General features: G+C 44.1%; 2 protein-coding genes, 8 non-coding genes and 1 pseudogene across 12 annotated transcripts; 4 read left to right on the top strand and 7 right to left on the bottom strand.

Moving 5' to 3' along the window:
• Positions 1 to 13,777: 13,777 nt before the first annotated feature.
• trnaa-agc (transfer RNA alanine (anticodon AGC)) lies at positions 13,778 to 13,849 on the bottom strand. The gene has a single exon. It is a non-coding gene; the product is annotated as a tRNA-Ala (tRNA).
• Positions 13,850 to 26,167: 12,318 nt separating this feature from the next.
• Positions 26,168 to 31,820, bottom strand: LOC147272283 (uncharacterized). Of its 3 annotated transcripts, none has more exons than XM_086208983.1 (8): positions 31,634 to 31,820; positions 27,981 to 28,217; positions 27,792 to 27,900; positions 27,641 to 27,711; positions 27,445 to 27,531; positions 27,276 to 27,354; positions 27,010 to 27,168; positions 26,168 to 26,897 (listed from the first exon to the last, which is right to left on the bottom strand). In XM_086208983.1, exons 1-6 carry the CDS (start codon positions 31,715 to 31,717, stop codon positions 27,301 to 27,303), a joined length of 642 nt encoding a protein of 213 aa, XP_086065109.1. In that variant the 5' UTR covers positions 31,718 to 31,820; the 3' UTR covers positions 26,168 to 26,897; positions 27,010 to 27,168; positions 27,276 to 27,300. The 3 variants fall into 3 exon arrangements, with proteins under 3 accessions (XP_086065109.1, XP_086065187.1, XP_086065035.1); XM_086209061.1 differs by having other exon boundaries at positions 27,010 to 27,150; XM_086208909.1 differs by having other exon boundaries at positions 26,172 to 26,897; positions 27,010 to 27,156; positions 31,634 to 31,819.
• A 14,974-nt stretch (positions 31,821 to 46,794) lies between these two features.
• trnaa-ugc (transfer RNA alanine (anticodon UGC)) lies at positions 46,795 to 46,866 on the bottom strand. The gene has a single exon. It is a non-coding gene; the product is annotated as a tRNA-Ala (tRNA).
• Positions 46,867 to 59,740: 12,874 nt separating this feature from the next.
• Positions 59,741 to 59,813, bottom strand: trnak-cuu (transfer RNA lysine (anticodon CUU)). The gene has a single exon. It is a non-coding gene; the product is annotated as a tRNA-Lys (tRNA).
• An 8,802-nt stretch (positions 59,814 to 68,615) lies between these two features.
• LOC147272278 (uncharacterized) lies at positions 68,616 to 104,504 on the bottom strand (annotated as a pseudogene).
• trnaa-cgc (transfer RNA alanine (anticodon CGC)) lies at positions 95,614 to 95,685 on the bottom strand. Its single transcript has one exon. It is a non-coding gene; the product is annotated as a tRNA-Ala (tRNA).
• On the top strand, positions 100,537 to 100,618 carry trnas-uga (transfer RNA serine (anticodon UGA)). Its single transcript has one exon. It is a non-coding gene; the product is annotated as a tRNA-Ser (tRNA).
• A 2,093-nt stretch (positions 104,505 to 106,597) lies between the features above and the next one.
• LOC147272276 (uncharacterized) lies at positions 106,598 to 129,328 on the top strand. The gene is made up of 2 exons (XM_086202800.1): positions 106,598 to 106,901; positions 128,775 to 129,328. The coding sequence occupies exons 1-2, from the start codon at positions 106,598 to 106,600 to the stop codon at positions 129,326 to 129,328; spliced, it is 858 nt and encodes a 285-aa protein (XP_086058926.1).
• trnaa-cgc (transfer RNA alanine (anticodon CGC)) lies at positions 112,944 to 113,015 on the top strand. The gene has a single exon. It is a non-coding gene; the product is annotated as a tRNA-Ala (tRNA).
• A 7,685-nt stretch (positions 129,329 to 137,013) lies between the features above and the next one.
• Positions 137,014 to 137,086, bottom strand: trnar-ucg (transfer RNA arginine (anticodon UCG)). Its single transcript has one exon. It is a non-coding gene; the product is annotated as a tRNA-Arg (tRNA).
• A 2,989-nt stretch (positions 137,087 to 140,075) lies between these two features.
• On the top strand, positions 140,076 to 140,157 carry trnas-aga (transfer RNA serine (anticodon AGA)). Its single transcript has one exon. It is a non-coding gene; the product is annotated as a tRNA-Ser (tRNA).
• Positions 140,158 to 144,179: the final 4,022 nt, after the last annotated feature.

The following is a 144,179-nucleotide window of genomic DNA, read 5'->3' as shown; positions in this document are numbered from 1 at the left end:
CAATTCTTATTCCATCACTGTAGCATCATTTTGAGGTTCGTAGCAACTCTCACTGCATTACTGTAGCATTATTTTGAGGATAGGAGCAAGTCCCACTACATCACTGTAGCATCATTTTGAGGTTTTTAGCAACTCTCACCACATCATTGTAGCATCATTTTGAGGTTTTTGGAAACTCTCATTACATTATTTTAGCATCATTTTTTGATTCGTAGCAACTCTCACGACATTACTGTCAGCATCCTTTTGACATTAGTAGAAACTCTCACTACATCACTGTAGCATCATTTTGAGTTTCGTAGCAACTCAAACTACATCAATATCAGCATCGTTTTGAGGTAAGCAGAAACTCTCACCACATCACTGGAGCATCATTTTGAGGATAGGAGCAACTCTCACTACATCACTGTAGCATCATTTTGAGGTTCGTAGCAACTCTCACCACATCACTGTAGCGTCTTTTCTTAGGTCAGTAGCAATTCTCATTACATCACTTTCAGCACCATTTTGAGTTTTTTAGCAACTCTCACTACATCACTGTAGCATCATTTCTTAGGTTAGTAGCAACTCTCATTACATCACTTGAGCATCATTTTGAAATTAGAAGGAACTCTCATGACATCACTTTGTCATCATTTTGAGATGAGTAGCAACTCTCATTACATCACTTGAGCATCATTTTTAAATTAGTAGCAACTTTCCTGACATCACTTTAGCATCATTTTGAGATTAGTAGCAACTCGCTCTACATTACTGTCACCATTATTTTGAGGTTCGTAGCAACTCTCACGACATCACTTTTTCATCACTTTGAGATTCGTAGCAACTCTTACTCCATCACTGTTGCATCATTTTTAGGTTCGTAGCAACTCTCACTACATTTCTCTAGCATCATTTCTTAGGTTAGTCGCACTTCTTATTACATCACTGTTACATCATTTTGAGCTTCATAGCAACTCTCACTGCATTACTGTAGCATTATTTTGAGGACAGTAGCAACTCCCACTACATCACTGTAGCATCATTTTGAGGTTTTTATCAACTCTCACTACATCACTGTAGCATCAGTTTGAGGTTTTAAGCCACTCTCACTGCATTATTTTATCATCATTTTTTGATTGGTAGCAACTCTCACTACATGACTATAGCATCATTTTTAGATTAGTAGAGACTCTCATGACATCACTTTTGCATCATTTTGAGATTCGTAGAAACTCTCAATCCATCACTGGAGCATCATTTTGAGGTTTTAAGCAACTCTCACTACATCACTGTAGCATCATTTATAGATCAGTAGCAACTCTCCCTACATTTCTGTAGCATCATTTTGAGATGAGTAGCAACTCATTACATCACTGTCAGCATTATTTTGAGATTAGTAGCAACTCTCACCACATTGCTGAAGCATCAGTTTGAGGATAGGAGCAACTCTCACCACATCACTGTAGCATCTTTTCTTAGGTTCGTAGTAACTCTAACCACATCACTGTAGCATCAGTTTGAGGTTTTAAGGAACTCTCTTTACATTACTGCCGCATCATTTTTAGGTTCGTAGCAACTCTCACTACATTTCTGTAGCATAATTTTGAGGTTAGTAGAAACTCTCACTACATTACTGTCAGCATCATTTTGATATTAGTAGAAACTCTCACTACATCACTGTCAGCATCATTTTGATATTAGTAGAAACTATCACTACATTGTTGGAGCATCAGTTTGAGGTTTAAAGCAACTTTCACTGCATTATTTTAGCATCATTTTTAGATCCGGAGTAACTCTCACTACATTACTGTCAGCATCATTTCTTAGGTTAGTCGCAACTCTCACTTACATTACTGTCAGCATCATTTTGAGATTAGTTGAAACTCTCACTACATCACTGTCGCATCATTTTGAGGTTCGTAGCAACTCTCACTAAATAACTGTTAGCATCGTTTTGAGGTAAGCAGAAACTCTCATTACATTACTGTAGCATCATTTTGAAGTTTTGAGCAACTCTCACCACAACACTGTCGCATCATTTTTAGCATCATAGCAACTCTCATGACATGACTGTCAGCATCATTTTTAGGTTCATAGCATCCGTCACCACATCACTGTAGCATCAGTTTTAGGTTTTAAGCAACTCTCACTACATCACTGGAGCGTCATTTTTAGGTTCGTAGCAACTCTCACTACATCACTGGAGCGTCATTTTTAGGTTCGTAGCAACTCTCAATACATTACTGTCAGCATCATTTTGATATTTTTTGCAACTCTCACGACATGATTAGCATCATTTTTAGGTTCGTAGAAACTCTCACCACATCACTGTAGCATCATTTCTTAGTATCGTCGCAACTCTCATTACATCACTTCAGCATCATTTGAGATTTTAAGCAACTCTCACGACGTTACTGTAGCATCATTTTGAGGATAGTAGCAACTCTCACTACATCACTGTAGCATCATTTTGAGGTTTTAAGCAACTCTCACTACATTCCTGTCAGCATCATTTTGAGGATAGTAGCAACTCTCACTACATTACGGTAGCATCATTTTGAGGTTTTAAGCAACTCTCACTACATCACTGTAGCATCATTTTGAGGTTTTAAGCAACTCTCACTACATTACTGTAGCATCATTTTGAGGTTTTAAGCAACTCTCACTACATCACTGTAGCATCATTTTGAGGATAGTAGCAACTCTCACTACATTACTGTAGCATCATTTTGAGGTTCGTAGCAACTCTCACTACATCACTGTAGCATCATTTTGAGGTTCGTAGCAACTCTCACTACATTACGGTAGCATCATTTGGAGGTTCGTAGCAACTCTCACTGCATTACTGTAGCATCATTTTGAGGTTCGTAGCAACTCTCACTACATTACGGTAGCATCATTTGGAGGTTCGTAGCAACTCTCACTGCATTACTGTAGCATCATTTTGAGGTTCGTAGCAACTCTCACTACATCACTGTAGCATCATTTCTTAGGTTTGTAGCAACTTTCACTTCATTTCTGTAGCATCATTTTGAGGTTAGTTGCAACTCTCACCACATTACTGTCAGCATCATTTTGAGGTTTTGAGCAACTCTCACCACATTACTGTAGCATCATTCTGAGATTCGTAGAAACTCTCATTACATCACTGGAGCATCATTCCTTAGATTCGTAGCAAAGCTCATGACATCACTTTTGCATCATTTTGAGATTCGTAGAAACTCTCAATCCATCACTGGAGCATCATTTTGAGGTTTTAAGCAACTCTCACTACATCACTGTAGCATCATTTATAGATCAGTAGCAACTCTCCCTACATTTCTGTAGCATCATTTTGAGATGAGTAGCAACTCATTACATCACTGTCAGCATTATTTTGAGATTAGTAGCAACTCTCACCACATTGCTGAAGCATCAGTTTGAGGATAGGAGCAACTCTCACCACATCACTGTAGCATCTTTTCTTAGGTCAGTAGCAACTCTCATTGCATGACTGTCAGCACCATTTTGAACTTTTTAGCAACTCTCACCACATCACTGGAGCATCATTTCTTAGGTTCGTAGTAACTCTAACCACATCACTGTAGCATCAGTTGGAGGTTTTAAGGAACTCTCTTTACATTACTGCCGCATCATTTTTAGGTTCGTAGCAACTCTCACTACATTTCTGTAGCATAATTTTGAGGTTAGTAGAAACTCTCACTACATTACTGTCAGCATCATTTTTATATTAGTAGAAACTCTCACTACATTACTGTCAATATCATTTTGATATTAGTAGAAACTCTCACTACATCACTGTCAGCATCATTTTGATATTAGTCGAAACTATCACTACATTGTTGGAGCATCAGTTTGAGGTTTAAAGCAACTTTCACTGCATTATTTTAGCATCATTTTTAGATCGGGAGCAACTCTCACTACATTACTGTCAGCATCATTTCTTAGGTTAGTCGCAACTCTCACTTACATTACTGTCAGCATCATTTTGAGATTAGTTGAAACTCTCACTACATCACTGTCGCATCATTTTGAGGTTCGTAGCAACTCTCACTAAATAACTGTTAGCATCGTTTTGAGGTAAGCAGAAACTCTCACTACATTACTGTAGCATCATTTTGAAGTTTTGAGCAACTCTCACCACAACACTGTAGCATCATTTTTAGCATCATAGCAACTCTCATGACATGACTGTCAGCATCATTTTTAGGTTCATAGCATCCGTCACCACATCACTGTAGCATCAGTTTTAGGTTTTAAGCAACTCTCACTACATCACTGGAGCGTCATTTTTAGGTTCGTAGCAACTCTCACTACATCACTGGAGCGTCATTTTTAGGTTTGTAGCAACTCTCACTACATTACGGTAGCATCATTTTGAGGTTTTAAGCAACTCTCACTACATCACTGTAGCATCATTTTGAGGATAGTAGCAACTCTCACTACATTACTGTAGCATCATTTTGAGGTTCGTAGCAACTCTCACTACATCACTGTAGCATCATTTTGAGGTTCGTAGCAACTCTCACTACATTACGGTAGCATCATTTTGAGGTTCGTAGCAACTCTCACTACATTACTGTAGCATCATTTTGAGGTTCGTAGCAACTCTCACTACATCACTGTAGCATCATTTTGAGGTTCGTAGAAACTCATTACATCACTGTCAGCATCATTTTGAGGTTAGTAGAAACCCTCAATAAATGACTGTAGCATCATTTTAAGGATAGTAGAAACTCTCACTACATTACTGGAGGATCATTTCTTTTTCTTTGTTTCTTTATTTGGAGCATGATTTCTTAGGTAAGTAGCAATTCTTATTACATCACTTTTGCATCGCTTTGAGGTTTTTAACAATTCATACTAGATCACTGTAGCTTCATTTTTAGGGAAGCAGAAACTCTCACTACATCACTGTCGCATCATTTCTGAGGTTCATAGCAACTCTCACTACATTACGGTAGCATCATTTTGAGGTTTTTAGCAACTCTCACCACATCACTCTAGCATCATTTCTTAGGGTAAAAGAAACTCTCATTGCATAACTCTAGCATCATTTTGAGGTTTTCAGCAACTCTCACTACATTACTGACAGCATCATTTTGAGGTTAGTAGAAACTCTCACTACATCACTGTAGCATCATTTTGAGGTTTTAAGCAACTCTCACTACATCACTGTAGCATCATTTTGAGGATAGTAGCAACTCTCACTACATTACTGTAGCATCATTTTGAAGTTTTGAGCAACTCTCACCACAACACTGTAGCATCATTTTTAGCATCATAGCAACTCTCATGACATGACTGTCAGCATCATTTTTAGGTTCATAGCATCCGTCACCACATCACTGTAGCATCAGTTTTAGGTTTTAAGCAACTCTCACTACATCACTTCAGCATCATTTGAGATTAGTAGCAACTCTCACTTAAATACTGTGACATCAGTTTGAGATTTTAAGCAACTCTCACTACATTACTATAGCATCAGTTTGAGGTTTTAAGCAACTCTCACTACATTACTGTAGCATCGTTTTGAGGTTAGCAGCAACTCTCACTACATTACTGTCAGCATCATTTTTATATTAGTAGAAACTCTCACTACATTACTGTCAGCATCATTTTGATATTAGTAGAAACTCTCACTACATCACTGTCAGCATCATTTTGATATTAGTCGAAACTATCACTACATTGTTGGAGCATCAGTTTGAGGTTTAAAGCAACTTTCACTGCATTATTTTAGCATCATTTTTAGATCGGGAGCAACTCTCACTACATTACTGTCAGCATCATTTCTTAGGTTAGTCGCAACTCTCACTTACATTACTGTCAGCATCATTTTGAGATTAGTTGAAACTCTCACTACATCACTGTCGCATCATTTTGAGGTTCGTAGCAACTCTCACTAAATAACTGTTAGCATCGTTTTGAGGTAAGCAGAAACTCTCACTACATTACTGTAGCATCATTTTGAAGTTTTGAGCAACTCTCACCACAACACTGTAGCATCATTTTTAGCATCATAGCAACTCTCATGACATGACTGTCAGCATCATTTTTAGGTTCATAGCATCCGTCACCACATCACTGTAGCATCAGTTTTAGGTTTTAAGCAACTCTCACTACATCACTGGAGCGTCATTTTTAGGTTCGTAGCAACTCTCACTACATCACTGGAGCGTCATTTTTAGGTTTGTAGCAACTCTCACTACATTACGGTAGCATCATTTTGAGGTTTTAAGCAACTCTCACTACATTCCTGTCAGCATCATTTTGAGGATAGTAGCAACTCTCACTACATTACGGTAGCATCATTTTGAGGTTTTAAGCAACTCTCACTACATCACTGTAGCATCATTTTGAGGATAGTAGCAACTCTCACTACATTACTGTAGCATCATTTTGAGGTTCGTAGCAACTCTCACTACATCACTGTAGCATCATTTTGAGGTTCGTAGCAACTCTCACTACATTACGGTAGCATCATTTTGAGGTTCGTAGCAACTCTCACTACATTACTGTAGCATCATTTTGAGGTTCGTAGCAACTCTCACTACATCACTGTAGCATCATTTTGAGGTTCGTAGAAACTCATTACATCACTGTCAGCATCATTTTGAGGTTAGTAGAAACCCTCAATAAATGACTGTAGCATCATTTTAAGGATAGTAGAAACTCTCACTACATTACTGGAGGATCATTTCTTTTTCTTTGTTTCTTTATTTGGAGCATGATTTCTTAGGTAAGTAGCAATTCTTATTACATCACTTTTGCATCGCTTTGAGGTTTTTAACAATTCATACTAGATCACTGTAGCTTCATTTTTAGGGAAGCAGAAACTCTCACTACATCACTGTCGCATCATTTCTGAGGTTCATAGCAACTCTCACTACATTACGGTAGCATCATTTTGAGGTTTTTAGCAACTCTCACCACATCACTCTAGCATCATTTCTTAGGGTAAAAGAAACTCTCATTGCATAACTCTAGCATCATTTTGAGGTTTTCAGCAACTCTCACTACATTACTGACAGCATCATTTTGAGGTTAGTAGAAACTCTCACTACATCACTGTAGCATCATTTTGAGGTTTTAAGCAACTCTCACTACATCACTGTAGCATCATTTTGAGGATAGTAGCAACTCTCACTACATTACTGTAGCATCATTTTGAAGTTTTGAGCAACTCTCACCACAACACTGTAGCATCATTTTTAGCATCATAGCAACTCTCATGACATGACTGTCAGCATCATTTTTAGGTTCATAGCATCCGTCACCACATCACTGTAGCATCAGTTTTAGGTTTTAAGCAACTCTCACTACATCACTGGAGCGTCATTTTTAGGTTCGTAGCAACTCTCACTACATCACTGGAGCGTCATTTTTAGGTTCGTAGCAACTCTCACTACATTACGGTAGCATCATTTTGAGGTTTTAAGCAACTCTCACTACATTCCTGTCAGCATCATTTTGAGGATAGTAGCAACTCTCACTACATTACGGTAGCATCATTTTGAGGTTTTAAGCAACTCTCACTACATCACTGTAGCATCATTTTGAGGATAGTAGCAACTCTCACTACATTACTGTAGCATCATTTTGAGGTTCGTAGCAACTCTCACTACATCACTGTAGCATCATTTTGAGGTTCGTAGCAACTCTCACTACATTACGGTAGCATCATTTTGAGGTTCGTAGCAACTCTCACTACATTACTGTAGCATCATTTTGAGGTTCGTAGCAACTCTCACTACATCACTGTAGCATCATTTTGAGGTTCGTAGAAACTCATTACATCACTGTCAGCATCATTTTGAGGTTAGTAGAAACCCTCAATAAATGACTGAAGCATCATTTTAAGGATAGTAGAAACTCTCACTACATTACTGGAGGATCATTTCTTTTTCTTTGTTTCTTTATTTGGAGCATGATTTCTTAGGTAAGTAGCAATTCTTATTACATCACTTTTGCATCGCTTTGAGGTTTTTAACAATTCATACTAGATCACTGTAGCTTCATTTTTAGGGAAGCAGAAACTCTCACTACATCACTGTCGCATCATTTCTGAGGTTCATAGCAACTCTCACTACATTACGGTAGCATCATTTTGAGGTTTTTAGCAACTCTCACCACATCACTCTAGCATCATTTCTTAGGGTAAAAGAAACTCTCATTGCATAACTCTAGCATCATTTTGAGGTTTTCAGCAACTCTCACTACATTACTGACAGCATCATTTTGAGGTTAGTAGAAACTCTCACTACATCACTGTAGCATCATTTTCAGGTTAGTAGCAACTCTCACTACATCACTGTAGCATCATTTTCAGGTTAGTAGCAACTCTCACCACATCACTGTAGCATCATTTTCAGGTTAGTAGCAACTCTCACCACATCACTGTAGTATCATTTCTTAGTTTCGTCGCAACTCTCACTACATCACTTCAGCATCATTTGAGATTAGTAGCAACTCTCACTTAAATACTGTGACATCAGTTTGAGATTTTAAGCAACTCTCACTACATTACTATAGCATCAGTTTGAGGTTTTAAGCAACTCTCACTACATTACTGTAGCATCGTTTTGAGGTTAGCAGCAACTCTCACTACATCACTGTCAGCATCATTTTGAGGTTAGTAGAAACCCTCAATAAATGACTGTAGCATCATTTTAAGGATAGTAGAAACTCTCACTACATGACTGGAGGATCATTTCTTTTTCTTTCTTTTTTTTTTGGAGCATGATTTCTTAGGTTAGTAGCAATTCTTATTACAACACTTTTACATCGTTTTGAGGTTTTTAGCAACTCTCACTACATTACTGGAGCATCATTTTGAGCATTGTAGCTTCTCTCGCTACATTATTGTAGCATAATGTTGAGGATACTAGCAACTCTCACGACATCACTGTAGCATCGTTTTGAGGTTATAAGCAACTCTCACCACATCACTAGAGCATCATTTCTTAGGTTAGGAGCAATTCTTATGACATCACTGTGGCATCATTTTGAGGTTTTAAGCCACTGTCATGACATCACTATCAGCATCATTTTGAAGTTTTTAGCAACTCTCACCACATCCATGGAGCATCATTTCTTAGGTTAGGAGCAATTCTTATCACATTATTGGAGCATCATTTTGAGGTTTTTAGCGACACTCACTACATCACTGTAGCATCATTTTTAGCATCATAGCAACTCTCACGACATGACTGTCAGCATTATTTTGAGGTTTTTTCACAACTCTCACCACATCACTTTCAGTATCATTTTGAGGTTTTGAGCAACTCTCACCACATCACTGTTGCATCATTTATAGATCAGTAGCAACTCTCCCTACATTTCTGTCGCATCATTTTGAGATGAGTAGCAACTCATTACATCACTCACAGCATTATTTTGAGATTAGTTGAAACTCTCACTACATCACTGTCGCATCATTTTGAGGTTTTTAGCAACTCACTACATCACTCTAGCTTTATTTTGAGGTAAGCAGAAACTCTCACTACATTCCTGTCAGCATCATTTTGAGGATAGTAGAAACTCTTACTACATCACTGTAGCATCATTTTGAGGTTTTTAGCAACTCTCACTACATCACTGTCGCATCATTTTATCCTTGAGATTGGGGACCAATAATTTTAATGTCCATTTTGGGGACATGTACTGTACACAGACACACAGATTTATGAAAGTCACTTTCAGGTGCCTTAAATTCCTAGACTAAAGTCTAGAAAAGTAATTTGAACATTTGTGTGTACTTTGTTTTGTGATGATAAGATTTACACCGACCAAGTCAGCCATATTGGCACCACAATCCAATTGGCATGTCAGTAAACATCACCCAATAAACCCAGGTCTTCTGTCTAAATATATGTCACTGAAACATACTGTATTGTATTGCCTCACACTTAAAGCATACAAGGATGCATGGCGTGGGTGGAACTGCCTGAATCTCTTCTGCAATGGAAGTTTGGTCAACCGTGTGGAACATTCCTGCACGATCCCCTTTGAGTGTGAAAGTAGCATCAACACAGCACCACGTGGTCCACCAGCAGCTTGGATTTCTGCTCCTTGTCTTGTAGTTCCACTTGACTTCTCCAAGGGAAGAGACTGCAAATAGTCAAGAACTCTGGGAAATTTGGTGGCTGTGGCCTCCTCAAATTCCACATTGATGTGGACACCAGTTCAAAGTTTGAAGTGCAGTTATCAACTCTGCACTGAAGTTGTTTCGTTAAAGGATAAATGATTTCCATTGTCCAATGATTTGTTACCATTCCAATCCTCTTAAGTGATGGACTGATACTGTAAATATGCAGAAATTCTCTATTGTTCAAAGTACAGATTCTGTGTTTATACATTGTTATAGTTTTTATACTTGGAGAAACCAGAATCTAACAGGAAATCACTGTAGAAAGTTGGCTCAGTTTCATAAAGTAACAACTAAATAGCTTCAATTGACAGTGATTGACCTTAAACTTGGCTATTTTGATGGACTATGCTTGCTTTTCCACTGTCAAATGAACTTTTTTAATGGGAAATTCCTGCTCATAGACTGGTTTGTTTCATAAATGAACCAGTAAGAGCCCTGAACTTAGAGAAGAACCTGAAAGGTCCTTGTTCTTCATGTGTTTTTCCATGATGGGCCTGTTTTCCTGCAGTTGAATGCACATTTATCAACAATTAAAGGGCACCTAGAATGAAAATCATTGTTTTTGTGTTTTTGGTGTTTCTTCAACATCCCCCAGTTGTGGGGAACACACACCAAGTGTGAGGCAGTGTCATAACCTCTGTTTGAAGTAGCTCCCCTGTTTTTAATCGCCGTGGGAAAATGGGCCAATGCGATTTTGGCTGAAGTGTTACGTCACAGTTCAGTCAGTGCCCCCTCCACTCACACACACTGAACCCACCCCTTTCACACACACCCCTTTGACATATTTCGGGAGGGGGGGGCGATTATGCGAGCGAGCCGAGTGAGCGCAGCCCTCTTGTGTCGCTCGCTAGCGTGACACAAACTGGAGCCTGCAGCAGCAGCACTGACTGAGCAGATTGATTGAATGAACGGCCTCGATAGAATTGAGACCTTTGTTTTATCTGCGCTATCTGTCGCTAGCTGGCCTGGCCTGGCTTGAGGGGGAAGGAATCTCGCCAGCCAGGCAGGCTACCAAGGGGCCAGGCCACCAGGAAAACTCCCAGTTGTCCCGACGGCCACCCCGCCACTGCATATACGGCTGGATCCGCGAATGGGCCGTGGCTACTTGGTATCTTATCTTACGAATGTTGTTGTATGATATGGATTGTTGTCAATTGACAGCAGCAGTCACACTTAGCACCGGCAACAATTAGCCAAGAAAGTGGGAGTGCTTTCTTTTCAGTGACAGTGAGGGCAGCCAATCACCGAGTAGTAGTTAAATGAGGTTGCCACATAAACAACGGCAACTGATCTCCGTCAACTCATGCACTTGCATAAATAATGAGGTTGCCAGATGAGGTCAGAAACGACCCCAATAGGGACAAACGAGGCATTCTAAACCCAACATGGTAACATCGCGGTTTCAGAGAGCCTTTAGGAAGCTTCTGAGCCATCACAGACCCAACCATTTTTTGTGGGGTTACATATCACACCACAGAACAAGAATTAATACCCCTCAACCTCTCTATGGCACCTTTAATGTACTGTAATTTAATATTTAATGAGTTGGGACTGTGAAACCTTCTGTGTATTTTTACAGTTTATTCCATGGAATTTTGTGGAACAGTTCATTACTGTAATTTGACAGTGTTCATCTGGAAACTCTGCTGTCAGACTTTTTACTGTTTTTTTTACAGTTTTTTTTCTTGACAGTGTACACAGAGGTCTGGTGGTTGAGCCGGGGCATTTTTACAAGCTGCTACCCAAAATGAACGCATTTCTTCATTCAAAAGACAAAACAGTCCCAGAGCTGATTGACCCAGAATGGAAATGGCACCTCGCATTTTGTGTCTGTGTCCCACAACATTGTCTGGCAGACAGTTGACCTGTCAATCACACACAGAGTCCCGCCCCCACACAGCTGAGAAACGCAGCTCTCAGCAGCTGCCTCAGTCACACAGAAGATAGACGCGTTTCCTGGTTGGCGAGTGCAGACACAACTTCTCTGAGTGCAGGATTCACTTCTCTCATTGCTGTTTGTTCACTCTTGAGGTTTTATTCCTCCACCAACCTGCTTCTGTCTGGAAAGAAACAAATAACTGGAGTGCTGCACATCAACAGACTCGATGTTTGGACACGGACGAATGAAGTTTGGCTTTTTGTTTCTTCCATCAGATCAGAGCTGATAGGAAAAACAATCAGGTGGATGATGAAACCAGCAGTGAGCTGGACTTCAGCCCAGGTCCTCAGTCCCAGTGTCAGTTCACTTCAACATGAAAGAACAAAATTCAACCCTCACCTGGCCTGGAAATAAATAACAATTACATAACAACCCCTTTATTTCTCTCCTGTTCAGGTCCAGTTGGACTCCATCCATCGTCCATCGTCATTTTCCGCTTATTCCTTACTATTAAGGGTCGCGGGGGGGGGGGGGCTGGAGCCTATCCCAGCATCTACGGGCGAGAGGCAGGGTTCACCTTGGACAGGTCGCCAGTCCCAGTTGGACTCATTCATCTCTATTTGGTAGGATTTCACTTCATGAGTTCAGAAGCATCTTCACATGAGATGCTGGTTCCTCACATTGATTGATTGTTGAATTCTGTGTTTGATGTCTGAATTCTGTGTTTAATGTCTGAATTCAGTCTTTGATCTCTGGGTTCTGAGCATTGATCTCCTGCTTCAGTCTTTGATCTCTGACTGATTCTAAACTCATCAAAGGATCACATCAGCATCTTGGTCCAGACTCCAGATGGTGGTTTTACCAAGTTCACCACAGTCCTTGTTGCTGTCTGCTGTTGGGTCACAGCAAAGTAAGGAAACAGCCTGACAGTCCTCAGGAGGAAAATGAACAACCTCCAAAGATGGAGGTGAATCTAGACCTGCTCATGTTTGCCATCTTTGATGAACTTGGGCGGTACTGTGGTGCTGGGATGAGGTCATGGAGCTGATCTGGGAGCAGTCCTGATGTTAAATGCTGTGATGAAGGACAGTGTGGAGGCAAAATGGACAAAATGAGCCAACATGAAATAAAGTTGTAAACCTGTTTGAAGTCTTATTTTGTGTCTGATGGACATTTTTGAAATCACTAATGATTTTTTGACTGAACATCCTGGATCCTGTGGTGTCTGATGAGGAGACAACTTGAGTACAGAGTTGGAGAAGAGGGTTTTTGGAGGGGAGATGATTTTTGCAGTGCTACAAGTCAATAATAACTGTGGCAAAATGTCATCATGTTTCAAAATGTCCTCACTAAGATGGTTATTAATCCCTCATTCTCAGCTGCTACAGCCTTTAAAGAAACCCTTTGACTGGTGGATCTAACAAAGATCAGATGTTGTCTCCTCTAGAACATCAACAGTTTAACGTTGTGGGCAGGACTCCTACCTGAGCAGGGAGACCCCAATAGATTTCTAGTCCTGATAGGGAGAGGGAGCCTCCTGGGTCACGGAGTGGGGAACCTGATAGGGATTGGGACGATCCGCCCATTGTGGGTGATTGACAGGGCAGGTTTGATCGATGTTTTCATTTTCAAAAGTAATTTTGAATATTTGTGGAAAGTTCGCCCACCTTGAACATGTAGAAGATGTCTTCTGATAGTTAATCGACTGTTGTCACATTTAAGGATCACTGTAGCAGGTAAGATGAAGGCTACACAGGACCAGCTGGAGATACCGGGGATTGAACCCAGGGCCGCATACATGCTCAGCATGCGCTCTACCACTGAGCTACACCCCCTCTGGTAGAGTCACTGTTTAACTGGTGAATGAATTTCCAGTTGATTTTAGGAAACCTAGAAGTTCCTCAGGTGCCATCAATCTTAAGTCACTCCTTCACTTTGTGTGTGGTTCAAAGTCAGTGGTTTCATCAGAGCTCAACAACAGAACAAGCTGAAGTCTTCTGGAGAACGAGGGCACCGATCCCACCACCTCTCACATGCTAAGCTAGCACTCTACCATTGAGCTCCTTCCTCTGCTCAGCAACATAACAGATAATGCAGGTTGACCTTCAGGCTGCTGGGAGGTCAACACCTGAAATATTTCCAGGATTCTGTCGTGTTGGTAGAAACAGTTTGAGGGAAGAAAACCCTCAAACATGATGATGTCATTATTGAAGGCTTTACTGCTCCAAACCTTTGCTTGTTCTTCTGGGGTTGTGAGAGGTTCTGAGTGATGCATGGAAACTGAAGGTTTAGGCATCAGTTCAAAGTAGCAGGAGCTTAAGGGGACATTTCAGATTTGTTGAAGTTGAGTCCGACTGCCTTCTTGTTCATGACGATGGTGATGTCAGAGTTCTTGCTCAGAACGATCCATGCTGTTCCTCCTATTAGTTCTGGAAAGTTGGAGCAAAACGTCATGCAGGGTCACAGGGTCACGTGTTTTGTGTTATCAGCAGATTTAATCTATAGAGTGAGTGACGTGTGGTGTGTTTGTCAGGAGCTTAAAGACCAAAGTTGTTGACGTACAAGAGAAGTAAACACGTCAAAGCTGCTTCATTTTAATGAGTGAAACTGAACATTAAGAGAAGAATGACAACAAAAATGGAGTGAAGAAGTCGTCTTCAAAACACACACACACACACACTCTCACAAACACACACTCACACACACACACACACACTCTCACAAACACACACACACACTCACACACACACTCTCACAAACACACACACACACTCACAAACACACACACACTCACACACAAACACACACACACACACTCACACACACACTCTCACACACACAAACACACACACTCACACACACACACACACACACACTCTCACACTCACACACACACTCACACACACACTCACATAGTCATATACATGCAGTCAAATGCCAGTAAATTCGGAGTATTTTTGAATCCATTTTCATTTCACTCTTCTCTTTATGTTGCCCCCTGCTGGACAATAGTTTTCAGGTTAATGTGGAAAAAAAGCAGACAATAAATACGACTATTATTGAAATGTCGGCGACTTCATTCGATCTGAAAGTTCATTGTTGACCAAACAGACACTGATACAACAGGCTTAAAGTCTACCTCCATCGGCTAAAGATGCCCCTGGATCATAAAGCACAGCTCGACTGCTGGCTAACATGCAGGCGTGGGCCCATCACTGAAATCAGCAGTCATGAAAAACTGTGCTAGGCCTCCAGACCCAAGCTTGAAGAGGTTTGAAAACTGGACCCAGGAGAATTTTAACTGAAAACCCCTGCTCTGGAGGATCTGAGGGATGCATGACTGCCCTCTGTTGACCTGTTTAATACAGGAATATCTGAGAAGTACTGAGGACGGCAAAGGGTGCTGATTGGCCAGCAGCCCCACACAGGTCAAAGGTCACCCCCCACGGCGGACCAGTTTATTATAATAGTCAGGACACCATCCGTTACAGTTGGGTTGGGTTCAGGCTCTTCGGCGCTTCTTATTTTTCCGTGAGCTCCTCCAGCTGCTGGTCCGTCTCTCCTCTTTTCTTTCTCTTCTGCTTACTTTTTTGTTTCTTTGTTCTTTAACTTTAAACAGAACTTCTCCTCTCCCCCTTTTCACGGTCACAATACTGTTGACCTCCCGTGAGCCTTGAATCTCCATCCTGACCAGCAGACAGAAGCCACCTTGTGCTTGAGAAGAGCATCGCGAATCCCAGTGGGAGCCACAGTCGTTGAGGTGGAGGCTTGGTAGGCCGTCCCCCCACCAGGTCGTTGGAGAGGTTCCGTACATTGATGAGAACAATCCAGCTGAGAAAGTAAGCAGGTCCTGTTGGTTGTTGTGCTGTCACAGTAACAAAGACCAGTGCTGCATCTGTTCAGGCCTCAACTCCTGTCTCACTGCCAGCTCCACCTGACTCCTCAGACTCTGCTCAACCTCCATTCAGGAGTTTTCTTTGTTTGGAGGTCACTGACCCTTCATCCTGAACACCTTCTCACCTGCTACCTTTGCCGTCCACTTGAGTCTCAGATAAATCTTATGATTCATGTCTGATCCTCCATGTGCCTTCATTGCTTTACTGGTATTATTACTCTGTCTTACGTGCTTCCTTGTTTGTATTCAATCCTCTTAAAATTCCAGGAAGTGTTTCAACTGGTTTTTATATTTGTATGTAAGCCTCTGACCCTCAAAGAACTCACTGATAAGCTGGAACCTGAGACTGAGCGTTTCTCATTGGACTCTAAATTACAACCAGCGGTGCCCTGAGTAACAACTGTGTTAGCATCCTAAAGCTACATCATCACCACCAGCTGATCAAGTCACTACTCTGTACACAAGTCACTGTAACCTAGCAAAGTTGAACCTAGAGGAAAAGTACAGTTGAAGCCAGATGCAAACAGATGTTGATGTTTACTCTGTAGTCCTGGCAGCAAGTGTCCTTGGAGACGTCACTCCAGACACTCGCAGAGCTGACAGAGATGGTTTGACACAACTCATGATGTTACTGCACTGTAGAGCAGCAAGAAGGGAGAGAGGAGGAACAACTTAATTGAATAAAACAAAGACAAACAATCAAAGAGAGTCAGAGCAGAGGGAGCGGCCCTGAGTCACAGTTAATGGTGGAGTCTGATGATCCATCATTCATCTCCTTTAAATGCTGTCAGGGAGGGAGAGCCGTCTGCTGGTGGTGGTGTTCATTCCTCAGTGGGAGCCTCTATGGTTGATGTTCTACTGCCCTCTGGTGGTGAGGCAGTGGGGATGCAGGTGATCTGCTGGTCTGGTTGAACGTGAGTGGACAGAAACCTTGTTGAGGTGACTGGGAGTTCCTGACTGTGGTGAGCTGCCTTGCTTCTCCTCAGGTCTTCATGGTGGCTTTCTGCTGGACTGTTGTTGAAGGGAACATGGCATCGTCTGATTTTCAGCTCTGACATCTGGACAGTGGACAGATGTGACATCATCATGGTCTCACTGCCTGCTTTGTTCATGGATCAATGGAACGTTGTGTTGGAACCTTCATTGTAGAACTGCTATGAGCTGAGAGCTCAGTGTTGTTGGAACAACGCAGCTCCACATGGGACTGATGTGATGAAGAGGTTTTTATTGAGCTGAAGCTGGAGAGCAACAATCAAAATGGAGCAGCAAACATAATGTCTGGTCTCTCTCTCTTCTCTTCCCCACCTCTCTGTCTCCTCTCCTCCCTCACCTCCATCTCTCTCCAGCCCTTTTTAGACAGAAAATGTACCAAATTTGCGGCCTGGTAGAGGCGGGAATTTGCCGTCTTGTCTGTGTGAAATGGAGGCGTAATATTCCTCTTTTTAAAAAGACACCCCTTGGTGGGCATCAGCACTTGATGTGATGTGCAGCTCACACAACCTCAGTCATTAACAACGCAATGACTGAGGTTGGCAGAGCGGGGCAACAACAGACTCTTGAACTGAAACCCAAGATGGAAACCATCTCGGAGCAGTTGGCCGCTCTGCGAAGAGGAGAGTGATGTTGAAGACCAGAAATGTGACTTTACAATTTGGATTGGACTGAAAGAGAAGACAGATTGGAATGTGTGCTCGTCTGCCCAAACCCACAGCTTCCTTATCGGCTGCCCCATTGTTTATCCTCCAGGAGAACTCCTTCTGCCTTGGTGACGTAAATGGCGCGTACTATCCTCCCCTCCCCCGTGTGTTCCTGACCCCTGCCTCTGCCCTCTCCACCTCCCTCGGGGTGGCAGCGCCGACCTTGTAGTCTGGCTGCAGGCCTCACTCTCACTTGCCTCCATTGGGACAACGGACTGTTCAAGTTTAGCGTACATACACAACAAATGTATATGTGCTGTCGTTAATTCTGAAGTGTACCATTATTACGATTGACCTGTAATAATTGTGACTGTTGTGATCGCTGTATCAGGCATTTGAGTGTGGAAGTGGAATTTCCCCTTGGGGATTAATAAAGTATCAATCTATCTGTCTATCTTTAGTAAATCTGATTCCTCTGTCTGTAGTAACAGGACATGAACCACAGTCCTTGAAGGGAGCTGTCATTAAACCACTGCTTCAGAAGCCTCTTCTAGACCCTGAGGTTCTAGCCAACTATGGACTGACAGCTAACCTCCCCTCCTCTCTAAAATCCTGGAGAAAGCAGCTGCTAATCAGCTGAGTGACTTCCTCCATAACAAGAGTTGATTTGAGGGTTTTAGTCTGGTTTTAGAGCCCAGCCCAGCACAGAGACAGCACTGGTAGAAATGACTGGATATATGTGTGTAAGCTGTAACTTCAGTCCACTACTATTGACTAGAGGAGAGGTAAAATCACGCCTGTGATCTGAGGTTTGACCCACAAAAAGAAACGCGACACATGAAAAGTTTTTGATCCATAATGATTCTGTCAACAACTCACGCCAGCACTAGAATTGCAGATAACGTCAGCAGGACCAGACCCAATGGGTCCAAAACTGTCTCCAGTTGCTGGTAGCACCCTGGGTGAGCTGGGAAGGCCAAAGGTCCAAAAAAGTGAACCTCCCCTTCAAGATTACATGACGGAGTTATAAGGACAGTTATAAGGTGTGTGGACAGCTGTTACACTTTAATTCACCTGTAGAAGAAGAAGACCTTCACTGTAAAAAAATTAATCCTGTGTGTTACTCCCGGGTGGTCAGGGACTAACGTCAGTCCTGGTCCTGATACATCAGAAATCCAACCAATCCGTCACATAGCAACCGCATATTTGTTTCACTAGTGCCCAGCGGCAACGCATTCTGCCTGAGCCGGACCACTGTGTCTGTGTGGGTGCCTGTACTTAGCATATACTGCATGTGTACTACTACAAAAAGGTACTTCACCAAAGGCTCCTGCAGTGTCATTTTCAGCAGGCTGCCTCCCACAACCCAAAGACATGCTAGAGACATTATCTGGATACTCTTGATCAACTTTAGAGACAGGGCGGGGCAAATGGTTTCTCCCCATTGTGTGTTCTCATGTGTCTTTTGAGATTTCCATTGTCTGTATATTTTTTGCTGCAAATTGAGCAGGAGAATGGTTTCTCTCCAGTGTGCATTCTCATGTGAGATGCTAGATTTCCCTTTTGTGAACATCTTTTTCCACAAACTGAGCAGGAGAATGGTTTCTCACCAGTGTGTGTTGTCATGTGTGATTTCAGATGTCCCTTTACAGAGAATCTTTTGCTACAAACTGAGCAGGGGAATGGTTTCTCCCCAGTATGTGTCCTCGTGTGTGTTTTCAGACATTCCCTGAGAAACTTTTGCCACACACTGAGCAGTGGAATGGTTTCTCCCCAGTATGGGTCCTCATGTGTGTTTTCAGACGTTCCCTAACTGAAAATCTTTTGTTACAAACTGAGCAAGGGAACGGTTTCTCCCCTGTGTGTGTTCTCGTGTGTTTTTTCAGATGTCCCTTGACTGAGAATCTTTTGCCACAAACTGAGCAAGGGAACGGTTTCTCCCCTGTGTGTGTTCTCATGTGTTTTTTCAGATGTCCCTTGACTGTGAATCTTTTGCCACAAACTGAGCAGGGGAATGGTTTCTCCCCACTGTGTGTTCTCATGTGTGTACCTAAACCACTTCTAAATCTAAAAACTTTACTGCATGTTGAGCACCTAAAAGGATACTCATCCTCACTGACTTCTGTCTCAGATTCAGAAGGACCAAAGGTCACGTTCCTGATGATTTCTGATTCTCTTTCAGTCTTTACTTCTTGTTCTGTTGAGCTGCAATGAGTCCCTTCCTGTCCTGGGCTCAATTTCTGAAGCAAATTCCTCCTTGAGCCAAAGGGTTCCTTGTGCTCAGAGGAGGCCGTGTTATCAGGTCTGACCCAATCATCCTCACTGACTTCAGTCTCAGCTTCAGAAGAGTCTGACATCTGGTCTTCAGTCTGGGGTTGTACAAGTGGATCTGGATCTACCTTGCTGGCTGGTTCTGGTTCTGGTCCTCCACACTCTTCTCCATCAGCTTCAGTTTTCAGATGATGAACTGGGCTGCTGCTCAGAGACTCTTCTTTCAAGTTCTCCTCAGTTAGACTCTGGTGAAGCTGTGGGAACTGAGGTTTCTCTTCGTCTCCTTCACTCTTCACAGGGACCAGAGTGAAGGGGAACGTGGTGATATCAGCCTCCTCCTGCCCTTGAAGCTGCCCTCCCTCCTCACTGGTCCAGAGCTCCTCCCACTCCTCTTTAATGTGGGGGGGCTCTGGGTCCTGCAGCTCAGGGGGAACCTCTTCTTTAATCACCAGCAGCTGCTCCACATCTGCAGGACACAAACAGCAACATCAGAAATCTCTTCATTTGACTCTGAAACAGTGGAGCAACAGACAGAAACAGAAATCAACTCAATGAAAAGAGACGTCCTGCTACTGACGACCAGTCAGTAAACTGGACAAAAATCAGAATCGAATCGTGAGAGAGTCAAAGATTCCACCCCTGTTACTTAGTATTGGTGTTTCTCTTCCACACAAATACCCAAAAGCAGTAGCAATCCAGTGAACAGGTTCAAGGGTCTCAGCAAGATGGCGGCGGCAGGGATGCATCCCAGAAACCTGACGGCGCCACCTACATGTTGATTAGGAAGCAGCCAAGATGGCACCCAGCAGGTCCTGAGCCTGGTGAGGTTTCACGGTTCTAAAAACACTATTAAACACTTCCATGTTGATCCACTCCTGCTCAGTCAGAACATAAGGACCCAGATTATGGACACAACAAGACCGGAGACACTTGCTGGCTAGCATTAGCAGGAGTACCGCCTCCCAGTGTCCTGGTCAGTGTGTGGGGTCCAGGGACGTCCTCTCCACTGGGAAAAGTGGGACAATTCTTTATGGCCGGTCCAGCCCAGGCCAGCTGGGCAGTGAACAAAATTTTTTTTTTAATAGGCCTGTATAGTTTCCATTATAGGAGGAACGGTGGTGCAGTGGTTCAGCCTGTCGCCTCACAGCAACAAGGTTCTGGGTTCAAGCCCCTGCTCAGGCACAGGATCTTTCTGTGTGAGTCTGCATGTTCTCCCTGTTCCTGCGTGGGTTCTCTCCAGGTTTTCCGGCTCTGCAAAAAAGAGGTTTAACACAACGCCAACCCTTTAGTTTGATAAATATTGGCTATATTGAGAGCTCTTATAATTCTGACTTTATTTTGTAAGTTGATCTCAGAATTGGACCGTCCAGTTAAGATCATTTCTGTTGTTGGTTCTCAAGATCTGGATGGATGTTCTATGTTATTGATTTACTTTCTAGTGATCAGTTTTGGTTTTCAAGACTTGGTGAAGGGATTTCTCTTTAAGAACCTGGCCGACCCTTTTTAGTTTTGTTGCTATTGGCAACAGTGACGAGTGTTCTTCTTGGTTTGAATATATTTGATGCAGGCCATCCAATGAAGGCAGATGTCAAGATTTAGTTGTTTAGTTGATGAGAGATATATTTTTAGTTTTCTTTTTCATTTGGCCCCGACGGACTGCCACCTCCTCCTGGTCAGGGGTTTGGGGCCTCAGGGACCCTCAGAGTTCCACCAGCAGAAGCTCAAGCCCTGTTCAAACTACTTTTTGTTAGCGACAGGCCCTGCTGTTCACACCATCGACGCTCAATCAGGCTGCTGTTCACACTACAAGATTTGTTGGCGCACAGGAGTGTTCAGACTACAGGATTTTCCCCGTCAGGAGGCGTGGCCAACTGCACAGCTGACCAGGAAACTCTTGGACGCAGCGCACGCCCCTTTCATTGTAAACATGGAGGCGGAGCAGAACGCAGCCCTCCAGGTCCTTAGTGCGCTACCATGGAGCCAAAAATCCTGTGTCCAAGGATGTGGTGAACCCTTCATAGAATCCATGCCCCTCCTCATTGTAGTTGGTGGCTCTGCGTCACTCCCCCACTGCCAGAGCTCCCATGTCTGCTGTCATTGGCTGCAGCTCCGTTTGAGTCACTGCCACAAGTCCTGATATCCAGCAGTGCTGGTGTCCACTTTTTGTCACCAACTTCACATGCGACCTCCCAGTCCACTGTCTTGGATCTGTTCACCCTCATTACTGTAGTGTGGTGGTCATGAATGCCTCAGCCTGATTGGGGGAGGGAAGTCACTGACGCCTAAAATCTTGGAGTGAACTGGGCTTTAGCCTTCATGTGGGACCAGGTTGGACCGGTCTGAGGGTGAAGGTCTGACAAAGTGCAATCCAATTACATGACAAAAACAGTCATCCAGAGACCCACATACCCCCCCTCCCCAACACCATCACACCCTTTGCCACCTCTGTCGCCACCATGTGCCCCCTTACAAATGCCATCTAGAACCGGTCCTGCTGCAGCTCCACTTCCTGGGCTGAATGAGGGGCCCAGCAGGTCCCTGGGGGACTCACCTGCTCTGTCCAGCCTGACTCGGGGCTTCAGCACGGCATCGAGCAGCAACCTCTGCCGGCGGTTCTCCCGCTCGTACTCCGCCACGGTTTCCTCCAGCAGAGCCACGATCTGCTCCGCGGACGCCGCCAGCCGCTCGGTGAGCAGCGCTCTCAGCCCCGGGACTCCAGCCGCTGAGTCTCCTTCTCCCAGCTGCAGCAGGAAGTCTTCGGCGGCGGCGAGGATCCGCTCCTGGACCGACACCCGCAGCAGCTGCGCGGCGCACATGTTGAGGTTCTACCGGCGCCACTCAGCCTTCAGGAGACAAAGACCGAGGCCGGGGGTTCACGGACGTCTCCTTCTTTCCTTGTTGTTTGAAAACGTCCCGCTTCTTCTTTTTCTTCTTCTTCTCCTTCCTATTCTTCTTCTTCGGTTGTCATCCAGCTTATTGGTGCATTACCGCCACCTTCTGTTCCGGAGTGTGGACCACACAGTAACTTCCAGTCTTCCTATCCTAACCAGATCTACTACAATATTCTACCATCATGTCTATCATTAAACTCCTCATCCCACTCCTGTGTCCCCTACTGCCTCCCTGTTCTTCTACCCCCCCCCCCTCCATCCATTCATTTCTCTCATGACCACCAGTCTCCCTCCAGAAAGCTCTCAGCACCCTAACCTGGACTCTCACCCAGACTCAGGAATCTTTTTGGTGTAAACTCCTGCACCCCTGAGTCCTTCAGCTTCTTCCTCCTGACTCTCTCTGCTCCTCATCCCTCCTCCACCTCAGAAATCCCTGCTCCACCGACTCCTCCTCCTGACATCCCTCACACAAGCCTGTCTGGTGCTTCCCTATCAGTTTCAGTGGTTCATTCTGTGCTCTGACAAGTCAAGACTAAGGAGATGATTGTGGACATGAGGAAGGAGAGGAGACCTCAGCGGCCACTGCTCATCCAGGAGCTTGAAGAGGAGAGGGTGAGCAGCTTCAAGTACCTGGGCGTCCACATCAGCGAGGACCTCACCTGGACACTAAACTCCACACAGCAGGTGAAGAAGGCACAACAGCGGCTGAACGTCCTGAGGAGGCTGAGGAAATCTGGCATGTCACCTAAAAGCCTCAGCAACTTCTGCAGCTGCATCGTTGAGAGCATCTGAGCAGCTGCATCACAGTGTGGTACGGCAGTGCTGCTGCTGTGGACCACAAACGCCTGCAGAGAGTGGTGGAGACTGCTGAGGAGACCACCAGGACTCCACTGCCCCCCCTGCAGAGAGTGGTGGAGACTCCTGAGGAGACCACCAGGACTCCACTGCCCTCCCTGCAGAGAGTGGTGGAGACTGCTGAGGAGACCACCAGGACTCCACTGCCCCCCCTGCAGAGAGTGGTGGAGACTGCTGAGGAGACCACCAGGACTCCACTGCCCGCCCTGCAGAGAGCCAATGAATCTTCTCACTTTGTAACACGTGACACCACATCAGTGCACACCAACAGTGATGCACACAATCCAGACCTGTTCTTTTCAGTCCAGGAGTTTGACAGTTTCCTATTTTCCCAGATTAAAAAAACAAACAAAATACAAACATTGTTTTATTTGATTTTTTTTATTTGAAATTCAATGAACACAAAACATTTCATTGAGATCATCAATTTTCAGTGACAAAAAAAAGGAAAAAAACATTCAGACACATTAAAACAGAGGTTACAAGAAAGAAAATTAACAAAAAACAAAACAGTTAACAGGAAAAAGGAGGCACATTAAAACAAAGGCTGCAATAACAAAAAAACAAAAACATTTTAAATTCTTATGTATATATTTGACACACACACACACACACACACACACACCTGCAGACAAGAGTCAGGACCCCCTTCCCGACCCCAAAGGGCAGGGAAGCAACCCTTTCGTCCACTGGGGTGAACCCCAATGTACAGGCAGAGTCTGGGGGCTATCAGAAAGCCCACCCGACCCTCTCACCCTGAGCAAAGGAGAGTCCAACGCCTCTCAAGGACTTGGGTTCAGGAGCCGGAGCAATGTGTGGAGGTGAGGCCGACCATGTCTAGCCAGGAACGCTCCACCTCCTCCACCACCTCCAGCTCCTTACCCACCAGAGAGGTGACATTCCATGTCCCAAAAGCCAGCTTCCATCACCAGGGATCAGACCACCAAGGCCCCCACCTTGGTCTGCTGCCCTATCCACACTGCACCAGACTCTTCCGGGTCCTCCTGCAGGTGGTGGGCCCATGGGGGGAAGAGACCATATATGCAGCTCGGGCTGGGCACAGCCCCACCCCATGGGCAAGGGCATGGCCACCAGGAGCTCGCCCATGGGCCACTACCCTGGGGGGGGGGGGGGCCCTGTTAACCCTCAGGGCCAGGTACTCAGTCTCTTGGCCCTCTTCCTGTGGGTCTTTTGAACCATTCTTTGTCAGGCCCTTCACCAAGAACCAGTCTGCCTTGGGAGACCCTACCAGGGGCAAAATGCCCCCGACAGCACAGCCCAGATTTCTCTCAGGTGTCCAGTGTCTCTCTCTGTTCATCAGGTGGATATCTTTGTACACATAGACCATCATCAGGTACACACACACCTCCATCATGTTCCTCAGGTATTTAGCTGGTGATCAGGTATTTGTCTAGAAAGATGATCACCAGGTGAAGATCTAGAAAGACATTCAACAAGTTTACATCTGGATGTAGAGATTTTTGGGACATTGGTCAACATGGTTTTTGGTCCAAGTCAGCAGATATCCCATGATGCTTTTGACTGAGTGTCTCCGCGTGGAGGATTTGGCATCACCTTTGAGACCTTAAAAAAGAAGCTTTTAGATCCGTCCCTGATGGTGGTCCACATTTCTATCTAGATATGTACCTGATGGTGGTCCACATTTCCATCTAGATATGTACCTGATGGTGGTCCACATTTCTATCTAGATATGTACCTGATGGAGGTCCACATTTCTATCTAGATATGTACCTGATGGAGGTCCACATTTCTATCTAGATCCGTCCCTGATGGAGGTCCACATTTCTTTCTAGATCCGTCCCTGATGGTGGTCCACATTTCTATCTAGATATGTCCCTGATGGTGGTCCACATTTCTATCTAGATATGTACCCGATGGTGGTCCACATTTCTATCTAGATATGTACCCGATGGTGGTCCACATTTCTATCTAGATCCGTCCCTGATGGTGGTCCACATTTCTATCTAGATATGTACCTGATGGAGGTCCACATTTCTATCTAGATATGTACCTGATGGTGGTCCACATTTCTATCTAGATATGTACCCGATGGTGGTCCACATTTCTATCTAGATATGTACCCGATGGTGGTCCACATTTCTATCTAGATATGTACCCGATGGTGGTCCACATTTCTATCTAGATATGTACCCGATGGTGGTCCACATTTCTATGTAGATCCGTCCCTGATGGTGGTCCACATTTCTATCTAGATATGTCCCTGATGGTGGTCCACATTTCTATCTAGATATGTCCCTGATGGTGGTCCACATTTCTATCTAGATATGTACTCGATCGTGGTCCACATTTCTATCTAGATATGTACTCGATCGTGGTCCACATTTCTATCTAGATATGTACTCGATCGTGGTCCACATTTCTATCTAGATATGTACTCGATCGTGGTCCACATTTCTATCTAGATATGTACCCGATGGTGGTCCACATTTCTATCTAGATATGTACCTGATGGTGGTCCACATTTCTATCTAGATATGTACCCGATGGTGGTCCACATTTCTATCTAGATATGTACCTGATGGTGGTCCACATTTCTATCTAGATATGTACCTGATGGTGGTCCACATTTCTATCTAGATATGTACCTGATGAACACATCAAAGTGTGGAGGGATGTATTTAAACTGATTCAGACAGATGAAAACCTGTGGGGACGGTTATTTACCCCAAGAATCTCTGAACAGACACAAACCTAACGCATGTCTGCAAATATCGACATGTGGAACATGAACATCTAAGAACATGTGGATTTCTACCAGGTGAAGGGCTGAGGTTGGAAGAAAACCTGAGAGCAGCCAGACAGACAGTGGACGGGAGCTTTTTTCTCGGTATCAAGGTTATTTTCCCTCAAACAAACTCCCTTAAAAAACCAAAAACAAGCACAAAAAGAAAGAAAAAACCATCTGGACCCATTAAAACAGAATAAAGTTACAATTGTTGATTAACAAAAAGGACAAAAACTATTTAAAACACAATCAATTGGATTTTTTTTTTAAATTAGACAAGCATTTAAAAAGATGAAAAGAGGCTCCAGTCGTTCTCATGGTTCACCTCAGTGGTTCAGCCTCTCAGGCCAAACTGTCCTCGGCTCCTTCCAGCAGCCTGTGCAGCCCCTGGGGCCCCGGTGAGGACTTGGGGGGCCATCATCTTCAACTTATCCCAGCCAGGTGAAGAAGAGACGCACGGATTCCAAGGCTCACTGCTCTGCACGTCACTTCCCCGCCACTTGAGGAAGACCTCGGTGTACATGACATCTTCTTCAAAGAGGACATCAAAGACCGACAGGAGCAGCACTGCGGGGACGCAGCAACAGAGCAGCTTTTATCATGGACTGATTTAGGGGCTTTGGAGCCAAAACACAAGACTCATCCCACCCTCCAGGGAGGTCAGGAGGTCAACACTCACTTTTGGGGTGATGCATCTCTGCCATCAGCTGCTAGAGGGCCAAGAGGGCCTGAAGTTGTTTGGGTCCATCGGTCAGAAACCTCTTGAGAAGCCTGACTCTCTTAGTCAGCCGTCCTGCATCCAGACAGTTGCGGTGCTCGCCTGAAACTAGCAGATAAACTGGTGGAAAATTTCTGAGTATTCAATTCCATGTCAGCAGGGTCACGACCCAGAACCAAATGAGGACAGTCAAAAAAAAACAAACAAAACACATGAGTCCCACGTACCGACGACGGCAGACCTGCACAGTCGTCAGCAAAGCTCTGAGGAACTCCACAGAAGCGGTCTGGCTTTCATCCAGGTTGGCTTGAAAAAGAGAGGAGGACAATCCAGGTTCACCATGATTGACCAACAGACCGATGTGGTCCCCTAACCCCACAACCAGAAAACACACACCTGCACCCAGTCCCAGATCTGCTTGTTGCTGGCCACGTCCCGCAGCAGCCTGTCCAGATGCTGCCTCATCTCTCTGGTGGTGAGGCTCTGAAAGACCATTAAAAACAGTTTCAAAATGCTCTTCGGCAACTCGCCGATTCAACAAACCGTCAACAACTGAAGTAATCAGAGCATGAACCCCAGACAGCCTGCTGACCTGCTTCCTGACACACTTGGTCAGGTCCCTGGATGAAGCAGCAGGGGACAGGTGGCCACGTCCACGCTTGACTGGAGGGAAAGAAAGACAATAAGGGGTTGAAGTTCAGTCCCGATCCTGTGAGATAGAGGCTTTAGCTGAAAGTTCCTACCTGTGACGTCGGCGCTGCGACGCCCGTCCCTCCAGTTGGACTCTCGGCGGGAGGGTCGCCAGCGGCCCCACGTGTCCCCTCGGCTCCTCGAATGGTCCCCTGCAGCAGGCTAGCAAAACAACATGAGATTTCAAGTCCAGTCACCAAGATTTCAGCCAGGACGGGCGGTGACAATGACTGGGACTTTACCGTTGGGATACTGTGTGCGGCGTCCTCTCCCTTTTGGGGCTCCTGCCTCTCATCACGAGGTGGGCTGCACCACCGATTTCCATTTTTGGAAGGGTTCCCCATGGCTCCTCCCCGTCTGCCTCCACCCTGCTGCTGCTGGATCTTGGAGCGGTCCCTCAAGGTCTCTCTCTCCTGCTGCTGGTGGATTGGACCAGTTCTCTTTGGCCCCTGGACCTCTTGCGGGGGAGTCAAGTTCACCTGCAGCACAGAGGAGGAGCAGGTTATTAACCATGTCATATCTGTCCAAGCAGCCATGTTGGTTTTTCCTTTAACTTGTCACCCGTTAATATTTACTGCTAAACGGGTCAGCATCAACCTTTCTAGGGTGCACAACACCTCACTTGAATTATTAGAACAAACAAGAGCTGATCTACTGAGAGATGATCCCTTGATAGTGATTCACAGGGTTGTTTGGAGCTTCAGGAAACTAAGCCTTCATCATCACATCTCAACTTTTACCACCCAGTAAAATTAACAGGATTCTGAATGCAGACGTTCACTTTCCTCAATGTTCTGCTGCTAATCTTCACAATTCACTCTCCAGGTCAAAGGACAGGAAAACCAAAAAAACAAAGAGGTTCAAACTTTGAGTGGTGTATTATGTTAAAAGCTATTAAACAGGTGGCGTGTATTCCAGAGTTAGATTAGTGCAGGTTAACATAATTGTTCACATAGGTTAGATTAGCGCAGGTTAACATAATTGTTCACATAGGTTAGATTAGCGCAGGTAAACATAATTGTTCACATATGTTAGATTAGCGCAGGTTATCATACTTGTTCACATAGGTTAGATTAGCGCAGGTTAACATAATTGTTCACATAGGTTAGATTAGCGCAGGTTATCATACTTGTTCACATAGGTTAGATTAGCGCAGGTTAACATAATTGTTCACACAGGTTAGATTAGCGCAGGTTAACATAACTGTTCACACAGGTTAGATTAGCACAGGTTAACATAATTGTTCACACAGGTTAGATTAGCGCAGGTAAACATAATTGTTCACACAGGTTAGATTAGCGCAGGTAAACATAATTGTTCACACAGGTTAGATTAGCGCAGGTTATCATAATTGTTCACACAGGTTAGATTAGCGCAGGTTATCATAATTGTTCACATAGGTTAGCTTAGCGCAGGTTAACATAATTGTTCACATAGGTTAGATTAGCACAGGTTAACATAATTGTTCACACAGGTTAGATTAGCGCAGGTTAACATAATTGTTCACACAGGTTAGATAAGCGCAGTTTGACATAATTGTTCACACAGGTTAGATTAGCGCAGGTTAGCATAATTGTTCACACAGGTTAGATTAGCGCAGGTTAGCATAATTGTTCACACAGGTTAGATTAGCGCAGGTTATCATAATTGTTCACACAGGTTAGATTAGCGCAGGTTAACATGATTGTTCAAATAGATTAGATGAGCGTAGGTGAACATGATTGTTCAAATAGATTAGATTAGCGCAGATTAACATGATTGTTCACATAGGTTAGATTAGCGCAGGTTAAAATAATTGTTCACATAGGTTAGATTAGCGCAGGTTAACATAATTGTTCACATTGGTTACATTAGCGCAGGTTAGCATAATTGTTCACATAGGTTACATTAGCGCATGTTAGCATAGTTGTTCACATAGGTTAGCTTAGCGCAGGTTATCATAATTGTTCACATAAGTTAGCTTAGCGCAGGTTAACATAATTGTTAACATAGGATAGATTAGCGCAGGGTAACATAATTGTTCACATTGGTTAGATTAGCCCAGGTTAACATAATTGTTCACATAGGTTAGCTTAGCGCAGGTTAACATAATTGTTAACATAGGATAGATTAGCGCAGGGTAACATAATTGTTCACATTGGTTAGCTTAGCGCAGGTTAACATAATTGTTCACATAGGTTTGCTTAGCGCAGGTTAGCATAATTGTTCACATAGGTTTGCTTAGCGCAGGTTAACATAATTGTTCACACAGGTTACATTAGCGCAGGTTAGCATAATTGTTCACATAGGTTACATTAGCGCATGTTAGCATAATTGTTCACATAGGTTAGCTTAGCGCAGGTTATCATAATTGTTCACATAGGTTAGCTTAGCGCAGGTTAACATAATTGTTCACACAGGTTACATTAGCGCAGGTTAGCATAATTGTTCACATAGGTTACATTAGCGCATGTTAGCATAATTGTTCAAATAGGTTAGCTTAGCGCAGGTTATCATAATTGTTCACATAGGTTAGCTTAGCGCAGGTTAACATAATTGTTCACATAGGTTAGCTTAGCGCAGGTTAGCATAATTGTTCACATAGGTTTGCTTAGCGCAGGTTAACATAATTGTTCACACAGGTTACATTAGCGCAGGTTAGCATAATTGTTCACATAGGTTAGATTAGCGCATGTTAGCATAATTGTTCACATAGGTTACATTAGCGCATGTTAGCATAATTGTTCACATAGGTTAGCTTAGCGCAGGTTATCATAATTGTTCACATAGGTTAGCTTAGCGCAGGTTATCATAATTGTTCACATAGGTTAGCTTAGCGCAGGTTAACATAATTGTTCACACAGGTTAGCTTAGCGCAGGTTAACATAATTGTTCACACAGGTCACATTAGCGCAGGTTAGCATAATTGTTCACATAGGTTACATTAGCGCATGTTAGCATAATTGTTCACATAGGTTAGCTTAGCGCAGGTTAACATAATTGTTCACATTGGTTAGCTTAGCGCAGGTTAACATAATTGTTCACATAGGTTAGATTCGCGCAGGTTAACATAATTGTTCACATAGGTTAGATTCGCGCAGGTTAACATAATTGTTCACACAGGTTAGATTAGCGCAGGTTAACATAATTGTTCACACAGGTTAGATTAGCGCAGGTTAACATAATTGTTCACATAGGTTAGATTAGCGCAGGTTATCATAATTGTTCACACAGGTTAGATTGGCGCAGGTTATCATAATTGTTTACATAGGTTAGATTAGTGCAGGTTAACATAATTGTTCACACAGGTTAGATTAGCGCAGGTTAACATAATTGTTCACACAGGTTAGATTAGCGCAGGTTAACATAATTGTTCACATAGGTTAGTTTAGCGCAGGTTATCTTAACTGTTCACATAGATTAGATTAGCGCAGGTTAACATAATTCTTCACACAGGTTAGATTAGCGCAGGTTAGCATAATTGTTCACATAGGTTAGATTAGCGCAGGTTAACATAATTGTTCACATAGGTTAGTTTAGCGCAGGTTAGCATAATTGTTCACATAGGTTAGATTAGCGCAGGTTAGCATAATTGTTCACACAGGTTAGATTAGCGCAGGTTAACATAATTGTTCACATAGGTTAGATTAGCGCAGGTTAACATAATTGTTCACATAGGTTAGATTAGCGCAGGTTAACATAATTGTTCACATAGGTTAGCTTAGCGCAGGTTAGCATAACTTTAACTGACTAATAATCCTATATTTTCCCCCTGAAACCATGCAGTGTTTTCCTCCACCTTCATTTCATTGACAATTCTTGAACTTTAACTTGCTAGCAGTCCCATGGCTAAAGGTTGTTCGAATTGTTGCGTCACCTTCAAAGGTACAAGCTCCTACATTTGCGGTCGACTCACCTGGACGCGCTCTCCCGCCTTGTATCGGAGCAGAGACACATTCTGGTTGGTCCTCAGACGGAAATCAGTGCAGGAAAAAGCCATTAATGGTCCAAAATAAAGTGCAGACCGGTGCTGAGGACAGTGTTTGGTTGTCACTGCCGCCAGCAACGGCCGACTGAGGAATGCTGCGTCACTTCCGGGTCTTATACTCTCGATTTCGAACGCAGACGCATCAAAGGAATGATGAGAATTAAAACATTTGAATGATACCCGCGGAGTGGGCGGGGCTTAACATCAAAGAGGCTCAGATTCTGAACAGCACCATCTGCTGGACGACTTTAAAAGTGCAACTTAAAACTCTGGACTCAACTCAATGTGTGGGAGGTTTGAGGGCGTCTGCAAGTCAAAGTTTACTTTTATATCCTCGCTTTATTGTGTGATTCTACTGATTCTACACTGAATTTAGTAGAATAACCACCTAAAGTGAGTAGATGGAACAATACAGCGAAATGAAGACAAATACATTTGAATGGACCGCTCAGCACCACAGTCCTGTCCTTTTGATACCATCATCAGAGACCGGCTCATTCAGGTTTGATGTGGGTTTTCCACACCTTCAGGAACATTTTTGAATCACCAAACAGTCACTGAAACGTCTGTTTAGACAAGAGAACAAACCTAGAAACCTGGTCTCTTGCTGCCCTCTACTGGCGAGATACCCCAGGAGAGGAGAACATCAGAAATATTTTCTCAGGTTGTGTTTGCTTTGACATGATTGAGATTTATTGAACATCAATCAAAATTGCTGGTTTCAACCAGATCTCTATTGAAAATCCACCTTTTCTTCTCCCTCTGATGGCACTGCTTTTTTTCCAATTTATTGAGATCTTGACATGAAATTTGAAGTCAAAAGAAAACTTGTCTGACTTCAAATAAAATCCTCTTCTGAGTCGAGAACCTGTAGCGTTGCGCCTCTGTCCGGCTGGTGAAACTTTTATTACTTTTTGAGAACATAGAACTTGAAGAGAACAATGACAGCAAGGACCCAGACTCACAATGTCATCCCAAAAGGATCAAATCGTGGATCTTTTCTCTGGAACCTCAGAGTTCTCCAGACTGACACTGTTGAGATGTGCTCTCGTTTCATTTTGGTTGTTAAATATGTTGTGATTTTTTGGGTTTATTAATTTACCCCAGTTTGTTCATTCTGACGTCATACGTCACGTGACCCCAATCAAGACACAAACACACCCACCTAAAAATAATTGCTCACCTGAGAGGATTCTAAAAAGTCAGACTTTTCAAAGTCAGATTCTCTTCTCAGGCTCATCAATCCTGAGACTCAGACTCAGACAGGAAATGGAGTTCCTTCTTCTTCTACCATCTTCAAGGAGTTCTGGCTCCAATCCAGGTGGAGGTTCTCCTCCATGAGTTCTGGAGGTCAGTGATTAAAGGTCAGAACCTGTGTTTTAGAATGGAGAATTTATATTCAGCAGAGCTTCTCAGTGTTTCAAAGAGTTTTATTAATGCAGGTCCTGTGTTAGGGGCTCACTTCAACATGTTAAAACATCATCAGTGTCCAGCGCCACCTTGTGTTCTTCTCCATTTATGTGGACACCTTTAATATTTGTGGTCTCTGAACCACTGTAGGAGGGGCTCGATATAAAGAGCTGGAAGCAGCAGGGAGGGGTGTCATGTCTCAGAGTCTGTCTTTTATTTTGTGTCCTGGTCCTGGTCAGGGGGGACCAGGGCCACACACGATAGAGAGAGAGCTCCCTCACCTTCCACTCTCAAGAAAACCAGCCAACTTGACGGTCCAAAGACAAAGTAGCAGTTGATTTAGCTTCGGAGGTGAGCAGAGCCAACACAACAAACCAAACTAACCAAGATCCCTGCCTGTCCTGAAGACATAAATGTAAACCAAAAGACAGTGAAGAACCGAACTCCTGATCCAAGAACAGAGAACAATGACAGGAAATAACAAAGCTCCTCCCTCCTGCTGCTGCCACTGGAAGCCAAAGTACGATCAACAATTCTTTACTAATGACTGACTTCTCCAGAGGGTTCACAAATGGCTCACAGCACACTAGGCTGCTCCAGGAGGTCCAGACATGTCCCTGAGCTAGAAAACACTTGACACATGGGAGGGGGGTCATGTCTCATGGTCTGTCTTATTTTGATATCCCATTTGTGTCCTGTTCTTCCTGTTTTAGTTTGATGTCGAACCTCCCCTCTCATTTTCAGGTGACTTCACTTCCCCTTGTCTTCTGTTTGCCTGAGTCTCTGGGTGCATCCCAAGAGACGTCAGGACTCTGACAGGGACGACCTCAGCAGAGACTCCTCTGTTCAGAGGAAAGGAGAGCTGAGAGAAGACTTTTTGACATCACTCTACATCCTGAGGGACGATCGTTTACAAAGTTCTATTTAATATAGGACACATAAAATCAAACAATGTGAAGCAGGCTGATGAACAATAAATCAAATATAAAAATGCTTTATTTTAAGATCTAGAATATCTTGTGAATATCTGGAGCTTCATTCCAGCAGCAGACCTCCTCAGGTGATGACTTCATATTTGACATGTTTACCATTCAATGAGACTCATTGTCAGTCCATTGAAATCTACTGGTGTTCCTGGTGAGTTGATTTAACAACATGAGCTGACAGAACCTACATTCAGGTAGGAACCACCACATCCAGGGGTCTGGACCTTTGAGCAGGAAGAGCCATCAAAGTAGCAGACTAAGCTAGCAGACGTTAGCATTGAGAAGAAACTGATACCTGAGCCTCCTTTTGGGTCTGGACCTTTGAGCAGGCAGAGCCATCAAAGTAGCAGACTAAGCTAGCAGACATTAGCATTGAGAAGAAACTGATACCTGAGCATACTTTTGGGTCTGGTCAGGTGATGACACAATAAAATGACATCATTGTCAGACTGACGCCTGCTCAACACTGACCAAACACTGCCCTATTGCATTGTGGGAAATTTCTGCTTGGTTTGTGTCCATCAATACACACAAAGAAGTTTGACTCATGCTGCCGTAACCCGGATTCGAACCGGGGTTGCTGCGGCCACAACGCAGAGTACTGACCACTATAGGATCAGGGCCTCCTCAACAGCAGCTTGAGCTTCTATGTCTTTGTCTCAGGTGAGATCAAAGAAAGAATGCAAAGATCAAACACAAAACTCTGAGATTAAAGATTGAAGTTCCCCAAGGTTCAGTTTTAGCTCAGACCCTCTTCAAGGTGGAACCAGCAGAGGAGCTCAGTAGAGACAACTGGACAGCAGCAGGACAGAACAGAGGCTCTCCACAATGGCAGGAGACAGGAAACAGGTGTGGACCATCTGGGCTTCTGTCCACTTTGATGTTTTTCAAACATTGAAGGAAATTGTAAAAATCAACATTGTGGTAAACGTTGGTTTGCCAGTGTGTTTACATCAGGATTTCTATTTGAGAGTGTTTGCTCATCTGTTCCAGAAGCTTCTTCTAGAGTTGACCCTGGATGAGTGGAGGGACCTTTTTGACCATCAGGACTGGTTTTTGATGGCCTGATGGTGCATCGGGGTCATCATGGTCCTCCACCATCTGCAGGGGTTCCTGGACTGTTGTGGTGTTTGTGGGAACTGCAGGGGGGAGCCCTCAGACCTGGAGAGGAAATCCTGACACCAGCAGACCCCTCACCACCTGCAGCCTTTTTCCAGCTCCACCAAACCCACCATTCACTGCCTCCTCATCATCTGGGCATCAAAAGCAGCTCAGACCTGCTGCAGCTCAGAGACCTCAGCCATTTTTAGGATGTCGCCATGATTCTCCTTCACAGGATTTTCATTCAGAAACAAGAGAACTGTCAAAGACCACAACAGTTTTCAGCTTGCTGCTAAACAGTACTTCAACTTCCATTCCACTGTGTAATGGCAGTGACTGATGTGTACTATATGCAGTACTAATCAAGTACAGCCCTGACTGATACTTTATCTCCAATGATAGGAAGGATAAGAATGTTGAAATGGACCCAGCAGGAAGAGAATCTCAAGTCATGGCAACTTTACTGAGCAGCACTCAGTTAAGTTCAGGAAACACCAGACAGTTTTACCACCTGTAAATGAAGTAGTCAGTAAAATAAATACTACACTGAACAGTAGTGGAGGGAGAGCAGAGCTGGAAATGAGACCTTACTGGAGGGAATGAATCTAGAAATGTTAGAGTTCTTTCAGTTGAAGACATCAGAATTGGGAGGGATGTTCTGGACGTTTTCATCCATTTTTATTTCATCCAGATAAACAAATCATGTGTTCTACTTGGGCAGAACACGCCTTTAAAAAGTATTTAGAAAGAATCAGTTTGTCTTAGGAGATATTCAAGCTACAGCTCCTCGTTCAGAATATAATATTTAGGTGTTGTTAGCAATAATACTGCAGGTTATCGGTGATGACGGCCATATTGTTGATCATATTCATCTGGACTCTACCAGGAGTTGGGGCACCAATCAAGATGAGCTCTCATGAGACTAAAGACGTCCTCACAGTCCTGCTCCAAATGGCTGTTCTGACCCTCCAGTCCTTCAGGACCACTGGACCCACGAGTCCTGATTCCAGATGATAGCTGATCAAATGAAGCAAGAGCTTCCAGCTGTTATGAAGGTTCATTCACTTCAGTGAGAACCAGCAGTGCAGTGAGTCCAGACTGATTTGACCAAATCCACCGTCTTGGAGACCCTTTGAGATCAACGTGTCCGATAGCATCAGTTTATCAGCTCAGTGGATGAGGGCATGGGGCTCATTCAGGTTTCCAGTGGTCAGCAACCATCTGGTTCTGTCAGTGAGAGATTTGTTGTTGAAATGTTTCAAAGAGTCTTGAACCAGCTGGTGTTTGGCTCCACCCTCATAGATCCCAGGGAGAACAAGGGGCCCAATCTGCTTCTAGAAGATGGTGCTGACAATGAAACCATGCTCAGGTAGCAGGTTTAGATCTGATACAGGTGCTTCAAGAAGTCCTGAACCTCTGCTCTCAGACGACAAACTGGTTTGAGGACTCACCTGGTGGTCCAGAGCTTGAGATGAAGCTGCAGCTGCTTCACTAGAGGAACACACAGAACATGAAGGTGGAGCAGTTTGCTGAACATTGCTAGGAACGCTATGAAGGTGCTTGTGAGAACCTGCAGATGTGAGGAACCGATGCCTCCAGCCTTGCTGGTACAGAACAATCAGAACTTGGGTCCAGGACAGGAACCAGGTTCAACTCTGTATCAGAACTTGGGTCCAGGACAGGAACCAGGTTCAACTCTGCTGACTGCTGCATGGAGTTTCTGACACATGAAACAACTCAGCCTGGTTGGGCCTCCCAGGGTGAGAGTGCTGCTGGCTGCTTCAGCAGTCGGGCTCTCAAGCCCCTCCCTCTGGGACTCCTTCATTTCCATCAATGTTCTCCTCTGTTGTTGCAGAAATGAGGAAGAATTCACCATGGCAGCATCAGGAGACAAAAGAAACCAGAATGAGCTTTGAGAAGTTGGTCACACGCAGCGAGGGAGGGGTCTTCCTGAGATGGGAGGAGCTGCTCATCCACCCAGATGGAGAAGCAGTTGATCCTGCTCTTCTGACGCCAGAAGGAAGAGAGTGAGGTGAGCTGACCCTGCTGTCATGGCAACGTGGAAACATTCCACTCCATCAGCGGTGCCTCCATCAGATGCACTCGTCTGTAGGAAGACAGAAGTAAAGACAAAACAATAGAATAAAACAATAAAGTCTACATGAATGGAGTGATGAAATGATCACATGACATCATCAGCTGAATGTATGATGTCATGCTGCTTCTGTGGTGAGGTCACTGCCAGGAGAGAGAACAAACGACTGATGAGATGGAGAAAACCGACACATGAAACAGGAAATGATGTCACTCACATCAGGCTTTGAGAAATCTGAGTAGTAGAAGTCAGTTTTCTATGGAACGTTTCCAGACAAGAAAAATATCCAACATTCATGAAATCATCTGCTTTTCTCCATTGGGTCACTAAGGGGCAGCACCTACCTGCAACTCCTGGGAGCCCTCAGTCTCACCTCATTTTCAGGCTCCAACTAAAATGAAGCTTCAACTCTTCTGAATCCTCTCCACCTGTCAGATCTGTTTGAAACTTCCAGGTTTGATCAACATCCCAGTCTGAACACATCTACAGGTCAATAGTGACCACAGCGCCACCTACTGGCAGCAGGAAATGACAGATTTGACACTGAGATGTCCTCATTTAGCCTGTTCATGGTGTCCTGCTCAGATGTGGTCAGACCCACCCTGAGAGTTTGGGGAGAACCCTTGAAGCCTGGGACTTCAGGTCAAACGCTGAGACCACGGCGTGATGAAGAGTTCTGATGATTCATCAGCACAATAAGACTCTGAGAACTCCTCCCTCCCTGGTTGATCTGAGTCAAAGTTCCCATGTCTGATCAACTTCCTTTCCTGATGACATCACTGCTGCAGGTGAACAGTTAGCATTGCTCTGTTTGATGAAGCTGCGTTCAGGGAATGAGGAAGTTTCCCTTTGTGTCACTGCTTCTCTACTAATCTGATCTCTGATCAGTTCACCAAGAAGAGTCTGGGGTCAGGGGCTTGATGAGTAGAGCTGTCAGGAGGAGGCTGCTCTGATTGGTTCCTGACACTGAAACAAGGCCTTCATATATTTATGATGACATCACCAATAGGAGCCTTCCCAGTCTGTCAGGGGGTAGAATTCAGTCAGCACCAATGACATCAGAGTCAGAGTTTAAACATCAGAGACAGACATCAAAGCCTCTCCTATAATACAACAAATATACTGTCATATTTTGGAAACTCTACTGCAATTAATGGTGGGAATCTTTGGACACCTCACGATTCGATAATTAAAATTCAGGGGCTACGATTCAATCACAAAATGATTATTGATGCATCTTTAATTTATGTTTATTGATGCACTTTTTCACATTTTTGCAACAATTTTCTAAAAACAATATATTTGGAATAAAAACAAGAGTTGAACTCATTTCTATTGTATTTTATTTTGCTGTTGAAAAAAAACACATTGGTACCTTTTGGGAAGCCTGGAAATGAGAGGAAAACGTAGCTCATTCCCACCTCACCAGTCAAGAGGGTCCCCAGAGACGGAGAGGTGGAGAACTACAGTACTTCTTAACTTCTTCCTGAGCCCTGGCACAGGCAGACCTGCTGGGCTGTTGCACTTGAGCATTAGTAAAGTTCTGTCCCAGCAGGCTCTCCAGCCGAGATGACGACAAAGTCCTTCTTTTGGGAGCTCGGTGGTCCTCCTCCCTCACAGCAGGGTTTGTTCCTGGTCCTCTTGCTCATCTTGCTGTGGGTAACTACACAATGAGAGGAATTGTAGTTCTTTATGATCAGGCTGCACTGACAAGTGGTGAAAGACTCTGCAGCTGCTCCAGGATGCAGCTGCACACATATTGACAGGAAATAGGAAGAGAGACCATATCACCCAGTCTTAGCTTCGCTGCACCGGCTTCCAATAAAATCCATCTTTTCTAGCTCTTAAAGGAAAATTCAGGCACAAAATGAACCTTAGGTGTGTTCTTGTATCATTATTATTATTATTATTATTATTGTTATTATTATTGACAATTGCAGGGATTTGGTTATACTGGTACTGGTTTTCGGTGCATACCGCTAATTATCTCCTAATGCAGGTTGTGGGGGCAGCAGATAAACAGACAAATTAACAATAACATACACTTAAAGCAGCATAAAGCCTCAGTAGTGATAAAGTAGAGCCTTGATGTGGAAACAAAATCACTGAGAACTTTAAGTGTACAGAACGTTTAATACAAGACAAGTCTATAAAGAACAGTTAAAAGGAGTGTGGATGGCTGTTTACACTTTAATTCAGCTGTAGAAGAAGAAGAAGAAGAACTTCAGTGTGAAAATTCATCCTGTATGTTACAGCCGGCCCTCCCGGACATCGGAAGTCCAACTAGTCCGTTGCATAGCAACCGTGTATTTGCTTCAGTGGTGCCCAGCAGCCGGCCTGAGCAGGACCACTCTGTCTGTGTAGGAGCAGGCATGGGCAGAATGGGCAAAGAAGTTTTTCCATTGTGTCGTCTCAAGTTTCCTGATCTGAGGAGCTTTAGCAACTAACTCCGCAAAATTAATGTCTCTAAAATGTGTGTTTTCATGTGTGTTCTCATAATTATTTGCTGTGTAAACACATTGTCTACACAGACCATAATCCACTCACTTTCCTTCAGGGTTCAGTGCCAGGTCGTGACTAATGGTTTCTCTCCAGTGTGCAATTTCATGTGTCTTTTCAGATTTCCTTTTTCTGAGAATCTTTTGTCACAAAATGAGCAGGGGAATGGTTTCTCTCCAGTGTGCAATCTCATGTGTTTTTTCAGACTTCCCTGAACAGGGAATCTTTTCCCACAAACTGAGCAGGGGAATGGTTTCTCCCCAGTATGTGTTCTCGTGTCTTTTCAGACATCCCTTTTCTGAAAATTTTGTGCCACAAACTGAGCAGGGGAATGGTTTCTCTGCAGTATGTGTTCTCATGTGTCTTTTCAGACATCCCTTGTCTGAGAGTCCTTTGCCACAAACCGAGCAGGGGAATGGTTTCTCTCCAGTGTGCATTCTCGTGTCTTTTCCGATGTCGCTTTTCTGAGAATATTGTGCCACAAACTGAGCAGGGGAATGGTTTCTCCCCAGTGTGTGTTCTAATGTGTAAAACCAAACTCTTTCTGTAATTAAAACCTTGAGTGCATGTTGAGCACCTAAAGGGACACTCATCCTTACTGACTTCTGTCTGAGATTCAGAAGGACCAAAGTTCACGTTCCTGATGATTTCTGATTCTCTTTCAGTCTTGCTGGCTGGTTCTGGTTCTGGTTCTGGTTCTCCACTCTCTTCTCCATCAGCTTCTGTTTTCAGAGGATGAACTGGGATGCTGCTCAGAGACTCTTCTTTCAAGTTCTCCTCAGTTAGACTCTGGTGAAGCTGTGGGAACTGAGGTTTCTCTTCGTCCCCTTCACTCTTCACAGGGACCAGAGTGCAGGGTAACGTGGTGATATCAGCCTCCTGCTGCCCTTGAAGCTGCGCTCCCTCCTCACTGGTCCAGAGCTCCTCCCACTCCTCTTTAATGTGGGGGGGCTCTGGGTCCTGCTGCTCAGGGGGAACCTCTTCTTTAATCACCAGCAGCTGCTCCACATCTGCAGGACACAAACAGCAACATCAGAATCTCTTCATTTGACTCTGAAACAGCGGAGCAACAGACAGAAACAGAAATCAACTAAGATCTGTTATCACGTAACTTCAAACTGAACATACTTGAATGACTGCAGATGTGTATGATGGTGTCCAATTGACTAATAAAAGTAGGGCTGCATTTCAAAATAAGAGCATATTAATAAAACTGTGCATGTTCAAATCAAGTGCTCCATTTCAGAAAAATAACACAAAGGAGCCAAAGCTTGAGTTTCTCTTGTCCTGTCTCACATCTTGACTCAGTCTAAATCTCACAGAGAGGAAATCCCTCAACAGGTGAACCCTTGACTTCCTTCCCCTCTTGTGTTCTGCTCATCCACTTCTTTGCTCACTGAGAGAATTGAGCTGACAGGATTTTAAACCTGGGCCTGAATGGAGTGGAGGGGCTCATTAGTGAGCCTGGAACGATCCTTAGTTTGATGAAGAGGAGGAGAAACCTGCCTGCAGTGGTTATGAGGAGCCAAACAGGACCAAACACAAAGATATGATTTTTTGAGGCGGTGGTGTTACAGGTCTCAGATTGAGACTCTGTATGCAGATGATGTTTCCTGTAAAACAGGATAATTAAGACAATCGGTGAGACGCGTCTGCTCTTTTCAGCTTCTCCGTGAAGACTGAGGAAGGAAACCGGCGTTCACCGGGAGAATCAGCCTGCGACACTGCCCCCTGCTGGTGGAATGACAAAACTCTCCCATTTTACATGGGATAGAAATAACATTAATAAATAATCAAAATAACATAAAATGTGACCGACATTTAATGAGCGTCACAGTGGCATAAACAGACAGACATCGCTATCGGTCGATGCTGCTGGGAGCGACACAACACCGGTTCTCCTGGTCAGTGTGGGGGGACTCACCTTCTCTGTCCAGCCTGACTCGGGGCTTCAGCACGGCATCGAGCAGTAGAACCTCTGCTGGCGGTTCTCCCGCTCGTACTCCGCCACGGTTTCCTCCAGCAGAGCCACGATCTGCTCCGCGGCCGCCGCCAGCCTCTCGGTGAGCAGCGCTCTCAGCTCCGGGACTCCAGCCGCTGAGTCTCCTTCTCCCAGCTGCAGCAGGAAGTCTTCAGCGGCGGCGAGGATCCGCTCCTGGACCGACACCCGCAGCAGCTGCGCGGCGCACATGTTGAGGTTCTACCGGCGCCACTCAGCCTTCAGGAGACAAAGACCGAGGCCTTCCGCTTCTGTTCTTCTTCTTCTTCTTCAAAACAAGCAGAGTCAAAGCTCTGTTCTCTGTGCCACTCCAGACTCGCTAACGTTTCCTTAACTCGCTAACCTGGTAGCAGCGGTAGTGATGAGTGGAGTGATCCAGGACTTCGTTTTGAAAAACACGTATTGATGACGTACTTCGTGACGTCCAAAGCCTCGCCGACCGGCAGTGACCACGTGACTGATTCAAACCCTGGTTCTCTGGCTTGGCGTGAGATTCTAAACCACTAAAGCCTGATTTATGCTTCTGCGTCGCATCGACGCAAACCCCAACAAAATCCTGCCTCCGTGTCGCGTCGACGCATGGTGACGTCAACGTCGAGGACTGTGATTGGTCCGCTCAAAACATCATTTCCGGTTCAGTCGCAGCACAACAACACCGACATTTTCAAAGTTTCTGTGGTGAAAGCTCCAAGAAAAAATGGACCAAGCCGAAGAAAGGATTATTCGCGGCACTACAAAGACTGACAAATGACCAACAATTGTTGTCTGTGACCGGAAGAAAACCAAAGAATACGACAAGAGCCCCGTAAACAATACAAAGACAAAGCCACACCCCCTAGCGGCTTGGCGGTGAAGAGCAGAGCAACGCGTTCCCTCGACGCAGAATAAACCAGGCTTTCCAGTCGCAGCTGTTTTACGCCCCCGTGCCAGATAAGGACCCCCATCAGGCTGTGCCACTCTGGAGGGAGCGCGTCTCACAGTCAGTCAGCGGAACCATGCGGATCCGGGCCGGAGCTGTGGGAAGGAGCGCTAATTGTATCGGGTTGTTGTTTTCTGGACTGCAGCAGAACAGGAGCAGCCGAGACTGGAATGTAGAAGTAGGTTATCTTGAAGTTGACTAAGTTATGGTGAACAATATTGTGGTTCAACACTTTAATGAGCTTTAAGGCAAACACATTTCATGAGGAAACAATGCCGGAATTGGACGGATTTCAGCGGCACACAACAACGTATCCGATACACCTCATTGGAAACCTGGTGGTCTAAGACTAAGAAACACCAGTCACCATGAAGAAAGGAACTTTTAGCTGAGGACTCATGTTCTTTTCTGCAGGTTGAATGTCGCATTTGTTGGACAGAAGCGTCTCATCTCAACAAAAGCACCTCTTCAGTGCTGAGGCATGATGGGGCCAGGCATGAGAATGAAGTCCCAGATCCACCAGGATGAACTCAGGTATACAGCCACTCTCCAACTGACTCACAGTTGCTTCATTGAGAATTAATTCCTATTCATTTCTTCTCTACTTCATCTTTAACCATCCAGCTTCCAGGAAGCAGATGCTGGATGAGGCTCTCCTGAATTTCATCCTGAAGGACTGCCAGCCCCTCAACACTGTTGAGAGGGAAGGGTTCAGGGAACTGGTTCAGGTCCTTGAGCCTCATATGTTTGCCAACCAGAAAGGTTTGTGTGGAAATGATCTAAAGCAGTAGTTGATATCTCCAGTTTATTTCATCTTGAATTTCAATGTATTGATTTACTCTGGGTGTCATTTTCAGACCATCAAACAAACGGTGGCCTAAAAGTACCAGGAGGAACGGGAAGGAGTGAAAAAGGAAGTCCAGCTGCCATGTGGACATCTGTGGACATGGAGGCTCCCTTGGCTCTGACCTGTCACTGCATTCGTCAGAATGAATGTGTTGGGAGTGCAAGACTTTCCACAAAGTCACCCTGCTGACAGTTTGGCCCCAGTCCAAAGAGGCATGATGGAGGACTGGGCCATCACCAACAAAGTGTAGTGTCTTGTGAGCGACGCAGCACCAAACATGACAGCATCCACTAGACAGCTCCAAATTCACCACTCAGTCTGCACTGCACATCGTCTGAATCTAGGAGTCAGAAAATCCTGTGATCAGATCCCCCACTTCCATCATCAGACACAAAGCCAGGAACACTGTCACATCCTTCAGATCAGCACTACAGCTAAGGAGAAGCTGGCTCAGGTGCAGCAACAGATGGGAGGGCCAACCCTGAAACTCATCAGTGAGGTGCCAACACACTGGAACAGCACACACCGCTGTCAGGGCTGCATGATGAGAGGGAACCAGTGTGGGAACCTCTGGCCTCTCTAAGACAGATTTGACTCCACTGACAGCTGAGGAGTTCACCACCATAGGAGAAGCACTTCTAGTAAACAGAGGTCATTCTAGTAGCCTGGTCCCTTTGTGGTTGAGCTATAATTTTAGGAAATATGGTCATTATTCAATGGTGACATCTCCCTCTGCTGAATAATGTAGAACTGAACGGATCCACTGGACATTCTTTTTGCAAACAGCATCATGCAGCAGCTGTCCTGAGTGGAAAACTGCAAATTTCTGTTGGTGAGAGTTAATCAAGTGATGGACTTTGTCTCTCAACAGAAGCTGTGTGGAAAAACCCTGCAGCTACGAGCGCTTCAGATTCTGAGAGTGATTCTTACGCCATTGGCTGGTTTAACCTGGCGTCTGACTGTGGAGGTGGCCGAGAGGAGCGTGACATGGCTGCACAGGTAAATCAACTAAAGCAGTGTTAGTCTTTGGCAGCAGGCCAGGCCGACAAATGCTAATGTCTCTGACTGACTGACTGATGAAGTTGGACCATTGGTCAGCCACAATGATGCATGACCACAAATAGTGGCCTGGGTCTTGATGAAGCTCACGTTAGTGTCAGCATCATTTTGAGTTCATGAGCAACTCTGACTACATCACTGTAGCATCGTTTTGAGTTCATGAGCAACTCTGACTACATCACTGTGGCATCATATTGAGTTCAGTAGGAATTCTTACTACATCACTGGAGCATCATTTTGAGCTTCGTTTCAAAGGCTCAGAGAAAGCAGCACCTCATGGTGGTCAGGAGACGAGGTGGCCGAGTGGTTAAGGCGATAGACTGCTGATCCATTGAGCTCTGCAGGCGTGGGTTCCAATCCCATCCTCGTCGTAGGAGACTTTGGTTTCTGCTCCTAGATTATGGAACGACTCTGAACTGTGAGGCTTTTCAAGAGGAGATTCCTGCAGCACCAGAGAGCTGCAGTTCTAGGACCCCACAGCACCACCTACTGAATTGGATGATAAAATGCAGTTCTGGGACTTCAGTTTTTTGGTGACAGCGCCACCTATCGAATTAGATGATAGCAAATTACTCCTTTCGAACTACAGTATTAAAGGTTTATTCCACCAAAATACGACTTCCTTTCCTTTAATTTCTAACAACAGTATAAAAGGTTTATTCCAATTCCACCAAAATACTTTCTAATTTATAGTTTTAAAGGTTCGTTCCACCAAAATACTTTCTAATTTATAGTTTTAAAGGTTCGTTCTACCAAAATACTTTCTAATTTATAGTTTTAAAGGTTCGTTCCACCAAAATACTTTCTAATTTATAGTTTTAAAGGTTCGTTCCACCAAAATACTGCTTCCTGTCCAACTTCTCAGTTTTAAAGGTTCATTCAGTTGAGGGCTCCTGGTTCTGTGTGAGGGGTTGAGGGTCGATATGGGATGATGAGGAAAATTTCATGTCACGATGATCCTGCTAAAGTAACTGTGAGTCATGATATCGAACAATGTCATCAAAATATGCTTGAACTCTTAAAATGGCAATAAAATCTACTGGAATCATTTTACCACAAACACTTTTATTGTGTTTTTGTGAGCATCATTTTTCAAACATGATAACATAAACTTTAAAAAGGGTCCATTCACTAACACTCTTACTTGAAGGTAGTCACTGATATCAGTAAATAGCTGATAAAGATTTGTGTTCATGTTTTAATTCTCTACTCTGACCTGTGCTGAGACACTGGACCAGAGAGGAAGACCTGCTCAGCCTCCTGCATGGACCAATTCTGCAGCTCAGTGATGACAACGAGGGATTCAGCATTGAGTTCATTTTTAAACTTTTTGGAGGAAACAACTGTAAATTAACCAGCAGTTACTGGTGATGCTTCACAGTTTCCAAGCTCAAACGGCCTCCTGCTTGTTGGACTCACAATTTCCAAAAAATGTAGACATCAAAAGTCAAATCATGTTTTTGTTTGGTTTTGTGTTGTTTTGTTTTTTTACTGGAGGAAAACTTCAAATTGTGATGATGTGTCTGACTTAGAAACTGAACCCCCAAAAATCAAAAAGTCTCCTTCTTCTGTGCCGTGATCTCTGAGCTGATCATGATTGATCTCATCAATAATCCTTGGCAGCCGACCAGTCACACACAGCCCCCCCCCCCACACACACACACACTGAGACATGCAGCAGCTCACAGTAACTGCCTCAGTCACACAGCAGATAGACTCCTTCTATAACAAGATAAGCAGTAGAAAATGGATGGAAGCGATGATGAACTGATGAACAGGTGATTTGTCCAAATGTCAACATCAGATTCATTTCCAATCTGTGGAAGCAGTTTCATCTTGAGGTTCCAGGGAAGAACAGCCAGCTGTGGGCTGACACAAATCTCTTCAGGAGCACTTCTATGCTCCAAACTTGCCAGGTTGAATTGTGTCTGTATTCTGAGGGCAGCAGGAGGACGGAGGAGTGAGGACACACATTTGGACCTGAGAGCAGCTGTGTGTGGGATTTCCCCTCCAAAGATAAAACCAGCTCCTTCATGCTGGCTATGAAGGTTCACAGTCACACTGACCCTGCTACAAATACTTTGATATGCAACAGACTGGTTTCTCTTCTGGTAGTTTGTTGTCACATTTATGGATCAATTTAGCTGACAAGATGAAGGCTACAAAGGACCAGCTAGAGATGCCAGGGATTGAACCCGGGGCCTCATACATGCAAAGCATACGCTCTACCACTGAGCTACATCCCCTCTGTTAGAGTAACTGTTTAACTGATCAAACACAAACACACACACAACATTTTTTTAATTATTATTCTTATTTTTAGGGATAAAAAGGAAGTCAGCCTGTGATCTCAAAGGCTCTGTGATCTCAGGAGTTTCACTGTGATGTCAGCCCACACAGCCTTAGACCACAGAGGCAAGTCAGGCTCCAGGAAGCTGAGGCTGCTCCGTTCTCAGTCCAGTCCAGAGTGAAGGTTTCCCTCTCAGAAGCTTTCCAATCCAGCCCAGATCCTCTCTGACTAGCAGGAGTCTTTGACTAATAAATAATCATGATATTGAACGTCTGCTCATCCTTAGAATGAAGTAAAAGTATTTGTGTTCCGAAAATAATCTCCAGATGCTAAGATCAATTATTAACATTGATTGACAGCTCTAAACTGACCCATCATCACCATACAGTTGCAACTGAAATATTTAGAAATATTTCAAGGAAGCAGCAGGCCCTCATCTGCCCCAGTCCACTCGACTGTGTCCCCTGAGACAGATGACAGCTCACTTCTGGCAGAGGCAGTTAGGTTGAGGACCGTTGCTGATGTCATCAACTGATGTCTCCATCACAAAAGGAGACAGACAGGATGGTCATGGACATAAAATAGAGGCTGAAGCATGAGAAAGAATGGTTGTCCTGACTGAAGTTTAGCTTGAGCTTTTTAATTTGTTACAAAAGAAAGTATTGGTACAAGTAAAGGCAGGCGAACTTTCCACAAATATTCAGAATTAACTTTGACAACCAAAACATGAACCAAGATGACAAAATCGTGAACATGAAAAAGGAACCAGTCCCACCTTCTTGTGTGTTCCTGCTGAAGTAAATGTTTATGAAGATTTGTTGTGTTCTTTTTCCAAAGGTCCAGCCAGCATTGCAGGTCTCAGGAGAAGGAGCCACTTCAGCAGGATCTGTGGGACAAATCCCCCCACGGTGAGACCTGTCCAGCTCCCTGCAGCTCTGCAAGTGTTACCAACTCTTCATTCCAGCTGTTTGGTTGAATCCCATTTTTTCACCTTTGAACCTTTTGAACACTGATGAGGAGGTGAGGCTGGAGGCAAAACCACAACCTCACGTCATCTCACAGGATGAACCAAAATGCTAGACACTTCCTGTCACTGCTCCAGCACCACCTGTCTCCCCTCCATGTCTTTACCATCTGTGCAGCTTCCTGCTGTCCCTGCACCCTCACAGGTGATCGCTCCACCTGGAGCCTCACAGATGGGTTCTAACCTCCCAATACCTGCAGCCCAGCCTCGACCCACTCAGACACAGTCACCCATTCAAGCTGGGCCTGGTACCACACTCCAGCACAGACAGAGAGAAAGAAGACACATGGGATCCTTTGAAGAAAATGTAATAAAGACAGGAAGCCCCCATCACATTGTCAGTGTTTCAGTGACTGGCATTGAGAAGAGACAGAGACAAAGTCACGTTATGAATGGAGGGCTGAGTTGGAGCAGAGGGGGGCAGGATCCTGGGGGTGGACTGTTTTAGGAGGCTGAGGTGTCTGGTGGTCTTGGTGGACCCTCTGCATCTCAAGCTGAGACAACAGTCCTGTGTTCTTGAGTCATTGTCTATAGTCTCTGTTGTTGGAGAGCTCAGTGTGGTCCCTGATGGTCTAGAGGCTAGGATTTGACGCTTTCACCGCCGTGGCCCGGGTTCGATTCCCTGTCAGGGACTGAGTTATTTAGAGGTTGAGGGAGAGGTGATAAGGTGGTCCACATGATGGTGGAGGTGATGAACTGTGAATCCATCATGGCTCCACTCTCACCCCCATTGTAGTGTTCTTGGTTCACTCTGCCATGGCTCCATGTTGAAGGGGAGCTGTCACATTCAGATTCAACCCTTTGTTAGACTCTTTTAAGTCACTGACTCCTGCAAGGACAAACTCTGTAATCCTCCTTAGTAGCTTTGGTTCCTCCTCAGCACAGAAAGTCTGTTCACTGATGTAGGAACAGAAAAACTTACAGCTCCGGTCCTTCGTTCCTTCCTCCACTGAGCAGAAGAAACACAGAATAGTGGGCAGTTCCTCCTACAGTTCTCAGAAAGTCTGAGGGCACCAAAGAAAGGAGGGAAAGGCTATCAATGTTGAATTATTTTACATTTCTTATATTTGATGAAAGATAGAACTTAATAAGCGTCCATCAATCTGCAGGACAAACTCCTTCATTATGTGTGTGGTTCAGAGTCCCTGGTTTGATTGCGGCTTTGACCTGAGCAGGTGTTCATCCACATCTCAGTAACAGGGGACACTTTATCACAGCAGTGGACAAACATCAGCATTCATCACCCAGCAGCTCCTCTGATCAACAGAACAAGTTCAAGTATTCTGAGAATGAGGGCATCCATCCCTCTACCTCTCACATGCTAAGCTAGCACTCTACCATTGGAGCTAATTCCACTTTTGAGCTTCCATTTGAGTTTTCTGTTCCCATCTCTATGGTAACGGTCAGTTTAGACCCACATCTTCAATCAGCTGTAAAATTCACTAAAAACAATTTTCTATCATCCAAGTTGTTTCCATCTCTTGGTTTCCTTGTTAGGCTTCCTTATCCATGGAAATATTGATTTGAATATTTTGTTGTGGGCCTCTGGACCTTTTTTAGTCAGTAAACCCTCGATTTCAATTAAAAAATGATAAAATGAACCTTTGGGTTTGGCAAAAAATTCTTTTTTCAGCAACAGAACTTTAATATAAACACAAAATGAAAAGCAGAACAGGCCAGAACACAAACTCTGCTCTGCCGTCCTTCCTGGTTACTGGGCATGGACTGCTGGAAGGGGCATTTTCCTCAGAAAGGGACAAGACGTTCATCCACTCTCACCTCTGGCCCTGGGTGTAATGTTGGTGCAAGGAGCTGCACCCATCTTTCCCAGACATCCCCAATGGGAGCAAGCTTGTCAGTTCTTGCTCCGGTGTCTCTGTCATCAAATCTGAGGACTCTTGATGTTCGTTGAAAGTTCTGAAGTGGCCTTGTGGCCCGGAAAATATTTCTGCCTGTCGATGCATCCCAGAGACGATCAGTGGCCTCACTGCAGGATCTGAACACTCCAGGAAGAAGAAGAACACCAATAGAAGCATCCAGGTGTCCCTCATCAATGTCTTTCCACTTGTCACCATGGACTTTTTTTCCTTTTAGGTTTGTCACAGCAATGCTGACTCTTTTTAGTGACAGTGGCATGAACAGAACCATCAACCATAAACAGCTCCAAACATGTCTTGATGTCACTGCCTCTCGTCACAGCAAACCTTGTGATTCCAGGGCTCATTTTGATGACATCAGCAGCAGCTTCCCTGCCATGTACATCAGGAGACACTGAGCTCCAGCCAATGTTCCCTATAGTTTTCATGTGTCTGATTATCCTCACAAGCTCCCTGAGCTCACTGAGGACCACTGTGAGCACCGTCTGAGGTAGGACCTGCATGGAGGGCAGAGAGAGAGAAGAATCAGGGACAAGGATCTGTCGGTTTGCTGCTTTATGAAAATATTGTAAATGATTATTCTTCTTCATAATATTGTTTTAGTAACCTGCTTAGGAGTTGTGAATGATGCAGAGTCCATGGGAAACAGCTAATGCTGTGGTACCCCCCCCCCCTCCAAGTTACTGTACAAACCTCAGAAACCTTTTGCCGTAATAAGACAAGATGTTGTTATATAGATGTAAAGATAAACCTATGGAGATGTACATGTATATAGATGTAGTCAAGTCAAGTCAATTTTATTTATATTGCACCAAATCACAACAAAGTTCTCTCACGACTCTTTACTAGTAGAGCAGGTCTAGAACCAAACTCCTTCAATGAATCTACACCCAACAATTCTCCATCAGCAGCACATCCTGCAACAGTGCTGACAAAAACCGTCCTTTTAACAGGCAGGAACATCGAGCAGATCCAGGATCAGTGGGGACGGCCTTCTGCTTTGACCGGTTGGGGGGAAAGAGAGAAGGAGAGCAGGGCAGAGACAAAGACAGATAATGGAGGAAGGAAAGAGAGGGACAGAAATAAAGAGAGAGAGAAAGGGAAGAGACTGATGGACAGACGGTGAGCAGGTGGAGCTACGGGTGGCAGCTTTAGCCTCTTCAGGTCTGCAGCCTCCTCCAGCAGCACCCAGATCTGGGATGAGGGGAGAGGGAGTTAGTGACACATCTGAGTATGATATATAAATGACAAATATAGGAGGACAGAGAGGAGTAGATAGAAGCCCAGTGCACCATGGGAGATCCCCTAGCAGCCTAAGCCTATAGCAGCATATCTAAGGGCCAGCCTAAGCAGCCCAACTATAAGCCTGATCAAAAAGGAAGGTCTTCAGTCTGCTCTTAAAGGTCGAGAGGGTGCCTGCATCCTGGACTGAAACTGGGAGACGGTTCCACAGGAGGGGAGCCTGATAGCTGAAGGCTCTGACTCCCAGTCTCCTTTTAGAACTCTAGGAACCACCAGTAACCCTGCATCCTGGGAGCAAAGGGTTCTAGCTGGATAACAGGGGACTAGGAGCTCTGTCAGGTAAGAAGGAGCCTGACTATTGAGGACTTTGTATGTTAGAAGGAGAATTTAGAATTCTCTTCTAGCCATGCAGAGAAGCCAGTACAGGAGTACTGTCTACTAGTTCTAGTCAACACGTGGGCAGCAGCGTTCTGGACCAGCTGGAGAGTCTTTAGGGACCTACTTCTTCTTTTGGTCACAGGTTTGAAGATACCAGTGGAAGTGAAAGGAAAGGCTGTGAGAGACCTGCCACACCTCTCCAGTGACCTGGGACATGATGGCAGTGGTGGGATTTGAACCCACGCCTCCTCAGAGACTGTAGCCTTAATCCAGCGCCTTTGACCGCTCGGCCACACTACCTCACTGAGCTGTTTTCTGAGTTGGTCTGCTAAAGGCATGTTGAAGAGGAAGTAACATAATGATATCAAACTTATTCTGAAGGGGGACTCCTTCCCTCCACGGTCACAGGAAGTGACAACAGCGCTGCTAGAAGCAGCCAGGAAAGAAATGGTAAAAGGACTCAATTTGTACAGAGCCTTTCTACCTCAGCAGCACTCAAGGAGCTGAACAATGTCCTCTCATTCACACACACTCACACACTGATGCTGAAGGCTGCCATGCAAGGAGCCAATCTACGCATCAGAAGTATTTAGGGGTTCAGTATCTTACTCAAGGACACTTTGACATGGTCACTGGAGAAAGTGAGGATCAAACCAGCCACCCTTTGGTTGCCAGATGGCCATGCCACTCCTGAGTCATGTGACCTGGATAAGATGGTGAACTACAGCTGATCGCCATGCTAGCAAACCCTCTTTTGTTTGGTTTGTTGTTGTTTAGTGACGGTGGATGAATACACAGGAGAAGTTGTGCATAAATTTGTGTTCCCTGGTCACTTGAATATATGCAGGAGTAGCAGGTGGAAAAAATAAATGGAGGAGAATGAGAGTTCAGTCTCAGCGCTATGACCTGTGCTGACACTAAAACATGTCAGCCCACAGAACAAAGATGGCAGTCCTCTGGGAAAGCAAGTACACCACACATACACGAAGAAACCCTACAGGAAACAAATATGTTGCCAGAGACTTTTACTCTGTTTTTGTTGTTTACCCAAGAACAGGATTGGAGGGAGACTGATGGTCGCTGTTTGGGTTTTTGGAAAACAAGGAGGCTGTGGGTTCAAGCTGGATTCTCAGAGACTATTTCCCCAACCTCTACATTGGCATCTACACTGTCATCCATTCACATGACTGAAGTCATCCAGTCACGTGACTGAAGTCATGTCAGTGATGTCACTTGGCAGGACTGTCACTGCCGTCTCATTCCAGAAAAGAATCCATGTGGCTCCATGATAACTGATGGACCTCTGGTTGGAGGCTGGACGATGATGTTTGGACTGGAAGGAAAACTCCTTGTCCAAATTCCATTGTGTTCAAGTTTAAAGTCCCACAATAAAAAGTAGCTGAATCTGACAGGTGAAGGTTTGGTGATGTTTTCTTGACTTGATGCTCTGACTGTCAGGGTGGATGACAGCTTCTTCTGCTGCTGCATCTGAGTGGCTAGGATTGGAGCTTTTACCTCCCCAGGTTGTCTGGTTCCAGGGGCAATTTTAAAATTCCAGTCCCCAACCTTGGCTGTTCTGAAACTCTTCTCCTGAATCACTCCTGAGCTGCAGCAAGAACAAATACCAGTGCCAGCCAGATCAACTTAATGGCTGCTAACAGCCTCAGACACTTGATTTCCATCAATCTGGAGCCAAGAAGGCCCTCACCTGTGGTTCTCCTCCAGGAGGGTCCAGGTTCTGCCATTGGGGCTCCTTGTGCCACTGCCAGAGAGCCTCAGCTGCACACTGCAACATTTCAACAGGAGATTGACATTCCTTCAAATGTCCTGACATCTTATTCCAATGGTTCTGTTCCATATTTATATTTCAAAATAAATCATACAATGAGGGGCTGCACGGTGGTTTAGTGGTCAGCACTGTGGCCTCACAGCAAGAAGGTTCCCGGTTCAAGTCCCAGCTCTGGCGCAGTATCTTTCTGTGTGGAGTCTGCATGTTCTCCCCGTGCCTGTGTGGGTTCTCTCTGGTACTCCGGCTTCCTCCCACAGTCCAAAGACATGCAATTTGGGGACTAGGCTGATTGGATTCTCAAAATTGACCGTAGGTGTGACTGTGAGTGTGAATGGTTGTTTGTCTCTGTATGTTGGCCCTGCGATGGACTGGCGACCTGTCCAGGGTGAACCCCGCCTCTCGCCCGTAGATGCTGGGATAGGCTCCAGCCCCCCCACGACCCTTACTAGTAAGGACTAAGTGGAAGACGATGACAACGATCACACAATGAAAGCTGCCACAGCTGGTTTAAGAGAGCGAACACGCTAAGAGATTTTAAATCAGTAAAAAATGCTTTTCTGTGTGCAAACTAGTGAGGGGCATGTAAGGATATTTTACCACCAATACAGAACCGAGACTTAAGTCATGTGATGAGATGGCGACTCTGATTATGAAGTTAATGGACAAAATGTGACTTGAAAGAAAATACATTTAAAAATACTAACTAAACTTAATAAATAAATAAAGAAGCAGCACAAATAACGTTTTCTTCTGCACAAATATACTGGAATTAGACTGCATTTTTGGTTAATGAGTAGATGAACGAGTATCACATATATATTATATACATGTGATACATGCACGTGGCTTTGGACAAAAGCTCAATGAAATTGTAGAATTATTTAAACGTACCAAGTGGACTGTTTCAGGTTTCTTGAAGACACTTGAGCTCTCATCCAAGAAGTGTCTTCAGTTTTCTTCACTGATGGGAGGATTTATGGCTCTGTGGGGGCGGGAACCCCCACTCACATGCGAGCTCTGCGTTTCAGAGTTGTTTTGGTCAGGATGTGAACGGGAAGTTGACTCAACTGGTATCTGGGTCAGTTAAAAGCCTCACAGTAATTCCATAATCTCGGAGTAGAAGCCGAAGTCACCTGCGACGAGAATACAGCTTGGTGCTACAGAAGGAAGAATACAGACCATCGCTACATCATCAGAGTGAACACCAACTGATGTTTGCCAGTTGAACAAGCCTTTGACTTCTAAATGACATCCAAGCTCAGATTCTCTTCCTGATAGAACAAGTCAATGTTGAAGAAGACGAGAGTACCAGACTTTTTCATCCAAGGAAACAAGCATCCTATCACTGTCCTATGCAGAGTTTCTTTAAAAAAAAGTGAGACAACCTCAAGATTTTCTGTTTCCTCTTGTAGGATTTTGCCACAGAGAATCAGAGCCAATCAAAAGCTTGTTGGACTTTAACGTTGGAGGACTGAACAAGTCATGACATCATCAGTTTTACCTTCACAGGTGCTTCATTTACTTTACTTTCAATTTTACAGAGGTAGAACCTGAAATCAAAGCTGTCTGTCCAAAGAAGTGAGAGCTTCCCAGGTTGTGATGTTCTTGTCTACAGCCTCTGTCTTGTATGGAGCTTCAGTCTTTAATGAAAAGACTCCTACATTAATAACATCACTGTGCCTCTGCAGTGAATCAGTCACTCCATCCATTTTCTATACCACTGATTTGTTAAAGGTTATGGGAAGGGGGGTGACATTTGGTGAGAGCAGGGTTCACCCTGAACAGGTCACCAGTCCTCAGGTCCACTGAACAGGTCCCCCATGTGGGATGATGGTGTTGAAGGCAGAGGAGAAGTCCAGGAAGAGAAGGTAGACATGGGAGTTCCTGCTCTCCAGATGGGTGAGGGCTGTGTGGACCACTGGTGAAATGGCGTCATCAGTGGAGCAGTGTTGCCTGTAGGCGTACTGGTGGGGGTCCACAGAGACGTTGATGGAGACCTCTATGTGGGCCTTGACCAGCCTCTCAAAGTACTTCATGACTACTGGGGTGAGTGCAATGGGTCGGTAGTCATTTAGGCCTGTCACTGTGGAGCACTTGGGGACAGGGACAATAGTGGCAGTCTTTAGGCAGGTGGGGACAGATGACAGTGCCAGTGAGGTGTTGAAGATGTCCGCCAGCACCTCGGGCAGCTGTTGTGCACAGTCCTTCAGTCCTCACCCTGGGATGTTGTCTGGGCCTGCAGCTTTGCGAGGGTTGCTTCCCTGAAAGGTCTTCCTCATGTCTGCTGTGGTCACACTGAGGGGCGTGTCGTCAGGTGGTGGTGTGAGTCTGGTGCTGGGGGGGGGGTGTCAGGGTCCTCGAAGCGGAGAAGAAACTCATTGAAGGAGTGAGGCGCTGGACCTGCTCTACTTGTGAAGTGTCATGAGATAACATTTGTTATGATTTGGCGCTTTACAAATAAAACTTACGACTTAAATGGAAACTGTCTGGGGGGGGGGGGGTGTAGCCTCCATCAGGGATGTGTTTGATGTCTGAATTCTGTCTTTGATGTCTGAATTCTGTTCATTGATCTCCTGCTTCAGTCTTTGTTTGATCTCTGACTGATCCTAAACTCATCAAAGGATCACATCACCTTCACAATCTGTAAAGAACCTGGGTGTCATTTTTGACTCTGAGCTGAATTTCATTTCATGTCAAGAACATAACTAAGAGAGGTTTTGATCATCTTAAGAACAGAGCCAGAGTCGCCCGTTCCTCTCAGGCCAACACGGAGGTGCTGATGCATGCTTTTATTTCCAGTCGTTCAGATTCTTGTAGTGCCCTGCTGCTCTCTGGTCTCCCCAAAACAACCATCTATAATCTACAATGACTCCAGAATTCTGCAGCACGTGTGCTGACGAGGACCAGAGGGCGGGAGCTCATTACACCGGTTTTAAAGTCGCTGCATCGGCTCCCCGTGTGTTTCAGGATCGATTTTAAGGTTCTTTTAGTTGTTTTTAAGTGTCTTAATGGTCTTGGCCCACCTTATTTATCCGAACTGCTTTTGTCATATCAACCTTCGCGGACCCTGAGGTCCTCTGGCACCGGCCTTTTTGTCGTTCCAAGAGTCAGAACTAAAACCCGTGGGGAGGCTGCATCCAGCCATTATGGCCCAAAGTTATGGAACAGCCTGCCAGAGAACATGAGGACCGCAGAGACTGTTGATGTTTTTAAAAGGAGGCTCAAGACTCACCTTTTTAGCTTAGCTTTTAACTGACTTAGTCTCTCTTATCCTTTAATTTTATCACGATATCTTACTGTTACTTTTGTCTTTTAATTATTTTATTCTACTTTTTTATTAGCTCTTAAAACTTTTAGATTTATATATATTTTATGTCATTCTGATATTTTAATATTATTGTAATTTCTGTTCTTTCCTATTCTACCTTCTTTGAGTCTTTTAGTTTTTAGCTCCAGTGTTTCCTGGTGGGAGCCCTCCACACTGGGAGGTGTGTCTGGTCCGCCCGCGGGAGCGTCGTCCTTGGGATCGTCCAGGCCCGGAGAGCTGGGGGGCTCTGCATTATATGTGGAGTGTACCTGGTCTGTCCGGGTCAGGGGGGTCTCGGTGGCGGCGCTCCCTGTGGTTGTGGGCTGTGGCACCTCCCGGTGAGGATGGCTCCCATAGGTGGTCTTTCCTCACTAGGATTTTCAGTGCCCTTCCATGTTCCTACTTACAGTCAGTGTGTGGTTGTGTGTATGCGTGTGTGTGTGTATGTGTGTGTGGGGGGGTAGTGTGTGCATGTATGTAGTCATGTGGGTTGGGAAGGCCGGGTTCTTAACATTTATTTATTGTATTGTTTTATATTTTATTTAATGTTGCCTGTTTTCCCTCAGTTCTGTGAAGCACTTTGTGTTGCAGTCTGTGGATGAAAAGTGCTGTACAAATATAAATAAACTAAACTAAACTATCATTGCTGCTGCTGTTGCTGTTGTTGGTTGTGTGTCTGTCTTCCATCCCCCTGTCCCTCTTCTTTTTCCTCTCTGCTTGTCTTTCACCCTCATCTTGTTCCCCATCTTTTTGTCATTCTCTCCCTCCTTTCTCTCTGTCTTTTGTCTTTTCTTCTCTATGTTTGTCTTCTGCTCTCTGTCCTGTCCTGCTCTCTTTCAACAACCAACCAGTCAAAGCAGACGTCCGGTTAAAAAAATATTATAAAAGAACTCTTGATTTGATTTGGCTTGAGACATGAAGAAGATAGGATTTTTTTCCTCTTAATTTTAGAAGCATTACAGATTCATGAAAAAATCATCAATCAGTGCAGTATTTCAGACAGACTTCTGGTCCGTGAGGACGAGGAATCCAGCACAGATCCACAGATCTCCAACTGCCATCTTTGATGGTCAGTCTGTAGGGTGGAGAGATCCTCCTGAGTCTGGCTTTGAATGTTTGTCTGTGGATGTGTGTTGGCCCTGTGATGGACTGGTGACCTGTCCAGGGTGAACTAGGCCTGTCGCCCAAGAGCTGCTGGGATAGGCTCCACCCCCTCATGACCCTGAACAGGATCAGCAGAAGACAATGGACAGAAGTCCTGACACATTGAGCAGTTCTCCAGGACCATTTTTGATGAAGGTCTGGATCACACCAGCCTTTTTTGTTTGTCTTCTTCCAGTTGCCTCAACATTGTGTGAGCCAATAATTCCACATCTGTACCAGACACACCTCTGGTTGGTGGGTTGATGGATCTTTCTGTTCTAACAGTGTCTTTTATCTTGCTTTTATCTTTTGTATCTTTTCTTTGTATCTGCATTCTGTGGTGCACAGTGGCTCTGGAAGAGCGCTCTATCTAACTATTGTGACTGTACCCCCCCCCCCCTCCCGTACAACGAAAATAAAAGATTCCGATTCTGACACACACACACACACACACACACACACACACACACACACACACACACACACACGTGTATCAACATGATGTTCCGAATGTTTCACTGTCTGCGGTTGTCCAGCTCTCCTTGCCTCTTCACTGTCATTGTCAGAACTCTGAGCAGTCTTCCTCTCTAGGTGATGTCTCTGAGTGATGATGATTGCTGTCTGTTCAACCAGCTTCATTTGTTGATATCTGAGAAGGACTGAAGACAGCAAAGTGTGCTGATTGGCCAACAACCCCTCACAGGTCAAAGGTCACTGCTCTGAGGCGGACCAGTTTACTGTAACAGTGGTGGCACCATCCACTGCTGGCGCTCTCTTCAGTGCTTCTTGTTTCTGCCCTTTGTGTGTGAGCTCCTAGAGCAGCTGGTCCGGCTCCCCCCCTTTTCTATTCCACTAATTTTTTTTTGGATTTTCTATTTTTGTAATTCATCATCGATCTTGGCTCACGGTCGCTACACTCTTGACCTCCTGTGAGCCTTGAAGAGAGAGAAGCCACCTTTGTGTCGGAGAAGAGCAGCTTAGTCCAGGCAGCCAGCAGCCTGAGACCAGAGGGTAGCCAATCAACACGCTTCCCTTCTTCATGGAGCGAATCTCAGCGGGAGCCATAGTCGACGAGGTGGAGGCTTTGGAGGCCGTCCTCCCACCAGTTCGTCGGAGAGGCGTCGTACATCGATGGGAGAATCCAGCTGAGAACGTGAGCCGGTTACATTGGTTTTCACCAATTCAGGCCTGGACTCCTGTCTCGCTGCCAAACTCCGCCTGACTCCGTAGAGCTGGTCAGCCTCCACTCAGTCCTCTTCATTCGGTTGGAGGTCACCATCGTTCATCCTACATACCTTTCCACCTGCCTCTTAGCCATCTACTTGAAGCTCAGATAAATCCAGGCTAATTCATACCTGCTACTCAATATGGGCCTTAATTACTCTGCTGGAATTATCACTCTGTCTTAAGGGTTTTCTTAATTGTATTAAATACTCTTTAATTTCCAAGAAGTGTTCCAAATCATTTATGCATGCAAGCCACTGATCCACAAGAACTCATTGATGAGCTTCAACCTGAGACTGAGTGTTTCTCATTGGACGAGACACCCATTCAATGAGACTCATTGTCAGTCCACTGAAATCTACTGGTGTTCCTGGTGAGTTGATTTAACAACATGAGCTGACAGAACCTACGTTCAGGTAGGAACCACCACATCCAGGGTTCTGGACCTTTGAGCAGGCAGAGCCATCAAAGTAGCAGACTAAGCTAGCAGACGTTAGCATTGAGAAGAAACTGATACCTGAGCCTACTTTTGGGTCTGGTCAAGTGATGACACAATAATATGACATCGTTGTCAGACTTACACCTGCTCAACACTGACCAAAGGCCGCCCTATTTCATTGTGGGAAATTTCTGCTTGACTTGTGTCCATCATACGAAGAAATTTCTCCAGAAGCAGTATTGACAGTGCAAATTATTGAGTATACACCATTTTCTCACCCTGAGTAGGGCAGAAGTATGGAACTTCAGACACAGCCTGTGTTTGTGTTGTTTATTCATTGATTTTTCTTACAATTCACAATCACAGCTACACAAAGTGAGAGGACAAGCAGGGATGTTCAAGATGAACGCCCAACGTGGGGCTTGAACCCACGACCCTGAGATTAAGAGTCTCATGCTCTACCAACTGAGCTAGTCAGGCTACATCTGAGTAGCTTCAATAGCTTCATCAGACTCATAGTCACATGATTGATGAATGACCACAAACACACCTTCATCTTTGACAAAGAAGTAAATAAAAGGTGAATCACAGATGAGACACCAGTGGTAAAAACACTAAAGTGCTGTCAAGGAGAAACATGATTCGAGCAAACACACACACAAGTTACAGAGAGAGAACTCTCCCAGAGGGAACCATTCAAAGGAGAACCATAGAGATCATCAGGCTGGATGACCTCATCAACATGAGACAGGTGGATAGGAAACAAGCTCAGACATGTCAGGAACATGAGATCCAAGTGGTGAGAGAGCAAGAACTGGTGAGGTTCCAGAACCAGGAGTGAGGTGGAGCCTGCATCAGCTACTGGGAGCTTTTAGTCTAAGGTTCAACTTGGACTTGGAATTTGGAGATGAAGAACAAGTTCCTCTCAGGCTTTCATGGAGTTTTCAGGGGTCAAACAGACCCTCCTCTGATTGGTTGTCAGATGTGTTCTCATTGGACCACAGCCTCCAGGTTGAGGGTTCTGATCCTAGTCAGACACATTGACACTGATGCTGCTGAGCCTGAAGGGAGGATGAAGAAAGGAGTGTCTGAGAGAGCTTCACCAGACCAACTGTCCAGTTGAACAACAAACACTAGTTCGAAGCGAAGTAAAATCTGGTCAACTGGACGTAAGTTTATCTTGAAGACGTTTCACCTCTCATCCGAGAGGCTTCTTCAATTCTAGTGAAGAGTGTGGAAACTCCAGCTTATAAACCTATGTGGGAGTGGTCAGTGCTATTGTGGTGGAAACGACCCCCCCGAGACTCACCTGGCCTCCCCAAACGACAGTCGTTGTGAGGTGTCAGGGAGTTTCAGGGGTGGTCGTTAGGGGGTTTCACCGACCTCTCAGATGCTAATGGGCTGTGCTGGCATCAGCCGTTCCACATGGGTCTTTCAGCTGAGCTCTTTGGGGAAGTTTTGAAAGGACTTGGTTGTAAATAGGTGAAAGGAAATGTCGCAGTCCACCTCCTCTGTTCAAAGATGGTTTCTCTATCCTGATGTGGATGGCTTCTTTAACTCCTCTTTCAAACCATCTGTCCTCTCTGTCGAGTATTTGGACATGGTCGTCCTGGAAGGAGTGGCTTTCCTCCTTGAGGTGGAGGAAAACCGCTGAGTCCTGTCCTCCAGAGTTGGCTCTTCTATGTTGGGCCATGCGCTTGTTGAGGGGCTGTTTGGTTTCCCCTATGTAGAGATCCGTGCAGGCCTCACTGCATCTGACAGCGTATACCAGATTGCTTTTCTGGCTGTGAGGGGTGGGATCTTTGGGGTGAACCAGTCTTTGTCTCAGAGTGTTGTCTGGTTTAAAAGACACAGGGATGCGGTGCTTATTATAGATTCTCCTTAATTTCTCAGAAACCCCTGCCACATAGGGGATCGCTATGTTTTTTCTCCTGCCTTCTTCATCTTCCCTCCTCCTGGAGCTCTCCTCCTTTCTGGACCTGGAAGAGGATTTTACAAAGGTCCAGTCTGGGAAGCCACAAGTTTTAAGTGCTCTTTTCAGATGCTGCTGTTCTTTTTTCCGGTCTTGGACGCTGGTGGGGATGGTCTCCGCTCGGTGTTGCAGCGTCCTGATGACACCTAACTTGTGCTCCAGAGGATGGTGAGAGTCAAAAAGCAAGTATTGGTCAGTGTGGGTGGGTTTCCTGTACACATCCACCCTCAGGCTCCTGTCCTCTTGAATGTAGACGTCGCAGTCCAAAAAGGGCAGATGGTTGTCTTTCACATCCTCTCTGGTGAACTTGATGTTGACGTCTACCGAGTTGATGTGTGCTGTAAACGGTTGTACCTCCTGAACCTTGATCTTCACCCAGGTGTCATCAACGTATCGGAACCAGTGGGTGGGGGAGGGTCCACTGAAGGAAGTCAGGGCCCTCTGTTCCACCTCTTCCATGTATAGGTTGGCCACGATAGGAGATACGGGAGAACCCATGGCACAGCCGTGTTTTTGCCTGAAAAACTTCCCTCTGTACTGGAAGTAGGTTGTGTTCAGGCAAAGGTCCAGAAGTTGGCCGATTTGGTCCGGATTGAGGTTGGTCCTGTTGCTGAGGGTGTTGTCCAGCTGTAGGCGTTTCTTCACTGTTTCCACAGCCTCCACGGTAGGGACGCAGGTGAACAAGGAGGTCACATCGTAGGACACCACGGTCTCATCTGGGTCCAGCTTGAGTTCTCTAACCTTGTTCACGAAATCCATGGAATTCTGGACGTGGTGGGGGGTTCACATAGAAGAGCCAACTCTGGAGGACAGGACTCAGCGGTTTCCCTCCACCTCAAGGAGGAAACTTTACCGATACCACTTGTCATCAGGAGACTCAGTATAAACCTCCACAGTTCTGCTGATGTCACACAGCTGAACATCGCCCTGTCTCCTGATGACTCAGGACCAGTTGATGTCCTCCTACCTGCATTTAGAGATCCAGTCATGCAGGCAGAGAACTTTCTCAGCTCAACCAGGACAAAACTGAGGTCTGAATTAGTGCTGTTAATGTGTTGCTCTGCCGAGCAAACATATTAGGGCCTGAGCCGGAAGTACCTTCAGGCTTAGGCCCTAATTAAAGCTGGAGGCACCTTGTTTGAACTATTTGATGGTGCTAAATATTGCCAGCTTGCTAACATTTACTAGCTAACATTTCTCGTTACCCAATATGATTTTCTAACTTCAGGCCTAAATTTGGATTGACTGTTAAAATTGTTCACCTCACCTTTGTAAGCACCAGGTTTTGTATTGATGATGTCATTGTAACTGCCTTTCTGAGTCTTTCCATTCATAAAATGTTAGCTAGCCTGCTCTTGCAGTGTTCCATCAGCTGCAGGTTTGATCACAGGTAGCTTAGCTAACTGTTAACTAATTAACTTTTAGTCCAACAAAGAATGGGGGTTGATAGTTATTCATCCAAAGTCTTTGGTTTCAGATGGAGCCTCCACTGAGACTCCTAGTTCAGAGGATGGGTTTGTTTGCTATCAGGTTGCCACCTTTCAGAAATGAAAATCAGGGAGGCCCACCACGGCTCCTGGGGGCCGTGACCACCAGGGACCTGACTCCCATGAGGTGGGTGCCCACAGCAGTGGAGTGTTTTATTTTGAAGGTGTTTTTAGTCAAGGGGTGATCAAGAAGGCAATTCCTCCTACTTAAAGCTTGAAATGCTGTACAATCCATCCATCCATTTTCTTCCACTTGTTCAGGGTTGCGGGGGGGGGGGGGCTGGAGCCTCCCCCTGCAGCTCTGGGTAAGAGGCAGGGTTCACCTTGGACAGGTTGCCAGTATATAACATGCAGATAAACAACATTCACAGTCAATTTAGCCTCATCCCCAATTACATGTCCTTGAATGTTGGAAGAAGCCAGAGTCCCCAGAGAGAACCCACAGACACAGGGAGGCCTCTCTTAGAGAGGAGAAGAGAACAACAAAGCACAACAACAACAACACTTGTAAACATGAAGGTCTGCTGGTTGAATCATGCAGACAACAAGGAAGCATAAACCCTAACTCCTCCCTCCACAGTCCTGGTTCATCAGAAACTCTTCTGGTTCACTGTCTGTGGAGTCGATCAGCAGGTTTCCCTCCCTTCTTTTTCCAAGTCTCCTTCTTGTTCCTCCTTGCAGCTCTGGGGAACTCCTGGTCTTTCAAAGCTCTGTTGTAGAACTCTGGTGGCGATTCTTGAAAAAACCCTTTCCACATATCCAGGGATGCTGGGATGCTCAAGATGTGGCTGATGACAGATCCGCCCCCTGTGTGGGTGGAGCCAAGAGAGTGGAAAAAGACTGTGAGACCCAGAAATCAGGGCTTCTTCTCCTCCATCTTAAGGTGGTTGGACTGAAGTCTCAGCTCTGACTCTGGATCTGGTCTCTGTGAGCCAACATCAATATTCTTGGACCAGAGAAGCTGATGAGTATTTAGTGAACCTCTCCCCTGAGGTGGAACCATCCTGGGCAGAAGGAGAGGCAACAGTTCCTCCTTCAACACTTTACTGTGTTGTGAATAATCTGCAATTCCGGGGAGAGACGGTGTTCAGGAAGCTGCTGAAGGGTTTTCTTGTTGGCCTCACGTCTCCATTTGAGACGTCAGTTTCTGTCAGTGACACTTAGCAGTCATTAAGAGGGCCAAAGCCGTCCCGCTGGTCGCTACACGTCGTGTGCAGAGCCCTGGTCGTTTAGGTTGTCTTTCTTATTTTCTTCTTAAAAAAGTGAATAATTTCATGTAAAATAATTCATGTATGATAGTTTTTTTAAATGATCATGTTTTTATTACTGTATTCTCTCCTCCTGTTCCAGTGATAACTTGATGATCTAAACCTGATATTTAGACAATCTGGCAGCACAAAGCCAGAAAATGCCACCCTATCATTTAAACTTCCTGTCAAATCAAGTACAAATGAACATGTTGACTTTCTTCTATTCAGACAAACCTTTCCTGTAGGGCTGGTGGCGTAAAGGAGAATGCGTCTGACTTCGGATCAGAAGATTCTAGGTTCAACTCCTGGCCAGCTCGGTTGGAACTTCCTACTGAAGTGGGACCTTTGATCAAAGTCACTGAAATCCTCCAAGGTGGCTTCCCTTTGGTGCTTATTACAACCCAAAAGATGCAGAATGAGCCTGGAAGTAAATAAGGAAGTACCAAGGCTGGCCTGCCATTTATTCGAGGCAGCAAGAGAAAGAAAACCAAACCGAGGCTCTCAGCCCAGCGCACATCTCTCAACGTCATTTCAGGAGGAACTACAAACTTTCCTACTTGCTCAGGTGTGCTCATGGCTTTTCCTGTTATCACTTCATAGGGAGATAAACCCATTTTTCTGCTTGTTGTGGATCACATGCACATTAACGCGATCGGCAGAGCGCCAGGCCAGCTCAAACTCATGTCAGCACATATTTTTGTGAGTTTTTGTTTTAAAGTTTGGTTAAATCTTTCCACCATGCCTGCACTCTGTGGATGGTACAGCGTGTGCAGTTTATGGTTTATCCCCAACGCATCTGTTATTTCTTTTATCACGTGCCCTGTGAAATGTGTTCCCCTGTCACTATTTATTGAGTGAGGGACACCAAACTGCGGGATCAAATCTCTAAGCAGTGCTTTAGCCACTGGTATCTGCCGTGTTCTGGCATTTGTACAAAATCTATTTGTAAATTAACAAAAGGACCATAAGGAGCAGGATGAGCACCTTATTTTGTTTCCTCGCATGCTTTATCTATTCCACTAATGTACCATGAGGACTTTAAAGTTCTTACCATTCCCCCTTTGTTCACGTGTGACTTACCGTGAACAATTGGAAGTAAATAAGGGAGCAATGCTTTAGGACAAGCAGGACGTCCGTCCACTGAATAATAAACATTATTTACAAGAACACGATGAGTTTCCCAATGAACTCTGTCCAGGTTATCAGCGGCTGTTTGTAGGGCAGCAACATCACGGGTGGAAGGAGAATCTTCAGGAGCAGTAATCATTGGTAATGAGGTAACAGCAAGACCAGGAGAGGTAGCTGCCTTTTTGCCACCATTCCCTTTATTCAGCACATGTCCCAAATAGTCCTCCTTTGTTTGTACTAGCTGTAGCTTGTCCAAGCTAGCTTTGGGTCCTTTCACTGCAAGAGCAGTTAACAGTGCCTTTGTATCAATGTCACATGCTCCTTTGCTGGGGCTAGCTATGAGCAAAGCATCAACATACTGCACCAGTGTGCTACCACCAGGCAGAATGATGTCTTCTATGTCATCTTGAAGTGCCTTAGCGTAGAGGGTAGGTGAGTGTACGAATCCCTGAGGCAAACACGTAAAATTATATTGTTGTCCCTCATAAGTGAATGCAAACAAATACTAACTTTGAGGATGCACTGAAATACTAAAGAATGCTGAACACAGGTCTTCTACTGTATAATATTCAGAGTTGGGTGGTATAGAAGTTAAAATAGTGTGTGGATTTGGGACCACAGGGAAAATAGGAGCCACATAATCATTGACACTTCTCAAATCTTGCACAAAACGCCATGCATGAACTTTGTTAGGTTTTTTATCAGTAAAATGGGAGTGTTGCATGGACTCTGACATGGGACTATTGTTCCCTGTTCCAATAATGAATGCACTCCTGGTCTGATACCTTCTATAGCTTCTTTGGAAATTGGATCCTGTGGTTTCCTAGGAGGAGGAACATGAGGTCTTACATCAAGAAATACAGGAGCTACTGATTTAATTAGTCCACATTCATTAGAGTGGGAAGACCAGAGTTTAGAAGGAATACCCTGTAGCAATGGGTGCAAAGTAAGTTGAGACAACTGAGGAACTGCCACTGTAGGGGGCAGTGGTGCAACAGTGCAAACAGGAAAGAATGAATCATCACACCAAGTACCATTTACAGTCACAGTCCAACCTACACCTTTGTAATGGCTGTACATGATGTCATCATAAAGAAACCCTTCCTGCAGGGAATTGTGAGTCATGTAATGTGCTATAGGGCCAAGTCGCTGTGGTTCTATTCCTTCTACAACAGCCACGGAAATATGGGGCGAGGTTTTATCAACCTGAAACAGTGACAAAGCCAAATCTCCAACGTTTGGTAAATAGAAAACACCTTTTGGGGTTCTTGCCAAAGTATCTGAGAACACAGAGAATTGTGATCCCGTATTTGGGTCTAACAGTTTGAAGCAGGCAACATCCGTTCCTGTCATATCAACATGTAGAGTTACATGGAGGTCTTTTCAACCTGTTATCCTGGAATGATCTGGCAGGTCTTCTTTTCCTGCTAAGAAATCTTCCGTCTGAATCCAGGACACCGTCAGCATCTGATGGAAAAGGAGTACATGAGAGAATAATAGCATCCTGTATTTACAGCCTGTAGCATGTTGAAGAAGCATTCAGAATCATGGTCAGGGACTGTGGTATGAACGCCTTCAGGAGAACAATGAATAGTTGCACGCCACTTGGTTAACAAATCCCGACCCAATAGATTACTTGGTGAGTTATCAGTGATTACAAATGGATGCTCTCATGAAATGAGTCCAAATTGAACTTTGGCTGGTGCTCCAATGGACTTTGCATAGTTACTCCAGCAATTGCTACTGTTTTTATATTTTCAGAAGTAGGAACTAATCCTACACGGTTAGCATCTGACTTATTAATGGTGGAAACTGTTGCACCTGTGTCCCCTAATAGTTCAGCAGATTTTCCATCTACTGATAATTCAACTTTAGGTTCAGCAGTTAGAGTTATTTGAGAGCATTCAGTTACAAATTTCTGTTTTTCATTTTCATTGTTGCACACACTGGAAGACACTGAAGTGCTGTCCTATTGTTGAGGGGGATGCCATGGGTTCAGAGGCGGTCCTGGTCTGGGGCCCCGTTGAGTCTGAGGTCTGGGGTGCCAGTTTCCTCTTCTTGTTGGTCTTGGCCTTCAAACCCTCTACCTCTTCTGGGATATAATCCTCTTCATTAATCACTTCTTCTCCTTCATCATTTAACACACATTTTTGTCCTGGTATCCCAGGTTTCCAGGTTCTAGTTCTTCTTCTAAATGCAGGGCTCCATTGAGCAGTGGGAGAGAGTGAGGCAGACGAGTTCTGCTCTCTTTTAGGAAGCTTAGACAATTCACTAAGTGACTGAACAGGACTTTGGAGATCATCATTGGCAGCAGCAGCTGCTCAAGCAGAGGTGGAGGACTGAGTAGGTTTGCTATTGGGAGTCTGCTGCTGTAACTGGTAAAAGGTGTTCTCCTACCAGTCTATATGATCAGTGGAGTCGTTGCATCGAGTCTGTAACCTCAGGTGTTTAGGATCCCATCCTCGTCGCCATTAATTGTGGTCAAGTGACCCTGCGTGGGGGGGTCGTCCGGCGGAGCAGTGAACAGAAAGGAGGCGGTGGTCTCTTTCTCAAACCTTACACACTTTATTCATGCATGAGAGAGAAGTTACAGCACTCATAGAGCATCAGAAGTTCTCTGATGTTTCTGAGGAACAGTCAGCTATTTATCACCGTGGGGAGGGGACATACAGATTGGCGGTAGAGTCATGTCACATCCAAGAATTCTCAAAATCTCAGAATAGGCGCCCAGGTTGACGTCAAATAGTTCAGATTATTAAAATTAACATACGCAAACATCAATCTGCCAACCACAAAGTAAGTTTACAACTTTGAAACCTGGAGCATGAGGGTACACACTTCAGCTCCTGTGGTTCGACCCAAATATATTTTAACGTCCATGAATAAGCATCCTATTCTGCATGAATAGCACTTTTACAACATGAGCAAACATTCTCTCAGGTTTTAATCGTCTCAGCTGTGACGCTCTTCCACATTCTGCCTGACGTTTGCAGACAAACATAGAAACCAACAGGTCATCTTCAGCTGCACAAATCCTGAGTGTCATATATTTTCATGAGCTCTTTTCTTGATAACTCATCTGGAGGGCAGGGAGCTGTTCATTCCTCTGAGTTGGAAGCTCCTGAGTCCAGAGCTCTCTTCATTGACACCCCATTACTGGCCATTGCTTCCTCCTCATCCATCGTCACTTTGATTTTCAGCAGCCAACATCTCTTCCTTTCACCTCTAAAAACTTGTGCGCGCGCGCACACACACACACACACACACACACACACACACACACACACACACACAGACTCTACGAATGATCACATCCCATTTTTCTCTTAGTTCAATTTCAGTTTATTTTTGCATTTTTTGTGAAATGAATTCTTTAGTTGGACTTCAACATGCAACTCTCACTCTGGTTACGGTTTCAGAGCCACATTGTGACAAATGGTTTATTTCAAGGGTGTGTTCTCATGTGTGTTTTCAGGTATCTCTTATCTAAGAATCTTCTGCCACATACCGAGCAGGGGAATGGTTTCTCCTCAGTGTGTGTTCTCATGTGTCTTTTCAGTTGTCCTTTTTCTGTGAATCTTTTATCAAAGTGTGCAGGGGAATAGTTTCTCTCCAGTGTGCATGCTCATGTGTCTATTCAGGTATCTCTTATCTGAGAATCTTCTGCCACATACCGAGCAGGGGAATGGTTTCTCCCCAGTGTGTGTTCTCATGTGTCTTTTCAGATCCCCCTTTTTGGTAAATCTTTTGCCACAAACTGAGCAGGGGAAAGGTTTCTCCCCTGTGTGCGTTCTCGTGTGTATTTTCAGATACCCCTTTCTGGAAAATCTTTTGTCACAAACTGAACAGGGGAATGGTTTCTCCCCTGTGTGCATTTTCATGTGTCTTGTTAGTTGTCCTTTTTCTGAGAACCTTTTGCCACAGACAGGGCAGGGGACTGGTTTCTCCCCAGTGTGAATGTACATGTGTGTTTTGTGATGTTCTTTAAGTGAGAATGTTTTGCCACAAATAGAACAGGAAAATGGTTTCTCCCCAGTATGTGTTCTCATGTGACTTTTCAGATATGCCTTTTCTGAAAATCTTTTGTCACAAACCGAGCATGAGAACGGTTTCTCCCCAGTGTGTGTTCCCATGTGTTTATCCAACCTACTTTTGTAACTATAACCTTTAGTGAATGTTGAGCACCTAAAGGGACGCTCATTCTTACTGACTTCATTCTCAGCTTCAGAAGAGTCTGACATCTGGTCTTCAGTCTGGGGTAGTACAAGTGGATCTGGATCTACCTTGCTGGCTGGTTCTGGTTCTGGTCCTCCACTCTCTTCTTCATCAGCTTCTGTTTTCAGAGGATGAACTGGGCTGCTGCTCAGAGACTCTTCTTTCAAGTTCTCCTCAGTTAGACTCTGATGAAGCTTTGGGAACTGAGGTTTCTCTTCGTCCCCTTCACTCTTCACAGGGACCAGAGTGAAGGGGAACGTGGTGATATCAGCCTCCTCCTGCCCTTGAAGCTGCGCTCCCTCCTCACTGGTCCAGAGCTCTTCCCACTCCTCTTTAATGTGGGGGGGCTCTGGGTCCTGCAGCTCAGGGGGAACCTCTTCTTTAATCACCAGCAGCTGCTCCACATCTGCAGGACACAAACAGCAACATCAGAAATCTCTTCATTTGACTCTGAAACAGTGGAGCAACAGACAGAAACAGAAATCAGCTAAGATCTGTTGTCACGTAACTTCAAACTGAACATACTTGAATGACTGCAGATGTGTATGATGGTGTCTCATTGACTAATAAAAGTAGGGCTGCATTTCAAAATAAAGAGAATATTAATTAAACTGTACATGTTCAAATCAAGTGCTCCATTTCAGAAAAATAACACAAAGGAGCCAAAGCTTGAGTTTCTCTTGTCCTGTCTCACATCTTGACTCAGTCTCAATCTCACAGAGAGGAAATCCCTCAACAGGTGAACCCTTGACTTCCTTCCCCTCTTGTGTTCTGCTCCTCCACTTCTTTGCTCTCTGAGAGAATTGAGCTGACAGGATTTTAAACCTGGGCCTGAATGGAGTGGAGGGGCTCATTAGTGAGCCTGGAACGATACTTAGTTTGATTAAGAGGAGGAGGAACCTGCCTGCAGTGGTTATGAGGAGCCAAACAGGACCAAACACAAAGATACTGGCTGACACAACTGGACCGGAGACACTTGCTGGCTGGCATTGGCATGATTCTACACTGGATCATCATTTGATAGCCAACCTGGCGAGTCCAAACTCAAAGGAGCAGTTTTTTGAGGCGGTGTCATAAACAGACAGACATCGCTATCGGTCGATGCTGCTGGGAGCGACACAACACCGGTTCTCCTGGTCAGTGTGGGGGGACTCACCTGCTCTGTCCAGCCTGACTCGGGGCTTCAGCACGGCATCGAGCAGCAACCTCTGCCGGCGGTTCTCCCGCTCGTACTCCGCCACGGTTTCCTCCAGCAGAGCCACGATCTGCTCCGCGGCCGCCGCCAGCCGCTCGGTGAGCAGCGCTCTCAGCACCGGGACTCCAGCCGCTGAGTCTCCTTCTCCCAGCTGCAGCAGGAAGTCTTCAGCGGCGGCGAGGATCCGCTCCTGGACCGACACCCGCAGCAGCTGCGCGGCGCACATGTTGAGGTTCTACCGGCGCCACTCAGCCTTCAGGAGACAAAGACCGAGGCCTTCCGCTTCTGTTCTTCTTCTTCTTCTTCAAAACGAGCAGAGTCCAAGCTCTGTTCTCTGTGCCACTCCAGACTCGCGAACGTTTGCTTAACTCGCTAACCTGGTAGCAGCGGTAGTGATGAGTGGAGTGATCCAGGATTTCGTTTTGAAAAACGCGTATTGATGACGTATTTAATGACATCAAAAGCCTCGCCGACGGGCAGTGACCACGTGACTGATTCAGGACCTGGTTCTCCGGTTTGGCATGAGATTCTTGACCAGTAAAGCCTGATTTATGTTTCTGCGTCGCGTCGACGCGTGGTGACGTCAACGTCGAGGACTGTGAGTGGTCCGCTCAAAACGTCATTTCCGGTTCAGTCGCACCACAACAACACCGCCATTTTCAATGTTTCTGTGGTGAAGGCTTCAAGAAAAAATGGACCAAGCCGAAGAAAGGATTATTCGCGGCACTACAAAGACTGACAAATGGCCAACAATTGTTGTCTGTGACCGGAAGAAAACCAAGGAATCCGACAAGAGCCCCTTAAACAATACAAAGACAAAGCCACACCCCCTAGCGGCTTGGCGGTGAAGAGCAGAGCAACGCGTTCCCTCGACGCAGAATAAACCAGGCTTTCCAGTCGCACCTGTCTTACGCCCCCGTGCTAGATAAGGACCCCCATCGGGCTGTGCCACTCTGGAGGGAGCGCGTCTCACATTCAGTCAGCGGAACCATGCGGATCCGGGCCGGAGCTGTGGGAAGGAGCGCCAATTGTATCGGGTTGTTGTTTTCTGGACTGCAGCAGAACAGGAGCAGCCGGGACTGGAATGTAGAAGTAGGTTATCTTGAAGTTGACTCAGTTATGGTGAACGATATTGTGGTTCAACACTTTCATGAGCTTTAAGGCAAACATATTTCATGAGGAAACAACGCCGGAATTGGACGGATTTCAGCGGCACACAACAACGTATCCGATACACCTCATTGGAAACCTGGTGGTCTAAGACTAAGAAACACCAGTCACCATGAAGAAAGGAACTTTTAGCTGAGCACTCATGTTCTTTTCTGCAGGTTGAATGTCGCATTTGTTGGACAGAAGCGTCTCATCTCAACAAAAGCACCTCTTCAGTGTTGAGGCATGATGGGGCCAGGCATGAGAATGAAGTCCCAGATCCACCAGGATGAACTCAGGTATACAGCCACTCTCCAACTGACTCACAGTTGCTTCATTGATCATTAATTCCTTTTCATTTCTTCTCTCCTTCATCTTTAACCATCCAGCTTCCAGGAAGCAGATGCTGGATGAGGCTCTGCTGAATTTCATCCTGAAGGACTGCCAGCCCCTCAGCACTGTTGAGAGGGAAGGGTTCAGGGAACTGGTTCAGGTCCTTGAGCCTCATATGTTTGCCAACCAGAAAGGTTTGTGTGGAAATGATCTAAAGCAGTAGTTGATATCTCCAGTTTATTTCATCTTGAATTTCAATGTATTGATTTACTCTGGGTGTCATTTTCAGACCATCAAACAAACGGTGGCCAAAAAGTACCAGGAGGAACGGGAAGGAGTGAAAAAGGAAATCCAGCTGCCATGTGGACATCTGTGGACATGGAGGCTCCCTTGGCTCTGACGTGTCACTGCATTAGTGAGAATGAATGTGTTGGGAGTGCAAGACTTTCCACAAAGTCACCCTGCTGACAGTTTGGCCCCAGTCCAAAGAGGCATGATGGAGGACTGGGCCATCACCAACAAAGTGTAGTGTCTTGTGAGCGACGCAGCACCAAACATGACAGCATCCACCAGACAGCTCCAAATTCACCACTCAGTCTGCACTGCACATCGTCTGAATCTAGGAGTCAGAAAATCCTGTGATCAGATCCCCCACTTCCATCATCAGACACAAAGCCAGGAAAACTGTCACATCCTTCAGATCAGCACTACAGCCAAGGAGAAGCTGGCTCAGGTGCAGCAACAGATGGGAGGGCCAACCCTGAAACTCATCAGTGAGGTGCCAACACGCTGGAACAGCACACACAGCTGTCAGGGGTGCATGATGAGAGGGAACCAGTGTGGGAACCTCTGGCCTCTCTAAGACAGATTTGACTCCACTGACAGCTGAGGAGTTCACCACCATAGGAGAAGCACTTCTAGTAAACAGAGGTCATTCTAGTAGCCTGGTCCCTCTGTGGTTGAGCTATAATTTTAGGAAATATGGTCATTATTCAATGGTGACATCTCTCTGCTGAATAATGTAGAACTGAACGGATCCACCGGACCTTCTTTTTACAAACAGCAGCATGCAGCAGCTGTCCTGAGTGGAAAACTGCACATTTCTGTTGGTGAGAGTTCATCAAGTGATGGACTTTGTCTCTCAACAGAAGCTGTGTGGAAAAACCCTGCAGCTACGAGCGCTTCAGATTCTGAGAGTGATTCTTACGCCATTGGCTGGTTTAACCTGGTGTCTGACCGTGGAGGTGGGCGAGAGGAGCGTGACATGGCTGCACAGGTAAATCAACTAAAGCAGTGTTAGTCTTTGGCAGCAGGCCAGGCCGACAAATGCTAATGTCTCTGACTGACTGACTGATGAAGTTGGACCATTGGTCAGCAACAATGATGCATGACCCCAAATAGTGGCCTGGGTCTTGATGAAGCTCACGTTAGTGTTCGCATCATTTTGATGTCATGAGCAACTCTGACTACATCACTGTGGCATCATTTTGAGGTTTTTAGCAACTCTCACCACATCACTTTAGCATCATTTCTTAGGTTATTTGCAACTGTCATTACATCACTTTAGCATCATTTTGATGTTTTTCGCAACTCTCATTACATCACGTTTTAGCAAATCTTACTGCATTCCTGTCAGCATCATTTTGAGGTAAGGAGCAACTGTAGCTACATCACTATAGCATTATTGTAAGGTTTTTAGCAACTCTCATTACATACTGTTAGCATTATTTTGAGGATAGTATCTCTCACTACATCATTGTATCATCATTTAGAGTTTTTTAGCAACTCACTACATCACTTCAGGATCATTTTTTTAGGTTTTTAGCAACTCTTATGGTATCACTTTAGCATCATTTTGAGGTTCGTAGCAACTCTCACTACATAACTGTTGCATTATTTTGAGGATAGTAGCAACTCTCACTTACATTACTGTCAGCATCATTTTGAGGTTTTTAGCAACTCTAACCACATTACTGTAGCGTCATTTCTTAGGTTAGTAGAAACTCTAATTACATCACTGTCAGCATCATTTTGAGGATAGTAGCAACTCTCATTACATCACTGTTAGCATCATTTTGAGTTTAGTAGCAACTCACTACATCACTGGAGCATCATTTTGAGGTTTTTAGGAACTCTCATCATATGACTTTCGCATCATTTTTAGATTAGTAGCAACTCTCACTACATGACTGTAGCATCATTTTGAGGTTAGTAGCAACTCTCACTACATGACTGTAGCATCATTTTGAGGTTAGTAGCAACTCACTACATTACTGTCAGCATCATTTATAGGTAAGGAGCAACTGTCACTACATCACTGAAGCATCATTTTGAGAGTTTTAGCAAATCTTACTGCATTCCTGTCAGCATCATTTTGAGGTAAGGAGCAACTGTCACTACATTACTATAGCATTATTTTAAGGTTTTTAGCAACTCTCATTACATACTGTTAGCATTATTTTGAGGATAGTAGCAACTCTCACCTACATTACTGTCAGCATCATTTTTAGGTTTTTAGCAACTCTCACCACATCACTGTAGCATCATTTCTTAGGTTAGTAGCAACTCTCACCACATCACTGTAAAATAATTTCTTAGGTTAGTAGCAACTCTCATTACATCACTTTAGCATCATTTTGAGTACAGTAGCAACTCTCACTACATTACTGACAGCATCATTTTCAGGTTTTTAGCAACTCTCACTACATCACTGTAGCATCATTTCTTAGATTAGTAGCAACTCTCACCACATCACTGTAGCAACATTTCGTAGGTTAGTAGCAACTCTGACCACATCACTTTAGCATCATTTTTAGATGAGTAGCAACTCTCACTTCATCACTGTAGCATCATTTCTTAGGTTAGTAGCAACTCTCACCACATCACTGTAGCATCATTTTGAGATGAGTAGCAACTCTCACCACATCTCTGTAGCATCATTTCTTAGGTTAGTAGCAACTCTCATTACATCACTGTAGCATCATTTCTTAGGTTAGTAGCAACTCTCATTACATCACTTTAGCATCATTTTGAGTAGAGTAGCAACTCTCACCACATCACTGTAGCATCATTTCTTAGGTTAGTAGCAACTCTCACCACATCACTGTAGCATCATTTTGAGATGAGGAACAACTCTCACGTACATTACTGACAGCATCATTTTGAGGTTTTTAGCAACTCTCACTACATCACTGTAGCATCATTTCTTAGGTTAGTAGCAACTTTCACCACATCACTGTAGCATGATTTCTTAGATTAGTAACAACTCAAATTACATCACTTTAGCATCATTTTGAGGTTTACATCTCACTACATTGCTGTCAGCACCATTTAAAAGTTTTTCGCAACTCTTACCACATCACTGTAGCATCATTTTTAGGTTTTTAGCAACGCTCACTACATGACTGTCAGGATCATTTTGAGATGAGTAGAAACTATCACTACCTTACTGTAGCATCAGTTTGAGGTTTTTAGCAACGCACTAGATCACTTCAGGATCATTTTGAGGTTTTTAGCAACTCTCATTGTATCACTTTAGCATCATTTTGAGATTATTAGCAACTCACTACATCACTGAAGCATAATTTTGAAATTAGTAGCAACTCTCATTACATCACTGTAGTATCTTTTCTTAGGTTCGTCGCAACTCTCACCACATCACTTTAGCATCATTTTTAGATGAGTAGCAACTCTCACTACATCACTGTAGCATCATTTCTTAGGTTAGTAGCAACTCTCACTACATCACTGTAGCATCATTTTTGAAATTAGTAGCAACTCTCATTACATCACTGTAGTATCTTTTCTTAGGTTAGTAGCAACTCTCATTACATCACTGTAGCATCATTTCTTAGGTTAGTAGCAACTCTCACCACATCACTGTAGCATCATTTTGAGATGAGTAGCAACTCTCACCACATCTCTGTAGCATCATTTCTTAGGTTAGTAGCAACTCTCATTACATCACTGTAGCATCATTTCTTAGGTTAATAGCAACTCTCATTACATCACTTTAGCACCATTTTGAGTAGAGTAGCAACTCTCACCACATCACTGTAGCATCATTTCTTAGGTTAGTAGCAACTCTCACCACATCACTGTAGCATCATTTTGAGATGAAGAGCAACTCTCACGTACATTACTGACAGCATCATTTTGAGGTTTTTAGCAACTCTCACTACATCACTGTAGCATGATTTCTTAGATTAGTAGCAACTCTCACCACATCACTGTAGCATCATTTTGAGATGAGTAGCAACTCTCACCACATCTCTGTAGCATCATTTCTTAGGTTAGTAGCAACTCTCATTACATCACTGTAGCATCATTTCTTAGGTTAGTAGCAACTCTCATTACATCACTTTAGCATCATTTTGAGTAGAGTAGCAACTCTCACCACATCACTGTAGCATCATTTCTTACGTTAGTAGCAACTCTCACCACATCACTGTAGCATCATTTTGAGATGAGGAACAACTCTCACGTACATTACTGACAGCATCATTTTGAGGTTTTTAGCAACTCTCACTACATCACTGTAGCATCATTTCTTAGGTTAGTAGCAACTTTCACCACATCACTGTAGCATGATTTCTTAGATTAGTAACAACTCAAATTACATCACTTTAGCATCATTTTGAGGTTTACATCTCACTACATTGCTGTCAGCACCATTTAAAAGTTTTTAGCAACTCTTACCACATCACTGTAGCATCATTTTTAGGTTTTTAACAACGCTCACTACATGACTGTCAGGATCATTTTGAGATGAGTAGAAACTTTCACTACCTTACTGTAGCATCAGTTTGAGGTTTTTAGCAACTCACTAGATCACTTCAGGATCATTTTGAGGTTTTTAGCAACTCTCATTGTATCACTTTAGCATCATTTTGAGATTAGTAGCAACTCACTACATCACTGTAGCATAATTTTGAAATTAGTAGCAACTCTCATTACATCACTGTAGTATCTTTTCTTAGGTTCGTCGCAACTCTCACCACATCACTTTAGCATCATTTTTAGATGAGTAGCAACTCTCACTACATCACTGTAGCATCATTTCTTAGGTTAGTAGCAACTCTCACTACATCACTGTAGCATCATTTTTGAAATTAGTAGCAACTCTCATTACATCACTGTAGTATCTTTTCTTAGGTTAGTAGCAACTCTCATTACATCACTGTAGCATCATTTCTTAGGTTAGTAGCAACTCTCACCACATCACTGTAGCATCATTTTGAGATGAGTAGCAACTCTCACCACATCTCTGTAGCATCATTTCTTAGGTTAGTAGCAACTCTCATTACATCACTGTAGCATCATTTCTTAGGTTAGTAGCAACTCTCATTACATCACTTTAGCACCATTTTGAGTAGAGTAGCAACTCTCACCACATCACTGTAGCATCATTTCTTAGGTTAGTAGCAACTCTCACCACATCACTGTAGCATCATTTTGAGGTTTTTAGCAATTCTCGCTCCATGACTCTCAGCATAATTTAAAATGAGTAGAAAGTATCACTACATTACTGTAGCATTAGTTTGAGGTTTTCAGCAACTCTCACGACATCACGGTAGCATCATTTTGAGGTTTTTTGCAACTCTCATTACATGACTTTAGCATCATTTTGAGGTTTTTCGCAACTCTCATCATATCACTTTAGCATCATTTTTAGATGAGTAGCAACTCTCACTACATGACTGTAGCATCATTTTGAGGTTTTTAGCAACTCTCATTACATCACTGTAGCATCATTTTGAGGTAAGGAGCAACTGTCACTAAATCAGTGAAGCATCATTTTGAGAGTTTTAGCAAATCTTACTGCATTCCTGTCAGCATCATTTTGAGGTAAGGAGCAACTGTCACTACATTACTATAGCATTATTGTAAGGTTTTTAGCAACTCTCATTACATACTGTTAGCATTATTTTGAGGATAGTAACTCTCACTACATCATTGTATCATCATTTAGAGGTTTTTAGCAACTCACTACATCACTTCAGGATCATTTTTTTAGGTTTTTAGCAACTCTTATGGTATCACTTTAGCATCATTTTGAGGTTCGTAGCAACTCTCACTACATCACTGTTGCATTATTTTGAGGATAGTTGCAACTCTCACTAACATTACTGTCAGCATCATTTTGAGGTTTTTAGCAACTCTAACCACATTGCTGTAGCGTCATTTCTTAGGTTAGTAGAAACTCTAATTACATCACTGTCAGCATCATTTTGACGATAGTAGCAACTCTCATTACATCACTGTTAGCATCATTTTGAGGTTTTTAGGAACTCTCATCATATCACTTTCGCATCATTTTTAGATAAGTAGCAACTCTCACTACATCACTGTAGCATCATTTTGAGGTTAGTAGCAACTCTCGCTACATTACTGTCAGCATCATTTATAGGTAAGGAGCAACTCTCACTACATCACTGAAGCATCATTTTGAGAGTTTTAGCAAATCTTACTGCATTCCTGTCAGCATCATTTTGAGGTAAGGAGCAACTGTCACTACATTACTATAGCATTATTTTAAGGTTTTTAGCAACTCTCATTACATACTGTTAGCATTATTTTGAGGATAGTAGCAACTCTCACCTACATTACTCTCAGCATCATTTTGAGGTTTTTAGCTAGTCTCACCACATCACTGTAGCATCATTTCTTTGGTTAGTAGCAACTCTCACCACATCACTGTAGCATCATTTCTTAGGTTAGTAGCAACACTCACCACATCACTGTAAAATAATTTCTTAGGTTAGAAGCAACTCTCATTACATCACTTTAGCATCATTTTGAGTACAGTAGCAACTCTCACTACATTACTGACAGCATCATTTTCAGGTTTTTAGCAACTCTCACTACATCACTGTAGCATAATTTTGAAATTAGTAGCAACTCTCATTACATCACTGAAGTATCTTTTCTTAGGTTCGCAGCAACTCTCACCACATCACTTTAGCATCATTTTTAGATGAGTAGCAACTCTCACCACATCTCTGTAGCATCATTTCTTAGGTTAGTAGCAACTCTCAACACATCACTGTAGCATCATTTTGAGATGAGTAGCAACTCTCACCACATCTCTGTAGCATCATTTCTTAGGTTAGTAGCAACTCTCATTACATCACTTTAGCATCATTTTGAGTAGAGTAGCAACTCTCACTACATCACTGTAGCATCATTTTGAAATTAGTAGCAACTCTCATTACATCACTGTAGTATCTTTTCTTAGGTTAGTAGCAACTCTCATTACATCACTGTAGCATCATTTCTTAGGTTAGTAGCAACTCTCATCACATCACTGTAGCATCATTTTGAGACGAGTAGCAACTCTCACCACATCTCTGTAGCATCATTTCTTAGGTTAGTAGCAACTCTCATTACATCACTGTAGCATCATTTCTTAGGTGAGAAGCAACTCTCATTACATCACTTTAGCATCATTTTGAGTAGAGTAGCAACTCTCACCACATCACTGTAGCATCATTTCTTAGGTTAGTAGCAACTCTCATTACATCACTGTAGCATCATTTCTTAGGTTAGTAGCAACTCTCACCACATCACTGTAGCATCATTTTGAGATGAGGAGCAACTCTCACGTACATTACTGACAGCATCATTTTGAGGTTTTTAGCAACTCTCACTACATCACTGTAGCATGATTTCTTAGATTAGTAGCAACTCTCACTACATCACTGTAGCATCATTTCTTAGGTTAGTAGCAACTTTCACCACATCACTGTAGCATGATTTCTTAGATTAGTAACAACTCTAATTACATCACTTTAGCATCATTTTGAGGTTTACATCTCACTTCATTGCTGTCAGCACCATTTAAAAGTTTTTAGCAACTCTTACCACATCACTGTAGCATCATTTTTAGGTTTTTAGCAACGCTCACTACATGACTGTCAGGATCATTTTGAGATGAGTAGAAACTATCACTACCTTACTGTAGCATCAGTTTGAGGTTTTTAGCAACTCACTAGATCACTTCAGGATCATTTTGAGGTTTTTAGCAACTCTCATTGTATGACTTTAGCATCATTTTGAGATTAGTAGCAACTCACTACATCACTGTAGCATAATTTTGAAATTAGTAGCAACTCTCATTACATCACTGTAGTATCTTTTCTTAGGTTCGTAGCAACTCTCACCACATCACTTTAGCATCATTTTTAGATGAGTAGCAACTCTCACTACATCACTGTAGCATCATTTCTTAGGTTAGTAACAACTCTCAACACATCACTGTAGCATCATTTTGAGATGAGTAGCAACTCTCACCACATCTCTGTAGCATCATTTATGAGGTTAGTAGCAACTCTCATTACATCACTGTAGCATCATTTCTTAGGTTAGTAGCAACTCTCATTACATCACTTTAGCATCATTTTGAGTAGAGTCGCAACTCTCACCACATCACTGTAGCATCATTTCTTAGGTTAGGAGCAACTCTCACCACATCACTGTAGCATCATTTCTTAGGTTAGTAGCAACTCTCATTACATCACTTTAGCATCATTTTGAGTGGAGTAGCAACTCTCACTACATCACTGTAGCATCATTTTTGAAATTAGTAGCAACTCTCATTACATCACTGTAGTATCTTTTCTTAGGTTAGTAGCAACTCTCATTACATCACTGTAGCATCATTTCTTAGGTTAGTAGCAACTCTCACCACATCACTGTACCATCATTTTGAGATGAGGAGCAACTCTCACGTACATTACTGACAGCATCATTTTGAGGTTTTTAGCAACTCTCACTACATCACTGTAGCATGATTTCTTAGATTAGTAGCAACTCTCACCACATCACTGTAGCATCATTTCTTAGGTTAGTAGCAACTCTCACCACATCACTGTAGCATGATTTCTTAGATTAGTAACAACTCTAATGACATCACTGTAGCATCATTTTTAGGTTTTTAGCAACGCTCACTACATGACTGTCAGGATCCTTTTGAGATGAGTAGAAACTATCACTACCTTACTGTTGCATCAGTTTGAGGTTTTTAGCAACTCTAACCATATCACTGTAGCATCATTTTGAGGTTTTTAGCAATTCTCACTCCATGACTGTCAGCATAATTTAAAATGAGTAGAAAGTATCACTACATTACTGTAGCATTAGTTTGAGGTTTTCAGCAACTCTCATTACATCACTGTAGCATCATTTTGAGGTAAGGAGCAACTGTCACTACATTACTATAGCATTATTGTAAGGTTTTTAGCAACTCTCATTACATACTCTTAGCATTATTTTGAGGATAGTAACTCTCACTACATCATTGTATCATCATTTAGAGGTTTTTAGCAACTCACTACATCACTTCAGGATCATTTTTTTAGGTTTTTAGCAACTCTTATGGTATCACTTTAGCATCATTTTGAGGTTCGTAGCAACTCTCACTCCATCACTGTTGCATTATTTTGAGGATAGTTGCAACTCTCACTTACATGACTGTCAGCATCATTTTGAGGTTTTTAGCAACTCTAACCACATTGCTGTAGCGTCATTTCTTAGGTTAGTAGAAACTCTAATTACATCACTGTCAGCATCATTTTGACGATAGTAGCAACTCTCATTACATCACTGTTAGCATCATTTTGAGGTTAGGAGCAACTCACTACATCACTGGAGCATCATTTTGAGGTTTTTAGGAACTCTCATCATATCACTTTCGCATCATTTTTAGATAAGTAGCAACTCTCACTACATCACTGTAGCATCATTTTGAGGTTAGTAGCAACTCTCACTACATTACTGTCAGCATCATTTATAGGTAAGGAGCAACTCTCACTACATCACTGAAGCATCATTTTGAGAGTTTTAGCAAATCTTACTGCATTCCTGTCAGCATCATTTTGAGGTAAGGAGCAACTGTCACTACATTACTATAGCATTATTTTAAGGTTTTTAGCAACTCTCATTACATACTGTTAGCATTATTTTGAGGATAGTAGCAACTCTCACCTACATTACTCTCAGCATCATTTTGAGGTTTTTAGCAACTCTCACCACATCACTGTAGCATCATTTCTTAGGTTAGTAGCAACTCTCACCACATCACTGTAGCATCATTTCTTAGGTTAGTAGCAACACTCACCACATCACTGTAAAATAATTTCTTAGGTTAGTAGCAACTCTCATGACATCACTTTAGCATCATTTTAAGTACAGTAGCAACTCTCACTACATTACTGACAGCATCATTTTCAGGTTTTTAGCAACTCTCACTACATCACTGTAGCATAATTTTGAAATTAGTAGCAACTCTCACCACATCACTGTAGCATCATTTTGAGATGAGTAGCAACTCTCACCACATCTCTGTAGCATCATTTCTTAGGTTAGTCGCAACTCTCATTACATCACTGTAGCATCATTTCTTAGGTTAGTAGCAACTCTCATTACATCACTTTAGCATCATTTTGAGTAGAGTAGCAACTCTCACCACATCACTGTAGCATCATTTCTTAGGTTAGGAGCAACTCTCACCACATCACTGTAGCATCATTTCTTAGGTTAGTAGCAACTCTCATTACATCACTTTAGCATCATTTTGAGTAGAGTAGCAACTCTCACTACATCACTGTAGCATCATTTTGAAATTAGTAGCAACTCTCATTACATCACTGTAGTATCTTTTCTTAGGTTAGTAGCAACTCTCATTACATCACTGTAGCATCATTTCTTAGGTTAGTAGCAACTCTCACCACATCACTGTAGCATCATTTTGAGATGAGTAGCAACTCTCACCACATCTCTGTAGCATCATTTCTTAGGTTAGTAGCAACTCTCATTACATCACTGTAGCATCATTTCTTAGGTTAGTAGCAACTCTCATTACATCACTTTAGCATCATTTTGAGTAGAGTAGCAACTCTCACCACACCACTGTAGCATCATTTCTTAGGTTAGGAGCAACTCTCACCACATCACTGTAGCATCATTTCTTAGGTTAGTAGCAACTCTCATTACATCACTTTAGCATCATTTTGAGTAGAGTAGCAACTCTCACCACGTCACTGTAGCATCATTTCTTAGGTTAGTAGCAACTCTCACCACATCACTGTAGCATCATTTTGAGATGAGGAGCAACTCTCACGTACATTACTGACAGCATCATTTTGAGGTTTTTAGCAACTCTCACTACATCACTGTAGCATGATTTCTTAGATTAGTAGCAACTCTCACCACATCACTGTAGCATCATTTCTTAGGTTAGGAGCAACTCTCACCACATCACTGTAGCATCATTTCTTAGGTTAGTAGCAACTCTCATTACATCACTTTAGCATCATTTTGAGTAGAGTAGCAACTCTCACCACGTCACTGTAGCATCATTTCTTTGGTTAGTAGCAACTCTCACCACATCACTGTAGCATCATTTTGAGATGAGGAGCAACTCTCACGTACATTACTGACAGCATCATTTTGAGGTTTTTAGCAACTCTCACTACATCACTGTAGCATGATTTCTTAGATTAGTAGCAACTCTCACCACATCACTGTAGCATCATTTCTTAGGTTAGTAGCAACTCTCATCACATCACTGTAGCATCATTTTGAGATGAGGAGCAACTCTCACGTACATTACTGACAGCTTCATTTTGAGGTTTTTAGCAACTCTCACTACATCACTGTAGCATGATTTCTTAGATTAGTAGCAACTCTCACCACATCACTGTAGCATCATTTCTTAGGTTAGTAGCAACTCTCACCACATCACTGTAGCATGATTTCTTAGATTAGTAACAACTCTCATTACATCACTTTAGCATCATTTTGAGGTTTACATCTCACCACATTGCTGTCAGCACCATTTAAAAGTTTTTAGCAACTCTCACCACATCACTTTAGCATCATTTCTTAGGGTAGTCGCAACTCTTACTACATCACTGTAGCATCATTTTTAGGTTTTTAGCAACGCTCACTACATGACTGTCAGGATCATTTTGAGATGAGTAGAAACTATCACTAACTTACTGTAGCATCAGTTTGAGGTTTTTAGCAACTCACTAGATCACTTAAGGATCATTTTGAGGTTTTTAGCAACTCTCATTGTATCACTTTAGCATCATTTTGAGATTAGTAGCAACTCTCACTACATCACTGTCGCATTGTTTTGAGGAAAGTAGCCACTCTCACTTCATTACTGTAGCGTCATTTTGAGGTTTTTCGCAACTCTAACCATATCACTGTAGCATCATTTTGAGGTTTTTAGCAATTCTCACTACATGACTGTCAGCATAATTTAAAATGAGGAGAAAGTATCACTACATTACTGTAGCATTAGTTTGAGGTTTTCAGCAACTCTCACGACATCACGGTCGCATTATTTTGAGGTTTTTTGCAACTCTCACTACATGACTGTAGCATCATTTTGAGGTTTTTAGCAACTCTCATCATATCACTTTAGCATCATTTTTAGATGAGTAGCAACTCTCACTACATGACTGTAGCATCATTTTGAGGTTAGTAGCAACTCTCACTACATTACTGTCAGCATCATTTATAGGTAAGGAGCAACTGTCACTACATCAGTGAAGCATCATTTTGAGAGTTTTAGCAAATCTTACTGCATTCCTGTCAGCATCATTTTGAGGTAAGGAGCAACTGTCACTACATTACTATAGCATTATTTTAAGGTTTTTAGCAACTCTCATTACATACTGTTAGCATTATTTTGAGGATAGTAGCAACTCTCACCTACATTACTCTCAGCATCATTTTGAGGTTTTAAGCAACTTTCACCACATCACTGTAGCATCATTTCTTAGGTTAGTAGCAACTCTCGCCACATCACTGTAGCATCATTTCTTAGGTTAGTAGCAACTCTCATTACATCACTGTAGTATCTTTTCTTAGGTTCGTAGCAACTCTCACCACATCACTTTAGCATCATTTTTAGATGAGTAGCAACTCTCACTACATCACTCTAGCATCATTTCTTAGGTTAGTAGCAACTCTCAACTCATCACTGTAGCATCATTTTGAGATGAGTAGCAACTCTCACCACATCTCTGTCGCATCATTTTTAGGTTCGTAGCAACTCTCATTACATCACTTTAGCATCATTTTGAGTAGAGTAGCAACTCTCATTACATCACTTTAGCATCATTTTGAGTAGAGTAGCAACTCTCACCACATCACTGTAGCATCATTTCTTAGGTTAGGAGCAACTCTCACCACATCACTGTAGCATCATTTCTTAGGTTAGTAGCAACTCTCATTACATCACTTTAGCATCATTTTGAGTAGAGTAGCAACTCTCACTACATCACTGTAGCATCATTTTGAAATTTGTAGCAACTCTCATTACATCACTGTAGTATCTTTTCTTAGGTTAGTAGCAACTCTCATTACATCACTGTAGCATCATTTCTTAGGTTTGTAGCAACCCTCACCACATCACTGTAGCATCATTTCTTAGGTTAGTAGCAACTCTCACCACATCACTGTAGCATCATTTTGAGATGAGGAGCAACTCTCACGTACATTACTGACAGCATCATTTTGAGGTTTTTAGCAACGCTCACTACATCACTGTAGCATGATTTCTTAGATTAGTAGCAACTCTCACCACATCACTGTAGCATCATTTCTTAGGTTAGTAGCAACTCTCACCACATCACTGTAGCATGATTTCTTAGATTAGTAACAACTCTAATTACATCACTTTAGCATCATTTTGAGGTTTACATCTCACTTCATTACTGTAGCGTCATTTTGAGGTTTTTTGCAACTCTAACCATATCACTGTAGCATCATTTTGAGGTTTTTAGCAATTCTCACTACATGACTGTCAGCATAATTTAAAATGAGTAGAAAGTATCACTACATTACTGTAGCATTAGTTTGAGGTTTTCAGCAACTCTCACTACATCACGGTAGCATCATTTTGAGGTTTTTTGCAACTCTCACTACATGACTGTAGCATCATTTTGAGGTTTTTAGCAACTCTCATCATATCACTTTAGCATCATTTTTAGATGAGTAGCAACTCTCACTACATGACTGTAGCATCATTTTGAGGTTAGTAGCAACTCTCACTACATTACTGTCAGCATCATTTATAGGTAAGGATCAACTGTCACTACATCACTGAAGCATCATTTTGAGAGTTTTAGCAAATCTTACTGCATTCCTGTCAGCATCATTTTGAGGTAAGGAGCAACTGTCACTACATTACTATAGCATTATTTTAAGGTTTTTAGCAACTCTCATTACATACTGTTAGCATTATTTTGAGGATAGTAGCAACTCTCACCTACATTACTGTCAGCATCATTTTGAGGTTTTTAGCAACTCCCACCACATCACTGTAGCATCATTTCTTAGGTTAGTAGCAACTCTCGCCACATCACTGTAGCATCATTTCTTAGGTTAGTAGCAACACTCACCACATCACTGTAAAATAATTTCTTAGGTTAATAGCAACTCTCATTACATCACTTTCGCATCATTTTGAGTACAGTAGCAACTCTCACTACATTACTGACAGCAACATTTTCAGGTTTTTAGCAACTCTCACTACATCACTGTAGCATAATTTTGAAATTAGTAGCAACTCTCATTACATCACTGTAGTATCTTTTCTTAGGTTCGTAGCAACTCTCACCGCATCACTTTAGCATCATTTTTAGATGAGTAGCAACTCTCACTACATCACTGTAGCATCATTTCTTAGGTTAGTAGCAACTCTCAACACATCACTGTAGCATCATTTTGAGATGAGTAGCAACTCTCACCACATCTCTGTAGCATCATTTCTTAGGTTAGTAGCAACTCTCATTACATCACTGTAGCATCATTTCTTAGGTTAGTAGCAACTCTCATTACATCACTTTAGCATCATTTTGAGTAGAGTAGCAACTCTCACCACATCACTGTAGCATCATTTCTTAGGTTAGGAGCAACTCTCACCACATCACTGTAGCATCATTTCTTAGGTTAGTAGCAACTCTCATTACATCACTTTAGCATCATTTTGAGTAGAGTAGCAACTCTCACTACATCACTGTAGCATCATTTTGAAATTTGTAGCAACTCTCATTACATCACTGTAGTATCTTTTCTTAGGTTAGTAGCAACTCTCATTACATCACTGTAGCATCATTTCTTAGGTTAGTAGCAACTCTCAACACATCACTGTAGCATCATTTTGAGATGAGTAGCAACTCTCACCACATCTCTGTAGCATCATTTCTTAGGTTAGTAGCAACTCTCATTACATCACTGTAGCATCATTTCTTAGGTTAATAGCAACTCTAATTACATCACTTTAGCACCATTTTGAGTAGAGTTGCAACTCTCACCACATCACTGTAGCATCATTTCTTAGGTTAGTAGCAACTCTCACCACATCGCTGTAGCATCATTTTGAGATGAGGAGCAACTCTCACGTACATTACTGACAGCATCATTTTGAGGTTTTTTGCAACTCTCACTACATCACTGTAGCATGATTTCTTAGATTAGTAGCAAATCTCACCACATCACTGTAGCATCATTTCTTAGGTTAGTAGCAACTCTCACCACATCACTGTAGCATGATTTCTTAGATTAGTAACAACTCTAATTACATCACTTTAGCATCATTTTGAGGTTTACATCTCACTTCATTACTGTAGCGTCATTTTGAGGTTTTTAGCAACTCTAACCATATCACTGTAGCATCATTTTGAGGTTTTTAGCAATTCTCACTACATGACTGTCAGCATAACTTAAAATGAGTAGAAAGTATCACTACATTACTGTAGCATTAGTTTGAGGTTTTCAGCAACTCTCACTACATCACGGTAGCATCATTTTGAGGTTTTTTGCAACTCTCACTACATGACCGTAGCATCATTTTGAGGTTTTTAGCAACTCTCATCATATCACTTTCGCATAATTTTTAGATGAGTAGCAACTCTCACTACATGACTGTAGCATCATTTTGAGGTTAGTAGCAACTCTCACTACATTACTGTCAGCATCATTTATAGGTAAGGAGCAACTGTCACTACATCACTGAAGCATCATTTTGAGAGTTTTAGCAAATCTTACTGCATTCCTGTCAGCATCATTTTGAGGTAAGGAGCAACTGTCACTACATTACTATAGCATTATTTTAAGGTTTTTAGCAACTCTCATTACATACTGTTAGCATTATTTTGAGGATAGTAGCAACTCTCACCTACATTACTGTCAGCATCATTTTGAGGTTTTTAGCAACTCTCACCACATCACTGTAGCATCATTTCTTAGGTTAGGAGCAACACTCACCACATCACTGTAAAATAATTTCTTAGGTTAGTAGCAACTCTCATTACATCACTTTCGCATCATTTTGAGTACAGTAGCAACTCTCACTACATTACTGACAGCAACATTTTCAGGTTTTTAGCAACTCTCACTACATCACTGTAGCATAATTTTGAAATTAGTAGCAACTCTCATTACATCACTGTAGTATCTTTTCTTAGGATCGTAGCATCTCTCACCGCAACACTTTAGCATCATTTTTAGATGAGTAGCAACTCTCACTACATCACTGTAGCATCATTTCTTAGGTTAGTAGCAACTCTCAACACATCACTGTAGCATCATTTTGAGATGAGTAGCAACTCTCACCACATCTCTGTAGCATCATTTCTTAGGTTAGTAGCAACTCTCATTACATCACTGTAGCATCATTTCTTAGGTTAGTAGCAACTCTCATTACATCACTTTAGCATCATTTTGAGTAGAGTAGCAACTCTCACCACATCACTGTAGCATCATTTCTTAGGTTAGGAGCAACTCTCACCACATCACTGTAGCATCATTTCTTAGGTTAGTAGCAACTCTTACTACATCACTGTAGCATCATTTTTAGGTTTTTAGCAACGCTCACTACATGACTGTCAGGATCATTTTGAGATGAGTAGAAACTATCACTACCTTACTGTAGCATCAGTTTGAGGTTTTTAGCAACTCACTAGATCTCTTCAGGATCATTTTGAGGTTTTTAGCAACTCTCATTGTATCACTTTTGCATCATTTTGAGATTAGTAGCAACTCTCACTACATCACTGTCGCATTGTTTTGAGGATAGTAGCCACTCTCACTTCATTACTGTAGCGTCATTTTGAGGTTTTTAGCAACTCTAACCATATCACTGTAGCATCATTTTGAGGTTTTTAGCAACTCTCACTACATGACTGTAGCATCATTTTGAGGTTTTTAGCAACTCTCATCATATCACTTTAGCATCATTTTTAGATGAGTAGCAACTCTCACTACATGACTGTAGCATCATTTTGAGGTAAGGAGCAACTGTCACTACATCACTGAAGCATCATTTTGAGAGTTTTAGCAAATCTTATTGCATTCCTGTCAGCATCATTTTGAGGTAAGGAGCAACTGTCACTACATTACTATAGCATTAGTTTAAGGTTTTTAGGAACTCTCATTACATACTCTTAGCATTATTTTGAGGACAGTAACTCTCACTACATCATTGTATCATCATTTAGAGGTTTTTAGCACCTCACTACATCACTTCAGGATCATTTTTTTAGGTTTTTAGCAACTCTTATGGTATCACTTTAGCATCATTTTGAGGTTCATAGCAACTCTCACTACATCACTGTTGCATTATTTTGAGGATAGTAGCCACTCTCACTTACATTACTATCAGCATCATTTTGAGGTTTTTAGCAACTCTAACCACATTACTGTAGCATCATTTCTTAGGTTCGTAGCAACTCTATTTACATCACTGTCAGCATCATTTTGAGGATAGTAGCAACTCTCATTACATCACTGTTCGCATCATTTTGAGGTTAGTAGCAACTCACTACATCACTGGAGCATCATTTTGAGATTTGTAGCAACTCTCACTACATCACTTTAGTATCATTTTGAGATTAGCAGCAACTCTAACCACATCACTGTTGCATAATTTCTTAGGTTCGTAGCAACTCTCACCACTTAACTGTTGCATCATTTCTGAGGTTCGTAGCAACTCTCATTATATCACTGTAGCATCATTTTGAGTTCATTAGCAGTTCTTATTATATCACTGTAGCATTGTTTTGAGGATAGTAGCAACTCTCACTTACATTACTGTCAGCATCATTTTGAGGTAAGGAGCAACTATCACTACATCACTGAAGCATCATTTTGAGAGTTTTTAGCAAATCTTACTGCATTCCTGTCAGCATCATTTAAGGTAAGGAGCAACTGTCACTACATTACAATAGCATTATTTTAAGGTTTTTAGCAACTCTCATTACATACTGTTAGCATTATTTTGAGGATAGTAACTCTCACTACATCATTGTATCATCATTTAAAGGTTTTTAGCACCTCACTACATCACTTCAGGATCATTTTTTTTAGGTTTTTAGCAACTCTTATGGTATCACTTTAGCATCATTTTGAGGTTCATAGCAACTCTCACTACATCACTGTTGCATTATTTTGAGGATAGTAGCCACTCTCACTTACATTACTATCAGTATCATTTTGAGGTCTTTAGCAACTCTAACCACATTACTGTAGCATCATTTCTTAGGTTAGTAGCAACTCCATTTACATCACTGTCAGCATCATTTTGAGGATAGTAGCAACTGTCATTACATCACTGTTAGCATCATTTTGAGGTCAGTAGCAACTCACTACATCACTGGAGCATCATTTTGAGATTTGTAGCAACTCTCACTACATCACTTTAGCATCATTTTGAGATTAGTAGCAACTCTCACCACATCACTGTTGCATCATTTCTTAGGTTCGTAGCAACTCTCACCACATCACTGTTGCATCATTTCTTAGGTTCGGAGCAACTCTCATTATATCACTGTAGCATCATTTTGAGTTCATTAGCAGTTCTTTTTACATCACTGTAGCATTGTTTTGAGGATAGTAGCAACTCTCACTTACATTACTGTCAGCATCATTTTGAGGTTTTTAGCAACTCTAACCACATCATTGTAGCATCATTTCTTAGGTTAGTAGCAACTCTCATTACATCACTGTTAGCATCATTTTGAGGATAGTAGCAAGTCTAACTACATCACTCCAGCATCATTTTGAGGTTTTAAGGAACTCTAACCACATCATTGTAGCATTATTTTTAGTTTCGTAGCAACTCTCACTACATCACTGTACCATCATTTCTTAGGTTAGTTGCAACTCTCACTACATCACTGTACCATCATTTCTTAGGTTAGTTGCAACTCTCACTACATCACTTTAGCATCATTTTGAGATTAGTAGCAACTCTAACTTCATCACTGTTGCATCATTTTGAGATGAGTGGCAACTCTCCCTACATCACTGTAGCATCATTTTGATATGAGTAGCAACTCTTACTACATCACTGTAGCATCATTTCTTAGGTTAGTAGCAACTCTCATTACATCACTGTGAGCATCATTTTTAGATTAATAGCAACTCTCATGACATCACTTTCGCATCATTTTTAGATTAGCACCAACTCGAACCACATCACTGGAGCATCATTGCTTAGGTTCGTAGCAACTCTCATGACATCACTTTAGCATCATTTCTTAGATTAGTAGCAACTCCCATTCCTTCACTTTAGCATCATTTTGAGGTTTGTAGCAACTCTCACGACATCAATTTAGCATCATTTTGAGGTTCGTAGCAACTCTCACGACATCACTGGAGCATCATTGTGAGGTTTTATGCAACTCTCACCACATCACTGTAGCATCATTTCTTTGTTTTGTAGAAACTCTCATTACATCACTGTCAGCATCATTTTGAGGTTTTTAGCAACTCTCACCACATCACTGGAGCATCATTTTTAGATTTTTAGCAACTCTTACTACATCACTGTAGCATCATTTTCAGATTAGTTGAAACTCTCACTACATCACTGTAGCATCATTTCTTAGATTTTTAGCAACTCTCACTACATCACTGTCACATTATTTTTAGGATAGTAGCAACTCTCATTACATCACTTTCGCATCATTTCTAGATTAGTAGCAACTCTCACTACATCACTGGCCATCATTTCTTAGATTAGTAGCAATTCTTATTACATCACTGTAGCATCATTTTGATGTTTTTCGCAACTCTCACCACATCACTGTAGCATCATTTGATAGGTTAGTAGCAACTCACACTACATTACTGACAGCATCTTTGTGGGGTTTTTAGCAACTATTACTACATCACGTAGCATCATTTTAGGTTAGTCGCAACTCTCTCTACATTCCTGACAATATCATTGTGGGTTTTTTTAGCAACTCTTATTATGTCACTGCAGCATCATTTTAAGGTTTTTAGCAACTCTCACTACACCACTGTAGCATCATTTTGACATTTGTAGCAACTCTTCCTACATCACTGTAGCATCATTTTATCCTTGAGATTGGGGACCAATAATTTTAATGTCCATTTTGGGGACATGTAATGTACACAGACACACAGATTTATCAAAGTCACTTTGAGGTGCCTGAAATTCCTTTGGGGACTAAAGTCTAGAAAAGTAATTTGAACATTTGTGTGTACTTTGTTTTGTGATGATAAGATTTACACCGACCAAGTCAGCAATATTGGCACCACAATCCAATTGGCATGTCAATAAGCATCACCCAATAAACCCAGGTCTTCTGTCTAAATGTATGTCACTGAAACATACTGTATTGTATTGCCTCACACTTACAGCATACAAGGATGCATGGCGTGGGTGGAACTGCCTGAATCTCTTCTGCAATGGAAGTTTGGTCAACCGTGTGGAACATTCCTGCACGATCCCCTTTGAGTGTGAAAGTAGCATCAACACAGCACCACGTGGTCCACCAGCAGCTTGGATTTCTGCTCCTTGTCTTGTAGTTCCACTTGACTTCTCCAAGGGAAGAGACTGCAAATAGTCAAGAACTCTGGGAAATTTGGTGGCTGTGGCCTCCTCAAATTCCACATTGATGTGGACACCAGTTCAAAGTTTGAAGTGCAGTTATCAACTCTGCACTGAAGTTGTTTCGTTAAAGGATAAATGATTTCCATTGTCCAATGATTTTTTTACATTCCAATCCTCTAAAGTGATGGACTGATACTGTAAATATGCAGAAATTCTCTATTGTTCAAAGTACAGATTCTGTGTTTATACATTGTCATAGTTTTTGTACTTGGAGAAACCAGAATCTAACAGGAAATCACTGTAGAAAGTTGGCTCAGTTTCATTAAGTAACAACTAAATAGCTTCAATTGACAGTGATTGACCTTAAACTTGGCTATTTTGATGGACTATGCTTGCTTTTCCATTGTCAAATGAACTTTTTTAATGGGAAATTCCTGCTCATAGACTGGTTTGTTTCATAAATGAACCAGTAAGAGCCCTGAACTTAGAGAAGAACCTGAAAGGTCCTTGTTCTTCATGTTTTTTTACGTGATGGGCCTGTCTTCCTGCAGTTGAATGCACATTTATCAACACTAAATGGACTGTAATTTCATCAGTTTGGACTGTGAAACCTGCTGTGTATTTTTACAGTTTATTCCATGTAATTTTGTGGAACAGTTAATTACTGTAATTTGACGGTGTTCGTCTGGAAACTCTGCTGTCAGACCTTTTACTGTTTTTTTATAGTTTTTTTTCTTGACAGTGTACACAGAGGTCTGGTGGTTGAGCTGGGGCATTTTTACAAGCTGCTACCCGAAATGAACGCATTTCTTCATTCAAAAGACAGAACAGTCCCAGAGCTGATTGACCCAGAATGGGAATGGCACCTCGCATTTTGTGTCTGTGTCCCACAACATTGTCTGGCAGACAGTTGACCTGTCAATCACACACAGAGTCCCGCCCCCACACAGCTGAGAAACGCAGCTCTCAGCAGCTGCCTCAGTCACACAGAAGATAGACGCGTTTCCTGGTTGGCGAGTGCAGACACAACTTCTCTGAGTGCAGGATTCACTTCTCTCATTGCTGTTTGTTCACTCTTGAGGTTTTATTCCTCCACCAACCTGCTTCTGTCTGGAAAGAAACAAATAACTGGAGTGCTGCACATCAACAGACTTGGAGTTTGGACACGGACGAATGAAGTTTGGCTTTTTGTTTCTTCCATCAGATCAGAGCTGATAGGAAAAACAATCAGGTGGTTTATGAAACCAGCAGTGAGCTGGACTTCAGCCCAGGTCCTCAGTCCCACTGTCAGTTCACTTCAACATGAACGAACAAAATCCAACCCTCACCTGGCCTGGAAATAAATAACAATTACATAACAACCCCTTTATTTCTCTCCTGTTCAGGTGCAGTTGGACTCCATCCATCGTCCATCGTCATCTTCCGCTTATTCCTTACTATTAAGGGTCGCGGGGGGGGGGGGGGGCGCTGGAGCCTATCCCAGCATCTACGGGAGAGAGGTGGGGTTCACCCTGGACAGGTCGCCAGTCCCAGTTGAACTCATTCATCTCTATTTGGTAGGATTTCACTTCATGAGTTCAGAAGCATCTTCACATGAGACGCTGGTTCCTCACATTGATTGATCGTTGAATTCTGTGTTTGATGTCTGAATTCTGTATTTGATGTCTGAATTCTGTCTTTGATCTCTGGGTTCTGAGCATTGATCTCCTACTTCAGTCTTTGATCTCTGACTGATTCTAAACTCATCAAAGGATCACATCAGCATCTTGGTCCAGACTCCAGATGGTGATTTTACCAAGTTCACCACAGTCCTTGTTGCTGTCTGCTGTTGGGTCACAGCAAAGTAAGGAAACAGCCTGACGGTCCTCAGGAGGAAATTCAACAGCCTCCAAAGATGGAAGTGAATCTAGACCTGCTCATGTTTGCTGTCCTTGATGAACTTGGGCGGTACTTTGGTGCTGGGATGAGGTCATGGAGCTGATCTGGGAGCAGTCCTGATGTTAAATGCTGTGATGAAGTACAGTGTGGAGGCAAAATGGACAAAATGGGTCAACATCAAATAAAGTTGTAAACCTGTTTGAAGTCTTATTTTGTGTCTGATGGACATTTTTGAAATCACTAATGATTTTTTGACTGAACATCCTGGATCCTGTGGTGTCTGATGAGGAGACAACTTGAGTACAGAGTTGGAGAAGAGGGTTTTTGGAGGGGAGATGATTTTTGCAGTGCTACAAGTCAAAATGTCATCATGTTTCAAAATGTCCTCACTAAGATGGTTATTAATCCCTCATTCTCAGCTGCTACAGCCAAAAAAGAAGACCTTTGACTGGTGGATCTAACAAAGATCAGATGTTGTCTCCTCTAGAACATCAACAGCTTAACGTTGTGGGCAGGACTCCTACCTGAGCAGGGAGACCCCAATGGATTTCTAGTCCTGATAGGGAGAGGGAGCCTCCTGGGTGGGGAACCTGATAGGGAGTGGGACGATCCGCCCATTGTGGGTGATTGACAGAGCAGGTTTGATCTATGTTTTCATTTTCAAAAGTAATTTTGAATATCTGTGGTAAGTTCGCCCACCTTGAACATGTAGAAGATGTCTTCTGAAAATTAATCGACTGTTGTCACATTTAAGGATCACTTTAGCAGATAAGATGAAGGCTACAAAGGACCAGCTGGAGATGCCAGGGATTGAACCCAGGGCCTCATACATGCGAAGCATGCGCTCTACCACTGAGCTACACCCCCTGTGGTAGAGTCACTGTTTAACTGATGCAGCAACACAAACAAAGACCCAACATTTTTATTCTTCATTTTAGGGAGTAAAGGAACTCAGCCTGTGATCTCAAAGGCTCTGTGATCTCTGTCATTTCACTGTGATGTCAGCCCACACAGCCTTAAGGCGTGTTCACATCAATTGTGACAAAAATTTTTCATGCAACAAGTTCACATGTAAAGTCCATGTAGAGAGCTGAACTGGTGTGTGTATACTCGCTGGGAACGTGAGTGACGCGTATTCATGCATTTGAAAATATTCAACTTTTTTGACAAATTCTCAGGACAATGAGTCCAGAGAGCCGGTCAGCATTGAGATTCCCCTGGTGTCAGGGAAGTCATGTCAGCGGTCCTGGAGCATGGAGTTGGTGTCGGTCCTTGATATCCTGGCACCGATCCTCACAAACAGGTCATCGAACAGGAACCTCGTCAGCCTGAAGTACCACTGGAAACGGCCGTCGTCCAGGCGCAGTTCTTGGAGAAAGTGAGTTAAGAAGTTTAGAGGTCCAAGAAGCTTCTTCAGTTCAAAATTTGCCTTTAACCTTCAGTCTAACGCTGTTCCAGCATTGGATGAAAGAGACTGGTGCTCTCATCTTCTTCAACATTGACTTGTTCTATCAGGACAAGAGAATCTGAGCTTGGATGTCATTTAGAAGTCAAAGGCTTGTTCAACTGGTAAACATCAGCTGGTGTTCACTCTGATGATGTAGCGATGGTCTGTATTCTTCCTTCTGGAGCACCAAGCTGCTGGGAAGAAGCCTGATGATGTCAGAGTTGTGTTCAGTGGCTCCTGCTGGGTCCATTTCTGACAACTGGGCTCCAAAGAGTTCAGCTGTTTAAAAGGCTCAGAAAAAGCAGCACCTCATGGTGGTCAGGAGACAAGGTGGCCGAGTGGTTAAGGTGATGGACTGCTGATCCATTGAGCTCTGCAGGCGTGGGTTCCAATCCCATCCTCGTCGTAGGAGACTTTAGTTTCTTCTCCTAGATTCTGGAACGACTCTGAACTGTGAGGCTTTTCAAGAGGAGATTCCTGCAACACCAGAGAGCTGCAGTTCACTACAACACCGCCTGTTGAGTTGGGTGGGAGCAAAATACTTTCTAACTATAGTATTCAAAGTTTATTACAATTCCACCAAAATACTTTCTAATTTATAGTTTTAACGGTTCATTCCACCAAAGTACTGCTTCCTGTCCAACTTCTCAGTTTTAAAGGTTCATTCAGTTGAGGGCTCCTGGTTCTGTGTGAGGGGTTGAGGGTCGATATGGGATGATGAGGAAGATTTCATGTCACGATGGTCCTGCTAAAGTAACTGAGTCATGATATCAAACAATGTCATCAAAATATGCTTGAACTCTTAAAATGGCAATAAAATCTACGGAATCGTTTTACCACAAACACTTTTATTGTGTTTTTGTGAGCATCATTTTTCAAACATGATAACATAAACTTTAAAAAGGGTCCATTCACTAACACTCTTACTTGAAGGTAGTCACTGATATCAGTAAACAGCTGATAAAGATTTGTGTTCATGTTTTAATTCTCTACTCTGACCTGTGCTGAGACACTGGACCAGAGAGGAAGACCTGCTCAGCCTCCTGCATGGACCAATTCTGCAGCTCAGTCAGGCCGTCCATGATGGCCTTCCAAAAGAGAGTAGTTCCTTCAAAATATATCATTTAAATATACCATTCTACTACTACAGAACAGCAAGCCATTCTACACAGGTCCATACACCAGTAGCACCATGGTAGGCATGCTGTTTCTATAGGCTTTGAAAGTCCAGGAACTGGGACACACCAAAATATATCCATGGTGAGGCCTGCCTCAGGAACTAGAACACCAAAGATGAACTGCACTCATCCGTGAAGCTCAGTTGTGTTGGTGTTCTATGAAGTCCTGCCTTCAGAAAGGCACCAAGGATGTCCTGTTGGTCCTCACTGTCCAGGTAGACAGGCTCAGGAAGAGGACGTGGGACAGAACCACTTAGGCTTCCTGTTGAGTGAACCCTGACCCTACGGGCCAACCAAGGGACAGAAACACTTACTTTGTGCCCCATGGAATTTGTCTCACTTTAACCAATGTCTCACAATACCCCACTCTCCCCTACACAAACACACACACACACACACACACACACACACACACACACACACACATACATATATAAATCACACAACTAAAATACTGTACAAATACATATTTATTTTTAAGAATCAATGTATTACAAGTACTTTCAGTAAAAAACTAACCAAAATGTTCTTTAAAAAACAAAACAAAAATGTTCTTAGCAAAAACCTCTTCACCGTGTGTGTACCGCACATCTGTAAAGTGAGTGTGTGAGAGTGTGTGAGCGTAAGTGTGTAACAGTCAGTGAGCGTGACAAGAACTCCTGAAACGCTTCATCAAAGTGCTTTCAAATCTTGTTCAACTGCAACATTCATCCATTCAAACCTGACCTCATCGGTTTGGCATTGTGAAGTTTGTCACTTCAAATCTTCATTCAAGACAATTTCACCTTTAATGTGTGGACTTTGGGGGACAGTTGAAGTCCATCCAGATCCAAGAGAAGTTTTTGAAACACTTCAGAAGTGTAGCACAGTCGTGGGGGACATGCAAGGTTGAGGGCACCCATCAGTCCCATTAGCAGTGCACAGGCCTGGGCAACATTCCTGCATGTAGGCAAAGTCAGAGTAGTCAAAATAGTACATCCAACTCTGTAGCGCCACCTAAGTAGAATACCAATGTTTGAGATCCTGCGTTTTTCAGCATGAATGTTCCAGCAGTGGTCACCTACCTGTGTACTTTCCAATAGTCACCAGTCGCTCTTGGTGCCACCCCTGCTTGCGCCAGTGTCTCCAACAGTGTCTCCAACAGTGTCTCAGCAGCGCCCGTGATCTTAGCAGGACTGATGAGCCTGTGGTTCAGGAACAGGTCCTTTCTAATTGTGCAGATGAGGTTTCTGTTCCAAAGCCTGGATCGTATGTTTTCATGATCTCTTTCAAAATAGTCATCAGGTATTTCCTCCCCACGTGTGGTTGCTCTCACATGAATGCTTCATCACCAGTCATCAGTCCACTGTGTGTTCATGGCAGCATTGAGCAGCAGTCAGACAACAGTTCTTAGACGCTCCATGAGTTTGGCTGAAAGTTCCCGATCCATGAACCCGTCTTCATGATCCAGGTATGGTCCTGCACACCCTGAAGCTTCCTCTGGTGGAGATTCCAGCTGCCTGGCCTCCATCTCTGAATACACTCGCTGGCCCTCAGCTTGTTTTGTTCCATACAGTCAAAAAGAAGCAGAAATAACAACACCATTAAACAGAGTTCAAACAGCCAGAGCAGCTCAAAGGCAGGGATGGGGTTCCTCACCCCTCCTCCCCTAAAACAAAAGGCACGTGGTCAATATGGGTGTTTGAAAGCAAAGGTCATGGCCTAGAAGTTTTAGTTGTTTACTCAATCAAATATTTATTTGTTAATGATATGATCATACAGAGAGGCTCACCGGACTTTTCCTCAACAAAAAAAGGTTTCAAATGTTGAAAAGCACTCTAGTAATTTATCATTGCATCAGTTAAAGACAACAATACATAAAGAAATTGTTTACCGTTGCAATCGGCCATTTTCCAAAAAACAAAGACTTCTCTCCTGGTGAAAAGAAATGAAGAGTCGTACGGTCCTCTGAGGTCCTGTTGTGTCTTTTGGTCAGAAGCAAACAAAGTGTGTGCCAAGTCGGCTGTGATGAATCTCCCAGTAAACCAGGGGTTGGGTTCCCCACACCTTACTCCCCTCAAACAGAAGGCCAGACGTGCGACTTGGAACACCAAACAGGACCAATGGTCTGTTTGAGGCTTGAGGGAGGACATGTCTGTCTTCTTGCAGTAGTTACTTTCCCTGGTGAGGAGTTACTTTCAGAGTGGAGTAACTCAGGTACTATCTCAGTTACATTTTGGCAGAAGTAACTAGTAACTATAACTACCTACTTTTGCAAAGTCCCGTGCCAGACACTGAACATGAGACACTTGCGGTCTCTTGGTGTGACAATCAGCCGCTCTGTGACAGCAGTGGAGACACCAGCAGACAGGGCGGAACCAACTGGAGCAGAGGAAGAAGAAGTAGCCCCACAAGAGCCCTCCCTCCCTCTCAATCTTTCTCTCTCTCTCTCTCTCTCTCTCTCTCTTTTGTCTTTTCTTCTATTTATTTGCCTTCTGCTGTCTGTCCTTTCCTGCTCTCGTTTAAAAACCAGCCGCAGCAGACGTCCGTTCCCATGATGAAAATGATTATAAAAGATAGATTTGTTTTCCTCTTAAGTTTAGAAGCATTTTCAGATTCATGAAAAGATCATCAATCAGTGTCGTATTTCAGACAGACTTCTGGTCCGTGAGGACGAGGAATCCAGCACAGATCCACAGAACTCCAACTCCCATCTTTGATGATTCCTTCTCAGTCTGTAGGGTGGAGAGATCCTCCTGAGTCAACGAGCCCTTTTAGGATCCACCTCCATTTATGGATGGAATTTATACAGCATCCACTCACCAGTGGAGTCTGATATTCAACAATAAAGATTCCCAAGTCACTGTCCAACACTGGCTGGAGGAGCAGAGCTGGCAAAATGTCATCTTTTCTGTCATTGTTTCAAAATGTCCTCACTAAGATGGTTATTAATTCCTCATTCTCAGCTGCTGCAGCCTTTAAAGAAAACCTTTGACTGGTGGCTCTAACAAAGATCAGATGTTGTCTCCTCTAGAACATCAAAATGATAATAATAAAGATAATAATAAAGATAATTTGGTGAATTTCAGTCTCCTACAAATGTGTGTGAATGTGGTTGTTGTGGCTGAGTGGTGAAGGCGATGGACTTGAAATCCATTGGGGTCTCCCTGCGTAGGTTGGAGTCCTGCCAACAACGTTCAATGTTGATGGTCCATATCAGACCTGTTCCCTCAATGATAAAGCTCCATCCTATTTGAAAGAGCTCATTAGTCCCTCCTGTCCAACCAGAGCACTCCGCTCCAAGAATGCAGGTCTTTTAGTGATTCCCAGTATCAATAAAAACAGACTGGGAGGTAGAGCCTTTAGTTACCGGCTCCTCTACTGTGGAACCAGCTCTCTCCATGGGTCAGAGAGGCAGACACTTCAACTACGTTTAAGTCCAGGCTTAAGACCTTCCTCTATGACAGAGCCTTCAGTTAGGACTGGTTCAGGTAGCTCTGAACCATTGATAGCTATGCTGCTATAGGCTTAGACTGCTGGGGGACACATCAGGTTACATGGAGCCCTTCCCTCCTCTCCTCTCCTCTCCTCTCCTCCTCTCCTCCCTGCACATTTTTGGAACTGTCATTACCACTACTTGTTGCACTTTGTAGTTTGGCCTTGGTGTCTCGCAGTCTCTCTGTGTTTCCACAGATCCACCAGAGCCCAAACCGCCGCCTGCATCGCCCCCCCCCCCCTTATTCCCTACTGTTACACTGGCCTGTGCTCCCCTCCCATGAACCAGTCTGCCATCCAGTCCCCCATCAAGCTGGCTTGCTCTCCCTGCCTCCCCTACCAGAAGCTTCCTTCTTCAGCTGTTATTAACATTTCCATGTTTCCCACATTCTGCATTGTAAACTGTTTTCTTGTCTGTAACAACATCTACTGCACGTCTGTCCGTCCTGGGTGAGGGATCCCTCCTCTGTTGCTCACCCTGAGGTTTCTATGATTTTTCCCTGTTAAAAGGGTTTTCTATGGAGTTTCTCCTCAGTCGATGTGAGGGTCTAAGGGCAGAGGATGTTGTTATGATGTCATGTGAAGCCCTTTGAGACAAACTGTTTGTGAAAACGGGCTATACAAATAAAATTGCCTTGCCTTGCCTTGCCTAAAACTGAACCTTGGGGAACGTCAACCTTTGATCTCAGAGTTCTGTGTTTGATCTTAGAGTTCTTTCTTTGATCTCTCCTTGATTTCTCAATGATTTCTTTGTGGACTCCAATTGTCTTTGATCTCTCAGTGAGACAAAGACATAGCAGCTCCAACCTCAGCCTCCAGGAGGCCCTGATCCTCTAGTGGTCAGTCCTCTGTGTTGTGGCTGCAGCAACCCTGGTTTGAATCAGGGTCCCAGCAGCAACATTCCTACTGACTAGTGTTTGTTGTTCAACTGGACAGTTTGTCTGGTGAAGCTCTCTCAGACACTCCTTTCTTCATCCTCCCTTCAGGCTCAGCAGCATCAGAGTCAATGTGTCTGACTAGGATCAGAACCCTCAACCTGGAGGCTGTGGTCCAATGAGAACACATCTGACAACCAATCAGAGGAGGGTCTGTTTGACTCCTGAAAACTCCATGAAAGCCTGAGAGGAACTTGTTCTTCATCTCCAAATTCCCTCCCTGCACGTTGTCTCTCCAGAAATCATCCAAGTCCAAGTTGAACCTTAGACTAAAAGCTCCCAGTAGGTGATGCAGGCTCCACCTCACTCTTGGTTCTGGAACCTCATCAGTTCTTGCTCTCTCAGCTTCAACAAACCCAAAATGGGGACCAAACAAACACATGGGGAGGAAACTTCTTTGGAGGAGGGTTCAACCTCTGTTTATATCAGCAGACAAAGTGAGTAGAGATGCTGAGCTTGAAGGAGTTTAGTTCCTCCTCAGTCTCCTCATCTCAGTGTTTTTCTTCACTCAGCAGGACGACATTCTAGATGAAAGTCACCTCATAACTGGATTTAAATTTGGTCTCTGTTGTCTGATGGGGCAAAGTGGTTCCTGATGGTCCAGGGGCCAGGATGTGCTGCTTCACAGCTGTGGGCCGGTGCTAACAATGAGGAGCTGAGAAAGAGAAGTTCACGTGAAATCAAATGTTTGGAGAACCAGAAAGTCCCAGCAGGTCCAAAAGACATTCTGGAAAATAAAGGACAGAAACGCAGGACTTTTCGTGTTAAAAGAAGGAGAAATGGGCCTCAATGACAAAGTGACAGTTCTTTATTTTGATGAGATTCTTCTCTCCTACACAAGAGAGTGACAGTGTCTGCTGGCTTTGACCTCCATCTTTCCACTTGGATCTCATGTTTCTGGCTGCGTCTGAATTGTCAAGTACCAACCTACGTCCTCCTGCTACGACCTCCAGCTGAAGCCTCCCGCTACAACCTGAACATGGCGGCACCACTCAGACACCCTAGAAGATTGGTGGTGAAGCACGACCTCTGCTGGCAGAGCACAGGTACCGCAATTAGGTAGACAGCACCAACGAAAGCCCCACCTGCTGGCCTGACTGTGGTGCTGCACTCCACTCTGAGTGCACCCTTCATTCATTCTCTATTATGAAGCACATTAACGCACCTGTACAGGTGTGTTTACACACGTCACGTTTGGTGTGAACACACCTTTAGTCATCAACAACGATTATAAATGTTGGTGTTCATAAGAATAGGAGACTGTTGGTGGCGCTACCTTGGCTTGTGGGTCCACACGTTTTTAGGGGACGAAGAAGAAAACCGCGGTGCATTGTGGGCCATAGGTTGCTCCGTAGAATGCACCTGAACCGACCTACAATGTGGGCGTGTTTAGGCTGGAATTTAGGTTGAGAAGTAGGTCGCTACTCGCGCCAGTTGTGGTTTCGGACAGCCTCCGACCTTAGACCTAGGATCAGACCTACTTGGCTATTCGGACGCAGCGCCAGTTCCTGAATCAGTCACGTAGCCACCGCCGGCTCACGAGGCTTCCAACGTCACCAAATACGTCATCAATACGCGCTTCACAATAAAACAAGCGGGACGCCTCTGAACAACCAGGAAAGAAGGAGAAGTCCGTGAACCCCCGGCCTCGGTCTTTGTCTCCGGAAGGCTGAGTGGCGCCGGTAGAACCTCAACATGTGCGCCGCGCAGCTGCTGCGGGTGTCGGTCCAGGAGCGGATCCTCGCCGCCGCTGAAGACTTCCTGCTGCAGCTGGGAGAAGGAGACTCAGCGGCTGGAGTCCCGGTGCTGAGAGCGCTGCTCACCGAGCGGCTGGCGGCGGCCGCGGAGCAGATCGTGGCTCTGCTGGAGGAAACCGTGGCGGAGTACGAGCGGGAGAACCGCCGGCAGAGGTTGCTGCTCGATGCCGTGCTGAAGCCCCGAGTCAGGCTGGGCAGAGCAGGTGAGTCCCCCAGGGACCTGCTGGGCCCCTCATTCAGCCCAGGAAGTGGAGCTGCCGCAGGGCCGGTTCTAGACAGGCATTTGTAAGGGGGCACATGGTGGCGACAGAGGCGGGAAAGGGTTTGGTGGTGTTGGGGGGGGGGGGGGGTAGGTGGGTCTCTGGATCACTGTTTTTGTCATGTAATTGGATTGCACTTTGTCAGACCTTCACCCTCAGACCGGTCCAACCTGGTCCCACATGAAGGCTAAAGCCCAGTTCACTCCAAGATTTTAGGCGTCAGTGACTTCCCTCCCCCAATCAGGCTGAGGCATTAATGACCACCACACTACAGTAATGAGGGTGAACAGATCCAAGACAGTGGACTGGGAGGTCGCATGTGAAGTCGGTGACAAAAAGTGGACACCAGCACTGCTGGATATCAGGACTTGTGGAAGTGACGTAAACGGAGCTCCAGCCAATGACAGCAGACATGGGAGCTCTGGCAGTGTGGGAGTGACGCAGAGCCAACAACTACAATGAGGAGGGGCATGGATTCTATGAAGGGTTCACCACATCCTTGGACACAGGATTTTTGGCTCCATGGTAGCGCACAAAGGACCTGGAGGGCTGCGTTCTGCTCCGCCTCCATGTTTACAATGAAAGAGGCGTGCGCTGCGTCCAAGAGTTTCCTGGTCAGCTGTGCAGTCGGCCATGCCTCCTGACGGGGAAAATCCTGTAGTCTGAACACTCCTGTGCGCCAACAAATCTTGTAGTGTGAACAGCAGCCTGATTGAGCGTCGATGGTGTGAACAGCAGGGCCTGTCGCTAACAAAAAGTAGTTTGAACAGGGCTTTAGCTTCTGCTGGTGGAACTCTGAGGGTCCCTGAGGCCCCAAACCCCTGACCAGGAGGAGGTGGCAGTCCCTCGGGGCCAAATGAAAAAGAAAACTAAAAATATATCTCTCATCAGATGCCAACAACTAAGTCTTGACATCTGCCTTCATTGGATGGCCTGCATCAAATATATTCAAACCAAGAAGAACACTCGTCACTGTTGCCAATAGCAACAAAACTAAAAAGGGTCAGCCAGGTTCTTAAAGAGAAATCCCTTCACCAAGTCTTGAAAACCAAAACTGATCTCTAGAAAGTAAATCAATAACATAGAACATCCATCCAGATCTTGAGAACCAACAACAGAAATGATCTTAACTGGACGGTCCAATTCTGAGATCAACTTACAAAATAAAGTCAGAATTATATGAGCTCTCAATGTAGCCGATATTTACCAAACTAAAGGGTTGGCGTTGTGTTAAACCTCTTTTTTGCAGAGCCGGAAAACCTGGAGAGAACCCACGTAGGAACAGGGAGAACATGCAGACTCACACAGAAAGATCCTGTGCCTGAGCAGGGGCTTGAACCCAGAACCTTGTTGCTGTGAAGCGACAGGCTGAACCACTGCTCCACTGTGCCTCCTATGATGGAAACTATACAGGCCTATTAAAAAATCTTTTTGTTCACTGCCCAGCTGGCCTGGGCTGGACCGGCCATCAAGAATTGTCCCACTTTTCCCAGTGGAGAGGACGTCCCTGGACCCCACACACTGACCAGGACACTGGGAGGCGGTACTCCTGCTAATGCTAGCCAGCAAGTGTCTCCGGTCTTGTTGTGTCCATAATCTGGGTCCTTGTGTTCTGACTGAGCAGGAGTGGAACAACATGGAAGTGTTTAATAGTGTTTTTAGAACCGTGAAACCTCACCAGAATCAGGACCTGCTGGGTGCCATCTTGGCTGCTTCCTAATCAACATGTAGGTGGCGCTGTCAGGTTTCTGGGATGCATCCCTGCTGCCGCCATCTTGCTGAGACCCTGAAACCTGTTCACTGGATTGCTACTGCTTTTGGGTATTTGTGTGGAAGAGAAACACCAATACTAAGTAACAGGGGTGGAATCTTTGACTCTCTCACGATTCGATTCTGATTTTTGTCCAGTTTGCTGACTGGTCATCAGTAGCAGGACGTCTCTTTTCATTGAGTTGATTTCTGTTGCTGTCTGTTGCTCTGCTGTTTCAGAGTCAAATGAAGAGATTTCTGATGTTGCTGTTTGTGTCCTGCAGATGTGGAGCAGCTGCTGGTGATTAAAGAAGAGGTTCCCCCTGAGCTGCAGGACCCAGAGCCCCCCCACATTAAAGAGGAGTGGGAGGAGCTCTGGACCAGTGAGGAGGGAGCGCAGCTTCAAGGGCAGGAGGAGGCTGATATCACCACGTTCCCCTTCACTCTGGTCCCTGTGAAGAGTGAAGGAGACGAAGAGAAACCTCAGTTCCCACAGCTTCATCAGAGTCTAACTGAGGAGAACTTGAAAGAAGAGTCTCTGAGCAGCAGCCCAGTTCATCCTCTGAAAACAGAAGCTGATGGAGAAGAGAGTGGAGGACCAGAACCAGAACCAGCCAGCAAGGTAGATCCAGATCCACTTGTACAACCCCAGACTGAAGACCAGATGTCAGACTCTTCTGAAGCTGAGACTGAAGTCAGTGAGGATGATTGGGTCAGACCTGATAACACGGTCTCCTCTGAGCACAAGGAACCCTTTGGCTCAAGGAGGAATTTGCTTCAGAAATTGAGCCCAGGACAGGAAGTGACTCATTGCAGTTCAAAAGAGCAAAAAGTAAAAACTGAAAGAGAATCAGAAATCATCAGGAACGTGACCTTTGGTTCTTCTGAATCTGAGACAGAAGTCAGTGAGGATGAGCATCCTTTTAGGTGCTCAACATGCAGTAAAGTTTTTAGATTTAGAAGTGGTTTAGGTACACACATGAGAACACACAGTGGAGAGAAACCATTCCCCTGCTCAGTTTGTGGCAAAAGATTCACAGTAAAGGGACATCTGAAAAAACACATGAGAACACACACAGGGGAGAAACCGTTCCCTTGCTCAGTTTGTGGCAAAAGATTCTCAGTCAAGGGACATCTGAAAAAACACACGAGAACACACACAGGGGAGAAACCGTTCCCTTGCTCAGTTTGTGACAAAAGATTCTCAGTTAGGGAACGTCTGAAAACACACATGAGGACACATACTGGGGAGAAACCATTCCACTGCTCAGTGTGTGGCAAAAGTTTCTCAGTTAGGGAACGTCTGAAAACACACACGAGGACACATACTGGGGAGAAACCATTCCCCTGCTCAGTTTGTAGCAAAAGATTCTCTGTAAAGGGACATCTGAAATCACACATGAGAACACACACTGGTGAGAAACCATTCTCCTGCTCAGTTTGTGGAAATAGATGTTCACAAAAGGGAAATCTAGCATCTCACATGAGAATGCACACTGGGGAGAAACCATTCTCCTGCTCAATTTGCAGCAAAAAATATACAGACAATGGAAATCTCAAAAGACACATGAGAACACACAATGGGGAGAAACCATTTGCCCCGCCCTGTCTCTAAAGTTGATCAAGAGTATCCAGATAATGTCTCTAGCATGTCTTTGGGTTGTGGGAGGCAGCCTGCTGAAAATGACACTGCAGGAGCACCTGGTGAAGTACCTTTTCGTAGTAGTACACATGCAGTATATGCTAAGTACAGGCACCCACACAGACACAGTGGTCCGGCTCAGGCAGGATGCTGTGCCGCTGGGCACTAGTGAAACAAATATGCAGTTGCTATGTGACGGATTGGTTGGATTTCTGATGTATCAGGACCAGGACTGACGTTAGTCCCTGACCACCCGGGAGAAACACACACTGGATTAATTTTTTTACAGTGAAGGTCTTCTTCTTCTACAGGTGAATTAAAGTGTAACAGCTGTCCACACACCCGATAACTGTCCTTATAACTCTGTCATGTAATAAACTTTCTGTACTCTTTCAAAGTTCTCAGTGCTTTTGTTTACATGTAGAGGCCCTACTTGATCACCACAGAGGTGTTCTGCTATTTTGAGTGGATGTTATTGTTATGATTTGTCTGTTTATCTGCTCCCCCCACGACCTGCGTTGGGAGCTAATTAGTAGGATGCACCACAACTGGGTTCCATTTGCAGTCGTTCGAAATAACAAAAACACAAGAACACACCTGAGGTTCCTTTTTAGCTGGAATTTTCCTTGAGGAGCTTTAAGAGTGAGGAGAAGGATTTTATACTCTGTTCTGGATTGGTGATGTGGTCTCTCCTCCTAGTTCCTGTCCATGCACATGCAGCTGCAGTCTTGAAGGGGGGGTTCACTTTTTTGGACCTTTGGCCTTCCCAGCTCACCCAGGGTGCTACCAGCAACTGGACACAGTTTTGGACCCATTGGGTCTGGTCCTGCTGACGTTATCTGCAATTCTAGTGCTGGCGCGAGTTGTTGATAGAATCATTATGGATCAAAAACTTTTCATATGTCGCGTTTCTTTTTGTGGGTCAAACCTCAGATCACAGGCGTAATTTTACCTCTCCTCGAGTCAATAGTAGTGGACTCAAGTTACAGCTTACACACAAATATCCAGTCATTTCTACCAGTGCTGTCTCTAAAACCAGACTAAAACCCTCAAATCAACTCTTGTTATGGAGGAAGTCACTCAGCTGATTAGCAGCTGCTTTCTCCAGGATTTTAGAGAGGAGGGGAGGTTAGCTGTCAGTCCATAGTTGGCTAGAACCTCAGGGTCTAGAAGAGGCTTCTGAAGCAGTGGTTTAATGACTGTGGTTCATGTCCCGTTACTACAGACAGAGGAATCAGATTTACTAAAGATAGACAGATAGATTGATACTTTATTAATCCATCCATCATTATCTTCCACTTATTCCTACACATTAAGGGTCGCAGGAGCCTATCCCAGCGTCAACGGGCGAGAGGTGGGGTTCACCTTGGACAGGTCGCCAGTCCATTGCAGGGCCAACATAGAGAGATGAACAACCATTCACACTCACATTCATACCTACGGTCAATTTAGAGTATCCAATCAGCCTAGTCCCCAATTGCATGTTTTGGGACTGTGGGAGGAAGCCAGAGTACCCAGAGAGAACCCACGCAGACACGGGGAGAACATGCAAACTCCACACAGAAAGATCCCATGCCCGAGCCGGGACTCGAACCCGGAACCTTCTTGCTGGGAGGCCACAGTGCTGACCACTGCACCACCGTGCAGCCCACTTTATTAATCCCCAAGTAGTGGAAGTTCCACTTCAACACTCAAATGCCTGATACAGCGATCACAACAGTCACAATTATTACAGGTCAATCGTAATAATGGTACACTTCAGAATTAACGACAGCACATATACATTTGTTGTGTATGTACGCTAAACTTGAACAGGCCGTTGTCCCAATGGAGACAAGTGAGAGTGAGGCCTGCAGCCAGACTACAAGGTCGGCGCTGCCACCCCACGGGAGGTGGAGAGGGCAGAGGCAGGGGTCAGGAACACACGGGGGAGGGGAGGATAGTACGCGCCATTTACGTCACCAAGGCAGAAGGAGTTCTCCTGGAGGATAAACAGTTGGGCAGCCTATAAGGAAGCTGTGGGTTTGGGCAGAGGAGCACACATTCCAATCTGTCTTCTCTTTCAGTCCAATCCAAATTGTAAAGTTAAATTTCTGGTCTTCAACATCACTCTCCTCTTCGCAGAGCGGCCAACTGCTCCGAGATGGTTTCCATCTTGCGTTTCAGTTCAAGAGTCTGTTGTTGCCCCGCTCTGCCAACCTCAGTCATTGCGTTGTCAATGACTGAGGTTGTGTGAGCTGCACATCACATCAAGTGTTGATGCCCACCAAGGGTGTCTTTTTAAAAAGAGGAATATTACGCCTCCATTTCACACAGACAAGACGGCAAATTCCCGCCTCTACCAGGCCGCAAATTTGGCACATTTTCTGTCTAAAAAGGGCTGGAGAGAGATGGAGGTGAGGGAGGAGAGGAGACAGAGAGGTGGGGAAGAGAAGAGAGAGAGACCAGACATTATGTTTGCTGCTCCATTTTGATTGTTGCTCTCCAGCTTCAGCTCAATATAAACCTCTTCATCACAACAGTCCCATGTGGAGCTGCGTTGTTCCAACAACACTGAGCTCTCAGCTCATAGCAGTTCTACAATAAAGGTTCCAACACAATGTTCCATTGATCCATGAACAAAGCAGGCAGTGAGACCATGATGATGTCACATCTGTCCACTGTCCAGATGTCAGAGCTGAAAATGATACGATGCCATGTTCCCTTCAACAACAGTCCAGCAGAAAGCCACCATGAAGACCTGAGGAGAAGCAAGGCAGCTCACCACAGTCAGGAACTCCCAGTCACCTCAACAAGGTTTCTGTCCACTCACGTTCAACCAGACCAGCAGATCACCTGCATCCCCACTGCCTCACCACCAGAGGGCAGTAGAATATCAACCATAGAGGCTCCCACTGAGGAATGAACACCACCACCAGCAGACGGCTCTCCCTCCCTGACAGCATTTCAAGGAGATGAATGATGGATCATCAGACTCCACCATTAACTGTGACTCAGGGCCGCTCCCTCTGCTCTGACTCTCTTTGATTGTTTGTCTTTGTTTTATTCAATCAAGTTGTTCCTCCTCTCTCCCTTCTTGCTGCTCTACAGTGCAGTAACATCATGAGTTGTGTAAAACCATCTCTGTCAGCTCTGCGAGTGTCTGGAGTGACTTGTCCAAGGACACTTGCTGCCAGGACTACAGAGTAAACATCAACATCTGTTTGCATCTGGCTTCAACTGTACTTTTCCTCTAGGTTCAACTTTGCTAGGTTACAGTGACTTGTGTACAGAGTAGTGACTTGATCAGCTGGTGGTGATGATGTAGCTTTAGGATGCTAACACAGTTGTTACTCAGGGCACCGCTGGTTGTAATTTGTGTCCAATGAGAAACGCTCAGTCTCAGGTTCCAGCTTATCAGTGAGTTCTTTGAGGGTCAGAGGCTTACATACAAATATAAAAACCAGTTGAAACACTTCCTGGAATTTTAAGAGGATTTAATACAAACAAGGAAACACGTAAGACAGAGTAAAAAAACCAGTAAAGCAATGAAGGCACATGGAGGATCAGACATGAATCGTACGATTTATCTGAGACTCAAGTGGACGGCAAAGGTAGCAGGTGAGAAGGTGTTCAGGATGAAGGGTCAGTGACCTCCAAACAAAGAAAACTCCTGAATGGAGGTTGAGCAGAGTCTGAGGAGTCAGGTGGAGCTGGCAGTGAGACAGGAGTTGAGGCCTGAACAGATGAAGCACTGGTCTTTGTTACTGTGACAGCACGACAACCAACAGGACCTGCTTACGTTCTCAGCTGGATTGTTCTCATCAATGTACGGAACCTCTCCAAAGACCTGGTGGGGGGACGGCCTACCAACCCTCCACCTCAACGACCGTGGCTCCCACTGGGATTCGTGATGCTCTTCTCAGGCACAAGGTGGCTTCTCTCTGCTGGTCAGGATGGAGATTCAAGGCTCACGGGAGGTCAACAGTATTGTGACCGTGAAAAGGGGGAGAGGAGAAGTTCTGTTTAAAGTTAAAGAACAAAGAAACAAAAAAGTAAGCAGAATAGAAAGAAAAGAGGAGAGACGGACCAGCAGCTCTAGGAGCTCACGGAAAAATAAGAAGCGCTGAAGAGCCTGAACCCAACCCAACTGTAACGGATGGTGTCGTGACGATTATAATAAACTGGTCCGCCGTGGGGGGTGACCTTTGACCTGTGTGGGGCTGCTGGCAAATCAGCACCCTTTGCCGTCCTCAGTACTTCTCAGATATTCCTGTATTAAACAGGTAAACAGAGGGCAGTCATGCATCCCTCAGATCCTCTAGAGCAGGGGTTTTCAATTAAAATTCTCCTGGGTCCAGTTTTCAAACCTCTTCAAGCTTGGGTCTGGAGGCCTAGCACAGTTTTTCATGACTGCTGATTTCAGTGATGGGCCCACGCCTGCATGTTAGCCAGCAGTCGAGCTGTGCTTTATGATCCAGGGGCATCTTTAGCTGATGGAGGTAGACTTTAAGGCTGTTGTATCAGTGTCTGTTTGGGCAGCAATGAACTTTCAGATCTAATGAAGTCGCCGACATTTCAATAATAGTCATATTTATTGTCTGCTTTTTTTCCACATTAACCATAAAACTATTGTCCAGCAGGGGGCAACATAAAGAGAAGAGTGAAATGAAAATGGATTCAAAAATACTCAGAATTTACTGGCATTTGACTGCATGTATATGACTATTTGACTGTGTGTGTGTGTGTGTGTGTGTGTTTGTGAGAGAGTGTGTGTGTGTGTGTGTGTTTGTGAGAGTGTGTGTGTGTGTGTGAGTGTGTTTGTGAAAGTGTGAGTGTGTGTGTGTGTGTGTGTGTGAGAGTGTGTGTGTGTGTGTTTTGAAGACGACTTCTTGACTCCATTTTTGTTGTCACTCTTCTCTTAATTTTCAGTTTCACTCATTAAAATGAAGCAACTTTGACGTGTTTACTTCTCTTGTATGTCAACAACTTTGGTCTTTAAACTCCTGACAAACACACCACACGTCACTCACTCTATAGATTAAATCTGCTGATAACACAAAACACGTGACCCTGTGACCCTGCATGACGTTTTGCTCCAACTTTCCAGAACTAATAGGAGGAACAGCATGGATCGTTCTGAGCAAGAACTCTGACATCACCATCGTCATGAACAAGAAGGCAGTAGGACTCAACTTCAACAAATCTGAAATGTCCCCTTAAGCTCCTGCTACTTTGAACTGATGCCTAAACCTTCAGTTTCCATTCATCACTCAGAACCTCTCACAACCCCAGAAGAACAAGCAAAGGTTTGGAGCAGTAAAGCCTTCAATAATGACATCATCATGTTTGAGGGTTTTCTTCCCTCAAACTGTTTCTACCAACACGACAGAATCCTGGAAATATTTCAGGTGTTGACCTCCCAGCAGCCTGAAGGTCAAGCTGCATTATCTATTATGTTGCTGAGCAGAGGAAGGAGCTCAATGGTAGAGCGCTAGCTTAGCATGTGAGAGGTGGTGGGATCGGTGCCCTCGTTCTCCAGAAGACTTCAGCTTGTTCTGTTGTTGAGCTCTGATGAAACCACTGACTTTGAACCACACACAAAGTGAAGGAGTGACTTAAGATTGACGGCACCTGAGGAACTTCTAGGTTTCCAAAAATCAACTGGAAATTCATTCACCAGTTAAACAGTGACTCTGACAGAGGGGATGTAGATCAGTGGTAGAGTGCATGCTTCGCATGTATGAGGCCCTGGGTTCAATCCCTGGCATCTCCAGCTGGTCCTTTGTAGCCTTCATCTTACCTGCTAAAGTGATCCTTAAATGTGACAACAGTCAATTAACTATCAGAAGACATCTTCTACATGTTCAAGGTGGGCGAACTTTCCACAAATATTCAAAATTACTTTTGAAAATGAAAACATAGATCAAACCTGCCCTGTCAATCACCCACAATGGGCAGATCGTCCCACTCCCTATCAGGTTCCCCACTTCGCGACCCAGGAGGCTCCCTCTCCCTATCAGGACTAGAAATCCATTGGGGTCTCCCTGCTCAGGTAGGAGTCCTGCCCACAACGTTAAGCTGTTGATGTTCTAGAGGAGACAACATCTGATCTTTGTTAGATCCACCAGTCAAAGGTTTTCTTTAAAGGCTGTAGCAGCTGAGAATGAGGGATTAATAACCATCTTAGTGAGGACATTTTGAAACATGATGACATTTTATTGACTTGTAGCACTGCAAAAATCATCTCCCCTCCAAAAACCCTCTTCTCCAACTTTGTACTGAAGTTGTCTCCTCATTAGGCACCACAGGATCCAGGATGTTCAGTCAAAAAATCATTAGTGATTTCAAAAATGTCCATCAGACACAAAATAAGGCTTCAAACAGGTTTACAATTTTATTTGATGTTGGCTCATTTTGTCCATTTTGCCTCCACACTGTCCTTCATCACAGCATTTAACATCAGGACTGCTCCCATATCAGCTCCATGACCTCATCCCAGCACCAGAGTACCGCCCAAGTTCATCAAGGATGGCCAACATGAGCAGGTCTAGATTCACCTCCATCTTTGGAGGTTGTTCATTTTCCTCCTGAGGACCGTCAGGCTGTTTCCTTACTTTGCTGTGACCCAACAGCAGACAGCCACAAGGACTGTGGTGAACTTGGTAAAATCACCATCTGGAGTCTGGACCAAGATGCTGATGTGATCCTTTGATGAGTTTAGAATCAGTCAGAGATCAAAGACTGAAGTAGGAGATCAATGCTCAGAACCCAGAGATCAAAGACAGAATTCAGACATCAAATACAGAATTCAGACATCAAACACAGAATTCAACGATCAATCAATGTGAGGAACCAGCGTCTCATGTGAAGATGCTTCTGAACTCATGAAGTGAAATCCTACCAAATAGAGATGAATGAGTTCAACTGGGACTGGCGACCTGTCCAGGGTGAACCCCACCTCTCTCCCGTAGATGCTGGGATAGGCTCCAGCGCCCCCCCCCCCCGCGACCCTTAATAGTAAGGAATAAGCGGAAGATGACGATGGACGATGGATGGAGTCCAACTGCACCTGAACAGGAGAGAAATAAAGGGGTTGTTATGTAATTGTTATTTATTTCCAGGCCAGGTGAGGGTTGGATTTTGTTCGTTCATGTTGAAGTGAACTGACAGTGGGACTGAGGACCTGGGCTGAAGTCCAGCTCACTGCTGGTTTCATAAACCACCTGATTGTTTTTCCTATCAGCTCTGATCTGATGGAAGAAACAAAAAGCCAAACTTCATTCGTCCGTGTCCAAACTCCAAGTCTGTTGATGTGCAGCACTCCAGTTATTTGTTTCTTTCCAGACAGAAGCAGGTTGGTGGTGGAATAAAACCTCAAGAGTGAACAAACAGCAATGAGAGAAGTGAATCCTGCACTCAGAGAAGTTGTGTCTGCACTCGCCAACCAGGAAACGCGTCTATCTTCTGTGTGACTGAGGCAGCTGCTGAGAGCTGCGTTTCTCAGCTGTGTGGGGAAGGGACTCTGTGTGTGATTGACAGGTCAACTGTCTGCCAGACAATGTTGTGGGACACAGACACAAAATGCGAGGTGCCATTTCCATTCTGGGTCAATCAGCTCTGGGACTGTTTTGTCTTTTGAATGAAGAAATGCGTTCATTTCGGGTAGCAGCTTGTAAAAATGCCCCAGCTCAACCAACAGACCTCTGTGTACACTGTCAAGAAAAAAAACTATAAAAAAACAGTAAAAGGTCTGACAGCAGAGTTTCCAGACGAATACCGTCAAATTACAGTAATGAACTGTTCCACAAAATTACATGGAATAAACTGTAAAAATACACAGACGGTTTCACAGTCCCAACTCATTAAATTACAGTACATTAAAGGTGCCATAGAGAGGTTGAAGGGGTATTAATTCTTGTTCTGTGGTGTGATATGTAACCCCACAAAAAATGGTTGGGTCTGTGATGGCTCAGAAGCTTCCTAAAAGGCTCTCTGAAACCGCTATGTTACCATGTTGGGTTTAGAATGCCTCGTTTGTCCCTATTGGGGTCGTTTCTGACCTCATCTGGCAACCTCATTATTTATGCAAGTGCATGAGTTGACGGCGATCAGTTGCCGTTGTTTATGTGGCAACCTCATTTAACTACTACTCGGTGATTGGCTGCCCTCACTGTCACTGAAAACAAAGCACTCCCACTTTCTCAGCTAACTGTCGCCAGTGCTAAGTGTGACTGCTACTGTCAATTGACAACAGTCCATATCATACAACAACATTCGTAAGATAAGATACCAAGTAGCCACGGCCCATTCGCGGATCCAGCCATATATGCAGTGGCGGGGTGGCCGTCGGGACAACCGGGAGTTTTCCCGGTGGCCTGGCCCCTTGGTAGCCTGCCTGGCTGGCGAGATTCCTTCCCCCTCAAGCCAGGCCAGGCCAGCTAGCGACAGACAGCGCAGATAAAACAAAGGTCTCAATTCTATCGACGCCATTCCTTCAATCTGCTCAGTCAGTGCTGCTGCTGCAGGCTCCAGTTTGTGTCACGTGAGCGAGCAACACAAGAGCGCTGCGCTCACTCGGCTCGCTCGCATAATCGCCCCCCCCTCCCGAAATATGTCAAAGGGGTGTGTGTGTGAAAGGGGTGGGTTCAGTGTGTGTGAGTGGGGGGGGGGGCACTGACTGAACTGTGACGTAACACTTCAGCCAAAATCGCATTGGCCCATTTTCCCACGGCGATTCAAAAAAGGGGAGCTACTTCAAACAGAGGTTATGACACTGCCTCACACTTGGTGTGTGTTCCCCACAGCTGGGGGACGTTGAAGAAACACCAAACACACAACAACAATGATTTTCATTCTAGGTGCCCTTTAATTGTTGATAAATGTGCATTCAACTACAGGAAAACAGGCCCATCACGTAAAAACACATGAAGAACAAGGACCTTTCAGGTTCTTCTCTAAGTTCAGGGCACTTACTGTTTCATTTATGAAACAAACCAGTCTATGAGCAGGAATTTCCCATTAAAAAAGTTCATTTGACAGTGGAAAAGCAAGCATAGTGCATCAAAATAGCCAAGTTTAAGGTCAATCACTGTCAACTGAAGCTATTGAGTTGTTACTTTATGAAACTGAGCTAACTTTCTACAGTGATTTCCTGTTAGATTCTGGTTTCTCCAAGTATAAAAACTATAACAATGTATAAACACAGAATCTGTACTTTGAACAATAGAGAATTTCTGCATATTGACAGTATCAGTCCATCACTTTAGAGGATTGGAATGTAAAAAAATCATTGGACAATGGAAATCATTTATCCTTTAACGAAACAACTTCAGTGCAGAGTTGATAACTGCACTTCAAACTTTGAACTGGTGTCCACATCAATGTGGAATTTGAGGAGGCCACAGCCACCAAATTTCCCAGAGTTCTTGAGTATTTGCAGTCTCTTCCCTTGGAGAAGTCAAGTGGAACTACAAGACAAGGAGCAGAAATCCAAGCTGCTGGTGGACCACGTGGTGCAGTGTTGATGCTACTTTCACACTCAAAGGGGATCGTGCAGGAATGTTCCACACGGTTGACCAAACTTCCATTGCAGAAGAGATTCAGGCAGTTCCACCCACGCCATGCATCCTTGTATGCTGTAAGTGTGAGGCAATACATTACAGTATGTTTCAGTGAAATACATTTAGATAGAAGACCTTGGTTTATTGGGTGATGTTTATTGACATGCCAATTGGATTGTGGTGCCAATATGGCTGACTTGGTCGGTGTAAATCTTATCATCACAAAACAAAGTACACACAGATGTTCAAATTACTTTTCTAGACTTTAGTCCCCAAAGGAATTTCAGGCACCTGAAAGTGACTTTCATAAATCTGTGTGTCTGTGTACTGTACATGTCCCTAAAATGGACATTAAAAATATTGGTCCCCAATCTCAAGGATAAAATGATGCCACAGTGATGTAGTGAGAATTGCTAAAAACCTCAAAACGATGCTACAGTGATGTGGTGAGAGTTTCTACTAACCTAAAAATGATGCTACAGTGATTTAGTAATAGTTGCTAAAAACCTCAAAAAGATGCAACAGTGATGTAATAAGAATTGCTACTATCCTCAAAATGATGCTGACAGGAATGTAGTGAGAGTTTCTGCTTACCTCAAAATAAAGCTAGAGTGATGTAGTGAGAGTTGCTACTAATCTAAAAATTATGCAACAGTAATATTTTAAGAGTAGCTACAACCCTCAAAATGATACTGACAGTAATGTAGTAAGAGTTGCTAAAAACCTTAAAATAATGCTACAGTGATGTAATGAGAGTTGCTCCTTACCTCAAAATGATGCTGACAGTCATGTAGTAAGATTTGCTAAAAACCTCAAACTGATGCTTCAGAAATGTTGTGAGAGTTTCAACTAATCTCAAAATAATGCTACAGTGATGTGGTGAGAGTTGTGAAAAAATCTCAAAATGATGCTGACAGTCATGTCGTGAGAGTTGCTATGATACTAAAAATGATGCTACAGTGTTGTAGTGAGTGTCGCTAAAAACCTCAAAATGATGCTGACAGTGATGTAGTGAGAGTTGCTACTATCCTCAAAATGATGCTGACAGTAATGTAGTGAGAGTTGCTCCTAATCTCAAATGATGCTGAAGTGATGTAGTGAGAGTTGCTACTATTCTAAAAACGATGCTGACAGTGATGTAGTGAGAGTTGCTTAAAACCTCAAACTGATGCTATAGTAATGTAGTGAGAGTTGCTACTAATCTCAAATGATGCTGAAGTGATGTAGTGAGAGTTGCTACTAACCTAAGAAATGATTCTCCCCCCCAAAAAAATGAAAAAACAAAAGAAATGATCCTCCACTAACGTAGTGAGAGTTTCTACTATCCTTAAAATGATGCTACAGTCATTTAGTGAGGGTTGCTACTCACCTCAAAATGATGCTACAGTGATGTAGTGAGAGTTTCTACTATCCTTAAAATGATGCTACAGTCATTTAGTGAGGGTTGCTACTAACCTCAAAATGATGCTGACAGTGATGTAGTGAGAGTTGCTACGAAAATTAAAATGATGCTACAGTGTTGTAGTGAGAGTCGCCAAAAACCTCAAAATGATGCTACAGTAATGTAGTGAGAGTTGCTACTAACCTAAGAAATGATGCTCCAGTGATTTGGTGAGAGTTGCTAAAAACCTCAAAATGATGCTGAGAGTAATGTAGGTGAGAGTTTCTACTATCCTCAAAATAATGCTACAGTGATGCAGTGAGAGTTGCTCCTATCCTCAAAATGATGCTACAGTGATGTATTGAGAGTTGCGATTAACCTAAGAAATGATGCTCAAGCGATGTGGTTAGAGTTGCTACAAACTTCAAAACGATGCCACAATGATGTTGTGAGATTTGCTACTAACCTACAAAATGATACTACAGTGGTGTAGTGAGAGTTGCTACTAATCTAAGAAATCATGCTACAGTGATGTGGTGAGAGTTGCTACGAACCTCAAAATGATGCTACAGTGATGTAATGAGAGTTGCTACTAACCTCAGAAATGATGCTGACAGTGATGTAATGAGAGTTGCTACTAATCTAAGAAATGATGCGACAGTGATGTGGTGAGAGTTGCTACTAACCTTAAAATGATGCTGAAAGTGATGTAATGAGAGTTGCTACGAACCTAAAAATGATGCTCCAGTAATGTAGTTAGAGTTGCTTCTAGTATCAAAATGATGTTCCAGTGATGTTGTGAGAGTTGCTACGAACCTCAAAATGATGCTACAGTGAGGTAATAAGAACTTCTATTAAGCTAAGAAATGATGCTCCACTGATGTAGTGAGTTGTGACGAACCTCAAAATGATGCTACAGTGATGTCGTCAGAGTTGATAAAAACCTCAAAATGATGCAAACAGTAATGTAGTGAGGGTTGCTTAATACCTCAAAATGATGCTACAGTCATGTGGTGAGACTTGCGACAAACTTCAAAATGATACTACAGTCATGTAGTGAGAGTTGCTAAAAACCTCAAAATGATGCTACAGTGATGTAGTGAGAGTTGCGACTCAACTCAAAAAGATGCAACAGTGATGTAATAAGAATTGCTACTATCCTCAAAATGATGCTGACAGGAATGTAGTGAGAGTTTCTGCTTACCTCAAAATAAAGCTAGAGTGATGTAGTGAGAGTTGCTACTAATCTAAAAATTATGCGACAGTAATATTTTAAGAGTAGCTACAACCCTCAAAATGATACTGACAGTAATGTAGTAAGAGTTGCTAAAACCTTAAAATAATGCTACAGTGATGTAATGAGAGTTGCTAAAACCTCAAAATGATGCTACAGTGATGTAGTGAGAGTTGCTTAAAACCTCAAAATGATGCTACAGTGATGTAGTGAGAGTTGCTTAAAACCTCAAACTGATGCTTCAGAAATGTTGTGAGAGTTTCAACTAATCTCAAAATAATGCTGACAGTGATGTAGTGAGAGTTGCTACTCATCTCAAAATGATGTGACAGAAATGTAGGGAGAGTTGCTACTGATCTATAAATGATGCTGCAGTGATGTGGTGAGAGTTGTGAAAAAATCTCAAAATGATGCTGACAGTCATGTCGTGAGAGTTGCTATGATACTAAAAATGATGCTACAGTTATGTAGTGAGTGTCGCTAAAAACCTCAAAATGATGCTGACGGTGATGTAGTGAGAGTTGCTTAAAACCTCAAACTGATGCTATAGTAATGTAGTGAGAGTTGCTACTAATCTCAAATGATGCTGAAGTGATGTAGTGAGAGTTGCTACTAACCTAAGAAATGATTCTCCCCCCCCAAAAAATGAAAAAACAAAAGAAATGACCCTCCACTAATGTAGTGAGAGTTTCTACTATCCTTAAAATGATGCTACAGTCATTTAGTGAGGGTTGCTACTAACCTCAAAATGATGCGACAGTGATGTAGTGAGAGTTTCTACTATCCTTAAAATGATGCTACAGTCATTTAGTGAGGGTTGCTACTAACCTCAAAATGATGCTGACAGTGATGTAGTGAGAGTTGCTACGAAAATTAAAATGATGCTACAGTGTTGTAGTGAGAGTCGCTAAAAACCTCAAAATGATGCTACAGTAATGTAGTGAGAGTTGCTCCTAACCTAAGAAATGATGCTCCAGTGATTTGGTGAGAGTTGCTACGAAAATTAAAATGATGCGACAGTGTATTAGTGAGAGTCGCTAAAAACCCCAAAATGATGCCACAGTGATGTCGTGAGAGCTGCTACGAATCTAACAATGATGCCACAGTGATGTAGTGAGAGTTGCTTAAAATCTTAAGCTGATGCTACAGTGATGTAGTGAGAGTTGCAACTCACCTCAAAATGATGCTGACAGTAATGTAGTGAGAGTTACTACTAACCTCAAAATGATGCTACAGTGATGTGGTGAGAGTTTCTCCTATCCTCAAAATGATGCTGCAGTGATGTAGTGAGAGTTGCGACTCAATTCAAAATAATGCTAAAGTGATGGAATAAGAATTGCTCTTAACCTAAGAAATGATGCTCCAGTGATGTGGTGAGAGTTTCTGCTTACCTCAAAACGATGCTGACATTGATGTGGTTAGAGTTGCTAAAAACCTCAAAACGATGCTTCAATTATGTTTTGAGAGTTGCTACTATCCTCAAAATAAAGCTACAGCGATGCAGTGAGAGTTGCTCCTATCCTCAAAATGATGCTACAGTGATGTATTGAGAGTTGCGATTAACCTAAGAAATGATGCTACAGTGATGTAGTGAGAGTTGCGACTCAACTCAAAATAATGCTAAAGTGATGTAATAAGAATTGCTATTAACCTAAGAAATGATGCTCCAGTGATGTGGTGAGAGTTTCTGCTTACCTCAAAACGATGCTGACATTGATGTGGTTAGAGTTGCTACAAACCTCAAAACAATGCTACAGTTATGTTTTGAGAGTTGCTAATATCCTCAAAATAAAGCTACAGTGATGCAGTGAGAGTTGCTCCTATCCTAAAAAATGATGCTACAGTGATGTATTGAGAGTTTTTACGAACCTCAAAAAGATGCTGCCAGTAATGTAGTGAGAGTTGCTACTAACCTAAGAAATGATGCTACAGTGATGTGGTGAGAGTTGCAAAAAACCTGACAATGATACTGACATTAATGTAGTGAGACTTGCTTAAAATCTCAAAATGATGCTACAGTCATGTCGTGAGAGTTGCTCCTATCCTTCAAACGATGCTACAGTGATGTCGTGAGAGTTGCTACGAACCTCAAAATGATGCTAAAGTGATGTAGTGGGAGTTGGTACTAATGTCTAAATGATGCCAAAGTGTTGCAATGAGAGTTGCTACTAACCTAAGAAATCATGCAACAGTGATGTCGTGAGAGTTGCTAAAAACCTCAAAATGATGCTGTCAGTAATGTAGTGAGAGCTGCTACTCATCTCAAAAAGAGGCCAAAGTGATGTAGTAAGAGTTGCTACTAACCTACGAAATGATACGACAGTAATGTTGTGAGATTTGCTAAAAACCTCAAAATGATGCTACAGTTATGTAGTGAGAGTTGCTCCCATTCTTGAAACAATGCTACAGTGATGTGGTGAGAGTTGCTACGAACCTCAAAATGATGCTACATTGATGTAATTACAGTTGCTACTAACCTCAGAAATGATGCTACAGTGATGTAGTGAGAGTTGCTACTAATTTCAAAATGATGCGAAAGTGATGTAATCAGAGTTGCTACTAACCTAAGAAATGATGCTACAGTGATGTAGTGAGAGTTGCTAAAAACCTCAGAATGATGCTTTCAGTAATGTAGTGAGACTTGCTACTCATCTCAAAATGATGCCACAGTGATGTAGTGAGAGTTGCTACTAACCTAAGAAATGATGCGACAGTGATGTGGTGAGAGTTGCTACTAATCTCAAAATGATGCTTACAGTGATGTCGTGAGTTGCTACGAACCTCAAAATGATGCTACAGTGATGTCGTGAGTTGCTACGAACCTCAAAATGATGCTACAGTGATGTCGTGAGTTGCTACGAACCTCAAAATGATGCTACAGTGATGTCGTGAGAGTTGCTACTCATCTAAAAATTATGCTGCAGTGATGTAGTGAGAGTTTCTACTAACCTAAGAAATGATGCTGAAGTGATGTAATGAGAGTTGCTACTAACCTAAGAAATGATGCCACAGTGTTGTGGTGAGCATTGCTACTCATCTCAAAATGATGCTTAAGTGATGTAATGAGAGTTGCTACTAATCTCAAAATGATGCTAAAATGATGTAATGAGAGTTGCTACGAACCTCAAAATGATGCTAAAGTGATGTAGTGGGAGTTGGTACTAATGTCTAAATGATGCCAAAGTGTTGCAATGAGAGTTGCTACTAACCTAAGAAATCATGCAACAGTGATGTCGTGAGAGTTGCTAAAAACCTCAAAATGATGCTGTCAGTAATGTAGTGAGAGCTGCTACTCATCTCAAAAAGAGGCCAAAGTGATGTAGTAAGAGTTGCTACTAACCTACGAAATGATACGACAGTAATGTTGTGAGATTTGCTAAAAACCTCAAAATGATGCTACAGTTATGTAGTGAGAGTTGCTCCCATTCTTGAAACAATGCTACAGTGATGTGGTGAGAGTTGCTACGAACCTCAAAATGATGCTACATTGATGTAATTACAGTTGCTACTAACCTCAGAAATGATGCTACAGTGATGTAGTGAGAGTTGCTACTAATTTCAAAATGATGCGAAAGTGATGTAATCAGAGTTGCTACTAACCTAAGAAATGATGCTACAGTGATGTAGTGAGAGTTGCTAAAAACCTCAGAATGATGCTTTCAGTAATGTAGTGAGACTTGCTACTCATCTCAAAATGATGCCACAGTGATGTAGTGAGAGTTGCTACTAACCTAAGAAATGATGCGACAGTGATGTGGTGAGAGTTGCTACTAATCTCAAAATGATGCTTACAGTGATGTCGTGAGTTGCTACGAACCTCAAAATGATGCTACAGTGATGTCGTGAGTTGCTACGAACCTCAAAATGATGCTACAGTGATGTCGTGAGTTGCTACGAACCTCAAAATGATGCTACAGTGATGTCGTGAGAGTTGCTACTCATCTAAAAATTATGCTGCAGTGATGTAGTGAGAGTTTCTACTAACCTAAGAAATGATGCTGAAGTGATGTAATGAGAGTTGCTACTAACCTAAGAAATGATGCCACAGTGTTGTGGTGAGCATTGCTACTCATCTCAAAATGATGCTTAAGTGATGTAATGAGAGTTGCTACTAATCTCAAAATGATGCTAAAATGATGTAATGAGAGTTGCTACTAACCTAAGAAATGATGTGACAGTGATGTAGTGAGAGTTGCTAAAAACCTCAAATGATGCTGTCAGTAATGTAGTGAGTTGCTGCGAACCTAAGAAATGATGCTACAGTGATGTAATGAGAGTTGCTACTCATCTCAAAATGATGCTCCAGTGATGTAATGAGAGTTGCTACTAACCTAAAAAATGATGCCACAGTGATGTAGTGAGAGTTGCTAAAAACCTCAGAATGATGCTTTCAGTAATGTAGTGAGACTTGCTACTCATCTCAAAGTGATGCCACAGTGATGTAGTGAGAGTTGCTACTAACCTAAGAAATGATGCTACAGTGATGTAATGAGAGTTGCTACTAACCTAAGAAATGATGATACAGTGATGTAATGAGAGTTGCTACGAACCTAAGAAATGATGCTCCAGTGATGTGGTGAGACATGCTACGAACCTAAGAAATGATGCTACAGTGATGTAATGAGAGTGGCTACTCACCTTAGAAATGATGCTACAGTGATGTAATGAGAGTTGCTACTCACCTAATAAATGATGCTGCAGTGATGTGGTGAGAGTTGCTACTCACCTACGAAATGATGCTCCAGTGATGTAATGAGAGTTGCTACGAACCTAAGAAATGATGCTACAGTGATGCAATGAGAGTTGCTACTCACCAAAGAAATGATGCTACAGTGATGTGGTGAGAGTTGCTACTAATCTCAAAATGATGCTTACAGTGATGTCGTGAGTTGCTACGCACCTCAAAATTATGCTACAGTGATGTCGTGAGTTGCTACGAACCTCAAAATGATGCTACAGTGATGTCGTGAGAGTTGCTACTCATCTAAAAATTATGCTGCAGTGATGTAGTGAGAGTTTCTACTAACCTAAGAAATGATGCTAAAGTGATGTAATGAGATTTGCTACTAACCTAAGAAATGATGCTACAGTGTTGTGGTGAGCATTGCTACTATGCTCAAAATGATGCTGACAGTGATGTAGTGAGAGTTGCTACGGACCTAAGAAATAATGCTACAGTGATGTCATGAGAGTTGCTAAAAACCTCAAAATGATGCTGTCAGTAATGTAGTGAGAGTTGTTGCTATCCTCAAAATAGTGGTATAATGATGTAGTAAGAATTGCTCATAACCTCAAATAATGCTACATTCATGAAGTAAGAGTTACTGATGAACTCAAAATGATGCTGACAGTGATGTAGTGAGAGTTGCTATTAACCTCAAAATGATGCGACAGTGATGTAGTGAGAGTTGCTAATAACCTCAAAATGATACTACAGTGATGTAGTAAGAGTTGCTACGAACCGCAAATTTATGCTAAAATGATGTAATGAGAGTTGCTACTAACCTAAGAAATGATGCTCCAGTGATGTGGTGAGACTTGCTACTCATCTCAAAATGATGCTTAAGTGATGTAATGAGAGTTGCTACTAATCTCAAAATGATGCTAAAATTATGTAATGAGAGTTGCTACTAACCTAAGAAATGATGCGACAGTGATGTAGTGAGAGTTGCTCAAAACCTCAAAATGATACTGTCAGTAATGTAGTGAGTTGCTACGAACCTAAGAAATGATGCTACAGTGATGTAATGAGAGTTGCTACTAATCTCAAAATGATGCTCCAGTGATGTAATGAGAGTTGCTACTAACCTAAGAAACGATGCTACAGTGATGTAGTGAGAGTTGCTAAAAACATCAAAATGATGCTGACAGTCATGAAGTGAGAGTTGCTTGAAACCTCAAAATGATGCTAAAGTGATGTAATGAGAGTTGCTCCTAACCTAAAAAATGATGCCACAGTGAAGTCATGAGAGTTGCTCTTACCTACGAAATGATGCTCCAGTGATGTAATGAGAGTTGCTACGAACCTAAGAAATGATGCTACAGTGATGTAATGAGAGGTGCTACTCACCTAAGAAATGATGCTACAGTGATGTGGTGAGAGTTGCTAAAAACCTCAAAATGATGCTGACAGTAATGTAGGAAGAATTGTTCATGACATCAAAATGATGCTGACTGTCATGTGAGCTTCATAAAGACCCAGGCCACTATTTGTGGTCATGCATCATTGTGGCTGACCAATGGTCCAACTTCATCAGTCAGTCAGTCAGAGACATTAGCATTTGTCGGCCTGGCCTGCTGCCAAAGACTAACGCTGCTTTAGTTGATTTACCTGTGCAGCCATGTCACGCTCCTCTCGGCCACCTCCACGGTCAGACGCCAGGTTAAACCAGCCAATGGCGTAAGAATCACTCTCAGAATCTGAAGCGCTCGTAGCTGCAGGGTTTTTCCACACAGCTTCTGTTGAGAGACAAAGTCCATCACTTGATTCACTCTCACCAACAGAAATGTGCAGTTTTCCACTCAGGACAGCTGCTGCATGCTGCTGTTTGGAAAAAGAAGGTCCAGTGGATCCGTTCAGTTCTACATTATTCAGCAGAGAGATGTCACCATTGAATAATGAGCATATTTCCTAAAATTATAGCTCAACCACAGAGGGACCAGGCTACTAGAATGACCTCTGTTTACTAGAAGTGCTTCTCCTATGGTGGTGAACTCCTCAGCTGTCAGTGGAGTCAAATCTGTCTTAGAGAGGCCAGAGGTTCCCACACTGGTTCCCTCTCATCATGCAGCCCTGACAGCTGTGTGTGCTGTTCCAGCGTGTTGGCACCTCACTGATGAGTTTCAGGGTTGGCCCTCCCATCTGTTGCTGCACCTGAGCCAGCTTCTCCTTGGCTGTAGTGCTGATCTGAAGGATGTGACAGTGTTCCTGGCTTTGTGTCTGATGATGGAAGTGGGGGATCTGATCACAGGATTTTCTGACTCCTAGATTCAGACGATGTGCAGTGCAGACTGAGTGGTGAATTTGGAGCTGTCTAGTGGATGCTGTCATGTTTGGTGCTGCGTCGCTCACAAGACACTTGACTTTGTTGGTGATGGCCCAGTCCTCCATCATGCCTCTTTGGACTGGGGCCAAACTGTCAGCAGGGTGACTTTGTGGAAAGTCTTGCACTCCCAACACATTCATTCTGACGAATGCAGTGACAGGTCAGAGCCAAGGGAGCCTCCATGTCCACAGATGTCCACATGGCAGCTGGACTCTCCAACTGTGAGTCAGTTGGAGAGTGGCTGTATACCTGAGTTCATCCTGGTGGATCTGGGACTTCATTCTCATGCCTGGCCCCATCATGCCTCAACACTGAAGAGGTGCTTTTGTTGAGATGAGACGCTTCTGTCCAACAAATGCGACATTCAACCTGCAGAAAAGAACATGAGTCCTCAGCTAAAAGTTCCTTTCTTCATGGTGACTGGTGTTTCTTAGTCTTCGACCACCAGGTTTCCAATGAGGTGTATCGGATACGTTGTTGTGTGCCGCTGAAATCCGTCCAATTCCAGCGGACCAGCGGACCAGCGGACCAATCACAGTCCTCGACGTTGACGTCACCACGCGTCGACGCGACACGGAGGCAGAATTTTGTTGGGGTTTGCGTCGACGCGACGCAGAAGCATAAATCAGGCTTTAGTGGTCTTGAATCTCACGCCAAGCCAGAGAACCAGGGCTTGAATCAGTCACGTGGTCACTGCCGGTCGGCAATGCTTTGGACGTCAGTAAATACGTCATCAATATGCGTTTTTCAAAACGAAATCCTGGATCACTCCACTCATCACTACCGCTGCTACCAGGTTAGCGAGTTAAGGAAACGTTAGCGAGTCTGGAGTGGCACAGAGAACAGAGCTTGGACTCTGCTCGTTTTGAAGAAGAAGAAGAAGAAAAGAAGCGGAAGGCCTCGGTCTTTGTCTCCTGAAGGCTGAGTGGCGCCGGTAGAACCTCAACATGTGCGCCACGCAGCTGCTGCGGGTGTCGGTCCAGGAGCGGATCCTCGCCGCCGCTGAAGACTTACTGCTGCAGCTGGGAGAAGGAGACTCAGCGGCTGGAGTCCCGGTGCTGAGAGCGCTGCTCACCGAGCGGCTGGCGGCGGCCGCGGAGCAGATCGTGGCTCTGCTGGAGGAAACCGTGGCGGAGTACGAGCGGGAGAACCGCCGGCAGAGGTTGCTGCTCGATGCCGTGCTGAAGCCCCGAGTCAGGCTGGACAGAGCAGGTGAGTCCCCCCACACTGACCAGGAGAACCGGTGTTGTGTCGCTCCCAGCAGCATCAACCGATAGCGATGTCTGTCTGTTTATGACACCGCCTCAAAAAATCTTATCTTTGTGTTTGGTCCTGTTTGGCTCCTCATAACCACTGCAGGCAGGTTTCTTCTCCTCTTAATCAAACTAAGGATCGTTCCAGGCTCACTAATGAGCCCCTCCACTCCATTCAGGCCCAGGTTTAAAATCCTGTCAGCTCAATTCTGTCAGTGAGCAAAGAAGTGGAGGAGCAGAACACAAGAGGGGAAGGGAGTCAAGGGTTCACCTGTTGAGGGATTTCCTCTCTGTGAGATTGAGACTGAGTCAAGATGTGAGACAGGACAAGAGAAACTCAAGCTTTGGCTCCTTTGTGTTATTTTTCTGAAATGGAGCACTTTATTTGAACATGTACAGTTTTATTAATATTCTCTTATTTTGAAATGCAGCCCTACTTTTAATAGTCAATGAGACACCATCATGCACATCTGCAGTCATTCAAGTATGTTCAGTTTGAAGTTACGTGATAACAGATCTTAGTTGATTTCTGTTTCTGTCTGTTGCTCCGCTGTTTCAGAGTCAAATGAAGAGATTTCTGATGTTGCTGTTTGTGTCCTGCAGATGTGGAGCAGCTGCTGGTGATTAAAGAAGAGGTTCCCACTGAGCTGCAGGACCCAGAGCCCCCCACATTAAAGAGGAGTGGGAGGAGCTCTGGACCAGTGAGGAGGGAGCGCAGCTTCAAGGGCAGGAGGAGGCTGATATCACCACGTTCCCCTTCACTCTGGTCCCTGTGAAGAGTGAAGGGGACGAAGAGAAACCTCAGTTCCCACAGCTTCATCAGAGTCTAACTGAGGAGAACTTGAAAGAAGAGTCTCTGAGCAGCAGCCCAGTTCATCCTCTGAAAACAAAAGCTGATGGAGAAGAGAGTGGAGGACCAGAACCAGAACCAGCCAGCAAGGTAGATCCAGATCCACTTGTACAACCCCAGACTGAAGACCAGATGTCAGACTCTTCTGAAGCTGAGAATGAAGTCAGTAAGAATGAGCGTCCCTTTAGGTGCTCAACATTCACTAAAGGTTATAGTTACAAAAGTAGGTTGGATAAACACATGGGAACACACACTGGGGAGAAACCGTTCTCATGCTCAGTTTGTGACAAAAGATTTTCAGAAAAGGCATATCTGAAATGTCACATGAGAACACATACTGGGGAGAAACCATTTTCCTGTTGTATCTGTGGCAAAACATTCTCACTTAAGGGACATCTGAAAACACACATGTACATTCACACTGGGGAGAAACCAGTCCCCTGCCCTGTCTGTGGCAAAAGGTTCTCAGAAAAAGGACAACAAACAAGACACATGAGAACGCACACAAGGGAGAAACCATACCCCTGCTCAGTTTGTAGCAAAAGATTTTCCAGAAAGGGGGATCTGAAAAGACACATGAGAACACACACTGGGGAGAAACCATTCCCCTGCTCAGTTTGTGGCACAAGATTTACCAAAAAGGGGGATCTGAAAAGTCACATGAGAACACACACTGGGGAGAAACCATTCCCCTGCTCGGTATGTGGCAGAAGATTCTTACATAAGAGATACCTGAAAACACACATGAGAACACACCCTTGAAATAAGCCATTTGTCACAATGTCGCTCTGAAGCCGTAACCAGAGTGAGAGTTGCATGTTGAAGTCCAACTAAAGAATTCATTTCACAAAAAATGCAAAAATAAACTGAAATTGAACTAAGAGAAAAATGGGATGTGATCATTCGTAGAGTCTGTGTGTGTGTGTGTGTGTGTGTGTGTGCGCGCGCGCGTGCACGAGTTTTTAGAGGTGAAAGGAAGAGATGTTGGCTGCTGAAAATCAAAGTGACGATGGATGAGGAGGAAGCAGTGGCCAGTAATGGGGTGTCAGTGAAGAGAGCTCTGGACCCAGGAGCTTCCAACTCAGAGGAATGAACAGCTCCCTGGCCTACAGATGAGTTATCAAGAAAAGAGCTCATGAAAATATATGACACTCAGGATTTGTGGAGCTGAAGATGACCTGTTGGTTTCTATGTTTCTCTGCAAACGTCAGGCAGAATGTGGAAGAGCGTCACAGCTGAGACGATTAAAACCTGAGAGAATGTTTGCTCATGATGTAAAAGTGCTATTCATGCAGAATAGGATGTTTATTCATGGACGTTAAAATATATTTGGGTCAAACCACAGGAGCTGAAGTGTGTACCCTCATGCTCCAGGTTTCAAAGTTGTAAACTTACTTTGTGGTTGGCAGATTGATGTTTGCATATGTTAATTTGAATAATCGGAACTATTTGACCTCAACCTGGGCGCCTATTTTGAGATTTTGAGAATTCTTGGATGTGACATGACTCTACCTCCAATCTGTATGTCCCCTCCCCACGGTGATAAATACCTAACTGTTCCTCAGAAACATCAGAGAACTTCTGATGGTCTATGAGTGCTGTAACTTCTCTCTCATGCATGAATAAAGTGTGTAAGGTTTGAGAAAGAGACCACCGCCTCCTTTCTATTCACTGCTCCGCCAGACGACCCCCCCACACCAGGCCACTTGACCACAATCAATGGCGACGAGGATGGGATCCTAAACACCTGAGGTTATAGACTCGATGCAACGACTCCACTGATCATATAGACTTGTAGGAGAACACCTTTTACCAGTTACAGCAGCAGACTCCCAGTAGAAAACCTACTCAGTCCTCCACCTCTGCTTGAGCAGCTGCTGTTGCCAATGATGATCTCCAAAGTCCTGTTCCGTCACTTAGTGAACTGTCTAAGCTTCCTAAAAGAGAGCAGAACTTGTCTGCCTCACTCTCCCTCTGCTCAATGGAGCCCTGCATTTAAAAGAAGAACTAGAACCTGGAAACCTACGATACCAGGACAAAAATGTGTGTTAAATGATGAAGGAGAAGAAGTGATTAATGAAGAAGATTGTATCCTAGAAGAGGTAGAGGGTTTGAAGGCCAAGACCAACAGGAAGAGGAAACTGGCACCCCAGACCTCAGACCCAACGGGGCCCCAGACCAGGACCGTCTCTGAACCCGTGGCATGGGGGTGGTCGCTCTTTGGTTCCGGGTCGCTGCTCGTGCGGTCGACCGGTCAGTCAGCTGAGCAGTTATTGTGTTCTTTTTAAATTTTTTCTTCAAGTAAATGCCTTTTTTTTCCGTCGTTTTCTTATCGCTGAGTACTCGGCACTTTTTACCCCTTTTTATCCTTTACTTTTTTTCTTTCTTCTCTCTTTCTCGTGGACTTTCGGACTTTGCGCTCCGACATGGCCCAATGGCTCAGCTCCACGAGTGACTCTCTCATACAGCTGCGGCCGCAGCCCGGACTTCTACTTTTCGTCTCTGCTCCTACGGACTACTTTCCGATGGAAATACTTCGTGGAGACTCCATAACACACCATCAGAACGCAAACCGTAAACCCAGCAAAACCAGGAGGGGATTAAAGAAGGGCGGTGTGAGAGCTAGACTCAGACGGGAGACTCACAAACAACGAGCGCTCCCGTCCATCGTTCTGGCGAACGTGCGCTCTTTGCGCAACAAGCTGGATGAGCTGCAAGCCTGCGTCAACCACCAGCACGAGTTCAGAACGGCCTCTGTTCTGGCTTTTACTGAGACGTGGTTAAACGACAACGACGGCGACAGCATGCTTCACATCGACGGCTTTTCACCACCCCTTCGTCTGGACAGAGACAGCGAGCGCACCGGTAAACAACATGGCGGCAGCAAGTGTCTGTATGTAAACAACAGCTGGTGCTCTACAGTCACTGTGAGGGAGAAGCTGTGTACCACAGACATTGAGCTCCTGGTTGTTTCCCTGCGCCCTTACTACCTCCCCAGGGAATTCCCACAGATTTTCCTCATCCTGGTTTACATTCACCCCAGAGCTGATGCAGCTCAAGCCACAGAGCACTTTACCAACACTCTGCACAAACTAGAACTATTATCACCGGACTCTCCCAAGTTCCTCCTGGGTGACTTTAACCACTGCTCCCCTGACAAGTCACTCAAAGGTTTCCAGCAATACATTACATGCAGCACCCGACAGGGGAAGACTCTGGACAAATGCTATGGTTCTGTACCAGATGCATTCAAAGCCCTCCCCCTCCCCCCTCTTGGCTCAGCAGACCACCACACCATCCTGCTGGCCCCTACTTACACCCCAGTCATCAAGAGGATGAAGAAGGTCACCAAGTACATCAAGCAGTGGACAGCGGAAAGTATCTCCACTCTCCAAGGATGCTTCGAATCCACTGACTGGGACAGCCTCCTTTCTCCCTCTGATGACATCAACGACCAAGTTGACACAGTAACATCGTACATCTCCTTCTGTGTGGATAGCATCATCCCCTCAAAAACAGTCACCATCTACCCCAACAACAAACCCTGGATCACCAAGGAGCTTAAGGAAATCCTTAACAAGAAGAAGAGGATCTTCTTCACCGGCTCCGCACTGGAAAAAAAGGAGGTCAACAGGGAAGTTAAGAGGGCCATAAAAACTGCTAAGCTGGAGTACAAAAACACTGTGGAAAAGAAATTCACCACAGGGGACCTCTGCTCAGCCTGGCAGGGCCTCAAAACCATGGCCTCTGTGAACACTGCGGTCACCACCCCCACAGCCATCCAGGTGATGAGCAGTGACCCCTCCACCCTCCCCGACGACCTCAACTCATTCTACACAAGGTTTGAGTCGGACAACATCATCCAGCTTGAGGAGACCAGATCTTCATTCAAACCTGGCAGCTCCGCACTCATCTTCACGACGGAGGACGTGGTGAGAGCCCTCAGGAGGACCAGGGAAAGGAGCTCACCCGGCCCCGACAACATCAGCAGCAGAGTCCTGAGGCACTGTGCGGGGCAACTAGGCAGTGTTTTCTGGACTCTATTTCAACTCTCCATGGACAGTCACACAGTTCCCCAGCTGTGGAAACACTCCACAGTCATCCCCATCCCAAAAAAAACCAACCCTAAGTCTCTGAACGATCTCCGCCCCGTGGCCCTCACCTCCCTGGTGATGAAGGCCATGGAGAAGATCATAAAACAGCACATCATCAGAGCAACCGACCCCCTGATGGACCCACTCCAGTTTGCTTATCGCGCACGCAGAGGCGTCGAGGATGCAAAAATCTTCATCTTGGACTCCATCCACAAGCACCTGGAGCTTCCTAACGCCACCGCCAGACTTCTGTTCGCTGATTTCTCATCAGCATTTAACACACTGCAGCCCCACATCCTGGCCACCAAACTCTCCTCCTGCTTCCATCTGGACGACCAGCTTAGACTGTGGATTCTGGACTTTCTGACCAACAGGACTCAGAAAGTTCGGGTCAACAACTCCCTTTCAGACCTCCGCTTCACCTCAACTGGCTCCCCCCAGGGCTGTGTGCTCCCCCCCCCCCCCTGCTCTTCATCCTCTACACAGATGACTCCCGATCCACACAGCCCAACTGCCACCTGGTGAAATATGCTGACGACACAGTTCTCCTGTCACTGCTGTCAGGCCCAGCACAACATCATGGACCCGCTCTTCAGGAGTTTGTAGAGTGGTGTGACAGCTCCAAACTAGAACTGAACGTCAGCAAGACCAAAGAGATGGTGGTGACCTTCTCCAGCAAGCAGAGGGATCTGGCTTCTGCTGTCATCACCACCATCCACGGGAAGCCAGTGGAGGTGGTCGAGGAGTACAAATACCTGGGCACAATCTTTGACAACCTCCTGAACTTTTCTGCCAACACAGAGGAGATTCTCAGGAGGTGTCACCAACGACTGTTCCTCCTCAGGAAACTCAATTCCTTTGGAGTCAGCGTGCCCATAATGATGACTTTCTACTACGCCTTTGTGGAAAGCATCATCACATCCTCCATAACCTGCTGGTTCCACTCCCTCAGCCTCCAGAACCGGAACAGACTGCAGCGCACTGCATCAGTGTGCTCCAAAATCATCGGCCTGCCTGTCAGAACTCTTTCACACGTTTACAGCCAACAGGCCCTGAGACAGGCAGCCAGGATCATCAAAGACCCCTCACACATACTCCACTCTGCATTTGAATGGCTCCCCTCTGGGCGACGCCTCCGCTGTGTGGCCTGCAGAACTGAGAGGAGGAAAGCCACCTCTGTCCCCAAAGCCATTCTTCTCTTTAACTCCAGCTGCTAACACCTTCCCCACACCAACACCCTACACACACACACACACCTACATACTCTCCCCGGACTACTCAATATCCTGTCTTCACTGTTACACTGTTTATACTGTTTACATTGTCTGCACTTTATTCACTCACTCCAGTCACCTCACTCTTCATTTTACATTGTGTACATATTGTATGTAGTATATTTATTGTATTTTTATCTTTAATCTTATTTTTATTCTCTCATTTATTCCCACTGTCATGTCCCTGTTTGTTTGTTTTTTCTATTGTTTTTTAATGTCATGCTGCTCAGTTGTACCGTACTTTAATTGCCCCTCGGGGAAAAATAAAGTCATCTGAATCTGAATGAATCCCCCTCAACAATAGGACAGCACTAAAGTGTCTTCCAGTGTGTGCAACAATGAAAATGAAAAACAGAAAGTTGTAACTGAATGCTCTCAAATAACTCTAACTGCTGAACCTAAAGTTGAATTATCAGTAGATGGAAAATCTGCTGAACTATTAGGGGACACAGGTGCAACAGTTTCCACCATTAATAAGTCAGATGCTAACTGTGTAGGATTAGTTCCTACTTCTGAAAATATAAAAACAGTAGCAATTGCTGGAGCAACTATGCAAAGTCCATTGGAGCACCAGCCAAAGTTCAATTTGGACCCATTTCATGAGAGCATCCATTTGTAATCACTGATAACTCACCAAGTAATCTATTGGGTCAGGATTTGTTAACCAAGTGGCGTGCAACTATTCATTGTTGTCCTGAAGGCGTTCATACCACAGTCCCTGACCATGATTCCAAATGCTTCTTCAACATGCTACAGGCTGTAAATACAGGATGGTATTATTCTCTCATGTACTCCTTTTCAATCAGATGCTGACGGTGTCCTGGATTCAGACGGATGATTTCTTAGCAGGAAAAGAAGACCTGCCAGATCATTCCAGGTTAACAGGTTTACAAGACCTCCATGTAACTCTACATGTTGATATGACAGGAACGGATGTTGCCTACTTCAAACTGTTAGACCCAAATATGGGATCACAATTCTCTGTGTTCTCAGATACTTTGGCAAGAACCCCAAAAGGTGTTTTCTATTTACCAAACATTGGAGATTTGGCTTTGTCATTGTTTCAGGTTGATAAAACCTCGCCCCATATTTCCATGGCTGTTGTAGAAGGAATAGAACCACAACGACTCGGCCCTATAGCACATTACATGACTCACAATTCCCTGCAGGAGGGTTTTTTTATGATGACATCATGTACAGCCATTACAAAGGTGTAGGTTGGACTGTGACTGTAAATGCTAATTGGTATGATGATTCATTCTTTCCTGTTTGCACTGTTGCACCACTGCCCCCTACAGTGGCAGTTCCTCAGTTGTCTCAACTTACTTTGCACCCATTGCTACAGGGTATTCCTTCTAAACTCTGGTCTTCCCACTCTAATGAGTGTGGACTAATTAAATCAGTAGCTCCTGTATTTCTTGATGTAAGACCTCATGTTCCTCCTCCTAGGAAACCACAGGATCCAATTTCCAAAGAAGCTATAGAAGGTATCAGAGCAGGAGTGCATTCATTATTGGAACAGGGAACAATAGTCCCATGTCAGAGTCCACGCAACACTCCCATTTTACTGATAAAAAACCTAACAAAGTTCATGCATGGCGTTTTGTGCAAGATTTGAGAAGTGTCAATGATTATGTGGCTCCTATTTTCCCTGTGGTCCCAATTCCACACACTATTTTAACTTCTATACCACCAAACTCTGAATATTATACAGTAGAAGACCTGTGTTCAGCATTCTTTAGTATTCCAGTGCATCCTCAAAGTCAGTATTTGTTTGCATTCACTTATGAGGGACAACAATATAATTTTACGCGTTTGCCTCAGGGATTCATACACTCACCTGCCCTCTACGCTAAGGCACTTCAAGATGACTTAGAAGACATCATTCTGCCTGGTGATAGCACACTGGTGCAGTATGTTGATGCTTTGCTCATAGCTAGCCCCAGCAAAGAAGCATGTGAGATTGATACAAAGGCACTGTTAACTGCTCTTGCAGTTAAAGGACCCAAAGCTAGCTTGGACAAGCTACAGCTAGTACAAACAAAGGAGGACAATTTGGGACATGAGCTGAATAAAGGGAATGGTGGCAAAAAGGCAGCTACCTCTCCTGATCTTGCTGTTACCTCATTACCAATGATTACTGCTCCTGAAGATTCTCCTTCCACCCGTGATGTTGCTGCCAAACAGCCGCTGATAACCTGGACAGAGTTCATTGGGAAACTCATCGTGTTCTTGCAAATAATGTTTATTATTCAGTGGACGGACGTACTGCTTGTCCTAAAGCATTGCTCCCTTATTTACTTCCAATTGTTCACGGTAAGTCACACGTGAACAAAAGGGGAATGGTAAGAACTTTAAAGTCCTCATGGTACATTAGTGGAATAGATAAAGCATGCGAGGAAACAAAACAAGGTGCACATCCTGCTCCTTATGGTCCTTTTGTTGACTTACAAATAGATTTTGTACAAATGCCAGAACACGGCAGATACCAGTGGCTAAAGCACTGCTTAGAGATTTGATCCCGCGGTTTGGTGTCCCTCACTCAATAAATAGTGACAGGGGAACACATTTCACAGGGCACGTGATAAAAGAAATAACAGATACGTTGGGGATAAACCATAAACTGCACACGCCGTACCATCCACAGAGTGCAGGCATGGTGGAAAGATTTAACCAAACTTTAAAACAAAAACTCACAAAAATATGTGCTGACACAAGTTTGAGCTGGCCTGGCGCTCTGCCGATCGTGTTAATGTGCATGTGATCCACAACAAGCAGAAAAATGGGTTTATCTCCCTATGAAGTGATAACAGGAAGAGCCATGAGCACACCTGAGCAAGTAGGAAAGTTTGTAATTCCTCCTGAAATGACGTTGAGAGATGTGTGCTGGGCTGAGAGCCTCGGTTTGGTTTTCTTTCTCTTGCTTTCTCGAATAAATGGCAGGCCAGCCTTGGTACTTCCTTATTTACTTCCAGGCTCATTCTGCATCTTTTGGGTTGTAATAAGCACCAAAGGGAAGCCACCTTGGAGGATTTCAGTGACTTTGATCAAAGGTCCCACTTGAGTAGGAAGTTCCAACCGAGCTGGCCAGGAGTTGAACCTAGAATCTTCTGATCCGAAGTCAGACGCGTTCTCCTTTACGCCACCAGCCCTACAGGAAAGGTTTGTCTGAACAGAAGAAAGTCAACATGTTCATTTGTACTTGATTTGACAGGAAGTTTAAATGATAGGGTGGCATTTTCTAGTTTTGTGCTGCCAGATTGTCTAAATATCAAGTTTAGATCATCAAGTTATGACTGGAACACGAGGAGAGAATACAGTAATAAAAACATGATCATTTAAAAAAAATATCATCTATTAATTATTTTACATGAAATTATTCACTTTTTTAAGAAGAAAATAAGAAAGACAACCTAAACGACCAGGGCTCTGCACACGACGTGTAGCGACCAGCGGGACGGCTTTGGCCCTCTTAATGACTGCTAAGTGTCACTGACAGAAACTGACGTCTCAAATGGAGACGTGAGGCCAACAAGAACACCCTTCAGCAGCTTCCTGAACACCGTCTCTCCCTGGAATTGCAGATTATTCACAACACAGTAAAGTGTTGAAGGAGGAACTGTTGCTTCTCCTTCTGCCCAGGATGGTTCCACCTCAGGGGAGAGGTTCACTAAATACTCATCAGCTTCTCTGGTCCAAGAATATTGATGTTGGCTCACAGAGACCAGATCAGGAGTCAGAGCTGAGACTTCAGTCCAACCACCTTAAGATGGAGGAGAAGAAAGCCCTGATTTCTGGGTCTCACAGTCTTTTTCCACTCTCTTGGCTCCACCCACACAGGGGGCGGATCTATCATCAGCCACATATTGAGCATCCCAGCATCCCTGGATATGTGGAAAGGGTTTTTTCAAGAATGGCCACCAAATGGAGTGACAGCAGGAACAGGAGCTCCATGGAGCTCAAAGGAGGGATCACTCTCAGCTTGGAGCAGTCCTGGGGCCTCATGTATCAACGAGGTTTATGCAAGAAAAACTTGCGTACGCCAGGATCGACGCTCACGTTCAGATGTATCAACGCGAAAAGTTCGGCGATTCTGGCGTTGTTTCACTCCAACTTTGGAGGTGCCGTAGAAGTTGGCAGAAAGCCAATTCTTGCGTTAACTGCACTTTGGTCAGTTGGCGACACCCTGTGGCGGTGTTTGGTAACTGACATTTTTTGATTACCGCACATACGTCGGGTCCAAAAAGCCTTCCAGCGGGAGATGGCGGACCATTCTGGGGTGAGTCAGTCGACCCTCAGCCGGGCCAGGCCCTGGGTGGTGGACCTGATCATTGAACAGGCCAATATTAATTTGGAGCAACAGCCGGATTCTCTAATGTCTAATTCTCTCATGACTGCACTCATGTTGCCAGAAAAACGCCATCCCACTAGGAACACGCTTACGTTCATCGTAAGGGCTTCCACTCCATCAATGTGCAGATCATCGATGCACAGAGGCTGGAGGGATGGACGTCGATCCAGGCCGGGCAGCCGTCCTCGCACGCCAGAATTTCATTTCCACAGTGTGAAAGGGTAAGAAGCTACCACACGATTCATGAAGCCAGATTAATTTATTTTGTCCACTGAACGTTCCAGAACATTTATCAGGCAGTCAAGCTGCTCATTGATCCTCGTTATTCCCCTAATACTGTCCTCCTGCGACTGCAGGACCGCCTGTGTGAGGATTCCTCTGGATCCCTGTGGGCCGGAGGATGTGCCGCTGGGTCCGGGTGGGCTGGAGGACCGTCCGCCGCTTGTCGGCCTTGTGCCGGCCTTGTGCCGGTGCTTGGGCCGGGGAACGGGCTGCCCGAATGCCGCTGGTCCTGGTGGATGACTCTGAGCCGGTGGACGGGCTGGCGCGGGAGCCGGCAGGGGTGCTGCACGTTGGCAGCATGGCTGACGGATCATTTTCTGTTAAACATATTGGTTTATTTAAATGTCTGATTCATTGTATTTGTTGCCTTTACATTTGTGGCAAAGCAGCTGGAAATGTTGCTAAGAAAAGGAGTTGCCACTTCTCCTCCAGGCTCTTGGAATCAGCGTGGGTGGTGGTGACAATCCCCCCCACAGAGGTGCTACCCATGACAGCCGCCACCCACTGCTCAAACTCCATCAGGTGCCCCTCTCCCTGACCCCCATCTGTCTGGCCGGCACTCCTCCGGAGGGCAGCTGTACGCCGCTTGACCTCCACCTTGACGTCCTGTTAGTGCCATTTTCCACATTGTTATTTAAATTTAGATTGAAGCCAATTGATTATTGTAGTTCTTCATTTAGTGATTGCGCAGTGTTGAACTTCAGCCAATAACAGGTCCCACCACCTTGTTTTCATCTCCGTGGGGGTGTGTTGGTCTGAACCCACCTTGTTCACCCTCTCATTTCTTATCCACTCTCAACCTTCATTGTTTATCCTGACACCACTGGACAGGCTGACCAACAGAATCTGCTGTCTCTCCTCCACCTCTCTGACCAGCACCTCCAGCTCCACGCCGTGACCCTCTTTTTCTTTGACATTATTTTGCGAGTGCGGACAGTGGAGACCCTATTTAAATGAATTTGCGTATTTCTAGGTGGGCGTAACGGGGGCGGGCCGGGTCGCTCCAACATCTGCGCTCAATTCCACGCTGATTGGGATGTATCAAGGAAACGTGCATGGATTCCGGCGTCCGCACATATTGATACATCCGGATCTTTTGGTGCGTAGGCAACTTTGCATTCTTGCGACCGCAAGTTTTTAGTATGAGATCCACGCAAGTATTGATACATGAGGCCCCTGCTCTCTTCCCCCCCAACCGGTCAAAGCAGATGTCTGTTCCCACTGATCTTGGATCTGCTCAAAGTTCCCACCTTTTAAAAGGAAGGTTTCACTCACAGCTGCACAGTGGTGGAGTGGTTAGCAAGTTTGCATGTTCTCCCCATTCTCTCTGGGTCCTCCAGCTTCTTCCCACCATCCAAAGACATACAATTGGGACAAGGCTGACTGATACTCTAAACTGACCGTAGGTGTCTATCTGCCTATCTTCTTTTCCTTAAAAAAAATCTACTATGCTTCAATGAAGATAAATTGTTGAATATCAATCCTCTACTCATGTTCATGGGAGTGTAGTTGTTGTGGCCGAGTGGTTAAGGTGATGGACTAGAGACCCATTGGGGTCTCCCCGCGCAGGTTCGAGTCCTGCCAACAACGTTAAACTGCTGTTCCAGAGGAGACAACATCTTATCGTGACATTAGGATTGAGTCTGCCAGTGCTTGGTGACTGTATGGGATGTGTGTGGACCACAGGGCCACCACAAGCACATTTCCCCAACTCCCCATTTAGCCCAGAGGTCCCCCAAGTCTGGACCAGTGAGGAGAAATGTGATAGTGGAGAAGTCCTTTTGTTCTTCAACTGGTCCACCTTGATGGTGAGTCTCCTTTTATCAAGGGTTACTGAATGCTTGTGTTATTTATGGCATTGTTAACATTTTAGAATGCCTTCATTCAGAGCTGTAAAGAACCTTTAACCTGATATCCCTGACATCAAAGTGGGCCACTAACTGGCCAGATGAAGCTTTGCTAGGCTGCTGTATTCTTAAGAGCTAAAGTAGCAGCTTCTGAGAGGGATGCTAACCTGGATGTGTTCATCTCCTACTTTAATATCAGCGGCCCAACTTGGAGCTCTGACAGCCTCAAGCTTTTTGTTCCTGTTTCTGCTTCAGTCAACAAGGAACTCCAACCTGCAATAGAATCTTCAACAACAATGGAATAGAAAAGCGAGGAAGAAAAACTAGAATAAACTTACAAAGCTGAGAAATGTTCATGAAGAAGAAATGCACACGTTATGATTGAGGCCAGAAACTAAAACTCCACACCAAATGTACGTTGACTTGTAGAATAATGAACTTGAATGTGTTGAAACAGCAGATCAATGAATCCACTACCACACAACAAGATGATGACCCACTACCACAAGATGGCGTCACAGATCCTGACGCTCTGTGCAGGAAACACCGAGCAAAACATTACAACAAAGCTCCTGTTGTTCCCTACAGGAAAAACTGTGGCTCTGATGAGAAGAAGGATCCCAGCCTCCTCTGAGGATCCATGGCCGCACCATTGGGTAGAAGGACGATGGGGTCGGCACCAGGAGGAACCCTGGTGTCTCCGATGCAGGGAAGATGGAGCACTGAAGAGGCCACATTGTTGCATCCTAAAGAGGACATTTGGTGGAGCCTGAGACAGCAAACATCACACCCCCTTCATCAGAAGAACCACAGCACCAGAAGAAAGAATCCTGGCAGTGACAACAGGGAGGATCAGGGTGACCTCCTCACCACCACCTTTGAACCTTCAAATGAACTTTAAAAAGCTTTAGAGTGGAGAAGGATTTTTTAAAAACATTTTATTGTTTTTTCCTTTCATTTTCATTTGTGCGATTGTCTGATTCATTAGAAATAAACACTGTCTGCTGGGTTTACATTAACTGTGATTCTCTTTTTGCATGCAAGTTGAAAGTTATGCCAATAAAAACACAAGTATTTGAAGACCAAAGGAAGAACACCCAAAGTCAGGACCCTGAGATCAAAGTGAGCGCTCTGATCTCTGAGGTCTGGGATATTTCCCATCCCATGGCCCTTCAAATAAGAGCCCTGTGTCACTGTCTCAAAGTTTTAAACCGTATTTGTTTGTTAAATTAAAACCAGACGACCACTGTGGTCCTTTTTACACGGTAAGTAAAGCACAGATGCCCTGGTGGACCTGTTGGCACCCTGGACTTTGAATCCAGTGACCTGAGTCCAAGTCTCCGTTCCAGCAGGTTTCCTTCAGCAGAGCTGCCATGTTTCTCTGTAGAGAACTAAGTGATGCTCTCAGCAGGTTGAGGGCACCACCAACAAGTGAGGTATGAACCTCTGACTTCCTTCTTGTCAAACAGGAAACTCCTAATAAGTCATTTGAGTAAAGTACCTCATATTCCTGACATCCAAGTAGTAGTGAAGTGGAGGAAGAAGGTAGGAGATCTCCAACAGGATCCTTCTTCCCTCTGTCCTCCTTGATCTCATGGATCACCACAGTCAAGGGGAGACCCAAGCTCCCGGATGGATCTGACACTCAGGAACTGCTGAGTTTTCCAGTGGACTTTGTTCCATCCATGGTTCAGGAACAGGACTCCTCCTGGTTAACCTGGTATCTTTCCACCCCAACTGTGGGTTTTTGGAGAATTTTTCATGTCATGTCAAGAAATCAGGCTGGTGGGTTTTTCAATGAGAGAAATTCTGGTAACTTAATTAAGTGGCATGTTTGTTGAAGCAGTAATTAACTGATAAATTAAGGAAGGCCTGGCCAGTCTTTGCTCCCAGGTCATACGATGGAGTTAGAAAGTCCTGAATATATCTGGAGTTCCTTGATTTCCTTGTGGTTCATGTTCCTTTTGGCAATGTAGTCTGGAACAAGAGCAAGATGACCCTCTGAATAGCAACAGGTTGATTGCAGGTGATGTCAAGTTGTAATTAGAGGATCTGCCACCTTGTGTTTGGTTCCATGGTGGAATGGTGAGCACTCTGGACTCTGGATCCAGTGATCCCAGTTCAAGTTTGGGTGGGACCTTCCTGTGTGGAACATGTCCCATGTAACAAACTGATCAAGAGATGTTATGTGGTTCTAATGTTCTGGTTCATTTCTTGTCCTTTAGAAAAATGAAATTCATTTCTTACTGCCATGAATTCAGACTGTGTTTAATGTTAACAATTAAAAAATCCTACTTTGTCAGCGAATGAATTAATTTAATATTGCAGTCTGCAACTTTCAGTGTCTGTCAGGATGGCCAAGCGGTCTAAGGCGCTGCGTTCAGGTTGCAGTCTCTCCTGGAGGCGTGGGTTCAAATCCCACTTCTGAGAAAGGACATTTTCTCCACATTCCTATGCATCCACAGTGGTAAATTCCAAACCCAGTTGAAGCTGCTCTCCACTGAGGGGAGTGAGTGGTTAAACTGGCAGCAGAGGAGGCAAAGGAGCTTCCCTGTGACGTTCAAACATTGCCTGGTTTCCTCCAACATGGAGCAGCCACCAAAATCTAACTACAAATGTTGGATAGAAGTCTACTGAAGAAATGTGTTTTCTTTCAATTCACATTTTGTCCATTAACTTCATAATCATATCTTCAGAGTTGCCATCTCATCACATGACTAAAGTTTGGGTTCTGTATTGGTGGTAAAATATCTTTCCATGCCCCTCACTAGTTTGCACACAGAAAAGCATATTTTACTGGTTTCAAATCTCATCATGGGATTGATTTACAATATAAAGATGGAACAGAACCATTGGAATCAGATGTCAGGACATTTGAAGGAATGTCAATCTCCTGTTGAAATGTTGCAGTGTGCAGCTGAGGCTCTCTGGCAGTGGCACCAGGAGCCACAATGGCAGAACCTGGACCCTCCTGGAGGAGAACCACAGGTGAGGGCCTTCTTTGCTCCAGATTGATGGAAATCAAGTGTCTGAGGCTGTTAGCAGCCATTAAGTTGATCTGGTTGGCACTGGTATTTGTTCTTGCTGCAGCTCAGGAGTGATTCAGGAGAAGAGTTTCAGAACAGCCAAGGTTGGGGACTGGAATTTTAAAATTTCCCCTGGAACCAGACAACCTTGGGAGGTAAAACCTCCAATCCTAGCCACTCAGATGCAGAAGCAGAGGAAGCTGTCATCCACCCTGACAGTCAGAGCATCAAGTCAAGAAAACATCACCATCTTGTAGTTCCAAACCTTCACCTGTCAGATTCAGCTACTTCTTGTTGTGGGACTTTAAACTTGAACACAATGGAATTTGGACAAGGAGTTTTCCTTCCAGTCCAAACATCATCGTCCAGCCTCCAACCAGAGGTCCATCAGTGATCATGGAGCCACAGGTGGAGTCTGGATTCTTTTCTGGAATGAGACGGCAGTGACAGTCCTGCCAAGTGACATCACTGGATGACTGGATGACTCAGGTCATGTGACTGGAGGACACCCAGATAGCAAAGGTCCACTCATGTGTGTCCTCACTGCTCCACAGGTCTGTCAAATGTTCTGTAAAATAGTTGGACCCAGCAGAGCTGCTAGATTAGGAGTTGATGGAGTCGTTGCAGATACCAGGGTCCAAAGTCCAGTTTGAACCTGGTTTGTGCAGTTCTTTGTCAAGCTAGCAGCCATTCTTTTCAGTGCCAAGCTAAAGTGACTTCTGTCAACAAAGGTCAACAT

The sequence above is a fragment of the Aulostomus chinensis genome, chromosome 1 (genome assembly GCF_037954235.1).
Source record: "Aulostomus chinensis isolate RoL2024-O1b breed Wild chromosome 1, RoL_Achi_v1.0, whole genome shotgun sequence".
Lineage (NCBI taxonomy): Eukaryota > Metazoa > Chordata > Actinopteri > Syngnathiformes > Aulostomidae > Aulostomus > Aulostomus chinensis.
This window is presented reverse-complemented; position numbering and strand designations above follow the sequence as displayed.

What these genes read in the sequence shown, in the direction of transcription:
- LOC147272283 (XM_086208983.1), bottom strand. Translation starts at nt 31,717, where the DNA reads ATGGCTTTTTCCTGCACTGATTTCCGTCTGAGGACCAACCAGAATGTG. An exon ending in AGGCGGGAGAGCGCGTCCAG is followed by an intron (nt 28,218 to 31,633) that starts GTGAGTCGACCG and finishes TCTGTGCTGCAG; the next exon opens with GTGAACTTGACTCCCCCGCA. An exon ending in AGATCTGGGACTGGGTGCAG is followed by an intron (nt 27,355 to 27,444) that starts GTGTGTGTTTTC and finishes CTCTTTTTCAAG; the next exon opens with CCAACCTGGATGAAAGCCAG.
- LOC147272276 (XM_086202800.1), top strand. Translation starts at nt 106,598, where the DNA reads ATGAGAACACACAGTGGAGAGAAACCATTCCCCTGCTCAGTTTGTGGC. An exon ending in CTGCTCAGTGTGTGGCAAAA is followed by an intron (nt 106,902 to 128,774) that starts GTTTCTCAGTTA and finishes CATTCACTAAAG; the next exon opens with GTTATAGTTACAAAAGTAGG.